The 137,624-nt window shown below is 38.4% G+C and overlaps 10 protein-coding genes across 17 annotated transcripts; 1 reads left to right on the plus strand and 9 right to left on the minus strand.

Annotated features, from left to right (window-relative positions):
• Nucleotides 1-4,027: 4,027 nt before the first annotated feature.
• On the minus strand, nt 4,028-6,430 carry LOC131670120 (uncharacterized). 2 transcript variants are annotated; one of them, XM_058945495.1, is made up of 5 exons: nt 5,939-6,426; nt 5,472-5,818; nt 4,828-5,009; nt 4,591-4,763; nt 4,028-4,402 (listed from the first exon to the last, which is right to left on the minus strand). In XM_058945495.1, the coding sequence occupies exons 2-5, from the start codon at nt 5,677-5,679 to the stop codon at nt 4,201-4,203; spliced, it is 765 nt and encodes a 254-aa protein (XP_058801478.1). In that variant the 5' UTR covers nt 5,680-5,818; nt 5,939-6,426; the 3' UTR covers nt 4,028-4,200. The 2 variants fall into 2 exon arrangements, with proteins under 2 accessions (XP_058801478.1, XP_058801479.1); XM_058945496.1 differs by having other exon boundaries at nt 4,028-4,370; nt 5,472-6,430.
• Nucleotides 6,431-7,785: 1,355 nt separating this feature from the next.
• Nucleotides 7,786-14,110, minus strand: LOC131670127 (uncharacterized). 2 transcript variants are annotated; one of them, XM_058945507.1, is made up of 5 exons: nt 13,943-14,110; nt 10,498-10,842; nt 10,217-10,398; nt 9,157-9,329; nt 7,786-8,439 (listed from the first exon to the last, which is right to left on the minus strand). In XM_058945507.1, the coding sequence occupies exons 2-5, from the start codon at nt 10,700-10,702 to the stop codon at nt 8,238-8,240; spliced, it is 762 nt and encodes a 253-aa protein (XP_058801490.1). In that variant the 5' UTR covers nt 10,703-10,842; nt 13,943-14,110; the 3' UTR covers nt 7,786-8,237. The 2 variants fall into 2 exon arrangements, with proteins under 2 accessions (XP_058801490.1, XP_058801489.1); XM_058945506.1 differs by having other exon boundaries at nt 13,846-14,109.
• A 1,307-nt stretch (nt 14,111-15,417) lies between these two features.
• On the minus strand, nt 15,418-17,777 carry LOC131670125 (uncharacterized). The gene is made up of 5 exons (XM_058945504.1): nt 17,643-17,777; nt 16,717-16,937; nt 16,453-16,637; nt 16,089-16,261; nt 15,418-16,001 (listed from the first exon to the last, which is right to left on the minus strand). Exons 2-5 carry the CDS (start codon nt 16,922-16,924, stop codon nt 15,800-15,802), a joined length of 768 nt encoding a protein of 255 aa, XP_058801487.1. The 5' UTR covers nt 16,925-16,937; nt 17,643-17,777; the 3' UTR covers nt 15,418-15,799.
• Nucleotides 17,778-17,997: 220 nt separating this feature from the next.
• Nucleotides 17,998-20,681, minus strand: LOC131670126 (uncharacterized). The gene is made up of 5 exons (XM_058945505.1): nt 20,549-20,681; nt 20,063-20,298; nt 19,791-19,975; nt 19,424-19,596; nt 17,998-19,324 (listed from the first exon to the last, which is right to left on the minus strand). The coding sequence occupies exons 2-5, from the start codon at nt 20,268-20,270 to the stop codon at nt 19,123-19,125; spliced, it is 768 nt and encodes a 255-aa protein (XP_058801488.1). The 5' UTR covers nt 20,271-20,298; nt 20,549-20,681; the 3' UTR covers nt 17,998-19,122.
• Nucleotides 20,682-23,790: 3,109 nt separating this feature from the next.
• Nucleotides 23,791-30,027, minus strand: LOC131670105 (uncharacterized). Of its 2 annotated transcripts, none has more exons than XM_058945471.1 (5): nt 29,752-30,027; nt 26,137-26,357; nt 25,363-25,544; nt 24,649-24,821; nt 23,791-24,266 (listed from the first exon to the last, which is right to left on the minus strand). In XM_058945471.1, exons 1-5 carry the CDS (start codon nt 29,895-29,897, stop codon nt 24,065-24,067), a joined length of 924 nt encoding a protein of 307 aa, XP_058801454.1. In that variant the 5' UTR covers nt 29,898-30,027; the 3' UTR covers nt 23,791-24,064. The 2 variants fall into 2 exon arrangements, with proteins under 2 accessions (XP_058801454.1, XP_058801455.1); XM_058945472.1 differs by lacking the exon at nt 29,752-30,027 and adding an exon at nt 27,298-27,548 and having other exon boundaries at nt 23,806-24,266.
• A 486-nt stretch (nt 30,028-30,513) lies between these two features.
• Nucleotides 30,514-32,949, minus strand: LOC131670104 (guanine nucleotide-binding protein-like 3 homolog). Its single transcript, XM_058945469.1, has 7 exons — nt 32,822-32,949; nt 32,579-32,686; nt 31,747-32,502; nt 31,333-31,681; nt 31,016-31,232; nt 30,717-30,891; nt 30,514-30,646 (listed from the first exon to the last, which is right to left on the minus strand). The coding sequence occupies exons 1-7, from the start codon at nt 32,838-32,840 to the stop codon at nt 30,549-30,551; spliced, it is 1,722 nt and encodes a 573-aa protein (XP_058801452.1). The 5' UTR covers nt 32,841-32,949; the 3' UTR covers nt 30,514-30,548.
• Nucleotides 32,950-34,354: 1,405 nt separating this feature from the next.
• On the plus strand, nt 34,355-35,095 carry LOC131670124 (U6 snRNA-associated Sm-like protein LSm5). Its single transcript, XM_058945503.1, has 3 exons — nt 34,355-34,526; nt 34,700-34,896; nt 34,981-35,095. Exons 1-3 carry the CDS (start codon nt 34,475-34,477, stop codon nt 35,011-35,013), a joined length of 282 nt encoding a protein of 93 aa, XP_058801486.1. The 5' UTR covers nt 34,355-34,474; the 3' UTR covers nt 35,014-35,095.
• Nucleotides 35,078-36,593, minus strand: LOC131670123 (serine/threonine-protein kinase mos-like). The gene is made up of 5 exons (XM_058945502.1): nt 36,563-36,593; nt 36,358-36,457; nt 36,080-36,276; nt 35,602-35,987; nt 35,078-35,432 (listed from the first exon to the last, which is right to left on the minus strand). Exons 2-5 carry the CDS (start codon nt 36,432-36,434, stop codon nt 35,121-35,123), a joined length of 972 nt encoding a protein of 323 aa, XP_058801485.1. The 5' UTR covers nt 36,435-36,457; nt 36,563-36,593; the 3' UTR covers nt 35,078-35,120.
• A 239-nt stretch (nt 36,594-36,832) lies between these two features.
• On the minus strand, nt 36,833-94,798 carry LOC131670139 (band 3 anion transport protein). Of its 2 annotated transcripts, XM_058945522.1 has the most exons (14): nt 94,377-94,798; nt 72,598-72,829; nt 56,682-56,868; nt 54,593-54,674; nt 51,801-51,966; nt 51,502-51,731; nt 47,865-48,299; nt 46,470-46,749; nt 45,630-45,680; nt 43,846-44,083; nt 43,411-43,773; nt 42,197-42,669; nt 41,465-42,123; nt 36,833-41,272 (listed from the first exon to the last, which is right to left on the minus strand). In XM_058945522.1, exons 2-14 carry the CDS (start codon nt 72,775-72,777, stop codon nt 40,609-40,611), a joined length of 4,008 nt encoding a protein of 1,335 aa, XP_058801505.1. In that variant the 5' UTR covers nt 72,778-72,829; nt 94,377-94,798; the 3' UTR covers nt 36,833-40,608. The 2 variants fall into 2 exon arrangements, with proteins under 2 accessions (XP_058801505.1, XP_058801506.1); XM_058945523.1 differs by lacking the exon at nt 45,630-45,680 and having other exon boundaries at nt 94,377-94,797.
• A 5,113-nt stretch (nt 94,799-99,911) lies between these two features.
• Nucleotides 99,912-127,333, minus strand: LOC131670098 (disco-interacting protein 2 homolog A). Of its 4 annotated transcripts, none has more exons than XM_058945462.1 (17): nt 125,597-127,333; nt 122,452-122,523; nt 115,582-115,743; nt 113,911-114,081; nt 110,062-110,460; nt 109,702-109,990; nt 109,071-109,410; nt 108,258-108,518; nt 107,389-107,941; nt 106,889-107,319; nt 106,594-106,810; nt 104,677-104,789; nt 104,225-104,611; nt 103,823-104,158; nt 103,455-103,751; nt 102,822-103,378; nt 99,912-102,680 (listed from the first exon to the last, which is right to left on the minus strand). In XM_058945462.1, exons 1-17 carry the CDS (start codon nt 127,266-127,268, stop codon nt 102,428-102,430), a joined length of 6,510 nt encoding a protein of 2,169 aa, XP_058801445.1. In that variant the 5' UTR covers nt 127,269-127,333; the 3' UTR covers nt 99,912-102,427. The 4 variants fall into 4 exon arrangements, with proteins under 4 accessions (XP_058801445.1, XP_058801444.1, XP_058801443.1 ...); XM_058945461.1 differs by having other exon boundaries at nt 106,579-106,810; XM_058945460.1 differs by having other exon boundaries at nt 104,677-104,807; nt 106,579-106,810.
• Nucleotides 127,334-137,624: the final 10,291 nt, after the last annotated feature.

The following is a 137,624-nucleotide window of genomic DNA, read 5'->3' on the forward strand; positions in this document are numbered from 1 at the left end:
CCGAATATTTCTCCTGGTCTATTCAAAATTTCATTGTCGCGTGCGCATGCGAGTATGTACAATAAACATCTGTCCCGAAAAAGCTTTTGGAAAACTATTCGCCTCGAGATTGCCATTGCGACATTGTCTAGCTTTAAGAAAGGCCGGTGAATAATGAACGCAGCGTCAAAGGTGTCATTATTAGAAGATTTTGCAACACGAATTATCCATTAAACTTTTTGCAAATCTAACAACACTTTAGAAAATGCGTTGGCCCAACGCTCAAGTTTCAAGTACGTACATTCGTTTAATCTTACCTACACTCCTCCGTCCCTAGAGTACTTAAAGCTTTAGAATTTTTTTTTTTTTTTTTTTGCTTTAAAACCCCACTTGAAATTTGTACGCGATGCTGAGCAATCGTGTAAAGTATAAGAAGCTTCAGCGAAAACTGTGCTTATTGTTTTTCAAAATGGAGAATGGATTATTTTGCAATTTGCTATTCAAACGAAACGATCAATAATGATACACAAATTTGAAACATTCTCTGAATGAAATTGAAATAATAATCGATTAATTATATTACGTGAGTTGTCGCATCTCACGGAAACCCCAGCGTCTAACGTCAATTACGACTATAATCGCGTAACGGTGCATGAAAGCCTTTGAGGTACATAGCGATTAATTGCGACGTTCCTTGTCCGACAAGTCCCTTATTCAAAGCATTTCGTCGAACGTTATCACTTTAACTTTCGAGTGGGAAACGAAAAAGAAATTCAATCTAAAGGTGAAGAATAAAATAGTAAAAATAACGAGCCACGATTCTGTGGCTACTTGTGCTGTGTTAGACACGCATAGCTCTGGCACGTGTACCAAGCAAGGCTAGCGAATCTATACGCGCGTGGGAGCAAGTTGGTGCATCCCAAAGTAGCACCGAATGCCCGCAATACCTACGCGCCACGAGTTCATTTTTCTTTTCTCGTCAATGAATTCATCGAACGGAGGTAATCCATCGCGTAAAATATGCGTCGACACGCGGATTCGGTGAACGCGCTGCCACTGCTGCTACTGTGGCCCAAACTATACGAGTAGTACACGTACACCCTCGGAGGTCCAAAGAATCAGAAGAGCGCGATTGTAGCTTTCGACTGCGAGCGATTGTTCAATAACTTAAGCTTGCAATGCAAGCTTACGCGTTCGAGGCAAGCTGTAGACGTTTGCTCGCACTCTCGCGACGTTTATAAAACTTTAGCCGGGTGTTACGACATTAAAGCCCTAAATAACTATTATCCCGTCAATAACTCTATCTCGAGCGTCTATTTTCGGTATATATACACATTCGGGCCGCGCACCGCCATTATATTGCAAGAAGTATTTCGATTTATCATCTCGTAATTCATACGTTCAATAAACAAAATTACAGCGAGAGAAGTTTAAAACCGCATAAAACGCGCTGGAAGCTCATAAATTAACGACCCTCTCAGGCCCGTGCGCGTGGCAAAATAAAAAATCTAGAGCGCGCACATAATCTGGGTGTCTGTGGGTTATTGTTGGTTTATTAAAATACGCGACAAAGTTATTTTTATGACATGTGACGAAAACTTTCTTCGCGACAACTTTGAACTTTCTTTGTCATTCGCAAGTTTCGAATGAGCTTTGCTGTGAAATTGAAGTTACATGTACTAGATAAAACAGTAGATTATTGATTTACAGTGTGATATCAGCTTATACGAGCTGTGTATACAGATAATTTAAATTGCTTTCATTTGAAGCATTATTGAAAGGAATGTAAATGAAACAAAAATTGTTTTATTGCTTAATTCAACACATGACGTGGTTAACAATTTCTTTTCACAAAAATGCGATGCTGTTTACATTTCTCAAAAAAGATGTGCGATGAAATTTAATTTTCTTTTGTAAACGAGTCTTATCCGGCAAAGCTTGTTAAAAGATTTTTCTTTGATAAAATATTAATCTCCTCGAGAGTTGTTGCGCAACGTTTTCGCATGCAAAATCTTGATTTATGAAAATTCAACTGAAACAAAATTGCTATTTCGCCGAAATGCTTACCTCGAGAAAAGCCACGCGAATAACAGCATATAAGATATAGGTGGAACCGCAACAGGACTAAATTCAATATAGGACTGCTCGGATTTGAATTATAGCCTGTGCTATAATTATGCGGCAGAGCGCTATGGCATTGTGTTCGTGCTATCGAGCGATGATAGTTCCATGGAGTTAAATCATCTCTGAAGGTGAAATCCGTTTCACGGAAGCCGTTTTCCTCTCAAACCACCGAATTTTTCAGTTCTTCCAATACCCTTTGCCCCCCTTACCGAATGAATATGTGTGAGCCACAACACAAGCTATCCAAATATTTCTAAACATCCATCCTCTGATTCATCTTCTCTCTCTCTCTCTCTCTCGTCCGATTATTATTATATACCTAACATCGGATTATATTGAAAATCAATAATAAACCTTGACTAAGCATTCCTGTAAAGCTTTTTTCGTTTCATTTTTTGAATTTCCGTGGACAGCCAAGGAGAAAACTTAACAGCTGACTGAAATAAATTTAGGAATTCCAGTTATCAATGCTAAAATATCGTTTTTCGTTTCATTTGTCAAAGTAAATATTGACGTACAACATAAATACTAATTCGCTTGCAAGTATTAGAAATGTAAGTAATGTTGATATAGTAATTTATTTGTATGTATCACGCGTGATTCAAAAAAGTAATAATGCCCTTTTTGTAGTCCAATATTGGATCCAGTGTCTTTGCGTGTAACCGAGAGAGGCAGGATCGGCTAGACATATCATGAAAACGATCGCGAGACGATTCACGCTGATGATGCTTTTATAAGCTTTAAAACGGGCTGCGGTCCGTTCAGAGCAGTTGGCGCAGAGTAGTCCCGTATGCATAGGGTACACCTAGCCTTATATCGCTTGGCTAACGAACTGCTCTATATTAGCGACAATTTGCTAGCGGCAAGCTGAATTCAGCCTTGTTTGTACGTCTGACAAAGTTCAAGAGAACTAGGGAGCCCCGAGTAGCGGCAGTTCATCAAGAATAGGGTAAATGAATGGGGAGCCGCGCGCTACAAATGAAGAGGTCTTGAATCGCGATATCTTTCGCTTATGTATTCAGCCGGTGACGAATAATGAAATCCCACGACCGCCTGAGATAATAGGCAAAGACGGGCGAGCGAAAAGTTCGGAATTCAAGATGACTCACTAATACCTTTGCCTCTCATTTCTGGCGCTCTCGCTTCGGTCTGTATTCTTGGCGCGTGCGCGCGCCCGCGACACGGCCACTTCTTCGTTCTCGCGGCGGCTCATCAATATTCTCATACCTTCTGTGCGCCACTCTCTTACGCCTGCGAGCGTCTTTTGTTTATACGAAATTCATTTTTTTTTTTTTCCATTTTACAACGTTACTGTCGGAAAACTCGCTCCTTCTTACCGATTCCGTCAAATGCTTCATTAGTCGTGATTCATTTGTCTAATAAATTATGTAATTGAGACGCCAATGTTAGTTTAATTTTGCTTTTAATCCGTAAAGTCAAGATTTAAAGGTATATTAGAATGATAAACTAGAATTACTTGCCGTTTTCACTATCGAACATTGCGTGCTACTTTCTCGTTGAATATTGTATTGACTAGATCTACAATCAACCATACTTTATTCACTTATAAGTATCAAACTTTCGGTGTATATGATAGAAACAGAATAGGCTAGCTTGGAATGAAAAGAACTATTGCAATATTGGTTACCTGTCTGAGCGCAAAAATTAAGCAAGAAAAATTTTCGTACTAATCTTTTGTGACTTTAGAAATTGATGTAATCCTCGGTCCCCACCTTGGCTCTGTTTGATTCAACGGCTTTTCCAGTCTTAGGTTAAAGTTGCGCAGTACAACTGCAACAAGGACCACAGACTGATATACCTAGTCTCCAATATCTCGACCAATTATTAACATTTTCATTCAAAAATTGTTTTCCTAAATATTTCAAACCCTTTCAAGAGAAGATATGATACACACAGTCAATGGTAAAGAGTTTTATTGAAACATTCAGAGAAACATATTAAAAATACTGAGAAGACTAAAAGATTAGGTTTGTAAAAATATATATCACGATAAGATAATCTATGCTAAAAATCACATACTCAGAGAAAAAAAGGGAAACGTTGGTGCACATAATTCTCAAACAATCGAATGCCTTGTCATTCGATTTTTTTCATCATAATTTTCATACACTTCGTTTCGATATTAGGAAAGAAAGGTTCGCCATCGTCGTCAAGAAAATCAGAATAGTCTTGGCTTAATTCTTCTTTGAATCCAGCTCGTGCTGCTAAAATCTGGGAGGCAGTCGCTGTGAATACTGTGGACGTCGCTGGAATGTTATACTTTTTACCTATCTCATCTCTAAAATTAACGAAATAATTTAAAATAATTTACTTTCATTATATCACAAACATATTATAACGTACTTTCTCGATTTATCAATTTCACAATCTAATTATGCTCAATTAATACAGGTATTGATCGTCGAAAATAAATAATTAAAAAATACGTTCAGTGATAAAAAGAAACGCTTCGTTAACTTTTTGTACCTCGCTTCGAGCATCCGTTGTCCCAATTTTTGGCCTCTAATATGAGGCGCGACACTTAGCCCCAGGGCAGCAATGTATTTGTCGACGTTTAATATCTTACGAGCATCGGCTTTATGCGATATTTCCAGTATGATGTCGAAAAGTTTAATGAGTTTCGGTGATTCAAGAAGCCTCTGCAAGCCAAATCTTAGGTATTTTTGCATCGCATTCAATTAAATGAAATCAATCAGAACTCACCAATAAATCGCCCATTTCTTTGTCCGTTTCGTCGCACACGACATTTAGCATGTTGACCGCAGCTAGCTCAAGTATTTCATTGTCTTTATCAATGACATAAGCTGCCTCAACGATTCCCTGATCCAAGCAATAATTCCAGTAGACGCGGAAGCCACGTATCATTTCCGGGTCGCCTTTCATCTCTATGCGAAACAAGTTACAGCATAGATATTTTAACGACGATGGTAGAGAATATAAAAATAAAATTATCGATTGCAGTATCAAGTGAATTAACTTTCATATGGTACACCAAGAAGTAACTTTTCTTTTCTGTCGATGCCATCAAAACTGTGTAGAAACACATTTCAAGGTTTCTCATCTTCGATTGAGTTTCTATACGACTTAATATTCAATTAGGACTGTATTGTCAGTGCAACATTTGAAATTTTTTCCAGCAATATTTGAAGTTTTACATATTTATAACCATTATTTAAAAACTGATAAATGTTATTCAAGACTTTAGATTGTGCCAATGAGAAAATTGCAGTAAAAATATTTAATGATCAGTTACATTAGTGATTTATCTCCATATTTGACGAAAATGCATTTCCAAAAATTCAAATACTAGCGTGCACTGAAAGAATTTAAAAAGAACATCCACGTACTTAAAGATTTGCAAATTGGCTCGTCAGCCAAGAAATACTTGATCATGTGTTGCATCGTCTCTTCGCGCCTGTCTTCTGGCACTTCTTGAATTGAAAATCTAATTGGCCTCGTTGAGCCGTCGGCAAGCTTTTCCGTGCCCTCCACTATTTTCCAAACGTTTAACGGGCCATCGGGACGACACCAGGCAGGTCGCGTTTTATTGTTCATTTTGCTTGCAATCAACTCGACGACCACTTTACACGGTACAAGTCAAGTCCCACTAGAAAACGCTTAGTGCCACGGCTTCGAGTGTTTCGATGACTTTAAGCATTCGGCCTGACGATATCGCGAAAAGTGCTGCGACGATCTGCAAGTATTGATTTATCATTCGACGACTATTAAACTCGACTGAAGCAAGGTCGTTGCTTTGCGATAACAGTGCCGTTGTCCGTGGATAACCACTAACTTTCTTTATCACAAAACTTACTGTTTGCCTTTTTTTTTATTAACTGCCGCTTAACGACAATATAACTAACGACTTCGATAACAATAAATAAACTTTTCGTAAACGTATAAAAAAACAAAAAAAAACCGATGGATGGAAGTGTTTCGTAAGTTCAAAATGAACGTGCCAAACAACAATCGAACGTAAATACAGCACGTGGCCGAGAGTTGCCGCTGTCTAAAAGTACGAAGCTCACTGGAGAGCGTTCGCGGAAAACTTTGAATATGTAGCCTTCCGCACGAGCAAATTTTATCGCAAGCGCGCACCGACGAGGCAGGAAAGAAAAAAAAAAGCAAAAAGAATTCAGCTGGCGCGCGCGCACTCGATACGAAACAGCGCCGAGCGCAAAACTGAAACTCAGCGTAGAGCTGCACAGCAGGCACGCCAAGCGTGCACCGCTCTGGCACTTGGCGTGTAAAAATAGTACGCACGCGCGCGCGACGACAACTACGACGACGACAGTCTTGCTCGGAACCGTCGCACGGAGCGTCGGCGATGATATAGACACACAATGACGGCTCCATTTGGCGAGCGCGACCGAGCGCCCCGAGCGACGTGGATGCAAGCGCGCGCGGATGACGATCGAGCGAGAAGCGCGTCATTTCCCAATTGCGCAAGGAGCAGCCTCCCGCGCGTGGGGAGCGATCTTATCGTCTACGGTCAAAATCGAGGTCGGGACGGCTCGACGCCGCCACGAGCTTTCGCGCTTTTCCTTTTTTTCTTTTTCCAATTGGACTCGACGCTCACCGCGGCGAGCCACAATGCGCGACTATCCGCGGCACTGAACGTTCACGCGCGTACACGAATTCATGCAAATTGACAGAGGTCGAGTTCAACGAGATGTTATGTGACTGCGCGCTTCGCCGATTCAAGTTTACAGTGCGTGTCGCTCGACCCGTCTTCCTCGCCTATCGTTGTCTCGAAGGTTAACGACGGATTTGATCCAAGGCGTAAAGACTATCGATTTGGTTTGTAGGAAACTCAGTTCGCTTAGAATTTCAATTGGATTTTTCCTCGAATTCACTCCCGACAAATTTTCTTCGGAGACGCGGAATTTAAATATCGCTAGCACAAATTTATCAGGATTGCTGGAGTTCGCGAGCTTTTCATTAAAATTTAACTACGACAACCGACGAGCAAAGTTGCTATGCTAAAAATTTCATTTCAACGTGAATATCGTACAGACATCCCTCCACGCAATCAAGTTATACATAATGAATGAGCCATAGCAGTAGGTTGATGAGCACTCATTTAACGAAATACACTGTATTGAAGTTCAAATTACCGGGAGGAGGCAAATTCGCTGGAGTGATTCGTACGAAAAATTGCTGCTTCAGCACGCCCTTTCGTCGTAGACTCTGTTTTGGTTGACAAACAATGATTTACAGTGAATGACGTAAAAAATTATTTTTCTTTTTCATAATTAGAATCAAACGTGCGCTTGCTTTACGTTGAACATTGAAATTAAATACCCTATAGCGTCACCCTAACTGAAAACCACTGTAACTTAGAACAACAAGCGAGTTTTACTGCACCAAGGCTCAATTAAAAGCTTATCATGTGCCAGAATGTGTCCCAAGAACTTTTCGTCGACAAAAAATATTTTGAAACCTTAAAATCATGTCTGATATTTGAAATCAATATTAAAATGTACCCATAAAAAGCATACAATTTCAATATAACAAGTCATAAAAAAATAGATAAAAAATTGACATTTTTACTTCAATAACGAGAATAATTCAACTTTCTCCTGGCGAGAAACTGTTTTTAATATTATTTTCATTGTTTTTCTTTGTACTCATAAAAAATAAAGACGAGAAAGTATTTTAGTATGATTTTTATTCAATGTTTGGTAACAATTTTCTGTTAACGCATAATAAAATAAACTTGATTTAAAATACTAAAAAATGCAATACTTTACTTATTTTTGTACTACCACTTACAATCGATACAATATATTGGTACACGTCTTGAACACGACGAAGCACTAAAATTAAAAATCCAAACAGATTATAAAATATAATTACTCTATTGAAAGAAACTTATTATACTGACACTTAACGAGAAATAGAACTTCAAAAAAGATATGCGCTTGAACTGCTGATGATAAAAATAATTTAATTAAAGCTTATAACGATTGTAATATATTAATTTCTGTTTACAAGAATTACGAGCTTTCAACGTTACAACATCATTCTCGTGCCATTAATCGGTGAGTACATTAGGGAAGACAAACTATTCGGCGAGAGATAATTTTAATTGATCCGTGATCCTTGGCATCTCACCGCAACACTTTTGTCATTATCTTAAGACACTTAGCGTCGATGTTGGGGAACAAGGCTTCACCATTGGCATCCAAAACTTTGTCGTAGTCCTGGGCAAACTCAATCCGGTAACCGGCGCGCTCTGCTTGCTTCTGTGATGCTGGCCCCGTAAAGGCTGTCGAGCTTACAGTTATATCGTATTTTCGACCGATGTCATCCCTGTAATTTCTCATTGTTTTTTTTTTTAATTTTTATTTGATACAAGCATAATTAGATATTGCGAGCTTATAGATGTTTATTGAAATTTTATAGCGGTAATTTTTTTTTCCTTTATTTTAGCGATGAAAAGATTTGTATGGCGTATAAAATATAATTATGTAGTTATTATTACGCAGTTATCGGACTTGCGTGACAATAAAAAATGTCATATCGCTTTTACAATCATGTCAAAGAGCACAGCTTCGACAAAGTTTCCGGCATCAAGTCAATTAGTGCTAAATAATATTTTTTCATATAACTAATAATTCATATAAAAATATTAAAAAATTTTTTATGGAATCACTAGTAAGAATAAAAATTTTAATCATACTAATTTATGCTACATTTAACGTACAATAATAAATTAATTAAACCAACCCCGTTAGACTGATACCGATAAAAACAGTAGAGTAGCAAGTTACTTAATAATTGCAGCTAGATTTTTCGTTATGTCAATGATTTATAGCGTGTGCGTCGTTATTACGTGTAATATCCAATGCGCTCGCTTTAAAGGCCTCGTAAAACGCTCGTCGTAAGCAAACGCGCTCGGATATTCAGATATAGACCGCGGAAGCGCCGCGCGCGCGCGATCAACGATGAAACAGGCTGCAATTGTGAGACTGAACGCGAAATTATTTAACCAGTCGTTTTGTTATGTTTTTTTCAATCTTTGAATACCTCGCTTGTAAAAGATGAACTCCCAATTGGTGACCTCGAAACTCTTGCTTCACGCTACAACCCAAACCGGCAATATACTTATCGACTTTGTATATTTTGCGAATGTCGACTTTTTGCGAGACGCTGTTCATGAATTCGAACAACTTTTTGGAGCCGGGTGATGTGAACTTTTGCTGAAAGGAGAAATAACGTTTTAGTCATAAAAACAATGCACACTAATTATTTTTAGCTTTAAACATATATAAACTTTATTTGAAAATTTGTAGTTGTATTCAAGTACTTAAGTAATTCGATTTACTGTTAAAAAAATTTATTTTTCTAGTTATTTGAGTGAGGTTCTATAGATAGCCTTGATAATCCTTAATAATCCGAGGTGTTGTATACATTTAATTTGCGACAATCACCGCCTAAGACATATGTATTTAATGTGGTGACAACACAACATTGTCTGACATCGGGGCAACATTAGCTTAAGTAAATTAATTACCTAAGTCGTTCAAACTTGGCTAACTATCTGAAACTTAGTTAGTGGGCGTATATTATACTTGTTGCTCCAGCTATTTTGGCGCTATAGTATGTGAGCTTTCGATCAAATTCAAATGATCCTTGGAATATTAAACAATTTAATTAAAGTTATAATTAAGATAAACTTACGACTACCGCGTAAGTTCTGTGCTATTTTACGATTACAATATCATATCAAATATAATTGAATACCCGTTATACATTTTTTTATTGTTTAATAGCAATCCTGCTAATAATTACGTGCCTGAAAAGGAATAAATGTACACCGTGACCAACTTGTAAAAATTAATAAATTATTTTGGAAGCTAGTAGAAAATTCATGTTCTTTTTTAAGTCAGATCGATACAGAAATATTTTTGGTATTCAATAGAGATAGCAGTTTGTTTGTAAAAGAAACACACGTTAACATGAAAACAAAACAAACGCGTGAGTATGAATTTGCAAAAGTAATATTGCGCGATATAAATAACCCAATAACCCAATATATACACATCTCCCTCTCTTTCTCTCTCGTTTGAAAATTGAAGGTTCTTACCGTCATTTCTTCCAAGGTTTTGTCAACCTCGACTGACGAGACATACAAGATATTCACGCCCACAAGCTCGCCAAGCTTGTTACCCTCCTCGAGCTTAAACGCGCCAACGCTTATCCCCAAGCCTAACAAGTAAGCCCAAAGACGTCGAAAGTCTGCCAGTGCATCTTCATCGTGCTTCAAATCTGAAAACGGCACGTGTACGCGCCCCAAAAAATTTTATTAACTATAAAAATAACAAACAAAAGGTTCGAGACCGCAAGTCAGTTAACGACTTTACGTACCGAGAGCTTTGCAGGTGGCTTCCTCTACGACGAAATAGTCGAGCATGGTTTTGATGGCCTCGTCGTATCTGTGCTCGGGAACATCTTGAATGGAAAATCGAAGTCCTCCAGTCGTCACCTCGACTACACGCCAGACGTTGATCGGACAAACTGTTCGATCCGACTTCGTCGCTAATGGGCAATCTCTGTTTTCCTCCGTCGCCATACTTGTTCCCGAGGGGGTCTCTCTCTCTCTCTCTCTCTCTCTCTCTCGTAAAATCTGCCGAATCACTAGTTTTGCCGCCCCGAGATTTTTCCTACTCCTCGGCTGACCGGCTTATCGCTACTTTTATTCCGAAGACTTGCCTGTAAGGAACGTTGACAATCTTTACGATAGTTTCTTTTTACCTTTTTCTTTTACGGTCATCTCGCGTACGCGCGATCAAAATAGAGGTTGCCGGAGCAAAGTTGAACTGGAAGGTCAAGCTATTATACTCCAATAGTTGACAGCGTGCATTAGATATCTCAGTCTTCCTGCATTGTATCATAAACTATCTAGGATACCCTACGTTATTGTCAAATGCTAAACGTAGAACGAGAATGATAAAATCTGTGACAAGCCTTTGTGAAACATTTTTGTGAATTATCAAAGTTACTCCGTAAGAGTTATCATTTGAAGCATCGTGGAAAACTATAATATTTTATAAAATCTTGAACTTGATCGAGCATAATAATTTCTATAAATTTATAGTCAAGTTGCTCTCCGCTTTTCTTGAATTAAACAGCTGCGAAAAATCTCTTAAAATAACTTTTGCACTTAGTTTCTTGTGCTTATTTCTAAATAACTATGAATAGCCATAGAAAAATAATAATTTTATTTATATGCTTATTTACTGTGACAGTTACTAATTTTCCTATTTCTAGGTGCTAATATTGCATTTTACCAAAATAATAAAAGATCCGAATATTACGTAAACTAAACGAACGCATGTATTTATATACGAAATTTGTACGTTTCAAAAGTACAGTATGCTGGAACATAGTCGCATATTTTGAGCGGCAAAAATATGACTCTGTGTTGAATTCACCTAACTGAGCACCTCGCGCGTCGCACCTACCATACCTCGCAGCGACGCTTCAAATAAAACAGGAAAAAGCAAATTATTGCGATTCATGATCGCTCGTGTTTGATATGGGCCTTCGATTGGTGAGAAAAGAATCGATTTTAATAACAGTCTAATAAAAAACGTCGATTATCAGACTTTGTGAAAAACTATCGAAATATTGATATTATGGATAAATATTTTAAACTCATAGCAATCATGCTATTGGAATAAAATACCACAGGTTGTGAGTTTAAACACGATGATTGCCGAGAAAAGTTAACTTATCTACGAAATCGTACAATTTTCCAATTTTTATCGATGAGAAACTTAAATTTGCATTATATGTGTAATTTCGTTGATTTCGACAACGAGAAAAAACGGAGTCGATGCTAAAATAATCGAATGATTAATCGAAAACGAACTAAGCCACCCCAATATTCCTTATGACGTCGCGCCGAGCTTTCATCCGGGTGCTCTCGCCATATTACATTTCAGACGTGCAGGCGACACTGGTGAAGATCGGCGCGCGATGCCGCTGGTGCACTTTTTCGTTCGCAATTACATGCGTCTCGTATCGTAAAGCGAAATGCGATCGAGGAACGGGCAAATACCCAGCTTAATTGAACGTACCAGACGATACAAATGTTTTACATTCCGAGCGTCGAAAACTAGAGGCGAAATGAGATTACATTTAGAGCAATTACTTGAGCCAAATATTACTTTTAGCGCATCCAACAACCTATTTTAAGTACAACAATAAGTTCACAAAAAATAGATTTCTTACTTTATGAGTAACCATCTTATTTAAATTAAGAAAAAAGCCTAATTACTTTACTTATTTTAAGTTATCTGAAGTACACCTTTCTGAAGTATAAATCTTTGATAAGAACTTATATATAAGTACATATTTTATCAAAACTTAACCAGATGATCAGATTATTTATCACAAATAAATATTAATTCATTGAAAAATTATAGAAAACTGCATACTTCGGGCAAACACATTGACGTAAAACACACGTCGAAGCAGAAGTATTCTTCGACATATTTAACTTGCTCTATCGCAAAAAACAAATTATGCACATATTGTATTATAGATTGATGGGCCTTCGAATGATTTCTCACGAATGGTCAATATTTTTCAAATAAAAAAACAACGACTACAAAATTTGTTATCTGATAAACTGGAAACATTCTGACCGCAATGCAACCTATCTTTTTTATGATTTCGCGTGCATATAAAAAGACTGAATTAATCACGTATCAATGTTTCTTTCGCGTAGTAACGTTGCAGAAATTAAATGGTATGTGATGAATCCATGAATCCCGAATAAAATATGACTTTTCATGTCACCGTATGTATTTATTCCACGTTGATTGATTCGATTAATGAATTCGCAATTATTTCGCTACCTCGAAGTAATCCAAAATAGTTAAGGTACAGCATTGCTTGACAGTTGCAGAGGCAGTAAAATATCCGTGGGTCGCATACGTTTAACAAATCATCAAATGAGATAGATACGTAAACTACATCTTAATGCTTGTACATGTACTCGCGCAGAGAGAGAGAGAGAGAGAGAGAGAAAGGGAGAGAGAGAGAGAGAAAAATGAACCATTAAACCGTTCGGTACTGCTCAACGCGTTTGACTTTATTGATAGTAAAATCCTGCATGTTACGGCTCCCCCTCAGTTGGTTGCATCCTCTCTCTCTCTCTCTCTCTCTATTTCTACATATTCGAACTTACGCGTCACAGATCGTTTACTATGCATGATATGACGTGCAACGATATGCGTTCCCTGTGGCAATGAGATGCTATGCTACTCGCTTTAGATGACATTGTAACTTTACTTTTTTTTTATAATTATTTTACGGTCCTACTTAGATAGTGATCGCGCATACATATTTAGGGATGAAATGTAGATTTAATCGAGCTAATTTTTAGAACACTTGGTCATTTTCAATAATTTACTTTTAATGACTATTATAATTCAATGAAAATCATCCTTGAGCTAACAATCATTTTTAGCGAATAATGTAAGCATTCAGTTCAAAAATAAGATAAGCGATGCACTTTCTGCGCGATATATTCAATCGAAATGTGTTCGGATATCTGTTAGTAGAAGAAATTGGTTTATTGTAGATTCACGGATAAAAGTAGATAAACTAGACAGGCAAATGGATAACGAGGTCAGCAGTAACAGTTAACTCAACGAAAGTTTGAAAATTTATCGATTTGAAATATGAATAAAAATTTGAACTTACAAAAAATCACTTTGTCAAGTAACACGCTTAATTCTGATGCAGCACTCGATTATAATATTGAGTGGACTCGTTAAAAACCATGTAGAAACTCACGCACATAATTTTAATTCCAGCTTCGACTGAATACGCCGTAAGGGAACTAACGTAGCGTTTAACCTGGTCCAAAATATGTCGAGTTGTAGAAAAAGCAGGAATATTGTCAACACGCGTCAAATTGTCGACTCGGACACTAAGTGCGGGGCTTCTGTCAGAAATATTCTACTGAACTGTGTTGTACGACGACACGGTTTCGTTCCTGTTACTCTCCCCTCCCGCTTGTGCACTATGAAAGAGAATGTACCATGTCTCTCCAAAAACATTTCAAGGTCATTATCAAAATATTCCTTCAAAATTTTAAATTGAAGTAACGAATGTATTAAAATCAAATTTAATTTGTTGTGCCGTGCTGCGATTTTAAAACTTATTATTGAGAAATTCCATTGTATTACTGGGCATATTCTAATTCTTTCTAATATTTTATTATTTGACTTTTTAAATACATTTCTCAGTTTAATGATAATTTCTAGTTATCAGCTGCTGATAATGTTATGAACATGTGTTTGAAACGCTAGAATTAATCCGATAACATTAAATTGTTCCGAAAGCGACTATAATATCAACAGTATCAAATAAAATGTCTTTACGAAAACGTATTACTTGAAACAAAATATAAATGAAGATTTTGAAGAGAAATTATAATATCTTATTCGTAAGTTTATTATAATATTATACAAAGATAGATGATTTTATATCGTTTCAAAACAAACTGTGATATTTCTTACTCTATTTATATTTTTATGCTTTATAAAGTTGTAAAACAAAGATCGTTTGGAAGTTTTTTATAATCAGCCTGAACTATACAAACATTTCGCTAAAGTTTGTGGTTTGGTACATGCAAGTTCGTACTTCAAGTTGTATACTGAATAATGTTACGAGCTAGGAAAGTAATGATGTAGAAGCACGAAACTATTTATAATGAGATACAAGCAGGTCTTAACGAGTTTTTATGGTTTTTTTAGTGCTCCAAATTACAGACGAAGAGAAAATAAGTATAATGGCGGGCGAATAACATGCAGTGACGACATATGTTCCTCATATAATTTAATCAGCCAACAGATTTTCGTTCATTATTTATAATAGTTTGATAGATGGCCTACTATTTTGGAATAAGACTTCTATTTGCTCTAATTTCATTTTCAACATATATGTTAAGTGCACAAGCTGTACTCTAAAACTCCAACGTCACTTTTCTTTGTGGCAGTTAAAATACTAGATTAAATAAATGGATTTCGAAATAATAAAATAAACATATGTGATATACGATATAAGGTCAATGAATAAAATTTATTACATGATTATTATTATGATTATTGTATTGACTTTTAGTCGTGAGTATTAAAAATTCTTTGGAAACATTTACCGAATGGTGACTGGAAAATCTTTTCTCTCGTGTAGAACGTATTGACAAATACACCTAGAGCAGAAAACTGTTTGTCAGGTCTTACGTAATACCAATGATAACATGTGAAGAGATTCTATACTCTACGCTCGTTTATTACTCATCTCTTAGTATAAACGGCATTGACGCTATACACGTTATACATGCAAAATAAAATTTATACATAATGAACTTTTTATTTGTAAGAACATTTAAATTTTTGTTTGGATTTTCAGTCGGATCAGTCTAATGATTACATTTCCACTGTAAAAATTGATTTTGTACAGTGATATTTTCAATGTGATTAGGCCTGTTATTCACGAGGAGAAAATTTCGAAATGGCAAAACGTTAGTCAAAATATCTCGGATTCAGCTTTAATGATATTCTATATCGAATTGTATATAAATTTCACATAATGCACTGAGATCCTGTTAAGATAACGTAATTTACGTATTTTCCAAAACATCCATTCTTCGCTAAGGAAGTCTCTTCATCATTATCTTAGCATACTTTGAATCAATATTTGGAAATTTAGGATTGCCTTTATCGTCTAAAATATCTGCAAACTCGACTGAAACTCCTTCTTCAAAGCCGGCTCGCTTGGCTTGAATTTGTGAGGCCTGAGCAGTGAAAAATGTAGTTGTGGCTGAAAATCCATATTTTTTAGCCATAGGCGACCTGAAAATAATGTATTAGTGTGTGAAATTGAAAATGATTCGGGATTATTATAAAATGATGCTATTTGATTTCAATTAACTGAAATACCTTGCATCCAAAATATGAAGTCCTAATTTTTGACCTCGGAAAGCGGGTAGAATACTAAGGCTTATTGACGTGATATATCGATCGACATTGTAAGTTTTACAAACATCAGCTCTAGATGCTAAATCTTCGAAAGTGTCCCAAATAGTCAAAAAATTTGACGACTTAAAAAATTGCTAAAATATATGTATGATATGATTGTTATTATTAAAAAAAATATATTTCAAATGCACAATGGGTTCAAACAAAATCGATTTGTGCTAGGATTATATTATTATTATATCACATATTACATAAATATCTATTGCAAATTAATGTGATATCTAATAAATATCTATTTCCAGAAATATAAAATAATTGTAATTACCTTCATTTGATTAAAGTCTTGCAAAGTTTCCGGAGTTTTCATAAATATTATATTAGCACCAACCAAATTTTCAATTTTACCATTAGAATCAAGTTTGTAACATGCTATAACAACGCCTTGATCAAGCGAGTATTTCCATAGCGTTAGAAAATCTTGCACGCCATCTGGATCTGTATCTTTGATTTCTGAAGAGAAATTTCAACAATAGCAGTACCGATATACGAAACAACGTATGAAGTCAAAAGTGAAAAAGATGAAGATTACTCAATGATTTAGAGCACGGCTCTTCAGCTAGAAAATGTGTGTACATGAGTTGAAGTACTTCTTGACGTCTCTTCTCGTCGTTTGGGACATCTTGTATAGAAAACTTAACAGGTTTTTTCGTTCCATCGTTTAATGTTTCATAGCCATCAACGACTTTCCAAACATTTAACGGGCCAGACGGTCGAGTCCATTTTGGTTTCACACTCATGACTTATAAAACGCTTAAAAAACGATAAAAAACGATTTTTGCAACACAGAGAAAGTTAATAAAATAAATATTAACGGTGAATTCATAAGTGGAAATAAAATAATTCTGTTATACAGATCCGTTTGTTTTAACCAAATCTTTGATAACGTTTTGTCAGTATTGACTTTACTGACTTCATTCAGCCTTATTTAATATATAACTATATTTTAATTTCTTTATATACAATGATATATAATGCAATTTAATTTTAACCTTTAACAGTAAAAGTTATTTATGACTTATACAGATAAGTTACAAATAATTTGAACTACTTTGATTCCATGACTTAGAGGTTACCTCTGAATATATGCTGGTGATTCTGATTAATATTAACGATGAATTATCATTTTCAAATCATCATAATTACAGATTTTTTTTAAGTACTGTACACTTAAGAAACATAAACTAATAAATGCATAAATAAATTCTAATATTTTTATCGCATCCTAAGACAAATACAGAATACTCACTGGAGTATTCTCCTGAATCTCGTGTACATATTTCATATAACTATACAATTACTTATTGTCTTAATATGTAAAAGACCAATTGCAAATAAACTTGGTGCAATAAGAAAAATTACTGTACACGTTATAGCAAAATGAAATTCAAAGAAAGGCGATTGATATAATTTTTTATTATACTCAGTTTATTTGATAGACCACGTACATATACTTACAGTTTAAAACATGGTAATGTCGATTCAAAGTAGTGATGAAAACTAAGAGAGCACTGTATCTATATGTTGTAAGATAATACTCTCGATTCTTTTCGTTGCCTATCAACTGCTCTTATATATCTCGACATTTTCATACTGACTATGAACATATCAAGGATAAATATATTTTTCAATAACTCGTTTATCGGAGTAGATAATCGGTAATATTTTTTTATAATATCTGATAACGTAGTAAGATGAAAGAAGACAAATGAAAAATTTTAAATATTATTATCTAGATATATTGTATGTTATCCATAGGCACGCAATATTTTCTGCTGCAAAATTGCAGTTTTCTTTCGGCTCTATATTTAAATGTGAATATCTTTAAATCTGAAGAAGAGTTGGGTTCAACAGAGTAACCTCTAAATTGCCCATTGATACCATAGTAACGAGTCAGATCATACAATGATTAACTATATCTAGATGAAATTAATTTTAATAGGAGATTTTGTTGATACACGTATATATTACTCTTATAATATATTATAATGTAGAAAATATATTTTACATGGTCGATTGTGATTTTATAAAAAAATCTCTTTTATGATTTATATTCACGACTTTCAAATCATGTACAAATATTGAATTTTACGTGTCATGGACAATAGCAAACAATTTTGCAAACGTTATCAGTCTCATCTTAATTTTTGAGATATATGACTTTCATAGGGTCATAAAATATGTATAATGAATATTAATGAAAAATGTCATTTCATAAACTTTTAACTTCTACTTTACACTTAACGATCTTGCAGAATATAAAACGCAAGAAACGATATATTATCTTTCTTAATTTAAGATACTGCAAAAAATAATCTATGAACAAAATAGTAACGAAATATAATAAATCATAAAGTATCAAACACCATCATACTAATCGATACAAAATTCGGAATTTGCTTTGAACGTTGAATTATTTTCCATTTCAATAAGTTATTGCTAAAATATTTTACTGTGCAAAATGAATTTACATTTACGTTAGAATGGAAATAATAGTACATTACGTTAGTATAAATAATAGTAATATACTATTATATTCACATTGCTTAAATAAAAATATGTTTCGCCTTATCTAAAATCATTTTTGAACCTTTAACTATTACAATATTCACTCGTGAATGTAAGCGATACATGTTATTTCTCATTGAAATGAAGTAACCATAACAATAATGAGTGTTTATAATATAAATAATTGTAATTCAGAATTTTGATAAGACTGCGCAACTCATTTTATACAACTAGATATACTTTCAAGTTTATCGGGGGACTGCCAATTTCAGGAGTAAAAGCAAGATGCTAAAATGTATGACGCCAAATATCGCATTCAGGTTCGATAATATTTATTTTACATACAAATGTGTATTTTGTTTTCTACAACTTTTATTTGTGTATTTATCCTGTGTCAGAACTTGCGTAAATACTTTTCTATTGATAACTCTTAAGGAAGTCTCTTCATCATTATTTTAGCATATTTCGAATCAATGTTGGGAAATTTTGGATTGCCTTCGTTATCCAAAATATCCGCAAACTCGACTGAAACCCCATCTTCAAAGCCGACCCGCTCCGCTTGAATTTGTGAAGCCTCAGCGGAGAAAAACGTTGCTGTGGCTTTAAAGCCGTATTTCTTAGCCATAGGTGACCTACAAATTATTATTTAGTGTAAATAAACTGTGTGACCAAAGATCATAAGAATATAATGTCAAGTAATTTTTATGAGTTCGATATAATATGGTACGTACCTCGCATCCAAAATATGAAGTCCTAATTTTTGACCTCGAAAAGCAGGTAAAATGCTAAGGCTTATCGACGCGATGTATTTATCAACGTTCAAAGCTTTATAAACATCAGCTCTGCGTGATAAATCCTCAAAAGTATCCCAAATTTTATTGAAAGCTGGTGATTTGAAAGATTTCTGAAATCAACTCATAGTAAAATGTATAAAAACATTCACTCGTGAATGTAAACGATACATATTATTTCTCATTGCAATGAAGTAACAGTATATTGCTTTCAAATGTATGGTATAGAAATTGTTTTTGGATTTAGACGAAATAACTTGGTAATTACCAATTTGATAAAATTATTACAAGTACTTCGTGTATTTACCTTCATTTCATCAAAATCTTTTTCAGTTTCTGGAGTTTTCATGCAGAGTGTATTAGCGCCGACCAATTTATGAATTTCACCATTAGAATCAAGTATGTAACATGCTATAGTAATGCCTTGGTCGAGTGAGTAGTTCCATAAAGTTAGATAATGTTGTTTGGCATCTGGATCAGTGTCCTTGATTTCTATGTTGAAATATTTAAGTGAATTATAATCATGAGTCCATTGTGGATTTTGAGTGAAAAGCAGATATTAAATGGCAAAAAACGTACCTAACGATTTACAGCATGGTTCTTCGGCTAGAAAATGTGTACACATCAGATCAAGTACTTCCTGTCGCCTCTTGTCATCGTTTGGAACGTCTTGTATTGAAAATTTTGCAGCTTTTTTTGTTCCATCATCTAATGTTTCATAACCATCAACAACTTTCCATATATTCAATGGTCCCGGTGGTCGTATCCATTTAGGTTTTACATTCATGATTAATATCGACGTTTAAAATTTATATCTAAATCAAAGTATTATTTGATAACAACTGACTTCCCAACAAATACGTAATAATTTTGTTTACCATTGTTTATGAGAGCAAATATACGACAAATTGATATTTACGAAGAAATATTACTATATAAAAATATTATAAAAATTACGTTCCATAAGAATGTATAGTATCAACAAATTTATGAGAAGAAAAATGCCAAGAATAAGAGCAGAAATTATAAAACTTATTAGAAATAAGCTAACGTAAGATTACTTACGTTTACTAAAAACTTTGTCTCAAAGAATGATTTAAAGTATAGAACTTCAATTATTAAAATGACCTATTTCAAACTATTTTTTGCAACTACACACTCGATATCCCCTCGCTAGCTGCACTGCTACTGATGCAACTGCAACTGTGGTAATTGATTCCGACTAACCATCAATTTAAGAGTTAAACGAATCGCTCACTATACAATACTAAAGCCTTGAAAAAATTCAGCTTATTGGATAACGTATTGCGTCAAAGCATAAAAAAAGATTTTCCAGTGACTGTTGCAAAGCACATAGATTCGTCTTTATCATTTCCTGTCAATACAAAATTAACAAAGTTATTAAAATTGTATTAAATTAATCATAATTCATTTAGCACATAATTTTATCGATTGCAAACTTATAATCAACACGATTGAAATAATAGTGCTGTCTCTTCAAACTTCCCAAATGAAAGATCAATAAGAGATGAACGAGTGTTTTTACAATTTTCATTCCAAACATGATCGTGTCCTTCAATCTGGTTCTTTTCGGTCCAAACAAATGAAGGATCTATCTTTGCGAATTTGCACAATATTGAATACTGGCGTCAAAAAGTTATTTGTCATAACAATTCAATTGGGTTTTCAGACAACCTTGTGTATTTTATTACTTTATTTTTGTAAATATTATTTCAAAATGGATTTCTTTGTTTTAATAAAATCCGTTATTTATTCTAGACGATATTGAATACACGACGTTATATGAATAATGAGTATTAATTCGTTTATTTAAATAATATTCATTAAATATATACGCGTAGATAAGTTGTACCTCTAGTACCGCAGTTGACAGCGGTCCGGGTCATAAGTCTACGAGGGTGGTCCGATAAGTACTTAGCCTACAAAAGAAAAACAAAAATTTTGGAAAAATGGCGTTTTAAACAACACGGATACATCAACGTGGAATGTCGTATTTAGTTGCTTTTGAGCGAGATCAACTCTTCCTATGATTAACTTTGTTCGAGGTAAGTGTGAGATGGATGTCGATTATTAAAATATATTTAGATATGGAATAAGTCAAATTGGTAAAAGGGAGAGTCGCCAATTTCGTCCTGAATATTTCATAAAGCACTCGTCGATATCACTTATTTGAAAAGACCTACATGTCATCGACCTCAGCATTGCAATCAATTTTTGAATCTTACGGTATATGCCAATGAATCGGAAACAATTCATCCTGGCTTTCCACCGCTCGTCGGTTTTTTTGTGGTTTTTCTCGTGTGCAACTGCTACCCACTAAGCTCGAAAGAGAAATCTCGTCAAATATTCTCTCTGTTGTGAGTCGTCTCTTTATAAAGGTTACAGCGAATTTATTTTTAATTTTCCAACTTGTGAACGCCATCCAAGTAACACTTGGATTTTGATGGCTGCATTTATTTCGAAAATTAAATTTTAACTTAAGAGAAATCCCAATACATACGTCAAGTGTATGCAAAGATATTAATGGAGAAATTTATGGAGTTCGTGTAATAATCTTATGAAAAGAATATGGTTCGATGAATTAATTTGGTAAAATCGCATTGGTTAAGTTCCAACTTGAGTGTTATAACCAATACTAAATTTTTTTAATTTCACTCACAACGACAACATAGAGCTGTCATTTATTTTCAGTTGTTATCTATATAAAAGAATTTTTTATTCGCAGTTATCTGACAATAAGATTTTTTAGGTTTGATTGCAAAACTTAACTATAAAGCATCGGTTTAGTCAAACGAACCGAAACTGGATCGATGCTATTTTATAAAAAAAATGTTTGATCGAATAATTTTTTGCCGCATCATGATATGTATTCAAAGCAAAAGAAAATAAATATTTTCCTGTTGGAAATAATTTTCGCGTAGAACTGTTGCACGCAGTTATTTGCAGTATAAAATAGTTTATAAACGTCAGGTTTTAGACACGTATAACAGTTATTAACATTTTTTTTCTGTCAGTAATAATTATATACAATTATTAACAATTATAGACAATTTCGGAAATGCACCTTTTTGTTATAAAAAAAATTTGCTATTAATAACAGCTATAAACAGTTTATCAATTCCGAAAACGTAAATAATTGTTTACAACTGTAATAAATAGTCAGTTATCATATATAATAATGAAGAATTATTGAAAACACTTATATATTGTTATTATCATTTATTTTTTTTGCTTATAAGTACTTTTTTCGGTCCGGTATTGGCAAATTAATAATTACAATTAACTGCAAATAATAGTTACTAATTTTTTATTCAATAGGTAATTGGTAATTACTATTATTTTCAGTTATTTATAATTATTTGCATCTATTATTTCTCAAAATCAATTTGTTTTGGTAAGTAAAAATGTAAATAACCGTTATTAACTGAAAAAAACTGTTATAATTTAACAATGACAATTTTTTTAACAGAAAATAACTCTTTATAATTCTTATGTGTCTAAAATCTGACATTAATAAACAGTTATAAATTGTAAATAACTATTAGCAAATGTAACTAACTGATGATTTCTATTTATTATAATTTTATGCGTAGGTTATTTCCGACAGAGTTCCATTTACTAAAGATGCTTTAGTATGTTACATTGAGAGTGTAAAGAGAACTTGCTATAACGATTTTCATGAAAAAATATCCTATTAATTGTATTTATATTGTGTGTGTGTGTTTTGAAAAAAATCAATGGATATCATGAGTTTCATAACTATCTTTAGTTATACATACAGACATTTGGTTTGAAACGAATTTTCTTACGTGCTACGGTTGTTTTCAAATCAGCTTCTTGATCTTTTAAAATGAGCCCTCATACATCTAATTTCATGATATCTGACTCAAGTTTTTGCATTGTGAAGTGAATTATTTATCTCGGCATGCTATATTTTCGGGAAACTTTTTCCAGTCTAAAATTCTAGCTGTTTGAGGAAAGCACATAAAATACACGCAATAAAATAATCTTGGTATAATTCTAAATATTCATTAGGTTTTTTTTCTCAGCTTCAAAGGTTAATGGCATGAAAAGACATGACTAGTTGTCTAATATTTTTGTAACACAGATTACTCTCACAAATTTTCTACAGTTTGGTTTCCCACAAGCCGGGACCTTTTCTTTCACTATATGACACGAAGCTCTAAAAAGTATTAACATTAATTAGAGTTTTTTTGTATAATTAAGTCGGACGCGATATATTATACATTAAACGCGATAAAAAATGTCGGTGGTTGCTGAAAAAACCACAAATTTAATTTTATAGTTTTAGTTTATTACAAATGTAAAAATTAGAAACATAGAATTATTAAAATTATATAAAGTAGTAATGATTCAAAAATTCATCAAGGACGTGGAGTGTCATTTTGATTTTGATCATTAGCATTGCATTGATTGGCATTCTTAAAGTTAATATGTTCAAAATAACAGTAACATCTCTACGAAGCTTTGCATATGGAATACATAAAGGTTCATTTGTTTTTATTTAAAATGTAAGATTAACAAGCAGTTGGTCAACTTTTATTCCAATTTTTTGATCATGAGCCTCATATCTGGTGTTTCTATGTTTGGGTAAACGGGAGATCCATCTTTGTGCACTAAATTTGCATAATACTGAATGTGCGCCACTTTAAATCCTGCCTGCTCGGCCAGAGCTTGTGACACTGACGTCGTGAAAGTCGATGCTGTAGCTTTTATGCCGTAATACCTTCCAATATCCGTCCTGAAAAGCGTGTGCATATATTCTTAGTTTCATATTTCCAATTTTATTTCTTTACACTTTACTTCAATATTTCAAAGCTATATGATAATAATATGATAAATTATTGTACATCAAGTGTCTGATAATCGAAATCACCACTTGCAAAATGTCAATTATAACGACTTATTTTACAGCTCATGCTATTTATATGCTATGATTTTCTAGATTTACATAACAATTTCAGTGGCCTAACTTGATTTCATATAATTTGATGATATTGAGTCATTTTCCAAAGCTATGCCAAATAAAAGGTGTCAGTTATCTTTTGTAATGTATCATGAAGCTGACATCTTTATGGCCACGCGTAATCTTCGTAATGATCTTCATACTTATAGATACGTACCTCACTTCTAACAGGCGCTGCGAAAGTTTCTGTCCGCGATAAGGAGGCGCGACACTCAAGCCAACCGAGTAAATGAACTTATCAACTCCATAGATTTTGCAAACATCTGCTTTGAGGGATATCTCGTAATACATTTTAAACAATCGTATTGCTAGGGGCGATGAAAATTTTTGCTGCAAACAGATTAGTATTTTTTATCTTGAAGATGTGATCATAATCAGTTTTAAGATACAAAAAAACATCAAATAAAGAGGGTACTTAGAAAAATATCGATAAATCTATCAATACACGAAATGCATTTGTCAATGTGGAGTATAATAGATATGTCAAGTGCGAATGCATAATGGATATGCGATTTCTATTTTTAACTAAAATTAAAAAAAAATACAGATTATGAAGATTGGTAAAAATTGATCGTCACTGACTCACGTGCATGAATAATCGATTCCAGATAACGATTTTTACAAAAAATCGAAGATCTTATCATCACCAGCATTTCGAAACACTGTTTTTTGTTTACAAGTTGTTAGCATTTCCTTTATCTCCGGCGCAAATTCAGACGTAAAATTCGAGAAAAGATTACGGCAAATAATTTTTATCAGAAGCATGTAGATTTTGGAAAATATTTAAAAACAAACTCGAATAATTGCATAATCAGGTGAATCGAGGCAATTTGAATCATGTGCGAAATGCAGCTAATACGCTCGCGCTTACCACGATGTCCACCAAATTGAGCTCCGAATAATCCGTTAAGACTAGTAGCATGTTAACGGCAGCTAATCTTGATAGCCTTCCGAAATAATCGATGGTAAATGCACCAACCACTAAGCCTTGATTCAAGCAGTGCCTCCATAGTGCTATCATGTCTGACTTTCGTTGTGGGTCATCTTTTGTTTCTGCAAATTTTTCATCAATTTCATTTTGAAGATTTAATGTGCAGTCAACATGCATGGATAAGATAACGGACAAATTAATAGTTTTTTGTTATTTTGTAAAAATTGGAACGATTGTTAAAAAGAAAAACTACATTTCATAACTGAACATTAAGAAAAGATATTGATTCACTTTCAGCTATTTGTTTCATAATTTTCTTTTTTGGTAGATGTTTAAGCGTTGAATATCATCCGAAGATTTCTATTCAAAGACCAAAAATTCTTCTACATACGCATCATATTTATCGAAAAGAATATTATATTGTATATTTACCATTTCGAAACGCTTGCCTTGGATAATTTAAGTATTTTTTTCGAGCGAGAGATATTGTCGTTATTTAGAAATGAATCACCATCACAATACGAAAGCATGCAAATTGATCGTGACCACGTGAAACGTAAAAAATTATATCTCCGTGAATCACGTGCGAAACGGCACTTGACCGTAATGAACGAAAAAGTGGATACATATTTTTTCCAACACTAGCAATGCTTTCATCACAAACTACAGTAAAAAAAAGTAAAAAAGTAGCATCATACTACACAGAAAACTTACTTAAACTTTTACAAGCTGGATCCTCGTTCATGAAGTAGGTGCACATATGTTCGATGACCTCGTCGTGTCTATCCGGAGGGATTTCTTGCAAGGATATTTTTATAGGACTACAGGTACCGTCGTAGAGCATCTCATAGCCATCGATAACCTTCCAGATATTGAGCGGTCCAGGCGGCCGCAACCAGTCCAGCTTTGTTGCTTGGCCGGACATCTTATCGTCTCTAAAAAAAAAAAAAGAAAGAAATTTATTGCGTCAACCTCAAGTGAAACTCACTTTTGTGGCTCTAACAGGTCGGGTATTGAGTATGTAGATATGCAAATTGTTAATTTTTCGAAGAGAGAAATAGGAAGAAATTTTTATTTATTCTATGACTTTTAACTTTTTCGAGATTAATCTTGAATTCACATGCAGTACTATTCCATTCGAAACAGTCATATCATCGTTGATATAATTGGTACCGGTTTTTTCTTAGGCGCTTGATGGAAAACATATCTCGCAGACAATTCTAAGGGGAATTCCGTAATAAAGAGTTCTTAAAAATATCAACTCTAGATAGATGTTATCTCGATCAGAATAACCTAAGTCAATTCATTTTTACGTTTGACGGTTCAGCTTAAGTTTTGTTGTTTACAATTTGAGTATCTAATAAATATTTGTTGTGGATTCTAACATTAAAAAAACCTTCACTTGACTTCAATTTACCTACACTTTGTAGGTAAATTGGTCAATCATATTTTGGCAACGTAAACGATTTTTTTCGTACCGTCGTAAATGATAATTTGTTCAACTTCATTTCAATTATTCACTTTAAGTGCTTGAACATTTTACGAGTATGCTATAAAAAGAGTATGCTATAAAAGAAATAGTGGCAAAGCATTTTCAAGGTAAACGTTAAAACTTATTGACGTTAACGTACATTTTTTTCTTCTATGCGTTCAAGTTTTTTCTATCGCAAATCCCATTATACGTGAGAAAAAAATCTATTTTAAAAAATGACTTACAGAGATCAGAAATCGATCGGTTGACAACTGTCGTCGAAAAAAGAGCTTCGTAGCTTTATTAAATTTTTCCGGGAAGTGAAATTGGTAAGAGCAAACGATTAAGCCGCACTGGGGTAACGTTCTAGCGCATTGATAATAAGCATGATATTTTTTACCCACCTATTTCGACTGTATCTTCCGACGCGTGTAGCACGACAAAAATCAAATGGTAGAAAGAAAATTCAAAGTTTTTCTCAAATGTAAGCTTTGTTCCAGGACTGCAAGTATTCCTTTTGTTTTTCCATTTAAGGTGAACAAAGTGCGTATCACGCGCAAGTGTGCAACGAGCTAGACACGCGGACACGTTCCTCACTCGACGACCGAACTCTCTCGTCTGCGAGAAAACACACAATTAATGCTTTTTGATGACCACCGGTCGTCGTGTGCACACACACACCAATACACTATATGACACATGTATACCTACAAGATGATAATGCGATTCCAATTATATGTTCGAGAACGTGCCAGCCATTTTATTCGTCGTTCTTTTTTTGGGGGGGGGGGGGGAGGATTGTCGATTTTTATTAGTAACTTAAGATCGTTATTTTTGAAAAGTTTATTTATCGCAGTCGCGGTTGTCATTTAAAATTCAAATTCGGAAATCTACATAAATCTATAATACTCCGGCTATTTCAAGACTTTCTATATGTAGAATAAAATTCGATAGAAATTAAGTCAATAACACATCGTTCTTATAACTCGATCTTTTATCAAATTCTTGTCAATCAAATGAGCGCTTTTTACACGTAGTCGCCATTTTGTTCGAACGCGTTACATATTTCATTCTCTGAAATTTTTCATTTTCAAAGCTAAGAGATATTGCTGTTCGCTCAGTTACCGTATTCTCTAATAACTTAGTAATTATCATTTTAATGCCGTCTTTATACAATTCAGTTATAAAATTTATTTTATTATAATCACAACTTCCAATGTATACAATAATAAACGTTCAAAAGATCTTGAGAATGGCAAATTACAATAATAATGGAAAAATCTTTTTTTAATTATGATGTTTTTTAAATATCACAACGGGGGAATAAAAATTCGTAATCCAATACGAAATTTATTACTGTAGATTTTTTATTTCAACTCTCATTTTACATACTTACGTAAAAAAGAACTTTTTTTTATTAGACTCATCAGTCAATAGTTATTTGCTGAGCAATATCTAAACTTGTAATTACCATTATTCGAAGATGTTAAAAGAAACCAATTACAAAACAAATGAGATTTGATTGAACCAAAAATAAAGAATAATTCAACTTTACGATCATAAATTAATTGATGGTAACGTTTAAATGTTTAATTATTTCGATTTATTGCGCGAAGGCAAAGCTTTATATATTTACTCAGTATATTCTAATAAATATACCGAGAAAATTCTTTTCGCGAAAAATGCTTTGCAATAAATCAAACACTGTTTACGAAGTCATGTAAATGACGATTTTCATCAACATTATGAATATTTTCTATTATTTTCTTGGCGCTGAGAATTTATTAAAATTTTCGTTAATTATAAAATGTATCGTAAATTTTTTTCACGTAAACTAGAGTCACGTATCGTTGTATTATAAACGAATATTAAGTCAATAATATTATGTAATATTATTTAATAATATTAAATAAAAGCCTTTAAAAATGTATGTCAGAAATTCCATAAATGTATATTTTACAATTTCATTTAATATATTTTATGATTTATATTTGATGCACTTTGAATGCACTGCTTAAATTTGAAAAATAATTTTTTCATACTACATTCTTACGCAACTCATCTCGTGTATTAATATCCATTGTTTGGTATGGAATTCTCCGTAAAAATTAAAAAATGCAATGTCTTTCTATCAATATTTGTGCTTCGTCATCAGAACTCTAGTGTACTTATTGGCACTATACTATTATATAATCATCAATTATAAGGATCAAAATTAAATGTCAATTTTTAGTAAACAAAAAACGGTAATTAAATGATGTTATGTCAAATGTAACGATTTAATATCAACAAATTGTATCCAATTTGAATACATTTTTTTTCATAAAAAATCATGCAAAACATTGTAAAAATAAAGGAATAGTTTTCCCGACTGCTGATAATTTTTCAAAACACAAACAATAAATACGATTTGTTTGTTCTTAATCTGTTTAACTGATATTGGATTGCGAAAAGTTACGAAAAAAAAAATTATGAAGAAACTCTCATTGTTGCAGTAACAACTTGACTTGGCTTCCTATACTAAACAAACCATATCTTTCATCAAAAAAATCCACTAGCAATGCTTTCATCACAATGAAATAAAAGTATAAAATAAAAATAAAGTATAAGGAAAAAAAGAAAGAACAAATAGTAGATTACATATCTAGGCCGAGAAAGCATTGGTAAATCCATAGCACATGAGAATTGACATCAAGGCGAAGTTGAGGTTGTCAAATACGTGCTATAGACTTACCAATTTTCCGGACATGATACTATTTTTTAGTCCAGCGAAACCGAGATTAGCACATTACCGACCGAGCTGCGGCCGAGAAATGCTACTTTCGGGCCGCTGGACAAAAAGAAATCACGGCACTAACAATAATGAACAAGCCCAAGAAATAAATGTAGTCTCAATCAATCGGCTAAAATTTGATGAACGGTAGCGGACGGTGGTGACAATGTGGTCCCAGGAAAAGATGCGCACGTACAATTGTATAAACGATATAAGATAATAATGCGACATGCACTGGTACTTGTGTAAGACTGAGTAAATAGTCGCCACTGGACAATTACATGATAATCAGTGTGGCACTCACACATTGGATTTCTAGCCGCTCTAGTGATACACTTTTTCCAGACGACTGTTCTCTCAATTACGCACACACATACCGACGCTCAATTCGATAATCAATTCCAAGCTTTGGACGACCGATAACTCGCTAATCACGTACGTCCCGATAACAAGAAAAAGAGCTTCGTCGTTGAAGGATTCCATTGTTAATTCGACAATTTTTGGATTGTTTTACTACCAACAAGTATATCATATGCGTGACTCGTGCTTTTAGCCACTTATTATCGCGAGTATTTCGTTACATATAAAACAAAGAAAAATGATTTTAGGGATTTCCCGTTTGTATATAATCTTTTTATAGATTTGATATGGATTTATACAAGAAACAAGCTTTAGATGCGAGTTATTTGTAAATTATATATCTGAATACACAACAATTTCTTTCTAAAATCGTTATCTTTTATTGTTTTTATGATTCAAAACGGAAACTGCTTTCCTATTACTGTATAATCTTAGAAAGATTCCGTAACCACCTATATCAATTTATGACTTAAGTTATTTTCTAAACGTATATTATTAATTGTAACATTAAATTAAAGTAACCTATCTATTTTTACTTAAAAAATCGGTTTTGAAATCGTAATTATCATTTGCTAAATTCACTTCTCCCAACACGTCTGCCAAGTCTGAAGCTTTTTTTGCTGCAAATAAATTATACACATATTTATTGATATCACCATCCTAATATTTTTACATAACATTTTCACTGACCTGTTCTTGCAGCTTGCTTCTTCTTCTTTTTGAATTGTAATTTCTTTATTTGATTAAGTTTTTGATTTCCTTCAATTTCAAACAGAGGATCGATTTTTTTCCTTCTTTCAGTAGGCAAAGCTTTGTTTCCTTCATTTTTCTTTTTCTTTTTTCCTTTCTTAGTATTCACTTTGACCTCCAGAAAAGAAATTAAATTATTTTTATTTTTGTTTGACATCTTTTACCATCGATTGAAACAATAAATATCAAGGGTCACGACAGTGGTCTGCACATGAATACCAGAGTACATGAATACTTACAGTTTCAGCTCCCTCGATATCCATAGTGGCTTCAACAGGTCCAGTACTTTCTATTTTTAAAGGATTAATTTCAGTTTCAGAGTTATCCATAGCTATTTCATCTAAAATCTTCTTCTCTTCTGTGGCAAAATTTTCAATATCAAATTCTTTCAAAACTGAATCAACTATACTAGCAGATACATGGCATGATCTGTCTTCAGGTGGCACAGTGTAGTATCTAAAACAAATATTTAAAGTTAGAAATTTATAAATAAATTATAAATTAGCAAGCAATAGTCCAAAGAATATATAGAAAATACAAAATTAAAATACTTTACCTTATTTTTCCTGAATTCCAATCATTTAAAATACCACGAGCTGCAGCCAAAGTATCAGGTATACCACCTTTTCTAAATCTTCCCATACGAGTAGCTTTTTTTGCGAAAAATTCTTCTGGTGTAGTAAATTCATGTACATCGTATAATTCCATCAACTGATGGGTTGAAATACGCTTTAAAATTGCACTAGCAGGAGTGAATGGATCTCTCAGCGATTCAATTTTCACAGCATTTTTTAAAGCAATTGATGAAGGATCTGCAGTTTTTGAATTCTCAAATACTATTCCAGGAGAATCCAAGAGTTTTATTTTTGAATCAAGCTGAACAACCTGCATTGCTTTGGTAACCCCTATAAAAATACAAATTTTATGTCTGATATCTTCAAATTATAATTACTAAACCATTATCAATTACCTGGTGTATTTCCAACATTACATGCCTTACTCCTTTTCAATGAATTAATAACACTAGATTTACCAACATTAGGTAAACCTACTACACCGACTCTTATACTAGCCTTAGTATTTCCAACGCTTCTGCAATAATTTCCAAGTAAAGATAACAATAGTTCTGCTCCAAAACAAGTTCCTCCTTGAATATTTTCTTGACTTTTTTGTCCCAATTTCCTTCTACCTAATCGCTTTGACTGATCTTGTGTTGAAGATTTGAAAGCAACAGCTGGTAAACTCTTACGTAAATATCTAAGCCATTCATCTAGATTTTTTCTTGGAATAAGATCTGCTTTATTTAGTACAACAACAAGACGCTTGTTTCCTTTTGCTAATTGTACAGCCTCTTCAACTTGTTTGCACCTTGTCCCAAGCGGATCCCTAGCATCTACAACTTCGAGAATTACATCAGCTTCATCTACCACTTTTTTAAATTCTTTGTAATAAGTTTTGAGAGAATTTTCTTCTTTCTTTTCTAATTTTCCTGCAGTAGTTGCTGTAGATGTACTTTCTATAGCATCATGTTCCATTTGTTTACTTTCTGCATCAGCAACCAAGCCTATCAATCCAGCTTTGGCCTGTTCTTCCTTTTTACGTTGTTTAGCCTCTTCTTTTCTTTTTTGCTTTTCTTCTTCTTTTTGTTTTTTCAAAGCTTCGACTTCTTTCAAGATATCCTCTTTGAAAGGGCATTGATTAGGTACTTGAATCAGCTTTTGTTTTTCTAAAAATAGTTAAAAATATTTTTAATCTAATATTAAAGTTTATATATTAAATACTCAAGAACAAATAATATTTACTATTTTTTGGATTCTTCTTTGCTTCTTTTTTTATTTTTCGATTGTGTTCTCTTACTTTCTTTTCAATCTTGTATCGTTTGCGTGCTTGAATTCTTTTGCTAGGCTTTTCTGTAAATAATTATTTCTTTGTAAATTTAGCTTAACACCCATTCGATTTGATTGAATTATATTAGCAATAAAATTTTATTTCAGTTGTTCAATTTCATGTGTAAGTTAATATTCCTAATTACTCTAAATACTTACTTAAACAAAACTTGGCCATTTTTTTCTAGTTAATTTTTTAATCAAATACTCAAATAAAACTTATCAATATATGGTTTCAATTAACTTTCAATGATACCTCAAGTTCACAACAACCACGTGCGGTCTGGTTTAGTTTGGTTATGTTGTATACTTTTTAGAACATACGAATTGCAAGTATAGGCGGCAGCACCGCATTTTGGCAACAATTGTTTCCCACATATATTTTGAAATTTAGTACATTACGATACAAGTGCGGGAAAGTAGAGTATTGTCTCCTGTGGCGTTTACGCCCAAGCGAAGCGAGGGTGGAAAGGTACTCGAGAACATTTTCCCGCACATGTGCCGTACCATATTTTTTTATACGACGTGTGGAAAGTGCGATTTTCAACGCACGTTTTCTGCCGAGCGTTCGGGAAAGACGCACTTTGCACACGGAGTGTCGAAATATAAATTTAATTTTAAATGAATACATTAATTTGTAAGTATAAGCAAAACTAACTATACTTTCTGTAGATAGCGTATTCGGATAAAGCACGTAAAAAATAATACTTATAGAATTGTAATTTAGGTTTTGTTAACTATTATGTATAATTTCCGAGAACCACGACCAGGCATTTTTTTTTAAATTTTCAATTTTTCTATACGTTGAGAAACGATAATTTCTACATGAATTGAGATGGAGTTTTTAATTTCACGTCTCATTAATTATTGAAGATTACATCAAAACTTTACTAAATGTAGAAACTAGGTACATACATTTTTACCTCGGTGGAAATATTGTTGTAATATTTATTTATATGGTTAATAAATGATGATGATGATTATCATTAATAATATAATTAGTCAGCGGCACAAGATCATCAATTTGATGACTTAATCTTCATTTTTATGATTGCAAGACTTGAGATTTCGTAAAAATAAAATAAATTTGTTATATGCTTTAGTACTTTGACAATATTAACATATAACTTCAATATTTTTAAAAGACAATTAAAGCCCATATAAAAATCAGATACACGACATTAATTAATTAATTAATTAATTGTTAATTAATTAAACATTAATTAATTGTTATTATCTATATTTTTATTTACCTAAGACAATTAACAATTTTTATTAAATCAGTTAAAAATGGCGAAGATGCTGGAATTTCAAATAAATAAGAACTTGTTTTCTCAAGTATTTTTGCGTGCGGAATATCACAAGTTGCCGAAAGTCGGTAGTGGGAATAATAATTAACAATATGAGGATGGAAAATCGACAGTATTATTCGTTTTGAAGTTGTCCACAGTGGCAAGATGTAAAAGAACACTCAAATAATTCTTAAAAACTAAAAAAATTTTTAATTTTATCTACCTTATTTTTTAACTAAGTAAAACATTTAGAATTTTTTTTTATTTTTCGAGTTTCGAGTTCACAAACACACACACACACACACACACACACACACACACACACACACACACACACACACACACACGATGGAGACTATGTATTGTATGTCACCATGGTAAACACACATTGTGACCGGCACGGGTCTCGCGCCACTTCATGCTTAAAGAGGGAACAAAAACAAATATTACATTATAAAATAAATAGTAGTTAGTTTGTAAAAAATAAAACCTTGTTTGTGAACAAAACCTATACTGAAATATGTCTAGCACTAGTAGTGTAACTACCAATCCTTCAACTTTGCTACCTCTTGGTAGGTTGTCACTTTTGTTGCTATAACCTAACAATTAATTATTTGATTATTGTTTTTGATTGAAATACACTTATTAAATTATTTTAGGATACTTTTAAATTGTTATTCAAATTTTTTAATATTTGACTACTGAAGTATTGATATTATTCATTTATTATCACTATTCTTTTCAGAATTAGTAGACAAGTGCATAGGTTCAAGAATACACATTATCATGAAGAATGATAAAGAAATTGTAGGAACACTGAAAGGTTTTGATGATTTTGTTAATATGTTGCTGGATGATGTAACGGAAAGTGAAGCCACTCCCGAAGGAAGGCGAGTCACAAAGTTAGATCAAATATTGCTTAATGGAAATAACATTACTATGGTAATTTTCAAATATTTGTATACTTAATGAATTTATCTTGAGATAACTTTTTCACCAAATGATTTTTGAATTATGGTTTTGCAGCTTGTACCTGGTGGAGAAATGCCAGACGTTTGAAAAATTTTAATCATTAAATATTTTTATACTAATTGGATATAAGGTAATTTAATGAATTAATAAACTTTAAAAAAAGGTACAAATTTATATATTTTTCTATGGAAAACCTAGTAAATTTCTAATTCCATTTGGCTTAAATTTTTAATTATCGTGTTGAGACTAGGTCTATCTTTACTTATCTTACTCCAACTTTGTTCATACATCTCCTTATATTTTCCTCCAAAACCATCATCCAACTTACTGTCTGATGGCTTTTTTCCTTTTCCTGTAAGATATAAAATTGTGTGTACATGTAAACCTGTAAAGGGTCTTTTTCTCGTTAGCATTTGCCAAGCAGTAACACCTAATGAATAAATATCTGACAAAGGTGTTGGCTTATTGCCAGATACAACTTCTGGGGCTGCATAGCCAGGAGTTCCCTAAAAATGAATTTTTTATTTCATTAAATTAATTAATGGATATATTTATAGTATTAACTTACTCAAATTTGAAAATTTTATGTTTGAGGAAGCCAATACTAACCTCTTGTTACAACTTGAATTTGTTTGAAAAACAGAAATTTTTAAATTAAAATAGAAAAAATCATACATGAAAATTTGAAGGATTATATGGTGCATTCATAAATATAGCACTACCAAAATCAGCTAACTTTGGTTGATTATCTGTTCCCATTAATATATTCTTAGGTTTCACATCAGCATGCACAACACCTATTTCATGACAATATTTCAAAGCTTTTGCTATTGATTTCCAAAAATGAATTCGTTCTTTTTTTGAAAGTTCATTCTTGTCAAGAATTATTTGTAGTGAATCGCCACATAATTCCATTGTTATAAGTGTGAGAATAGGTCCTTCTTCTACTTTAAAAACTTTTACTACATTTGGATGACTCAAATAAGCAACTTGTTTTTCTGTTTCAAATAAATTTTTTCCATTATAATTGTGCTTAATAATTTTGGCAGCAACAGGTTCACCTATAACGAAAAGTAATTGCAGTAAACTTTCTGATGTTTTTTAAACATCATTTTTCTGATGATTGGAATATTTTATTATATTTAGTTATAACCTTTGTAATTTGCTTTGTAAACCGTTCCAAATGTTCCATTTCCAAGTATTTTACGAAAGTTGCCTAGAAATCCTTCATTAATAATTTTCTTTCTGTGCGGGGTATCAAGATTGAAAACTGGTGATTTTTCTTGTATTTTTATGATACTTTCAACTGTAAGATTATGTTTTACAGGTGTTTTGGAATAAAGAGTTTGCCTGTGTAAATTAAGATGAATGAAATCATTGATTATTAATATTTTATGAACATGAATCAAATTAAAAAATAAAATGTGATACCTGGTATTGAAAACATTTTGCACTCTTTGTGGTGAAAGTCTATTGAAAACTTTGGCAGCCACTCTTGGAGAAGCCATTAGATTTATTAATGTTTAATAAACTAAATGTGCATAATAATATACATTAAGTTGAAAACTTAGTTTTTATTTTAAACTTAAGTGATCTGTTATTTGATTTAATATGAAGTAAATTAAACATGCTATACCATTTCCAACTGAAAAAATATTGACATATTCTTCTGAGCCAGGATCCAGAGGACATTGAAGGTCAAGAGGCTTTCTATATAAATTGAATTTTCAAATTCTATAGTGTAATAGAATTTCTTTTAAAATGTAATATTAGTTATACAATTATACAATTAAACTATTCTTATTCAAACAAAATAAATTATATGGTTACATTTTAACTGAACAAATATCAAAGCCATTATTAAAATATTTCGTTTTTTATCTATAAAAAAATAGAAACAAGTTCATTAAGAGGTTCATATTTTATTATTCATAATACTGTCAAGTTAACTATATTATTTACAATATTTTTATATCATTTAATAACAATAGAGTTCATCATAATCTCTTGTTACAAGAAATTCATAATGTAATACTTACAATAATAGTAATAACATTTTAAAAGATTCAAGAATAAAGTAATCATAGAAGAATAATATACATACAATTTCAAATCACATATCTTGCTGTGAATGAAAATTATTTCATAAAAAATTCAAATACAATCCATCATTGCAATATACATACATGCATTCTTGTTTTCTTTTCTGAATAGAAAATTTGTTCAAGCTTATAATTGAGATATATTCTTTTATTACCCTGCACACAATAAAAAGAATGATAAAACGAGTGCGTTTGCTTGAAGTTAAGTTTTTTCAGCCACTTTGATAACTATCACAATCAGCTAATAGCAACCTTCATCTTTATTAGTAACTAATTATCAGAATATACATCTGTATTCGTATTTTGTTTTAATAATAATTAGTTGAATGGTTGTACTACGTGATTTTTTAGTACAATCATTTTTTTGTTTCATACTTTTTAACGTATTTGCCAACTTGACAATTGATTTTTCTGCCTTTATTTAGTAAATATTCCTATTGAGCAAAATTTTCTATAGAATGAAAATATGGCTTTTTCAGTTTTCATTTTCAATTTTTTCTTTAATTTATATTTATACATATATGTTGTGTTCTAAAATAGTTTTAAGCTTCCTCACTACAATACTACACATCATACAGCTCATTATCACTTGGTCCTTGTTCACAACATGTAACCTTCGGTACTTTAAATATTCCTAAACATCGTTTATCGCATATCCATGAATTCTTTGTTTGATATTTAAGATACAATGGTGCTACATATACATTTACGAATTTTATAATTGTAACTTTGATTATGACTGAAAATCTCCGATTTTATTTCAAATCCTTTGTAGCATATTTTAGGCAATACATCTTCATCATGAAAAATAGTTTTGAGTGTCGTTACTTTAGAAAAATCTAAGGCTTCTCAATATAGAAAGTTTCATTTTCTCTAAATATTCTATTCATTTTCCTATAAACACAATTTTTATACATGTTTTCAGCTAAAAAAGATTATCTTTGAGATATAATAAAAGTATTTAGAGCAATGAAAAAATATATAGAATCATACAAATTTTGTTTTAGCATTCCACGTATTTTGTAACTAATAATTTCAAACAAAAAATTTTTTTTACTTGTTACTTTTATAAAAATGCTTACAAGTCTTAAAAGAATGCTCATAGCACATAGTAATATTTTTTGTTGTAGAGTTTCTCTTTTTCTTTATAAGAGGAATTCAAAAATTATATTTTCTGATCTTTACGTTGTTGTCTTACGTTTGCTTCTCTATACTTCACTTCTCATACAAGTTTAATCACTATGCAATGGACAGCTTTAAACACGTTCAAAAAGTCCTTAAGCTTTTTATATATATATCTATAATGCTCTCGACTTAAGAGGTAGTATTGATCAAGGTACACATGTTATGTGCTATTAAATTATGATATTCTATAAATAAATTTACATTTGAAAACGTACATTTCATTACTAGAAAAATAATAAATTAATGTTACAAAAAATAATTTATTTTTCGTGTCAACACTAATTGATATGAAATATTGACTGATAGAATTTATTGCAAAATTTCATTGTATCCCGTTTTTAGTTGAAGTTTGAAAACAACTTTTCCATAAAAATAGGCAGTTTTATTATTAATATAAAGTAAGCTGGCAGATTATTTTGGTATTATACGTGAACTTTCAATTTTTCCAAAATAGCATTAAAGTGAAGAATCTAAAAGTAAGTGTTATATAAACTTGAAAAGTACATGAGGTTTGACGATAGAAGTCGAGACAATTTGTTATAATTAACTTTGGCACTCTCCTATTAATTCCTTTTTAACATCTTAGGCACTAATCTGTTTTCGATCATTTTCGTGGAACCTGCTACGCATGATGCTTACCATAGCAGAAAATTGTATTGGATAATATTTCTCTGTAATGCATGATATTTCATTTATAAAATCTGAAAAATATATGAAACCTGTTTGAAAATTTGTTATCGATTTTACATCGCATTTAGGTGATTAATCTTCGCAAGTTCTTTTTACTATGAACGTCTACAATTTTTTTCATTTATAAATACAATTGATGAAATTTTTGATAAAATAACTTGTTAAAATAACAGCATTATAGAGAAACACTTCTGCCAGGCTAACAAAAAATAATAATATGATTATTTACAAGTTCTTATCCACCACTGGACGTTCATTTTCGCTCTATATCCGATACTGATGGAGGTTTCAATCAGAAATGAGCAATTCCAATTCGTAGTTATATATAGAATTTTTAATTGTACAAGTTATAAAAATATTTAAGAAACATCACATTTTCTCTGACACAAAAATGATTTTACATAAAAATAACTAATTACTTTGAACTTTTTGTATTAATTTTTTATAATGTATTTTTCAATGCTTTAAAGATTTGTTTATGCTTACGATATTTACAAAATAAAATACCTAAAAAATGGATTAAAACTGTTGGTTATTTATAAACAACAATGAAATAATACCGCTTTCTTCTTATCGAAAATATTTGTGTGCATGTAATTGAATTATATATAATTAAAGTTCATTCAGTAGAATACTTTAGTTAAACATAAATTTTAAAAAGCTCTTATTATATTCATCGCAAAACTTCCGAAATAATGGTATATAACGTCTGCACTTACGTCACATATCGGAAATAGTTTTTATACATGTAAGCGTGAAAACTTTATTCGCAATCCCATTTCATTTACCTGGTACATTAAAAAATAAATTCTATGTATGCGATTTTAATATTTCGAATTTAAGTGCATTTACATATAAAAATAAATTTAGGTATAGCTTTTCATTTATTAAAATATGTTATGCATGATATCATGTATGATATGCAATAGACATATATACTGAAATTTTATAATATTTTGATTTACAGCATTTGAGCAAACTCAAATTGTTATTGTAAAAAAATAAAACATCGTTGACAAAAATAAAATTTTGTTATTATAATAAAACATTTAATGTACACGTGCCTGACGCATTAATTTCCAGTCCTTCGTGAAAAAAATATAGAGATCAGAGGACAAATTTAGTTAATATTGAAGAGGGAATTTTTCTTATAAAAGGAACAAGATTCCTGTATAACGAAGATTCGTTAAAAAAATATAATAAGGCTATTTGCTTGTGAAAAGAAAATTTATAAAAAATATATCAGTTATCAATAGAAATATTTTAAGATTATTTTTTCAATTTTTATACAGTACGTCATCTGGCAAAACTCTATTACTATTACCCACAGTAAATTCAAAATTAGAAATAGCACCTAGATGTTCCATTACAACTAACATAAATTTACATGGTACTATTCAATAATATCTTTCAGAATTCAAATTACAAATTGAATGACGAAGGATTAAATGTTAAAAATTGACCTGAGCGCATAAAAATATTTCCAATAGTTGTCAGAAAGTTCGGCTAAAACGGCCTTTAAAAAATCAAAGATAACGGAGATAGAGAGAGAGAGAGAGAGAGAACGCGATAGAGAGATAGAGAAAGAGAGACAGCGATAGAGATATATAGATAGATAGAGAGACAGACAGACAGATAGATAAAGAGAGAAAGAGAGAGAGAGAGAGAAAGGAGAAAAAGAATTAGAAATTTTCAGGCACTGGCTTTAACCAGGTAGTGGAGCCTCTTCGTAAAAGTCGGGTTCGTCCTCGTTATCAGGATTTTTACTATCAAGAGCCCTCAATTCGGCAAGACTAAAGAAATGTCTCATTTGTGCCCTGAGTGGTATCATCAATATGAGGAAAAATGGTAGAGCGAGGGCAGCTTTAGTACTTTTGACAGTCCACAGAATCGCCAAACAGCTGATCTGGATGAGGGTGAACAAATGCATCTTGTAAGTTTGCACTCGGCGCACGTAGTTGGCGGTGCCATGATGCTTCACCGGCATGAAGAACAGCTTGACACGGTCGAACATCTGTACGCCGTTGGTTGACGACACACCCATGTAGAGGAAAACTCCGAGAAGTACTGACATCGGAACTCGACGTAATAGTGGTGCCATTAGCACGCTCACTCCGATAAGAATAGCCACAAGGAGCGAAGATACACGTTGCTCTTTCACTTCGACGATGTGTGGTTTGTCACCGGGTGCGTGAGTACGCGACATCACTGTCACCGCATTCACGTGAGTGAGCGAACGCACCGAAGCGGCACAACACCATGGTGCACCGATTAGACCACAGCCGAAGTTCATGAGACACACCACGACTATGTCCATGTGGTAGCCATTGCCTTTGCGCAGCTTGCGCTCTTTTTTGTCGATGATTAATCTATTGAAAACGTTCAATTTTTAAAATGGATTTAAAATAAAAATGACGTGTTCTAATGAAATCTGATATTTGCTATTATTTGTACATAACGATACATCACTATCAATGTTAAAAAAAAGTTGAAGTAAAATATTTCCTTCAATCGATTAAATTGATTATCCACAAATTACTTTTAAAAATAGTGAAACTCACTCAGAAATCTGTGTCTCCATGAAAACAAGAATATAAACCAAAAGAGCAGGTATACAGCAAGCCAGCATCATCCAAGTCGGAACATTACTGGAAGGGATAACCAGCCAACCCCTGCCGGGCATCGTAGGCGTCATACCCTCCGGCACCAGCAACTTCTCCGTCTTGACACTTGCTAGAAAGTCGATTAGCACAAAAGTGACGATACTGATGGGCACGCCAAAGTCGCCGAAAGCTCTGCGTGCACTACGTCCCAAGTAATGGCTATTGCGAAAAATTCTCAGATAGTAAGCGCCGAGGAAGGTGCCCAGGCAAAGAATCGTGCACATCAGAGCGGTATTAGGCTGATTGATCAGAGATCCAGTTTTGTCGTGGCTTGGGATGAAAATACTGTAGTTCGCTTGGCTATGGTTCTCCGATGCTGCAGCAATCGCCAATTCGCTTAGTCGCGTGAATTCAGAGTAATTTGAGATTGCTGGTGCTATCAAATCTTGTTGATATGCTGTCTCGTTATTGTCGGTATTGAAAAAACCAAAACAATAGTCGGGTAATAACGGATTCAGTTTGAAGTAATTAATGAGCTTCATGAAGGTCTCTACGATGTAGAGAATTGAGATCAGTCCAGTAAAGATCTCTTCGGAGAAACGAGTGAAGAGTCTTACCTAAGAAGAAAAGTAAGCATTTCAATTTCAATTCATCATTCGCTGATTGTATTCAACAGACTGTGATACCCACCAGTACCGAGCCCTCAACGCAAGCAATAGTCAAAGCAATGATAGCCATCCATGCACCGACATATACTCTCATAGTAAGGAACTCGAGATCATTGGCCTGACAAAAGTGATACAAACTCTCATCAAATAACAACAGTGGGCCAGTGGTGCCAATAATGACGAGAGGCTGAGTTGCAAACAAAGCCATGATGACACCAGTTAGACAACATGAGACGAGAGTTTCGGAGATGCCAATAATGTTGTGTGTTTTGTCGCTGAGTAGACCACCAAATGTGATGGCCGTGCACAAGGCGGCGAAATACATGAAAATCGCAGCAGCGAGGCAAGACGAGTTCAGGCCATCGGTGAAATCGGACAAGTAGAAGGGATAGCGTCGTTTGATGTCATTGATAAGACCGCCAAAGGGTCGTTTGGTGCGACGCAACGGATCGCTGTCGTCAGGTGGCTTCTTCTCGTCCTCACCAGCAAGCAACGCTGTATGTACATATATGTAAGTGGTATATTAATTTGCATGATTATAGATGTGGATACCATCGCTGTGCGCGCGCTTTGAACGCATGATGTATTTGCCCGTGGGCTCTGGCTGAATGAGCAAACGTTCACGGCCAATTTCAACGTTCCACAAGTATTCATCAATTCATCGGGGCGATTACACGTATAAATGGTTGTCGTTTATTAGTTGAACTTAAAACAACGTGCAATATGTATTTAGAATTGTTTTAAATGATCAGCTTTTATTTAATTGTCTAAGGAATGAATAATTTCTTTTCATTCACAATATACCAAATTTTAAAGTTAATATTTTACATTTAAAGATAATAGTCTTGAGTAAATATTCGGGTTTGAAGGCTTCATTAAACTGTTTTACATAGCAATTTAAAGTAAATTGCCTTTACGTGAACTGAACGACTGTAACCCTGTCTCCAAAAAACAAATTAAAAAAAAACAAATAAATAGGAAAAACAATAAAATATCGACAAGTAAGAAGGTAATTCTAATTGAGAGAGCATTTAATCTAGTAGAGCAAAGTGGCGAGGCACTCTTAACAAAGTCATTTAATTTCTCAATTAGCTCGTGCAAACTGTGCGGTGCCGACAGTGGAGGGGGAGGGGGGGCTAGAGTATGATAATAGCCGCACATCGATCGGGCTGCAGCAGCTGCTGCCGCCGCCACCACGGCTGTTTCCACAGTACACAAGGAAGTGCTACAACAAACCTTTCTTGGCAGCAGCAGACTCGCTCTGTATCTGCGTCTGCTGTTTCTCCTCCAAAGCCTTGGCCTTGCGTTTCCTGATGTGCTCGCTCTTGGCCTTGAGCTCTTCGAAGGGTAGCAATGCTTGACGCTCCCAATCGCCTGGAGGCAATACGATCGAGTCGTCTAAGAACTCGTTGATCGCCGATAGTAACTCACGACGCTCATTTGCCTTGTAGGCTATTTGATGGAACGATCTATTTGACATCAACGTGGAGATCGAGCGACCTATCTCGTGATAGTCGAGCTCCGATTCACGTGGACCAAGTAGGGTGAAGAGAAATCGGACCGGGATTGTTACCTCGGTGATTGCGGGTATTGGGATACCTGAAAACAATTCGCATTGAAAATAACGTTCCTATTTTGTTATGGTTTTGAATAAATCAGGTTTCATATTACCTTCGGCCAATCGTACAAAGGCTATGGTAGGTTGGTCAAGGAAATCAACGGCGCCAACGAGTACGACAGTGGCCTCGGCACCACTAGGTATCCTCTTCAGAATGTGTTCGTTGTGACCCTTCTTCATATCCTCGCTACTGCTAGTAAATGTGAGCTCCTCCTTCATATCGACCACGGTATGATTGCTCTCGAGATTCTGATGCGACGACACGACTTTTGGCTTGGAGTCTTGCAGATTCTGCGAAATATATATGTCGTTCGTTTTTATTTTAGATACATTTCACTTTAATAACGATACTGATTTGTTCATTTGGTGATGATTAACAGTGTAAAAGATACTTTGATTAAAAAAATCCTAGATGTCTGGATTCAATGCTCGTGAGGTTTGTTTGGTCCATTCAATGAAAGACACACGTTTCAATAAATCTAAAATGTCTAATTGATTATGCTATTGTACTTCGTGGTTTTATTATGTCCGTGAACGAATATTGATATAAGGTTGTAAAAAATGTAAAACAATTCACAGCACAATTAAATGTTCGAATCTCATTGCGTGAGCATTTTCAATTGTGTGTTAAATTGTACATACAATGAAGATAAACGCACAAATAAAAAACAGCGTATCTGGCAGAAACATAAAAATTAATGTCTAGCCATGATTTCAGTAAGTACATATGATAATGAAAAAAATGTAATTTGATATAAAACTTTTCTTTGAAATCACTTTCCAAATATATGTTTACTATACAATGAAAACAACTTTGTTTTACAATCAGAATAAAGAGAGTAGAGTTAGCATTATAAACAATATAAGAAAGGGGAAAAAATACAATGAAATTCGAATGCAACGTGATCGGTTATTAAAAATTATGAGGCTTGAAAAGCCGAAAAAAGAGACTTGACTGGTCATTCAAAATGCTCATGTATAATATTTAATAATGTTGTCTTGCTGATAACATTATGACTTATAATCATCAGCTTTATTGATCAGAGATCGAAAGAAACATACAGGATAGTGTATGAAAGTAATGATCAAACATAACAGAAAGGAAAAAATCTCATAAGCGACTCTTGTAATGGTGCTGACGAACGAGAGACAATGAAAAGAATTCAACGCACTTGCCATGATTTTTGTGTGAATTTACAGAAAGCTTTTCAGCATCGGTTTAAAATCTTATAATTGAATTCGTGCGAAATCACAATTTATTTGGCTGTAATAATGCAAATATAATATATTGTATTGCGAATTAATTGAAATACTCAATTAAATTGCATAGCATACAACGTGTTGTTTTTTAATAATCATTATTTTCAGAGAAACATACTTATTATAATCCCCATTACATAAAATTTAAATAAAAATCTCGGAGTTAAATTTGCTTGATTTACTGTGAAATTGTAAATTGTGTCGGTTGAACCGCTACCTGCAGCTAATTAACATTAAACGAATCCAAAAAGTCTGTCGTCAAAGTCCATTTGTTCTACAAAAAACGAAATTGTCTTTTCAGAGCAACATTTTATGATTGCACATCGATGCAAAAATGAACTCATGTATTATCTCAACCAAGACTCAGCTGTAAATTCACATAATATAATTTATACCGTATTTACGGCGTATAAGTGAAGATCAATGAGGTCGACAAGGGTACCGAGAAAAAAAGGGATGAAGCTATATATACGGGTTTAGCGATGAATAAGAATCGAGAGTCTTGATACACAACTTGTGAGAGGAGATTTTAAGGGGGGTGGAGAGTAACGAAAGTGACTTGGTAACTTTTAATTACATTGTTCTCAGCACCTTCCCGCGAAGCGTCATCCTCGTCAAACCAGATAGACTGTGGAAATAAGACAGGAGAGTACTGTCAGTCAGTCATTCGAATTCGTTGTTTTTTTTTCTTTTGTTTTTGGTATTTGTTTGTTCATAAAAATAAATCGCTAACTAAAAGCTACTTTTATCCTTACATTCACAGTCAGTGTTTTCTTTTTCATACTCTTTTGATTCTCGTCGATTCACTGTAATCTATGGTTATAACTATTTAATGTAATAACAAGAAGTTATTTGTTACAGTCGGTGTTTCAAAGGAATTTTTTTTTAATTAATTGAATTATCACTATCGTCAATTTGCGACCCACTTTCTCTACAGTTTTGAAGTTGTGCAGATTCAACTGGCAAATGTTATAACAATTGGTTTTTCCAAAACATTTATCTATTAAGAAGATTTAGATATAATTTCAAGTGTGATTTCATGGAGCTATGTTTTATAAGTCTACTAAATGTAGAAGTAAATATAAACGAACTATTAACGTGATATTTGCTACTCTATAAAGTGGTTGAATTGGTTCTACGGTTCAATCAATACTTGAAATTCACTTACACTCAAACGCTTTTCAAGAAGCTACGTCGTTCAGTAAGAAAGAAAAATATTGAGAAAATATATAAATAATTTTCAATGATATATTTGTGAAAAATAACTCAATACTCTTTTATAACATGTGATTGTTTCAACAGTCATTAAAATTGTAATCGGCACTTCCGATCGTTCACTTCTGACTTTTACTTTCAATAGAAGAACTTAAGATTTACAAATGACGCCGGGTAATCAATCAAAAACGTCATTTCTTACCTGAAGACTGGTGTAGCTGGAAGCATTTCTCTTGGGACCGAACCTGAAACCACGTTCATGTTCGTGCACATGCCTATGCCTGAGCAACAGAGCTCTCATAATAACGGGCCGATCTTCCGGTAGGATAAGTTCCTCGATGACCATTTGCTCGACGACACGATAAGAGAGGCCGGGTAAATCTTTCTCCTCGAGATCGAGCAACACCACCCCGGTCTCGAGGCAGCGCCGAAGGTTCAGCAGCGAGTGGAAGCTCAGTGAGGCCACGTGCGGCCGGCCCCATCTACACCAGTTATAACAAGCAAGTTTTGTTGCAGTTCAGCGCCATCGAGTGAGTGAAACATTGAGTGCTTTTCTATTCTCGTGCCTATATATATGCGCGCGCTCTCGAGACTTTTTGTTTATCGATCGGATGTACGTTGAAAATAATGCGAAATTTATTTCTTAACGCATTATCGAAAGAATTGTCCATTCTTCCCTTCGATATCTCAATTTGTCATTGCTTTCAAGGCAAGACGTTTCATTTCTTATCTAAAGTTTTTGTTGATTTCAATTATGCAAATGTTTATGGATGCACGTATAACGAGAAGGACAAAAAATCAAAGAACCTATGAATAGAATGTGAGCTTGTATATAGAGGAGATTGTCGTGCAAGTATCGTTCTGTTATTTACAGAGAAAATCGATGCAATCTAAGGTAATATTCGTTATTCCAGTATGATAATATAGCTACATTACGAAAATATACGTCAATACCTTAGCTACACCAATAAAAATGCTATTTTGAAACGTTGATCTAGATTTGTGCTCGGACAAAAAAACTTTTGATGATAGATGGAGGTTTACAAGCCAAAAGTGAACCACCAATCTCTCTGAAAGCATCTCGTGCTATTTCTCACTCCTTGAAAATTGAATGAAATATCATCTACGTTTCGAGATTGCCATTTATATGGAGTATAGCGGTCGTTTTCATCGTTCAATTAACTTTGAATTGATTCTCTTTCACACTTCGCTGAGATAGATATTGCGAAGACAAATGACTTCCACGAATCAGTTTTCACAGTTCAAAAAAAAAAAAAAAAATAAAGTAAAAGTAATTAGCTTTTTTATATTGTGCAATATAAAATTGAATCTTGTAAGATGGAGACAGTGACGAAGAATCGAGTTACATTGCGTAAATTACTTATAATTTTAAGTCGCTGACTAGCATTTCATTACAGAAGTATTTTCAGATTTTGTTTTCTTTTGGCACAATGAACGCAAGAACGACGCTATTTTCATATTGAGTCGTATTCTCCTAAAATACCGTTACTTCGAGAGAAGCGAAAGATTGTCGAGCAACCGCATTACTCGTGAATTGCCGGTGCGTAAACGAGTTTCTCGATCAAATGCCAGTCACCTGTCAGCGCCTTCCTCGACGTCCTCCTCGTACTTGATCCACCTGGCTGTTTCCCGCCACTCGCGATCCTCGCCATAGCCGTGCAACTCGTCGAGCTGGACGAACACCTCGTGTGGCGAGTGATCGTACATCTTTTTGAATGTCTCATGGGGTATGCCGCCTTCCTTTCGGCGACCGATTTGCACGGTCGGGTGGGCGGCCTTGTGTCGGCGCATACCCCGCTGATCGTCGCTGCGGTGAGATTCCAAGTCGTCGATATCCAGCTCCTGCAAGTGCTTCGCCTCGTCCGGCTGTACGCTCACGCGACGTTGCGTACTTATGCCGCCTGGCGTGCCAGGCTCTCCCGGCAATCCAGCCCCTGAACGTTTGCGCCATTGGGGATCCTCTTGCAGAGAGTACTTGCGCGATTTGTGGTGATGATGGTGGTGGTGCCGCCTGAGAATCACCAAAACATTTATCGAACTTAAGTATTTATCCTTTATCAATACATTGCAACCGAAAGATTCCTAATAAGAAAGTTTTCTGAGATCGCGACTGATCATTCTGATTCTCAAACCAATTTGTTCGCCTTCGAAAGTTTATAAACTGCTTATTAATAAGTATCACTAGAAAGCATCGACAATAAAATCTGTCTAGAGCTGAAAAAAACATGGTTTTTAACATAAAGTCGAACTTTGTTTCCAGTTTCGATTTTGATTAGAATTTCAATCTTATTTTGACCGCCACATTTTCGAACAACTATTCTGTTGCAACAAGTCTATCAGCGTTTATCGAAATTCCGTCATTATTATTTGTATACATATTGAATTCAACGAGGGTCAGAATTACCAGAATTTTCACATGTTCCAACTTAAAATTGATGGAGTCAGAAATTCGACATGTTAAAAAAAGATAAAATTAAGTTGAAAGTTAGCTATGCCCAGCCACATTTTAACGAAATTTGCATTGATTTGGAAGTTTTGTACGTTCAATATATATTTAACAGTTAGTGATTAGTTTCTTTGGATCAAATTAAAAATGTTTGATCGTCTTTGCCAAAAGTATGCTTATACATGCGTCGGCAATTCTAAACGTAACTTAGAAATCGTGTTCTTTTTTTAAATGGAATATATAGAATTGATAATTCTCGATATCAATTAAATACTCATAAACATTTAAAAGGTATTGAAGTTATATTATTTTTATAAAAATACATTTAATATAATGATGAATTTCAAATTGTAAATAACTGGCGGCAAGAAACAATTTAAGTAAATGTAAATGATTATGTAATATTATTAATTCTATATAAAATATACTTTTACGTATCATAGTAAACTTACGAAATTTAATATATTTATAATTTATAAACACATTGCGACAAATAATTGGAATGCATTCTAATTATGTAATTTGTAACGTTTCCCGAGGTTCGCGCGAATGACGAAGAAATGTAGAAATAAACGGGGAGTTGCTTTGAAAAAAAGCAATCAATCCGCGTAAAACAAAACGAATTTAAAGGGCACAAGGAGCAATCGCTCGTGAAAAGCCAGTAATTCATCCGGGGCGTGTACGTGTAAAAGCTCGAGGCTCTTCCGGCGCTCAACATCCATTACAATCAAGACTCGAAGCTACGTTGGCAAGCGGCACAGACGCGCGAGAGACGAATTGGCAGCGAGCTTTTTGTCACGATCAAGCGCTAGTCCGAGGTTAAGTCTCTGCCCGCACACCTGCTGAGATTTCCCTTGGCCTTTGTAGAAATTTTCGATTTATGAGTGGATTTTTTCCTCGAAACCTACTTATTTCGGCAAATTATGTAATATACGTAATTATTGCTGATCGATTGGTTTAGCATTACTAATGAATGTTCGAATGGACGTATTAGCAAGTATCAACGGTCAATGTCACTTTAGCCGCACGTGACTTATAGTTATTTCACGAATCGCCAAACACTGTTTTCAAGTTTTCTTTCGCTTTTACGACGTGATACAGTGATCGATCGCGCAACTGGTTCGAGTTCAAGACTTATATCGATATTAAAAAATACAATCGACAGTTTGAACAAATAAAATTATGATAGTAATTCTTCTTGCTATTTCCAACTTGACCCACAGTTCAACCGAGCTAAGCAAACCCTACCACTTGCGTGTCACAAGTCGTGGGCGTCGAACAACCTTGATTGCACGTCAAATGCAGCAGCAGCAGCAACAAACGCCAATCAATTTTCAAAACTTGACGAGGAAATCGCTCAACATCACCACAATACGATAAGTACACTTATGCGCACACACACACACACACATACACGCACGCACGCAGAGAACGTACTCGAGTCGGCGGCGGTAAATGTCGCCGATGCGATCGATGGGCATGCTGAGCCGGTTCAACGTGCATAACGCGCACACGACAATAACGACGACTCCCAAGAAGTTTAGTTGCCGACGAAACTCGAAAGTAACTATAACTGCCAACGTTGGCAACCGTTTCGCTAAGCTATTCTCATCGGTCGGCTTAAGCTTCGTCGATCCGATCCCCTCGCTCTTACTTTGCACGCCATTCGATTCATTCATTCACACCGCGGGTGGTTCTTTGAGCTTTAAGTCTCGATAGGATGACAAGTAACGGGATTTTTTCTTTTGTTTTTCTGGTACCATTGTGTCGTCATTCAAAACTATTTGTAATTCTACGGATCAAACGAATCGAGAGTGCAATTTGACAAGGTTTTTTGTTGTTCTTAGAGTGAAAAAGTAATTTTAGTTACAGCAGTAGCGTATTATTATTTTTCAAGTAAAGGATTGAAAATAGAGTAAAGCTTCTCTATTGATTGTCGATGCACATTTTTACTTTAATGTTACGTTATTCTTTCATTTTGAAAGCTTCTTAAAGCAAAAGTTAATTATTCCGAATGAACAGTGTAACGCGCTCTGGAGAACAAAACATTTTTCACTCGTTGCGCGGAGAAATTTAATTTACCGGGAGTTCAGCGTAAGCCGAAACCTTCATAATTCAGCGTCAAACTCGGACGTGACACCGATCGCACATCTTTCATGCAAAAAGATCTACAAGACAGGCGTTTCCGTCTCGCGTTCCGGAATCGACCCAATCACACAAAGATTTCGCTTTGAAGGACGATGACTGCAACTTCATCGAGACTGAGTTGCTCAGCGCGACGCTCTTTTGTTCGCTTACTTCGACTCGATTAGCGCGAAATCCAATTGCGGTACGTACGTTTCCTCGTTAAGGCGTGTAACGTATACGATGGCACCTTCAACTTATTTGCTTTTTCGAACGTGCAACATAAGATACTTGGCGTGCGCCGCGAGAAGAGGAGGTAGAAAAACGCTTTCATTGGCCGCGCGTAGGGCTACAGGAGTTATAATTTGCTTTGATGTTGCGTCGTGCGCGCGCGAGGCTCGTCGAAAGAAATGCAATTTCTGAAGTCTGCGGTGGAAAGCAAAGCGCGCCGTGCCGAGCTCTGACCTCTGCGCCCGAGGCTGCCGCAGGATGATTTTTTCATCAAAGAGTACATTCGATGCCGGCTCGAAAATGCTATAGTATTCTCGCAGCTGACGGCTTCTCTTTGGTCTGCGTCCGCTTACGAGCGATCGATAATAATTTTTCGACAAAGCTCCAACGTGGAATTAGTTTTAGGACTGACTTGTGGTCGTGCTTGTGATGACGCCGTGTCTTTCGGTCTTCCTCGGGAGTCTCGTTGACGTTCATCACGTTGCCGTCCTCTTCGCGAATCTTGTCGAATTGCACACGAGGACTACCGGCGCTTGGACTGTCGCTGAAGCCGGATGCCGCTCTCTCGGATAGCGGCGCCTCGCTCTCGCTGCTAACCACGTTTTCGGCGATATCCTCCAATGTTTCCGTAACGTCGTCGTCCTATTGGAAGCACTCATGCGTGACAATTGAATGGCAATACAAAATTAACAACGATAGGCGCGCGCATACTTTGCCATCATCGGATTCTCCTTGACAATCCGCGGGAAGTTTCGTGCTGCCGTCTGGTTCAACGTGATCCAATGTGTCTTCCACCACTGGGACATTGCCGTTACCTGTGGTACCGTTTGCTGGCGCCTCTTCGTCCAAATTATTTTCGGCACTTAGAGAACCTTCGCTGAAACACATTCATTACAGTTATACTTTCCATCTTGCAATAATCGATGTTCTAAATTAATGAAAACAGTTGCGTCACTTGAAAAACCTTTTGGTTACGCAATCCTTATAATTAGACCGTAATGAAGCTAGTGGGAAGAAAAAAGAAATCTTTACCCCTTGAGCATTTTTTTTTCATCACAGTCGAGAGCGCCAATAAACGTGTCTAGTTAAAAGAACAGCACAAATCGCAATTGGCAATCCAGATAGATGCAAAGTCTTGCATCATTTTTCTTCGATTATTTGCATGCGATTATACGATTGTTTTCGTCGCCGAGTAGAAATAAAAAACAAAACATAAGAAAACAAAAGAAAACAAAACGAAAGGAAGCGTCATGAGCGTCAAGGAGAAAAATGCAAGAGAGAGGAGGGGGGGGGGGGGGAAAGCTCCGGTCCTCCGAGGTCGTACCAATCTCCGCGGCATATATATTCCTTCGTCTACCTCTCCGGATCGAGAAGTCATTAAGTTGCTGTAAAAACGAACAAATTTTGCGCGCATCGCATGCACACCGCAGCTAGGTGGTATACGCTTGTTCACGGCAACTTCGTTTTTTACAGTGAGAACGAGAGCTCGGATGCTTCAACAAACAACTCCATTAGTAGCTGAGGCTCGCGAGACTTTCCTGAAGAGAATAACGCCACTTGTTGTTGTTTTTTCTTTTCGCGATCGTGACGTGCATAAAATAGGACTGTTCACGAAACTTTTTCAATTCCAGAAAACGAGAGTTGATAAAGTCGCTTGTTTCGAAGAATGTTTTAGTCTTTTAAAAACACGACTTATCCTTTCAATATTTCTATTCTCCCTAAAGTAAATCATATTCATTATGTTTTTCAATTAGTCTATAGACGATGAATCCCCAAGAAAAAGTCTTTTTAAATTATTTATCTGACAATTGACTCTTGTAAATAATGTACTGCGTCTAAATTATTCACAAACCACGATGGTAATTCAAGTTAAAATAACGATGAGCTCAAATAGTTTATAGATCAAGACAATTCAACAAATTAGCAACTACTCTGGAAAATCAATTTTCAATTAAGCGTGATACTCTAAACTCGAATAAATCAACGAAAAAAAAATTATACTTTCTTCTCGCCTTTCCGATAAATCATTATTTCACAGGTAACCGCTACAGCTGCCGATTTGCCTAATGCACACATAAAACACTACGAGTGAAAAATATTTTCTCAAGGCTCCGTGGCGTCGGACGCCACGCTTGACTTCTACTACTTGCTCGCTCGCTCGCTTTGCAGCTTCTTCCTTCATTACATTGTAAAACACGATTGCTACTTTCCAGACACTTACAGTTGAATTCTAAATTGTTAGAAAAATTTATCGTCAAACTATTTGCTTTGTGAAAGCGGATTCAAGATTTTATTTTTACAAATAAATTTTATAAATAAATGAAAAAGTACGTATGCTAATAGTGTGATTACAGTAAAATGGGTTTTAATAAAATATGATTATTATAAATCTAAATGATTGAAAAAGACGCGTAAAACATTAATATTGTTGACGTAGAACGTTAACACTTAATAGCTGCAGTTTACTGCAAAAGCATTCAATGTCGACCGTAAATAATTAATGATGTAGCTCAGTCATAGTTTGTAGATTCCTAAGTACAGTACCACTTTTTTGTTTAGAATAAAACACGCTCTTTTCGAAACATAAATTTTTTTAACCTTTCAATCTTTTTAACCAATTAGTTTATTTAATACAAATCACTTGGCTTTTGTTTAATAAAATAATTGTTCGAAACGATCAGAAAGTTTAGGAAAATTCATTTTTCGAAAAACCTGTGTTCACTCTAAATTTTAATAAACGCGGGCATCTCGAAAAATAACAATCTTTAATTGTAACAATGTTCAACGTGAGTTGAATAATCATTAATGTCATTCATAGCTGGTTATTGACGTGCAAGTAGCGCAAAATTACCAACATTACGATACCTCATTGTAATTTCTACGCGTATTCTCTAATCTTCGACTCATTTCTTTAATCCATCAAGTTTGTAGCCAATGTCTCGTCGGCAAAGAATTGCAATTAAGGTGGACATAAGCGATTGTTATAAGCGCGCAACTTACTTGATCCATTAGCCCTTGTTACGCGCAGTATTATAAGATTAAAAAAGCTTATGATCTCTTACTCTTATCAAGTGTAAAAACAATTGAGCGAAGAGAAAATGCCAAGACAATCTAGAAATGACCCGGTTTCGTCACAGTAGAAACGTAGTTTCCATTTTTTGTCTTCTCTCTTCGCTGTGGATTTCCGGCTTTATTGGCTTTACGCTTGGTAAACAATCAAATACACGCGAAATTTTTTTTTTCACTGTGTGCTGTATTTTCTCTCTCTCTCTCTCTCTCTCTCTCTCTCTCTCTCTCTCTCTCTCTCTTTCTGTCTCTTCCGTAGGATGAGCCCGTGCCGAAAGTCAACTGAACGAAAATAATGCATGCGGTTAGACATTCTCTGAATTCTTTTGTATCGACGTAAATTGACTTTGAAAAATGGTGCTCCCCCCATCCTCCCATGCGTAAGCTACATGTAGTATACACTAATGGAGATATTGATCTTTGGATCAAGGACTCACGGTGATAAATGTCGTCGCATAGATCTCGAGTGAAGACTCTTCAGTGGCATGTGCGGGTGTGGGTAGCTCTTCTTTCGATGTTCTGCAACATTAAAATTGAGACAGTGCTCTTATTAAGATGCTTTTAGACATTTGTCAATGTATGTTTGTTTCCTACATCAACGTGTTGCCGCACTGATGCTCGCACTTATTTTCTGTCTTGGATTTCATAGACATCGCGGTCAACTTTTTAATTTAGTAAACCGAGGAAAATGTAAAGAAATGTTCTGTACTTCGTATAAAATGTACTATGTAAGATAGTAAAACCTGGGCATACTCGGGCTATAATAAAAATTGCTGTGTTATATCGTAAAATTTGCCGTTCAGAGTAAATTTTACAGTTCCGAGAAAGAAAGAATTTTCAGATTTCTTGTGCCATCCTACTTCATCATTACTTTCGATTGTGCGCCAATTCGTATGCTTTTTACTACATATACGATGACGAAATTTTTTTGATCCTATCTTCCTATTCGCCGGATTTAACTAACACTTGAGATCGTTTTCGCTTGTGCATGCCCTGTTAAAACATTATCTCTTGAAAAATTGTTTTTTTCTTATACGCCGTACGGTTACTACCGCTCTCAAGCTACGGAATCGCGATACTATCAATGGATTGAAGACAGAATAATTTTTATATGGTACAAATTGCTACAAGCTGCAGTGACTTTTACTCGAATCATGATAATTATTATTACTCATGTAATCATTTTAGCTGAAATATACAATTCTTATTATGTACCCATATTACCAAAGTACTATAGAAATTTTTTATCGTTGCTTTATAATAATTTGTACAAAACACATAATAATGATGAGAAAATATAGCATTATCTATTGTAACTCGAGTGTGTCCCCATTTTATCGTGTAAATTTTGCTGCGCTTGTAAATTTTATGATATCATTTCTCTCAGTAGAAGAAAGATTAGGAAAAATAGAACAGCGCGCATCAACAAGGGAAGATAAAAATCTTCAAACGGGCCTCAAAGTTTTTCTGCAAAAGGTACACTTGAATTTGTAAAATAATATTTATCTGACAAACAGCTTTAAGATTTTAGCAAAGAAAAATACTTTTCTGTTCATTCAAAAAATTTCTGCAGGTATTTGACTCTCAAAAATCCAATATTAAACAATCTCCATGATAGTATTCATAAGAAAAAAAGCAAAGAACCATATAAATGTACAAGTAATGACACATTGAAACGCTCATCGGAAATGATAGACGAGAATCACGCGTGTCGCTAAGCTACAGTAATAGAATTCATTCGCAAGCTAACCGTTTGTTGTGTCGTAATTTCAGTGACGGTGCCAAGATTATTGCACTGGGTATATACTTATTAGCTTTTATATAGAATAAGAGGCTCCGCAAAGCCAACTAAAATGCGCGAGTGACAGATGTTGCAGAGCGTTTTTGTGCTGTCATCTATATTTATATCCGACTGGTGGTCAACGAGCGTCAAATTATATTCCTCGAGTTGTAGTCAGAAACTTTTTTGATTTACGTAATACGCGAACCTCTTGCCAAAACTCTGTTTTATGATTTATCGAAAGGACACTTGTAGTGAATCTTTATTAAAGGTTGATGTGTAGAATGGAAACGAATGGAAATATGCATTTGATACTCGCGTTTATTTGACCGCAAAACTTTTATTCGAGATAAAGACAAAATACTATTGATTTTTTTTATTTTGCTCAAATAACTAACGATCAATTTAGCTGTTAAAATTTTTTATAAAACATTGCCAATAAACGATACGCTCTGCGCTTATAATCGAAATTGTGGTTGATTGACCTAGACTTGAATCCGAAATACGTAATTAACTTTATGATTTTCAAATGCAAAGTTTTATCGACTCAGCTTAAGAAAAATACGATAGTATATCGTCGCTAAAAATGCATCATTACCCAATGGCAGAGAGCAATTAAAATTTGTCCCAACCGAAAACACAAAGTCATTGGTCCCGTTAAAAACTACGTTGGTGAAGGCAAAGGTGAGCCAACAAGTGTTAAAACTGAAAATCCTGAAGATGATTAATGTAGGTGCGAGACTTACGGTCGAGGTTACGGTCGCCATAGCGCCAACTAAGAACAGGTGGCCGATCACGGTCGCGATCCGAGCCAATGGATTCCGAAGGTGAACCGAGCCGGGCTACGTCGAACTTGTCCCCGGCGTCCATCGCGAACACCTTCTCCATCTCCTCGTCCAGCTCTTGTACCGTTTGCGAACCATGACTGTAGCTCTGTAAAACATTAGAAAGACATCCGCATTAGCATTTTCGCATTCACATATTAATCGAGTTTCGTTTTCTCTGACGACTTAAAAGTGTAAGCAAATTTCATTTTCCAAATGAAGTTGTTCCTTGAAATGCAGATATATCAGTATACATGTTTCACGTCCTATCGGCTTGTCAGGGTTCGACCATCAATATATGTCTGACTCAAGACAGAATAGAGTGGCAATTGAACGTAAACTGACATAAAGGCCTTGATAAGAGCTTCGGAGGAGAGTTTTCAAGCGCGGAGACTATTGGAAAATTCACTTCACTGTTATGGTATTCGCTATCCCGTATACGCGCCTTTCTCCCATTATTTAAACTTATCGGAGAATCTTTGTATTGTTGAATTTCTGCTGTATTTTTCTATAGTGTTTGTAAAAAAAGAGGAATTATTTCTTCAAGAGGAAAAATACTTCAGTACGTAACATTAGAGCATCGGCCAATCAATGATCAATATATTTCTGGTCAATGCACGATTTATTCATAATGAATATAAGGATATATACGCGCATCATCTATCGCAACGATATGTATTTAGAGACAACTGTCTCATAAAACGTAAAATCCGAGTTATCTCTTTCCACTGAAGTCACAAAAATCATTTTAGTTAAGTACACCAGAGCTTTTAATTAATTTTACGTGACCTTGACAATAATAAGTTGAATTTCAACGAAATGAAATTTTTAATCAAAGTCATCGAGCATCGGGCATACTTCATTTATGTGACTTTTGCTCGACGCATAATGAAAAGAAGCGCAAGCGAAAGCAATATACGAGGCGCGGGTAGTGAAAGAGAAAAAAGCGCTACGAAAGAAAAAATAAAAAGAAAAATAGTTGCAACGGTATTTTGCGCGCGCAGCTGCAAGCTGCTCGGTCGATGAGCAATAACCTTGAACTTGAGCTTTCACCACCACCCACCCAACCATCCCAGCCCCTCGAAAACCTCGACCCCCCTTCCACATACACATACACACACACACACACAGACACACACACACTCCCGCGTGCTGTTTTTTGTTTCTTCATCCCTCGGGCGATCTTTGACGCGTCTTGCCTCGACGCGCTCTGCACTGCATGTATATAACTTTTTTTTCGTTCAGGTGTTTGCTAGTGGGCACTTACTCTCGAGGGGGCAAAAAAAAACGCTTGTTGTCAGTACGCTAATTGCTGTTGGAACGTACGTGTGGGTGTACATTTAGAGCGGAGTTTTCTGTTTCAGCAAAGTTGCTGTGTACTTTGTGTCTCTTGATGGAAACTGCTAGCTTGCAAATTTATTTTTAACTTTTTTCTTTCTTTTTATAATTGCGTGCTTTTGGATTTTTGAATTGTTTTGATACTCGATGTGCGGCGAAAATTGTTCAGTGATTTATTGAGATATTATATGGCAACTTTAGCGCACGAACAATCGTGTTTAATGAAAGAATTAATGCCAAAAAGAGAACATCGTAAATTTATGCATGGAATAATTTATGTTCTAATTAATGCGCCGTCTGATATTTGATATAATTTTATTACAGATTGTTTTTTTTCCGGAGAAAGAGAATAAATTCCATTTCATATACGATAAGTAGACCTAAAAAAATGTAGATGAAAGTGCTTTCCGAGAACGAAAAGCTCTTGCAATTAGTATGGAAATATCTACGCAAGAGAAAAGTTTTGACGACAAAGTGACTAAGTTAAATTTCGAAAATGGATCGAGTACATTCCGAGAAAACGCCTTCAATATCATGAAACAGCATGAAATCTCAATAACCGACGACAATTTGCTGGCATTTGACAATCACGAAAAGCAAATTCCATTATTAGGTGCTAAAATAGCCCTTAACATTCTATCATTGGTGACGTCAAGCACTTATGGAAATATAGTGCTGACACATGTCTCTGTCAACATATCAGCAGTGCAACTTTATTGACTATTAATAGAACTTTGCAATTTACCAAGTAGTTCGATTAAATATTACCTTAGTTATGAATTGAATATGTTGCATGCAACGAAACAATGCCTACCTTAATTAAAGGGAATGTCAAGTTATAGCAGTTTACTCCATTTTATCATTTGCTGTAGTAGATGCACTCAAGGAAGTTTCGCACGAGCGATATATTTTTCCTTTCCATCGCCTCGCCAAACGCGTGTAATGCATGTGACCTTTTTTTCAAATTTTTAATGACGTTCTACAATTGTCAAGCGTATATTTATCACACGACGGTATTCGTAAGATTTACCACTTATACAAGATCTCTCATGGCTAGATATTGCACTCATTTCGCATGCACCTTTTTTCATTCGATCAATATACCAAGCGCTCAAAAGCAAGCTTATATGTCCCATTCTCTCTCTCTCTTTGTCTCTTCTGCGGACAGACTTCTTTCACATTCTGAATGCGAATAATCAACGCTACTTGTTTTATTTTATTTTTTACTGCGTAGCATTTTTCGCACGTATTGCTCGAATTACAGAAATTTCCGAGAATAATACTATTGCTATTTTTACTCATTTACGAACAAAAATTATTTAAATATAAGAAAGTTATTTTAATTCATCTTTAATAAGATGTACAAGCAGCAAAATATGTACTGACATTGTCGATCAGACATCAAAATAAATATTAAAACGGTAAAGTTGAAGAGGGAAAAGTTAATTAAAGACGATAAGCGACTAGAAAAGCGAATTATAAGGTATAAATATTTGCTCATTATGCCTCACGTTTATTTTTGAAGTGCACTTTCTTTTCTTCGAGTAGATTCTCTGTTACGTATACGTTCATCATATATTCGAATATTGTAAAATCAGCATAGAACATTTTCGGAAATTCAAATCTTTATTTGAATTTCCACATATTAAAATATTGATAACATTGCTACAGTGAGGAATCTCTTCCAGTTAAATTATAAAAATAAGAGAGAGAGAATGAAAGTCCTGCGTGTGATTTGCAATTCAAAGTCATTCAATTTGCAAGTTAAACGGGCCATTATAAAATCTCGATGAAAGCATTGTCCCTGTAAAAAATAGGTTTATCATCGCAATAATAAATAGAATCCAAAAACATTTTCATTAATATCTAAGCACAAATATTACATTATTCAAAAGCATCACATCCACGCGAATACCTCAAGCTAAAATTCGAATAAAACAGGTCAAATTTGTTATAGTTTGTATGAAAACGTGCAAAAGAGGATATTTCGACAAACCGCACACTTATACGCACGTGGGTGTGCATCGCGTGAGGTAGCAGCAGGAGAGAGCGCGCGAGGGAAGAGGGTTCATCGATTTTCCGAGAGTAAAGTCCATTTCGAGCAGCAAGCAAGCCCAAGGTGACAAGTGCACCGCCGTCGCGCGCGTTACATCCAACAGATTCAAGCCGGGATTTTAAAGATTTATCACATGAGTAAAAGAAATAGATTTTGTTACGGCCAAAGCATAAGTTTATTCCAGGATGTAGAGAGACATATCGACTTTAATCATTTTTTTCTACGTGAATGAGCGAGATGAAATTTTTATGTGGCAGTTTATTGAAAGAAGTTGGCGAATGCTTTTATTTAAAAGATAGTTTATTTTTATGGCGACAGTGGTGGGATGTTGAGTACACGTGGTTGAGGAATATTTTAGGTTATGTGGTTATAGGGAGTCGATGGGTGAGATGGATTTACGGGTTTATGCTCTTGGCGATTTTTGCAGACGAACATATTAAATTTTCTTACAATTTTAAAATTATTCATAAAAAATTAAGTAATTATAATAATAATAATAATGATATTAAACGTAAATCTATTATATAAGAAGTTACAAAATAGCGAGATTGATACACAAAAGTCAATATACCTCATCCCATTCGGAATTATAACTCGTTGCATCAATGACCATTGTGACTTGTTTAAAAATTAATCAGAACTCTTCTTTTCTTTTTTCCATTTCAGTCGATAATTAGCTCCATCTCTCTCATCAGCGAGAGATGTGCCTCGTTTTACACGAGCAGATTGAATTTGAAAATTTGACGTTGATACGTGGGCCCGATCGATAAACGACACGAGAGAGAGAGAGAGAGAGAGAGAGAGAGAAAGAAGTACAAGTCGACGGCAAGTTCACTTAGCGTGGAAATGACGATTATTGTATATGTGTAAATTTGTAGTAGCAAATAACACTCACAGTTCGTCCAACAGCTTATGCGATGTACGAACCTTTCCTACGAAGAAATAATTCCATACACTTTAGTTAAACGTTTTACAATCACTTCACTTGCATTTATCTTTTTAAAAGCTCGATAGAAAGACAGATTTCAAAAAGACAACTTTTAATTCACTAGATAGTTATTTTGCTTGAATTACAGCTGGACTACTATTAATGGTCACTTTTGACGCCAGCACTCGATTGAAAGATAAGGTGTATTATTTGTCAATCAGAACAAAAGAAAGCGAAACAATCAAAGAGCAAATTTGAGGGATTGACGATTGGTACATCGTTCAAGAGTTGTTGAATCAAAAGAAGAAGTATGTCAATTTCGTGAATCAAATGTTGATCGAACTGATGGTGACGTTTGCTATCTAATCACGAATAAAGCGAAAAAAAAATATCCGTGCGAAAGGAAAGAGAGAAGAAAATGGAATTTACAGTGTAAACAGCAGCAGCGGTAGGCAGATAAAATTAGCGTTGTGGATCTGGAGAGAAGACGAGTATGCGTCCGAAAGCCGACGAGAGGCCCGTCGGGCATGGCATCCCGGGCCGGAATGAGCTTTCCAGCGCGAGCTTCAACCGGCTGGAGAGATTCAGTGGGATATGCGCCGGCGCGTCACTGCTGTTGCTGCTCTGCGCGTACTCACAGTGTGTGTGTGTAACGCGACGCCCCGTGCCACGGCCTTCGAGGGAGGCTCCATCAATTACGTACTCCAAGCGAGATCCAGGGAAGAAAGTTTTTGATTTCGGCCTGAAACTAGGTTACACTGCAGGCCCTTATCTCGCGCAGAGAATGATGATGTTTGTTTTGGTTGCGCTATTATTAGACAGCTTCTTAGCAGTACGATGCTCATCAATATTGAATCAGGTCCGCGTTGTCGCGATTTTCACTCCCGATAATTCCTCCAATGCTCCTGACCTATTGACAATCAGAATTGTCTTGTCTTTACAAATATTTACGTTGCCTTCCGCTAGCGTAATAATTCATTTATTTATCGGCTTCCTCGTCTATCTATGTTTAGCTTTATTCATCAGTTACAATTCCTTAGTTGAGTTTTTATTTGCCTTTTTGACGGTTATTTATCAATCATGGACTGCTGTGCTAGTCGTACCAGAGAAGGCAGAGTCTGCACATCTGCCCCTAGAGAATCATTCGGTGAGAGTGACGAGCGCGTGTCACAAATTTTATCGTTACGCAAAAGTCTTCATCGACCTTGCATTTTATCCGTATTGCGAGTGAGCTCGCGCCAGTTATCCAGAAGCTTGGGTCTCTCGCGCGCGTCGCTGAAGATCTTCCCAGTTAAAGTCAACAATTCGCTGAGCCACGGTCCACCGGAACGCGTATTTATCTACGAGTCGAATTCTTGTTGGCCCGAACCTTCCCCATTCCTAATTTCTACTCGACAAATGATCGAACGAGGGCTTTCAATCGTTTCGTTAACCACGAATAAATAGTGATTCGGGTTTAAAAAATTTCATCAGTTTGATTTTTCGAAGTAGGTTGTTGTCGTCATTCTGACTTGTTTCTCGCGGGGACTTTGAACTGAAAGCTTTTATCGCGTTCGATTTTATACATTGAATTGCACACAGTATGTGATGATTCATTTCGTTGGAACTTTCTCTCTCTCTCTCTGTCTCTCTTTCTCAGAGCAACATGTCAACGCTTCTGAAATATCGCAGAAAAATATATTGCAATACCGAAGAAATAAGAGATGCTAAAGGCGAACTTGTCATCTTGAAATCCGATCGACTATCTCTATTAAAATAACGATCTTCATGATTCTGAGTAACAAAGCTTTGAGTAAAGTCAGAGATATTTTTCCAGAATCTTATAAGAAGGGATCGAGACAATTGAACTGGGGAAAGAAGTAGATAAATAAGAGTCGACTATGTATTTATGATTATGGACCTCATTGTACAGAAGAAACTATTTTTACGAGAATTTTTTCGAATAATGAAATACTATTCAGTGTTTTACTCTATCAAAGTTTCTATTATTTTTTCAAACGAAACTTTCGTGCTCATTTGAAAAATATAAATGTACAATCTATATATTACAGGTTTGTTTTTTAAGTTTAATTAAAAATAATTTTGGCTACCTGAAAATTCATCGTTGACACAGTTTTAATCACTGAACTATGATTTTTCTACCTCTTATTATTCAAAAACGCAATACCCCACGTCACGAAAGCTTGGAAATTGTTGAAAATTATACAATCGAGTGAAAGCTAGAAATTGAAAGAGTTAAAGCTAGTAAGAAGCAATGACGACACTGCATCGCTAACTCGAATTAAAGGGCGCGCCGAAGAGTTGAGAAAAGTCATTAGAAACGAAAATGCAAATCCATTTTCAAGTGCAAGCTGCATAATTGTGTCTACGAAACAAGTACAAAATATCGAACTTTCGCGTTTCTTTTGCAGAAAGCCACGACGAAGTTATCAATGCACTTAAATTTCTCATCAAGGGTATAAGAAAGTTCTTTTTGAATTACTTCACCTCACCGAGATACTGATTAGATCTTCAAACTTGTTCTCTCTCTCGAGAGAGAGAGAGAGTTTCAGATAATCGAGTCTCTCGAAAATAAAATCCCACTCTATGCGAATACAAATCGGCATACGACGAGGAGAAAAAGAGAAAAGCTCTTGTTTTCTCGTTCATCGGAATAGAAAGCTCACGGCGATACAGTCCGTAAATCGAGTAGGGCAGGAGCAGCAGCTGCTCTCGAAATTTAACCCAATAACCCCGAAACCGACGAAAAGAAGAGCGAGAGAGCGTATATACGTCATTCTTGCGGAGAGCTAAAAAAGTGTGCGAGAGAGAGAGAGAGAGAGAGAGAGTGGGGGACTGACACGGCACTCTTGAGGTTTGCGTATACGCAAGCTCGAAAATAGAAGCTTGCGCTTGGCTATTGACATGTGCTGAAATATAGTTGGCTCTCTCCACTCAGCTGTTATCAACTTCGCCACGCAGACGCAACAAGTGTCGTTGACGAAACGCGGAGGGGAATAGTCCATATCGTTATGGGGGATTTTTTTTCGCGACCAGAAGCATGAGTCTTATCGTTGATTGCATTCACCTGATCGACTGTGTAATACGAAGCACATGCCTGATCACTCATACTCTCTTGAATTTTATAATTAAAATTTCGCGGTAGTTAATTTTGAGAAGCATCACGAATGCGTCCCCTTTTATACTTTCTTGTATTACAACGCCCACCCCTCTCGCGCTCCTGTAACGAATTTTTCTGATGAAAAAAATGTTTGGTAATTCAACGTACATACTGATATAATAATACGAAACAGAGCGAAAGTTTTAATTGAAAAATTCTTATGCGAAATAGCAACTATGGAATAACACAATGTCAGTAGTTAAAGTCAAGTAAACGGTAATGGCCAAAGCTTCTAATTGCACATTCTTCTGCGGCATATAACATTTCTTACGTAATGCAAATCGAGCGCCCAAAGAGATATGACATTATTGCAACTAACGTAACGGAACGAAGGTTGGAGTCATAAGATAATCGCCGTACAGTGTTTTAGTTCCTCATTTCGACGATGTAAAAAAAAAGAAATAAGGAAGCGATACTTTTTTCCAAGACTCATATCGAGAAAATTGCAAATTGTCTTCATATAAAAGAAGATGCCACCGACTCGATAGCAAATCAGAGACAAACGAACGATGTTCACGTTTTCGTCGACAAGACGAAACGACGACTGCAACAGCAGCCTTCTCGTCGTTAAACGTTAGCTGTATTAAGCCCATGCCTTTCTACCAATTACTAGCAGGCGGATTAACGACTTTCACCGGGTTTGTGCGTTTGTTCCGTAAGGGACGTCGCGCACTGACCTTGTCGTAGCACCTTTTTCCATTACAACCTTTTCCTATTAGCAACACATTTGTTTCCATATATTTATCATGCTAGTACATCGTTTTAGCGATATCGTGCCAGGGAAATTCTTGGCACGGTTAACGTGATGAACTATTTATTTAAAAATATCGCGATGACGACGAGGTATTGGTACTATAATGATGAGCGAAATGTGTTGTGTTTAATGTTTTCAAATTGGAAGAAAATCTACCGTGAAAAGTAACAATACACGTAGATGACATTTACTAAATGTATTTTACTGAATCGACGGAAAAACGTTTCCTCTGCGGCCAGTGTATTGATTAACGAATCAATATCAAGTACAGCGCTATTTTTGTATCTTGCTGCTTGTAGCGTTATTTTTATAGTCGATATTCATGTGTTCGCCATGTATTAAAAATGCTCAAACTGAATTTCCTTAAAATTGAATATCAAACAACTGAATTCGTCTGCATCGACGCGTAAAATTATGGCTTATCAAATTGAACTTAATTTTCAAGTGATGATTTTTGGTGGTGAATGATAAAAATTGACACGATAAAAGTGCCTGTCGAGAAATAATCGGTAACTTTGCAGGCTTTTAGCGCAGCCTTTGGAGATTCACAGTTTCAAGTCGATATCAAGAGGGGTATGGTAAAATTGCATCAGCTCCGACCACTTAGTGTCACCCGCGGATGAAGTGCACTCGTCGGAAAATGAAAGGAAGCATTAATCATACGTGCGAGAAAAAAAAAAAAATAAGTAAGAGAACGGTGAGAGGCTAGGTCATGGAACAGGGTTTATCGAGCTACGGTAACCTTGCATCGATAAAGCGAGAGAATACTCGACGAAGAAAAACAACGTACCACACACTTTTCAAAGCCGAATTGATGGCTTAGGATTTACCGGATTATTCGTACGAGTGCTATAACTTTTTTCGTTTCAATGCTGGAGTTTCTTTTGGCGAAGGATTCAGTACTTTAGTGGTATAGTAACGACATCACACGCCACTTATTTCCTAGAAAAAAAGTATTTTTTGTTTTTATTTACGGTGAACGAAGTCTATATTTCGACGAAATTGGGAGCCCGATAAAGTATTGAATTATTTATATTCGACTATAAGCTGAAAGCATTCAATGCGTTTAATATTGCATTATTTCAGTATTAATCTTTTTCGACGATATGAAAAAGATAATTTAACCATTGGTAGAAATATTACCTTTTCACGATTTTATTAAAAATTTTATTGGCTACTTTATACACTCAAAAATAGATTTTTTTAATTATATTGAAAAAGTTACGCGAACCAAAATACTGTAATAACATACGGTATCATCTTCAATGGCAATAACTGTACTTTTCATCATTAAAAAGTATATAAAATTACAAATACAGAGAGAGAGAGAGAAGCTGAAGGTTGCAGAACGGCACGCAAAAGTAAGAACACAAGAAAAGTACTCAAAAAAAATTACGAACTTATCTAATGATGAGCAGAAGACGTTAGTGGAAGATAAAATTGAAAAAGTAAATCAATTGAAAATTATCGAGTTGAAATGAAACTTTTTCCTGCGAACTTCTGTAAGGTAACGTCATTGGGGGATAAAAAAGCAAGAAGCACGAGAATAAAAGCGTCAAGATCTTCAATATGCTTTAATCCGGGACAAGATAACATTTTTAATCCGAGATATGTGCGTCGACGAGTTTTTCTCGCGAGCCCTTGACACGGCGCGCGAGAAAAGCCGTGAACGGATCTTCGATGTCCGTTCGTCAATGACAATGGCTCCCTTATCTTTTTCCATTAATGCAACTGAGAGTTTTGGGTAGGAGGAAGGTGGCGTTGAACACGTGCATAAGGGCTAGGCACTCGGTTGAACGTGGCGACCTTGAATCTGGTCGCCCTACACACACACACACACCTCGTGTATGCGCAACTTGCAATGTCGCAGCTTAAGGGCGCTGCAATCTTACGATGTTTGAACCAAGCTACTTTGGGCTTTGCTGTGGCCTGAGGCAAATATTACACCACGGGTTGGGTTTGGGAGTCACGAAATCGGCGTCAACTTATCTGCATTTAAACCGAAGGACAACTTTTATACGCTGGTTTTTTCGAAGGGGAAACATTTCGCGTCGACGGACAGCTGTTTGCCCTGAAGCGTCGGAAATGTGTATGTGGTGTCGTTTAGACGCTTGAAATGCAGGCAACACGCGCGATCGAAAATGCACGGGATCGTATAGGTAGCGGCATGATAAACAAGGATAAAAATAGCGACGTACGCGTAAGTGCCCGTTTCGAAGGATCGTCGGTTGCGAGTCAATAATATACGAAATGGCTGCGCTCGACTGTAAATTCGCTGATTGAATCGGGATCGCGATACAAACAAAAATGTCAAGAACGCGACGCATAACCAGTCTGAATAATGCGCTCGCCGGTTCTTATAGATCACGCACCGGTACTTTCATTGTAAATAGCTCAATCGCGAGCTGTCCTTTTGCCACGAGCGATTCCTTACGAATAATTTATCCGACGAACGAAACAGGCTGAGATGTATTTGCGCGCCGCATGCGATGTTCCGATTCCAAATGAGCTCGCGTTACAATTTCTTACCTGTGCGGCAATTTTCCTTAATTGCTACGATTAGCCTAACAATTTACTTCTTATTTTTTTTTTTATTCATCGTCTTGTAGTTGTCCCAGTCAATAAGTAGATCGATGAAAGTCCCAGGTTCCGTTCAATTTCCAGTCGACGATGTGACGCCAACCGACGCCAACGATGTGAAATTTCCCGTTGGCAGAAGTGACATAGCACCGACCGCATGAGTTTTTCAACGAAAGCAATCGGTCGCTAAAGTTGATACTATTATAACAGCTGCGTCTGACGCAATATCCAACGCGAGATGATGCTATATATTTCCTCTCTGCGCTTTTGTAGGCGAGGGGCTGAAATTAAATTGACAAGTGAGAAGCACCGAACCGAGCTTATACGAGTTCCATTTCCCCGCAGCGAAATTCTCCAATTTTCCTGGGTAGTTAAAAAATTTGAATACACCAACGAGTTTTTCAGTGAACTATATAACGCGGTATCCTCAACGGTTGTTATTTGACATTCATTAGATGTTCTCTATCTGAACAACACAAGACAACTATAATTTTAACGATAAGCAATAGCACTTGCAACGCATTAAAATATATTCAAATTGTTTCTATGACTTCACAGATAATGAAACTTATTATCTGAAAGCTACTTCAATCGTGAAATCCCCGAGGAAAGTGCAACTTAGCATTTTGTTTTACTATTGAAGAGCAGCGAAGTCCCAATGAATAGCTTTAACGAGCTTTCACCGCTACCCGACTATTATCAGCCGTCCAAGCTTAATCCGTTTGCGGTCACAGTCGGAAAACCGAGCACGCGACGCTTAGGAACTCGACAGTTTAGATCGATCGCCAAGTGTCAAGATTCGGACATTCTGTTTCAGTCGAGAATCGTTATCTCGGACGGGTGCTTTCGAAAATTTTGGCACAGTCGATACCAAAAATGACGGTGCTCCCTCTGGATTTTCCCTATTGACCGGATTCATATGGAAATAGCTCGCTCGTCAGATGAAAAAAAAAACAAAAAAAAAAAAACGTTCGAACGAAACGTCGGGCAAAGTTGGACAACGAGAGCGCGCGCGACGGAGCTTTCACAAAGAGCAAGCGCGAGCTGCATCGCTCGATCTAAAAATATCAGCAGCCATGCAACCTGATATAATTGACAAAAGCCCTGAGCAAAGGCGCCGGCTACGAGTAGAGAAAGACGTGCTCGTTGAAATAAAAGCCCTGCCGGTCGTGGTGGAAATTCAAGCAAGACGCGCTATCTATTTTTATAATCCAACTCCGACTGGAAAACGCTCGCGATTAAGTATTAAGTACGTAGCCCGGCCGGCAGGGGAAGGGAGCCGATCGATCCTACAAATTCCCAATTTTCCTACTCTCGTTCTATATGTCGCGGGGGTTGCGCGCGCTCTTTGGATTTTCGGGAGGAGGAAAGCCGCCGAGACCTTGAACTAGAATCGCTAGCTTGTCGCTTCGTGCCTGGTTGAACCAGAAAATCGCCTGCGCCAAAACTCTCTCCGCGCATCGATTCGTAAGCGCGCTCCTTCTTCTCGCTGCCCGCGCTAATTTCACCATTGAATGTCGAACTCTAGACGTTTTACCACTTTTTATTCGATATAATTGCATCTGCAGTCGGTCGAAAAAATTACGTGCATCGTCTCTGCGTTCATGCGAACGTTGTATATTTTTTTGTAAATAACGTGACCCCAAAAATTGTTCAATTTTCAATGATTACCAAATTAAACTATTGACGTCGAGTTACACAATATAAAAAGAAACAAAAAACCGAGTATATATTACGTTATTTTAGTTATTCAATAGGCAGTTAAAGTTCCGAAAGTCCTCAAAGTAATTCAAGCTCGATAATGCAGCACGACAGAAAGAAAAAAAAATAAAAGAAACAAAACAAAAGCTTTATGAGGATCAAATACTTGGAATGCGTCACACGAGCAGGTAGATAATTGAGCTCCTCGTGTCTGTCATAGAAGCAATTTGGCGTTCATATCGATCAGAGGCATTTAATAACCGCGTCGGCAGGTAGGCTCGTGTTCTGCGCTAATCACGCAAAGTTCTTTTTCGTCGTCGATTAGTCAGCCGTGTCACGAGCGCTTGGAAGCCGCTGAAACCAGGGTTCACAGAGCCGCGGCAGTTTTGCGCGGAGCGCCCGTAAATATACTCATTTTGGAGAAGCGGTGGCTCAAACTTTCTTCGCTGCGGGAAATTGAAATTGATTGCGCGAGCGATCGATTTCGTCGTGTACTCGCGCGAAAGAGATTCTAAGCCTTCTGGAGTCGTTGCGCACGTCCTTTGGATTGAAGGCTGAAGCGCTGGAGGAAATGCAATGGACTTGTCGCTTCGCTGAAGACTGCACGTCACACGTGAGTCGTCGGCCCGACCGGCCGAGAACGTCTAAACGCCCGTTGTTCGCGTCATTCATCGGAATATTGTTTATCATGCAAGTGCATCTCTCGAAGTGCTTGCGTTTCTCATTTCGTTTATTATTTTGTGTTATAAAGCGTGTAAATATACACTGGACAAAGCGATCTGCACAAGTTGTCACTAAGTAATCAAGTAAATCTTCTGTCAATTAACGAGCTCCGACACGATGAGCTACCTTGAGAACTACCTACAGCTTCGAATATCAGCTCTATAGTTGACATTGTTGTGTCCTAAATAGCTGACCTATAAAATTTTCATATACCTATGCTTTCGTCATCTAGAGAGCTTCGCCAAGCAGTAAATAGCAATTAACTGAGCAAGCATGCAACGCGGAATAATGTAATCAAAACGGATCTACACTCGCTGGGACATTTGGAAATGAGGCGTCGAGCGATGTCAGCGAGACACGCTCTCTCTCTCTCTCTCTCTCTCTCTCTCTCTCTCTCTCTCTCTCTGGTCGGGAGTGCAAGCGACGAGCGCGGTGTCAATCGCGAAACGTCAGAGAATTAAAGAAAAATCACCTGTCGGCGCAGCTTATTAGGGGCTCGACTCCCTCGATTCGCAAGCTGGTCTTCGCTGGCGTGCATTTAAAGCGAGGCAGTAAACTGGCGCCGACGACTGCGGGTGGTGTATAGGCCGCCGCGCCGATAATCTGCCGTTCCAACCAGGACCGTTTGACACTGGTCTCGTAATCGAATTTGCGCGATGGCTTCCGTGAAACGACGACGTGCGTTGCATAAGTTGCAGCTGCTGCTGCTGCTGCTGCTGCTGCTTCAGCCGCCGCCACTACTCGTCTGCGGATTATCGCACTTGCGATTGGGCTTTTTGTAAGTTTCTCCTTTTTTTTTTCTTCTTTTCTTTTTGCGTGATTCGCGTCCCGCCGCCGCAATTTTCCTTTAATCATGTCGCAAGTCGGCGATCAATCGATCGATTGTTCGAGCTTTTCTGATAGAGCTTTTCAATTCGAAGGTGTGCGCGAACACAGCGGGGCTCTATCGGCTGTCATTTTGCGCAGATGATCGTTGCAACTTGTGCTTAATTGTCACGCGATCGTACGAATTGACGCGAATTTGAATTAAGTAAATCGTCCGGGTCTTTGTCCGTCGATACCACGTTGAACGATGGATAAATCGTGAAAAATGTCTTTATAGACGTCAATTCGAACGAGACGACCCATCGCGTGGCCAAATTTAGAGGGGTTCTATTGGCAGTTCAATCTATTTTTATCACCGGATAGAGAGCAGTCGGATCTTGGAAAACTTGTACGGTTTATAAAGTTGACGAATTATGATGAAGCTGATTTGTAGCGTCCAAAACTGATTATTCGGAAGAATTGTAAAGGAATAGCGCCTGACGATTTGAAATATAAGAAAGAATGTTATTGAAATATAAGGAAGGATGATATTTCTCGAGAGATGCAATTTTTCGCAATTGCATCGTTTTCGATCGGATATCCGGATTTCGTCCTTGACACCGTCGGTCTTAATGGCTTTTCGTTCTAACTCGGGCGACGCTGGAAAGCAATGAATCTCTATTTCAACAAATGAATTGTTTCGTGATTTTTTACGCAATTATATCGACGAATCGAACGGCATAAAACGCAACAGCGAGCAGTCCACACTGCATCTCAGCGCTCGCGGGTACAGGATACAGTTTTAATCAAGAAGTTTTAAAAAAGGAAACCGTCCTCTTGCTAATCCAATCAAGCGAAGCTGCTCGTAACTTTCTTAATCAGTACGTCAAGTGCAACTAGTAAAATTACGAGAAACGCTGCAACGACAGCTATTACAAGCTTAATTAGAAATGCATTACTGCTGATTTTAGCTGGCTGCTAGCATCGCATTGTGTTAATTATCGCGTGAAAAATCAACAGAAGCGGACGCATCAAGAACGCTGTCTTTACGTAAGACCAGAAAGAACAGTCTCTCGAAAGGAAAGTTTAAGAAAACGCAGCCTCAGAGCGATTGGCCTGATTGCCAAAGCGCGCCGAAGTCGATAAACACACGCCACGCGGACACACTCGACATTGTCGGCACGTGCACGTCCCAACAGAAATCTCGTGTTTATTCTTTCGCTTCCTATTTCGCTATATACTATGAAGTTCCACGAAAGGATGAATCCCGTTGTCGAGCGCTTCTCAATTATTCAGTCAGTGCTCTACTGCCGGGGGATCGACAATGCGAAATCAGTCTTCCTCAATGGCATTGAGTGGATCCCGATGCTATCGAGATGAAAGAGAGAAGGTTGCATTGAATTTCAATCGCAACAACATTTTTGTTTCTCATTCTTCGATGCCAATTTATCTTGGAAAAGCGGTCGTCAGCATTGACCTGATTGTGCGCTGGGCATCATTGTTACTTCGTGTTTTTATTGAAAATAACAGAGAGAAGTGATGCCTCGTCTACGACACTCGATTGGCTGTGGTAAACAAGAAAGTTCGCCTCTATTTTTTTTTCTTCTACGTCGCTGGGCCTTGCTGCTTAATCAACCCGATGGAACAAAAAGAGAGAACATCTTCGAGAAAGAGGGAAAGAGAGGGGAAAATGGCAGCGCGTGCCGAATGCTACCGAACCAACAATTCGAGGAGTGAATATTTCAAGAGTGAGTCATTGAAAAAATAGAAATTGGCGGTCGCGCAAAAACTCACCGCTGCACCTCGACGATTGCCAAAACTAAGAAAGCTTAGCTTCTTCTTGTTGGCCGGGGGTTCTCGCTCGCCGGCCCTGTTGTTCATCGTGAATCGCTTCATTGGCGACCTCTTCGCCGACTCTACGGACTGCTGATCTTTTTTCTGGGTGCCCGTCCGATCCTCAGCTGGCACGGACATGCCCGCATGTGGAGGACTCGATCTCTTTGTAGCTCCGTCGTCCTGCTGCTCGCTGAAATAAACATCACAGCCATTTACTCGACGCGTCAAGACGGACTATAAAACCTTGCCGATACCTCGTTAGTGCCGCGCTCGCGTCTATTCAATTCGTTGTAATGGTGAATTTAATATGACGGAAGTAACTATGAAAAATGACCTTTTTCACAAAACCATAAAGAACAAAAAATAGTTACGCTAATAAAGAAAAGACATTAAAAAAAAAGAGAAATCAAAAAATACAAAAGAAAATACCGAATACATTTCGCTCGGATAGAAAATTTTGATAATTACTCGAGCACATTGCCGTTTGTTCCGAGGAATGTCAGCTGAGTAAGCGAAAGATATTGGCTCGATGAGCACGTTTTTCGACCAGACACTTTCCCTGTATTTTTTCTCTAAACTGCACGTCTGTTACGTTAACGTTGGAAATGTTTTCTATGATAGACTTTTCATTTGTTTGACGTACGTGCAAAAGGAAATAACAAAATCACTCGTAGAAGCCTTTTCAAATTCTTTCGACGAGCCATTGTCCGCGATAACAATTTAATTTTAACCGAATACGCCGAATACCTTGTGAATTTTATATAAAATAAAATTCGATTTCACCTTTGTGTACCTTACCAGCGTTCAAGTAATAAGAGAACGATTATAGACATATTACAATTCTTAACTTCTAATCAATAAGAAAAAATACCTATAATTATAAGTTTCTAATAAGTATCTACATGGATTTCACGGTTTTTTTTTGGGAATAAGTTCATATGCAAGTTCGCGAATCATGGCATATGTACAAGCCTCTTCGGTACACAACTGCGTGGGACAATTTACCACTAGCATCAAGTTATTGGGCCTTTCTTTCAAGGTTTTTGGGAATTGAAAGTTTTGCTGTATTCAATAAAATTTCTGCTTGCGAACAAGTCACCTTGAATACTTAATTAAACTGCTTTGCACTTCAATATGCCGAAATCTAAGACCGTAGGTCGTTCGATTATAGCGCTCTCTTGGTTAAAACCACACATCACGGAAATGATTCGCGAGTAAAAAGAAATTAACAACGTATAGCGCGATTGTCAAGAGCTAAAATTACACGTTGCCGCGAATATCCGCGAGTAAGAATTATTGATCCGGCGTGTTGTATAAAGCCGTTGTGTTGAAGATCACGGACGAGTATGGGCATTTATTTTATTAACTTTGACAGACTATCTTCTGCATCGAGGAGGAAGAAGCCAGCTGTCATGCGCGTGCTGTGCATTCGTGTGTCGTTTTCCGTTTTGTCATCTTTTGTACGCGTATTTCTCATTGTTTCGTGAATTTATCACGTCTTTTCAGTGTTAGACATCGACGGGTTGTTTTTCTCGAAAAAAAATTTCATTGGAAGACCAAGTCGACATCGCGATTATCGCGTTGCTTTTTTTTTTTTTTTTTTTTATTATTTTAATTGCTTCAAATCTATATTATAGATTTATTTACAATACATAGTTCATACGGAATGTGAAATATTGAGTTATGTTAGCTAGTGAGAAGGTGGAGAATTAGGTTTACAAGTATTTACATTGAGAGATTGACTTACAGTTTAATATTACATTTGTCAAGGAATTCAAGTATGCATTTTGACGCTGGTACATTGGGTTCGGCAAATATTAGAGACATTTTCATTGGCAATTGAAAACCTAATTTTATAATCTGTCTTGTCAACTGTTGTCTGTGGTCATTTAGCAGAGAGCATTGCCAAATAATGTGATCAAGGTCCTGAGGGAATTCTTGACAAGCGCACATAGGATCGTCAGTTAAATTAACTCTAGCCAATGACGCTGCTAAGTTGTAGTGATCTGCTCGACAGCGGTTGATGGTAGCTATGAGCTTTCTGGAAAGGCTTAACTTGTGAAACCACGAGTGAGAGGAATCCTTATAACATATTTGGAAATACATTTTACCTTTATCTAGGGATGTAGTTAGAATTTTTTCTCTCGTGTTATCGCGCATATTTTTTTTGTATTTTTCTTTCAGATCTGTGAAAGGAATGTTAAGATTTTCCAGAGCGTTAGGGTTGTTTTCGGCGTCTTTGGCTAGAGAGTCAGCGAGTTCGTTGCCCTCAATGCCAGAGTGAGAGGGAATCCAACATAATTTAATCGTATATTGGCCTTTATTTTCTTTTAAGAATTTTAGATACTTATCTTTGATTTGTAGGATATAGGGGTTAACTCTAATATCGATTTCAGGATTATTTAGACTTTGCAGTGCTCCTAAGGAGTCCGAGTGAATGCAAACATTTTTGTCTTTGTGCGCTAAGGCCATATCCATGGCGTCATTGATGGCAATGATCTCTGCTGTGTATATAGACGTGTATCTATGAAGCCTTCTGACAACGCTAATGTCTAGAGACGGGCAATGACAAGCAGAACTCGCGTATTTATTTTCTCTGTCTTTACTTCCGTCAGTAAATATTTCAATAATCGTAGAATCCGAGTTAAGTTCTCGCAGTTTTAAGGTCGGATTAGACGATCGTTTGAGAGTTTTGCCTATTTCTACGTCGATCGGCATGGAAGTGATCAGAGTTGCATATTCGCATTTATAGATTTGGTACATATTAGATTTGATAAGAGGCATTTGCGATTTGTAGAGTTCTATAATGCAATCCTCGAACAGTCTGTTACGCTTTCTCTTTGATTTTTTAAGGGTGTTATTGTAGTATCGCTTAACGTTTTTATGAACCAATAGATCTTCGTTAGTTATAATTTTGGATAAAAACGAATAGCATAAAAATTTAGCTCTTTCCCTAATGGAGGGCAACTTAGATTCAGCAAGTAAGACATTGGTGGGGGTAGTTTTGCGAAAGCCTAGGGCTGCGCGGATAGCGGCATATTGGATTTTTTCTAGCTTGTTACTCAGTTCTTCCCTAGTAGGATAATATACAAAACTGTTATAGTCTATTATTGAGCGCACAAAGCTCTTATAAAAAATCAGTAGTACTTTAGGGTGTCCACCCCACCAAATGCCTTGTAGATACCTCAGAATGTTTAGGGCCCTATGGCATCTATTTAGGAGGCTACTTATTTGCTGTTTAAAGGAAAGAGAATAATCGAAGATGACGCCTAGAAATTTTGCCGTTTCGCTTGATTTGATGGTGCATTCGTCGTTAATTGCAAGTTTAGTTTGGCCAGGGAGGATGCCATTTCTATTGAAAACAATAAAGACAGTTTTATGCGGAGCGAGGTCTAAGCCTAGAAGCGAAAGATTGGCGTCTATGAAATTGATTGTTTTGGGTAAGGAATTTACGTTGTTCGAGCAGAGTGCGATGTCGTCTGCGAATTGGTATGCAGAGACTGTTCTGGGTATTTTATTCGCAATACTGGAGACGTAAATTAAGTAAAGAAGAGGACTTAGAACTCCTCCTTGTGGCACACCTTTATATGTAAGATAACATTGATCTTCCAGGCTGGAATAAATATGTCTTTCGTAAGTAAGAAATTTAATAAACTTTACAAGCTTGTAAGGACATCCTATCTCCGCTAATTTTTTGATGAGTAGGTCGCTGTTTACATTGTCGAATGCACCACTAACGTCAAGAAAAGCAGCGTACAAGTTTATGTTCTTTTTAAAAGATTCTTGTATTTTGATAGTGAGATTCGTTAAGTTGTCAGAGCAAGACTGGCCTTTTCTAAATCCGGATTGTGAGTTAGGTAGTACATTCTCTCGCTCGATCCACCACTGCATTTTATTTTTAATGATATTCTCGAATAATTTACAAAAGGCGGAAGTAAGGGAAATGGGGCGAAAGTTAATTCCATCCGATTTGGAGATCAAATGAACATATGATTTTTTCCAGTCTTCTGGGAAGTGGCTAAGTCGGAACATTTCATTGTAAGTATCAACTAGAAGAAGTTTGTATTTTAAAGGGAGATTATAAATTATGTGGTAATCGATACCATCAATGCCTGGAGAGGAGTCGAAATTACGTGAGTCTAAAGCTAAATTCAGTTCGGCGAGAGTAAACTCACTTTCGAGAAAATTATTCTTCTGACACTTTGGGAAATAATCGGGTTTGGTAGGAACCCACGGTGGGCATATTTTATTTATAGCCTTCGTTTTATTTTCAATTTGCAGGTTTTCAGACATATGAGATGGAGTAACTTTCACCCACTTGTTTTTAAGGATTTTTGAAGTATTCCAAACATATTTTATGTTTGTGTGACAATTGAGACTTTCTGCGAATTTTATAAAGCTTTGTCTTTTTTTATTTTTAAAGGTTTTACACGCGATTGCTCTAAGCCTTTTAAATTCAGTAAAATCAGTAGTGTCTTGTGTTCTCTCCCATTTTTTAAAAGCTTTATTCCTGGAGTCTCTGATTTCTTTGCATTCGTTATCCCACCAGGCAACGGGGTTGCGATGGAATTTAATGTTAACAAATTTTTTGATAGGAGTATTTTTCTTAACTGAATCAGAGATGATTTTAACATAAAAGTTATATTTCTCGTTGGGAGAAAGATCGTTATACTCTGGAGTGAGAAATACAGAGAAAGCTTCATTAAGTTCTTCATTGACTTTTTGCCAGTCGGTGCGAGATGATCTGATTTTGAAATTTTTTTGATGGTAAGTCATTTTTTGGGAATTGACTTGTATATGTATCGGGTAGTGATCGGATCCCACGGTATCAGTATGAGCCTGTGTTTCTACCATGTCTCTAATTTTATTGCTTGTTATTATGAGGTCAATATTGGATTTGGAAGTGGTATCAATATGTGTAATAGTGTCGGTGTTGTGAATAAAGAAATTCGATTTTTTAATTGATTCTAAAAGATTTTTGCCATTAGAATCAGATTTGTTGCAATTCCAAATTTCATGGTGTGAGTTAAAATCTCCTACGAGTATGTTGTTACATCTAAGGTCAAAGTTAGAAAATAGTAGATCCCATTCTTGTTGGCTCATAGTATTACCGGGGGATCTATAGCATATATAAAGATTAAACGCAGGTTCGACATTGGTTATACGTAGACCGCAAAATTCGATTGAATCGTTCGGAGTAACAAGGTTGTCGATTTCTCTATAGGCAATATTTTTGCGAATAAGTAACACAATACCTCCTCCTGAAGAGTCTTTTCTATCTTTTCTAAAAGTCAAAAAGCCTGGAAGCTGAAAACTTTTATTGTCACTGAGCCAGCTTTCTACGCACACAAAAATGTCGATATTTTGGAGTAAGGCGGGGAGATCTTCCTTTCTTCTCATTATACTGCGGGCATTCCAAAAGATTAATCTGAGAGTTGTGATTGTAGATGATACGTTTCCGTTCATATCCATTTTTTTTTTTTTTTTTTTTTTTTTTTTTTTTTTTAATTTTCTTCCATTTCGTCATTTGAACTGTCGATGTCCATTGGTTTTTCTAGCCTCTTGATTATTCTTTTGATTCGTGCTTTTAGGGTTTTGTCTTCTAATCGAGATTGAGTATCCTGGAGCATATGGAGAAGCGCTTGCTCGTTCGAAGAGTGATGTTTGGCGATGGCTTGGATGTCGTTGCTGCCGTAGGTTTCGAGGAGAAATTGCTTGAGTTCCTCATACGTGAGAGGATAGGCATGGGCACTTTGTATGATATGCTCTTTGACAGAAGAGAGCTGATTTTCTATATCTGTTATCGTAGTTCTTTTCTTGAGGAGCTTAATCGGGGACTGGTCGGTCGACGAATTTTTCGTTATAGCTTTTACGTTCGTAGCTTGAGTTCGTGTAAGTTCGCTATTTTCCGACGAGGAAATGCTGAGCGGACGTTTGACTCCAGTGATCAGAGGTTTTACGTGTGCCGTAGAGGAGCTTGGAGGGGGCATCAAGCCGCTCCCGGTAGCGTCATGTCTTGTCACTGTAAGCTCCGTGAAGTTGCCTTGAGAATGAGTTGACGTGGAGTCCGACGTGGAGGGGAGTGAGGGGAATGCTTGATTCTGATCACTGTTCGACGTGTTTATGTCTTCTTGGGAGGGAGATATTTGTGTCTCTATGTTTTTACATTGTCTTGCGAGATGTCCCTCTTCTTTACAGATGAAGCAAGTAAGTTTTTCGCTTGAGAGATAAATCCAGTACTCTGTGTCATCGTAGTCGATCTTCATACTTTCGGGTAGCTTCGCAATATCATTCGGGCTTATGTACATTTGTCTTCTGAAGCTCATGATGTGAGTATATTCGGGTTCGTTGATGCCGGCTCTTAAGAAAGTTATTTTGGAAGACGGTTTAATATCGAATTCAAGTAATTTTTTTTCTATTTCTGTGTGGGGAATGATTGGGCACACATTTGAGAGAATAATACGTTTGGCCTTGGATACTAGTAGTCTGAGCGGAAGAATGTGCGAGCCAATGTTTACAGTTGAGCCCGGTGCGGTAATTTTGTCAGCGAGTTCTTGCGTACTTAGGTATAGACAAACTCTACCTTGCGAGATTCGCGAGGCAAATGTAATATTCTTTGGACCAACCATCTTACCTATCGCTAATACGTAATCTTTGATTTGAAGGCCTTCTATCGCATCCGTAACTATGGCTTGGTCTTTCTTTGGATACTCTAGAGCATGAGAGTACAATACTTTGGAGGAATTTTCTTTATCAGTTGACATTGTGGGTTTTTTTGTTGTTTCTTGTGTGGGTAGACCGTTCCTGTTTCCAGAAAGGGTCATCGCAAACACTTATCGAGTGTGGAAAGTGCAAGCGCACTTTTCCACACTCACAATTATACTATAAACCACTTATTAGCACGAGACTTGTTACGAGAAACGTATTTCTATATCTATAGTAATCACTCGCTTGATGGAACACGTAGGTAAACACGTCTTACCTCTACGACGATCCGATCGAGACTCATCGCGTTGCTTTATTTTCGTCAATTGAAACCCAACAAAATATAATTCATAAAAACGTTTGATACAAATATTAAATCAATGAATATTGAATTCCTAAAAATTTAGTTACAACATTTCTTAGTATACAGTGTTTTCCAGTCATCGAAAAGAATCAAATAGGGCTCTGCTAGCATTTATATAACAGAGATTTGGAATTCTCGATGAAAAGATGGACTTACCGCGTAGCATTGCGAAACCTTGGACCAGAAACACAAAACCTGGCGAAGGAAAAACGAATAGTTTTTGCACGTTACATTACGTTATTCCAGAACGATCACCATTGCGTCTTTCGTGAAATTTCTCTAAGTAAAAGATTTGATTTGTCGTTATTTCCGAAAAGTGATAAATGTACTTTTTATGTAAATTTTAAGATTTACTTTTGCAAACACTTTTATACGCGATATGATAGCTTTACGTTAAACTATTAAAAAATTGTTTGCGTTGTACCATTAGGTTACAAGTATACGAATTAGCCGAAACCTTGATTGAACTTACCGTTATCTCAACCTATAGTATTCATATGTGCATAATCGTAAAATTTACCGCTGGATACTTTACTACAGCTATAAAAGTTTACAAAGTTATATATGTTTTGTAATATATGAAGTAAAGGTGAAAACTTATATGGTTGGAAAGTAAAACTATATAACTATATAATTTTGACCTAATTTGTCAGGTATCTGAAATAATAATCATTGCATATAAGGAATTATATGGAATGTATAAATGATGAATTATATATGAAGCAGCTAAACAGAGCTTTCATTAGTGTCAAGCATGCTATTAGTTGACACGCTGTAGAGGAATCGCCAATAATTGAAGCCCACTGATACAGTTTGATCGACCAATTAAGAGGTTACATTGTTTTTGTATTACGTATTGCTTGTAAAGTTTAATAACGATAGGGATATATTTTTATTGTTTAGCAAATTTAAAAAATTATCAAATTGTTTTCATCGCTTAACTTTGATACCGCAATATAACATTTATAAGTCAACAAAATCATATTGCAAAGCGACTGGTCAAAGCATTAATGTGATATTATTACTTTTCAAATGTAGAATTTCCTATATCAATAACATGCTTGCCATTTATTGAGCATAATAATTTAATTGATAGGCGTATCGCTTTTTCAGAAAATTAATAAAAATGAGCAGAGAATTTTCATTTGAGCATTACATGAACTCGACGGCACCTCTATGAGCCAACTTGCAAAGCTCGTCGCTGCGACATATAACGCACCCAGTGAAAAGGAAGTTTTCGACGTTGCCAGTTCGCCGATCAATAAGCGCCTTCGCGAGCGCGACTTTTCAATCGCATTCAAACGAAACGAATCAGTCAATTCGATACTACATTTTAAAATTTGGATCTTGTTAGCAGTAAGTTTAATTTAAATAAAATTACTATTTGAAGGATTCTATGATGTATTTCATTTCTACCATTTTTTATTATGTATTTCTTTAAAAACCATCGCTCCGTAGATAATAACGACGTAGCAAATGTTATTTATGAAAAATCACGTTTTCAAAACCTTTGTCCGATGGCAGATTGTCGATCGATTTACAATCAAATCTTGCAAACGCAGTTTCCGATTCTGCTGGCATTTGCATTGCCAAGGAACGCTTAACGAAAATGAGAGGTAGAGCTAACATCACATATTTTTACCGGCTGGCGCTAGCATGCGCAGATTCAATTCTATATTATTTACCGGGTTTCTAGTACAAAATCAGTGAAAACCAGTGGTACATAGCAAAGAGAACTTCGTAGACCGATAACGCTGGATTACACCGAGATATAATTTACATACATGAAAAATTGTTCATTCGATTTCTCGTGTTGACGTAAGCTCGACGCTTGAAATTGTTATACCCAAATTTGACACGTTTGTCGTGATAATGATAAAGTCTGTGAATCATCTAAAATACATTCAACGAGTAAACCAAAGAACGTAAAAGTAGAAAGAGTCGTTAAATTACCATATGACAATTATTAATAACTTCGTCGTATAATCGTTAGTTCTTAATTTAACTTTCGTTTGATTTTATTGAGAAGGTAGAGCTACTTCATCGAAATCAATATTACCATTAATTATTACTATGTACAGAGTGAAACATAAATGCAATCACTCGCGATTATTCGGAAGAATATCTTTATTAGAAGTTTGTAAAGATACTGTATAAACCGAACAAAAAATACCGAATTTCACAAAGCGAATCGAGATCGTACTGGAAAGAGCATCATCATAAAAAATGGCATTATGCAACTCATTAAGAGAGGTTTTAATAATTTAACCCATCCCTTTTCCGCCATATTCAAATCGTTATTAACTTTTTTTTCATCAAACTCGTTATAAAAGGCACTCGCTTTTTTCGCAAGTGGATGACGTTAAAAAAAATACCACACAAGTTTCATCCGCAAAATCATCCGCACGTGATTATGTATGCAGCAGCATGGCTCAGAGTCCAGCTTTATTCTTTTTACCTGCTCTTTCTTTCTCTCTCTTTCTCTCTCTCTCGCTCTCTCTCTCTCTTTTTTTGGTGTTCTATAGCCAATAAAACTGAATTACAAAGCTGATTTTTTTCACTCGCGAACTTTTCTTTTCGTAACCAGCAAAAAAATTATTCAATAACATTAAAAAAAAAATACTTCGAAATAGCTGAAGTTGCGTGTACACTGTACGCGCGAGAGCAACCGACTGACTGACTGACTAGCTGGAGTCGATTGCGCGCAACAGCAGCGGCAGCGATTCTCACTACATGACTGCCGGCTGATATACCGCGTTCGCGCCGTTCGTTGTTCAACGCGAAGAATCGGACGAGAAGACTAAGAACGGGTTGTACGACGACTTTGGTCTTTGAGAGAGAGAGAGAGAGAGAGAGAGAGAGAGAGAGAGAGGAGTAAGTTGTTTTGTTTTCTTGCGACTGGGCCCAGTATACTCCGTTCTGTCGAGATATATTTGTGTCGCTAGTTGAGACTCGGAAAAAAAGAATTTTCTGGAATTGTTGAATTTAGACCAAAGTTGCACGATTTAATCCAACCCGGGACATCGATTCAGTTTTTATCGAGGCAAATTTTAGAAAAGAAAATCTCAAAGTTGGACCAATTGGGCCAATGTACCTCAATTAAAGACGATCAAAATTCATTTAGGAATGACGCCACGCAAGCTCGACATTTGGCTTAACCCAAGAATCCAATGAACACTCTATCAAAATTATTATCGTGTCCAACATGGTGAATTACATTTATTCATCACATAAGTAAAAGCCAAACTGAAAATGATTTAATTATTTATACAAAATGCATTTGTCACTTGGTAAGAGTAAACAAAATTGACTGTCATTCAACACTGAAGTATTACAATTTGACGTAGATTTGGGAGTCTGATTATCAACTGCCGTTTACGAAATTGACAAGTCTTGATGAATCTGATTTCAAGCAATCACGCTCACCCTTCTCTACTGGAACAATTCTCGAAATAATAATAATGAATAACATACGAATTGCGTTGCTTCGTTTTCTATGATTTTGTCCACTGACGTAAACTTGACGCGAGTTAATCAAGACTAACTATTCTTATCAAGTTCATAGCTTTGGTCACGAAAAGCTTAGCCTGTCAATGAAACTCCGCAAACGTTACACAACCATCCGCCAATTGACAAGCCAACAATTGCAAACAAAAAGTTTCTATTCTAATATTTACAAATATTTACGTTATTTACGCGTCTCACAACCTCGCTGTGGGAGCGTTTAATTCAAAACAATCGTGACGGTCGCGCGATTAGATTCACAGATCGCAAAGGGCTTGCCGATGGTACACATGACGCAACGGCGTTCTATCAAAAGGCGCCAATTGTGTGTACAATCTCTCGCACGGAAGATGAAGTGACATTGGTACAAATTGCCTTAACGAACGTGTGCCCGCGTTGCTGTCTGTGTGTAGTTTTTTTCTCTTGTGTTTTTTTTTTAGTATCTTTCAATTGTCGCCGTGGTCAATTGTTCCTACGCCAGAACGGGAAGTCGATGACTCGCGTTGCAAAAGGAGATGGAGAAAAAAAAACACATTAGGAACTGACCACGAGATCAACTCCATAGGTGTGAAGGTGTGCGAGCTCTTTTTTCACACAAAAAAAGGTTGTATCACAACAATGGCCACTCGTTCAACTCGTTTGTTATTGTTTGTTTTTTATTTTTGACGAAGCACGTGAATGTTTCCGAATGTTTTTGCTGCTATGGCGATAAAAACGTTAGCGACCAAACAAATACGTATGAAAGCAAAAGACGTTTTGTTCATGTGTTATTTGAAAATAAAAAACGCATATCGATACGAAATACTGTAGAACCACACGTAGAGTAGAACGTATAGTCAATATTCCACTTCAATATCAAAGAAAATAGTAAAATCTATTTCCATATGGAAATTTGAAAAAAAACTCGAATCAAAATTTCTTGAAACATTCGTATAAGGATATGCGCATGCATTAACGTTATTTTCATACCTATCGAAACGTGAAGTATTTTGAAACATAATTTTTGTTTGGTTTAAGCTAGAAAAAGATTCTTAATGTTACAAGAGCTCGAATCTTGAGCGTAATTTACAAGGCAAATTCTTATGTACGCGGCCTTTACCCCTCGTCGTTTCAGAGTACATATCCAAAAATAGAGGACAAAAATTTCAAAGAAATCAAGTATCTGCCTTTTCAGCGCGCGCTGAAGTATGATGCAAAAAATCTATTTACGTAACTATTTTCGATAACATGTTAATGAGGGAAATTGAGGGTAAAATGACCTCCTAATATTTAAGTTTTCAGTGATCGGATCTTCAGAAAATAGTCCGAGATTCATTTCTTCTTTACGTTATTTTAAATTATTTAAATTAATCATGAAAATTATTCGTGAACAGGATAAAATAATTGAAATTGCAACAAATGAAACAGAGTAATTATGATGGTCATAAGACCCCTGACTTGCTAAATTAAGTATCATCTTTCAGAAATGTTTCAGAAGTTACTTTATCGTATAGACTCCTCAGGGTATTATATATTTTTCATTTTTCTCTCCGATATTAGCAAGTAGTTTGATTACAAAATCATACTGTATAATAAATCATATATATATATATATATATATATATATATATATATATATATATATATATATATATATATATATATATATATATATATATATATATATATATTTAAATTACCTTTATAAATTATGATATACCCTATGAACAGGTTCAGCTTATTGTTATCAAAAATTCGACTTTAACAAAACTATTTTTTTGTCTGTCGATCCATCATAACTATTTTTATCAGTAATTTGTCATTTGTTTCCTGTGAAATACATGTTACACCTGTACATAAATGTATACATATAAGATAATGATCATTTAATGTTGATCGATGGTCGCAAACAAATACGCATCGTTACTTTATAAAGGTAGCTTTTTACAAGTACAATGTTTTTCTATCCCTTCATCGCGTTATTCACTTTATCAGATACTATTATAATGTGCAAGTTATTCCGTTTCCTTTAACTCTGTCATCTTTTATTGACAATGCAATGATTGCTGACTTTTTTGTAAATGTTGATAGTTTTTATTTAATAATTCTTTCAGATTGATCAAATTGTGCATATGAATACAAACTTATACTTAAATATATTTTTTTTAATTTACATTCGCAATAGAATGTTTCCTACTTAAATTATCCTCATTTTTTATGAAAAAACATTATCCTTATTATTCGTTTAACAGTATAATAAATTTAAATTTATAATCTTAATATACCGTAGCGGTACTTTATGTAAGAACTTTATTACCTATGAAATGTTTATATTTTTACGCAAGAATTTATAACACGGAAACTAATTTTCACAATTTCTTAGTTGTTATTGATCAGTTGTGTTCAAGAATAAAGCATTATTATTTTCATATACCCCAACAAACCATTTTTGTGGATCACTATGGCTAAAAAATTTTTTTTTTGTATCTCTATTTGTGTTTAAATTGAAATTGCATCCATATGCTCCATTTATTGATCGGAAACATTTTATGCTTGTCTACTCAGAATTACAGTAAAGTTACTTTAAAGTTCTTAAATTGACGTTATTACTGTATTTACTGAGTATGCAGACATTTTATTATATAGTTTCTAAGTAGTTTAGCTGTACCTAATAATTATGTTTTCGTCGAGATTATTAAATAAACTTTGAAAAAATAAGTATTTAGAGTAATAAGCTGATTCAATTCATTATAGTAACTAGTTGACTAATTTGAAAGCTTTTGTTGAAAATAATTTATTTATAAGAAAGTACAAGCGTTAATTTTAAGATCGCAGATTATGGACTTGTATCTAATCATGAAATGTTCTTGCGATTACGGACCATTCCCAGAACAATAAAATGGATATAAACTATCGCTCATCCTAAGAAATCTTCGAAACAGTTACGAACTTCATTTCAAACATCAACATTTAAAAGAGGTATGAGTGTTAACATTGTCCTTGATTAATCATTACTTGGAAAACATTGGAATAAAGTTAGAAATTGTTGCGATGGAAGTTATCTAGATCTCATTATTTATGTTTATATAAAACGTATAAACGTATAAAATATGGAGAAATATAGCTGTTGACTGGTGTTTCAAGAACGATAATGTGACGTTCGAAACAACAGAAATCGTAAAAAAAGAGAGAGGTAGATGTAGAGCACGAGCAGCGGTTTGAGTAATCTATGTTTAGACACTAAAAAAGGGACGAGTCAAAAATGAACGGAAAAATTGGTCAAGGCACATCTTTTACATCACCATTATCGAGGGTGTTCGCGTCGCGTCGCGCGTGGCAGACAGAGAAAATATAAGTATAGCACCGTTCAATTAATTTAATCTACTGGTGTGAGTATAAACGTTTGGAACTCCTTAAACCGATTGGCGCACGCAACCTCTCGTGCCTCTGAATCACTCGATGTGTAGACTAGGCCGTACGTGTTTTTTTTTTTTTTTTTCTTTCTTCTTTTCGTCGTCCTCGACTGATACTTCGTCGCGAAATTTCGCTCGCAATGAAAAACAAGCGCGCGCGGGCGATTCGCGATCTCGTAACTTGTAGCTAAGACGGAGGTAAATGAATCCAACGGCGCATAACTTTCATGTGGTCATGTGACGAATGTATATATAGAAACAATGAGTAGCTCCTTCATTGATCGCGCACTGGAGAGCATTATGCCTCTGCAAAGACGTGCTCGCTGTATAGACAATGACCGATTATAATTTTGTTTCTCTTTTTTCGACTTCTTTTTTTCCTATTATTCGCTTAACATTGAGAAAAACGATCTGAGAATTGCAATGTGCTACGCCCTTTTTTGCAATCTCTTTCGGAACCTTTTTCCAAGGTTCATTACCGTATGTCAAATGTGTATGAGATGAAGACATAAAAAACAACGATCACGATCAAGGCTATCGAATATTTGATAATAATATCATTCCCAGAGGAAAAGGCAGACATTGATTGGATCCTTCGGTAATAAATAATTGAGTAATTTGGGCGCAATGAAAGTCTTTTTTTCCGAAAGTTTCGCGAGAAAGAGATTAAGCCCAAAACTCAGCCGTGGCGAACTGACGTGCGGGTTCAAAGTATTTTTCCTACGATGACATGCCGGGAAATCGTGGAATTTTTTTGTAGCTTTTGTTGAATTGTCAACGAATCGCCAAAACAGATAACACATGTACTAGAACAATGTAGTAAAAAGCTGTTTCGAAGCGCAAAGGTAATCAACATAAGAGACCATCAAGAAGGAAAGCATTCAATTCGAAAGAGAGCACATCGCGAGATGGCAAATAAGAGCGTGCTTGAGAGCGTAAAATAGGAAATTTATGGAAGTGAAATTACTTCTTCTTTGTTTTTCCTTCCTCGAAATTTCTCGTTAGGTGTTGACCTATGCATCATGGACAACAAACGGCACACCTTCGAGCGTGTGTCTGCATGCGTGTTTGCAGGCCGAGGAAGGTAATCGATAAAAAAGCTCATGTTATTATCCTCGCGGACGCGCAACTCATATATCGTTCGACCATTATTGCTGCTAAGCATTTTTTTCCCTCGCTAAGCTGTTTCTCTGGCTAATGAAATTTCCCCCCTTTTTTTCTTTATGCCCGAACAAATCGCCACGAACGATCTTTATATACTTATTTTTCGGTGACATATCGCGCTGATACGAAATTTCTGTCGGATGTATTGTTACTTTAAGATTTTTACCTCTGACAAAGCTTTGTTGTGATCGTTTTCCACTATCAGCAGGTACTTTCTTTGTGAAACATTTACACGCAAATCCTAGCGAGAAAGTTCATAAGCCATCTAGTTTCATTTTAAACATTTTAAAAACGCTCGAATGAAAAGGCAAAATGAATCCGTTGTGTGCAAATGTTTCTCTAGAAATAACAAAAAATAAAATGAATAATGCAAAGTAATAGGCGATCATAAATATTGTTACGTTCGCGTCACCAACAAACTATTTACGGAGTCAAAAGTTGACAAACCCCCTTCAAGTGACATAAAATCAAGTTCGTTTCTTGCTCAGTTACGCGCGCCTGTGTACGTTTGCGCGACTAGTTTGCCGTGCTGGTAGTCGCAAAAAGCGTCGATATACATACGAAATTCATTTCACGAGATGCGCGGGCACGTAGCTTATCACGTGCATGCGCTCGTTTCTGCACACGTGACTGAAATTTTATGTGACACTTGTTTCGGGTTCTGACTTTATAATTCGATCGAGCCTCCGAACCCCACTATTTATCGATAGTTCAAATTTCAATGTGATTAGTTTTTCTTTGTTTTTAAAATTTTTCACTTTCTTGAATTTTTGCAATCGAATATAGAAATCGCATAACGAAGCATGAAAGAAGAAGAAATCGACGAGTGAATTTGCTTGTTACGAGTAATTGTAAAACATAACTCGTCGAGTGTTCGCGTTTCGATCTGTCCCTTGACGATAGGATGAGCTTTCATTTCATGGTAACCACAAAGCTAACACAAAGACGGCATTATTACCGCTCGTTTATTTCTTTTCATTGAATTATCAGGGTAATAGGAGGGTCGTTTTCACCCACGACCAAAGACCCATCTCGATTTCACATTGAAAACGATAATAGATTATACGTTTCGTTGGCTTGCTTTAACTGAGGCTTTCACTTTTCAACAAAACAATCTTTGGAAATAGTGATGAAAGATTACCATAGAAAAATGTAAAAGTGACGAACAGTTTAAGTTCCAAAGCGAACGATTTCACATTTGACTATTTGCATTTACATGAGGCACGAACGGAATGAAACGCACCGATAAATTATTAAGAATCTAATCGATCGATTTGATTAAAAAGACGATTGTGTTTTCAAAAATAGACGAGGAAACGCTATGAGGATAGAAGCGTGCAAGTTGGGTTAAAAAAAGCTGTGTGAGTCAGCATGCCGTCGCGTCGGCAGTGGCGCCCAACAGAGAGAAAGAGATATTCTAGTAAAAGTAAGAACGTATAGCTCACGTGTAGACGACGAACGCACACTATCGATTAGCTAAAGCCGACTGGTTCACGTAGACCTACGAGTCGCCGCCGTTACGTCGGCTAAATAGGCTCTCGCCTCGTTGCACCCGCGTCCGCAACGACGACGACGACGCTGACGCTGTCACTGCCGCCTGCCAATGCTAACAAGGTTGAGTGCTCTTGTCAAAGTCCTTTCTTTTTTTACCCACACTCGTGGCAGGTTAATTTGCGGCTGTTTATCGCCAGGGCAGGGTTACGAATGGATTTTTCATCGATACGCCATGATATTTTTTACAATTGTGTTGCTAGATTTTGCCAAGGACGTGAATTTTTCTGACATTTGCATCGGGAGTATCGTAACGGCGTGAAATCGAATTTATCGTTGAGGAAAATTATATTCATTTCTCGAGGACGTCCAATCTTCATTCGATTGTACAAGGAATACTCGAGCTGTGCTGGCTTGTAAAACTGATAATTGGAATATGGCAAAAGAGCTTCAATTATTTGCTTCAACCACAGTTCGCTAAAGTCCTTTTCTTGTATTCTTGGATATATTCTTCTTGAAATGATGGCAAATTTTTTTTCGATGTGACAACAATTATTCTTTTAGCTGTTTCGGCCAAAAACGAAAATGGCCGAGATCAGTGAGCAAAATTTAGCAACCAAGCGATAAAACAAGAAACCCATGTTGTGATTTTTCCTCTACTGTGTTAGTAGAGAGTTACATCGGCCTTTTTTTCTGTATTCTAAACTTTGCTGCCCGCGTATTATATATGAAAATACCCCAGTTATGACACAGGAAATCCCATCTGACTTTTTTCAAAATTAAATTTCCTCAAACTACGTATAAATATAGAAAGTAAGATAAACAGAACGATATCGTGTCTTGTCATGAAAATTTCGACGACTGTGGCACGATGTGACACATGGCTGTTCCACTATTGGTGACCGCCGCTGGTGCAACTATATCATTTTATATTAGCGTTTGGTTACAATCCTGTCGATCTAATAAAAACAAAAAATCCGTTACTTTTTTTGTTCGCCGTAAGCCATAAACACCAGCTGAAATGGCGTGATGAATAGAAAACGATAACGGAGGGTATCTTAAACCTGCTGCGCGATATGATAATCATCCTACGTGCGTTATTATTTGGCTTGCAAGTTCAAAACAAAAAACTTCATTGTTCAATGCCTATCGCTTGTTATGTAAACTGCAATATTTTGGTATGTAACTATGTTACTGAAATGCAAGCTCGTGTGCACTCTATATGGTTATCATTCACTATAAGACAAGCGCAAATACAAGCGTTATAAGGATTCAACGTCGATATAATCGAGCATGGTACACGTATATATATTGGTACTTGTTGCGAATAGGAGGGAAAATATTGTCACGGAGCATGACGGGCGTATTACGTAAAATATGCAAGCTCGTCAACTTCTCATCCCCCGAGTAGCCGTCGCCGTTGCACGTGTGTTGGTAGTGGCAGCTTCTGCCACACGCGACGAGGTCACACAATATGTACATTGACATATTGGATTGGATAATCAGGGTTATTTGAATAGTTTTGACCTGATTGCCACTTTGATTTTCTTTCGAGGATATTGCCGACCGGTACCGAAACAATGCAAGCGCGTCGAGCAGCTATTATCAACGTTCGAAGATATGCGCCTGTGGGCGCGTAACGTCATCCGCGGCGACTTCGGCAGAGCCAACGGGGCGCGCGCATCATTTTAAGCGCGTCGCGCGAAGTTCGACAGTTTCAAGCGCGCGAGAAGCCACTCGCGAACGGAAAATCGCCACCCGCGGCGTTGCGCCGTGCCGTGATGTCGTTTCTTCCAGCATCGCCAGGCGAACGCGAACGATTCTGTTGGCTCGTCGCCGCGCGCTGCCTATTGGCACGCGAGGAGGAACTTTGCGCGATCGATACTCGGATTTGTACGTTTAGCTTTTTTTGCTTTTGCCGGCCGGCCGTTGGTTGCCTCAAAGGCAAGGCCGCGTGGCCCTCGACGCAGAAGCCGAGCGGTTTTTCAGAGGCTTTGTTAGAAGTGACGAGACAACAACGACGACGACGACGACGGCGAGGCGAGCGATCTGCGCGACTGCGCGCTAAAGCCAATTATCGACGATGACCGCGCCGCGTAAAGCTTCCGCGAACGGACGACTGCCACTCGGATATTTCATCGACCCAAAATCGTCGTCGCTCTTCCTTCCCTTTTCGTCCCACTGCTGCGAGCACTTTGTTGTTTAATTTGCGTCTGTGCGCCTGTTACATTTGAATGGATTGCACTTTGAGCATTGGAACACTTTTATTTTTGTGAGGAATTCGTTAAATGACATGTAAAATCGTGGCGCTGTTACAACGTTTAATTGTTTATGAAAATGCACGAAATGAACGCCAGCAAACATTTTTCCGATATAATTCTGCGAAGCCTAATGATGCACGTTTTAGCTTCGCGTATACGTAAAATAGGCACCGCACACGTCTAAATTGGTATTTCACTCATAAAATATAATCTCGAAAGTGTATAGTAGTCACTTGACACCTCTCAAAACAGTCCGACAATGTTGTTCTTCCGTCTTTCTTTCTTAGTTCATTGGTTAACACGTATTTCGACAGCTGTCGATTCACGCGTTTATTGAGCCAGAATTTTCGAGGGTTTCGGCAGCCACGCGCAATGGTCAAAGGCAACGACGATCGTTGGCCTGGCGTAACGAACGAGGACTCTTTCCCGTGTGATGTTCCATTGATATGCGCGCGTGACAGTTGCCAAGAGCGGCAATAAAAACACCGAATTCCTCTAATAACGTGCCCACGAGAATCGTATAGCGCGTCAAGGTCGGGAGCGAGAGCGTTTGAAAAGTCCACGCGGTCTAAGCGTAGATTCCAACGACGTTGTTCGAGAGGAGGAAAAAAAATCTCCCCGGCAGTGTTACACAAAGGGAAAAAGGATCGCGGAGGTCGTCCCAAGGCGTGTTGAGCGCACCGAAACAGCGAGGAAACTCTCCTGACAGCTTTGTCGGCACGTGGCTTCGGGCTTTTTTCTTTGCTTTCTCTATTTTTGTAAATTAGTTTGGAGAATGGATTTTGTGCTCGTCGCAAACCATCCTCTCGGCGCGTCAATTATTCGTGCTGTGCGCGGCAGTGAATGGTCATTTTTCGGACAGACCAGTTTTTCTAATTTATGTTCCTCGGAGTCGCATTCTTTTAGGCGTTTGTAATTTTTTACGGCCCGTTTGATTCCGTAACTGGCAAGATGATGTTATACAATAGTGTTTTTCAGATTATCTCATAAGGATAAATTCGCAAATTGGTCTTAAAAAATGAAATCGATTTCAATTTGAATTGCAAATAATCCATTTTTGGTCATTGTAAAAATTTGAAATTATAATATTCTGTCGAAGTGCTTCTTGAGTTTAGTATGACTCACGCATACTAAATGGAATTGGTTTATTGAAAAAATGACCGCATCCAAAAATTTACCAATTGCTAATTCGAGATCAACGATCTTAGACAGTAGAGATTAAAAGAGAATTCCTATTAATTGAATAAGTATCAAACTGGCTCCTCTTAGCGAATCAACTATACCACCACGGCCATCGCGTTAAACTGGAAGCACTCGAAGTTTGGCAGATTAGGAGAATAAACGAAAAAGTTGCGAGAAAATCAATTTCGGAATCCAGTTGCAGAGGAGACGGTGATGTACGTGATCCCCCTTAATAATTTTTTCATCCCTGGCAGGTCAATAAAAAGGGCAAGACGATGTTTATTTCTCGATGCGACAAACATAAGAAACGATCTGCTCGACGACGTGAGCGATACGCCGAATCGATATTGAGTGTACGGGAAGAGTAATGCCCGCGTGTCGGTGACCCTGCATATGTATATGCCTTAGCTTTCAGAGCTAGATAAACCTTAGTAAATAACGGCACGAAAATGTGGATGTAATATTCAGTCGTTTTCATTCTAGCAGATTGATTTACATAAAACTTTGTCCTGCTCGATCGAAGTGTCATTCATTCTTCCTCAATAGAATTGTACTAAGTTTATGCATTACTTTAAGAAAGACAAGTATAACGATTGTGCAAAATTCTTTTATTTGAAAGATCGCCATACTTCGAGAAACAGCTACACATGCAGTTTCGTACAGTTGCGAATGAGCGTTTAAATATACCGCAGAAACCACAGAGGTGTGGAGAAGCTCAAAGCTGTACAGTATTTTCAGCATTATAATCAATTCTAGGGGGAATTATTGACTTTTGTTAAGCCAACCGACACGAAATTACTTTTTTACCGTTTGCCATAAAAATATCGTCAAAAAGTAAGGAATGACTGGAAGGAATTTTTTAAATTATACAATTATTATTGAAAAAAAAACTGTCATTTGATGAGGAAGCACATTGTCAACTAAAAATTCTAAAGAATTAAGATTAAGTAAAGCACTTTTGTAATACGAACGAAATCCAAATATTTTAATTGGACTCTTTCATTGTTGTTCGAGTTTCTTGCATATCAGCTGTTTTCAAAACAGAAAAAATATGAAAACTGATGGAAATACGAACGATATATCCTGTCCGGTCCGGAAATGATACTAAAAGTAAGATTTCGTTTCAAAGCTATTCATTACGTTTGACGTATGCATGTATTAGAAGTTTCGTTTTAGTGAATTTTTATCAATTATTGTTATCGACGTGTTTATAGTTTCAACTTTTTCAACTCAATAATCTTATCATAAATGTAGAGATATGTAATACAAAAATCATTTTAATAAAATTCTAATTATTTTAAGGTGATTTTATCTAACTAAAAATGGAGTAACGTATACGAGTATGACAATTTCCCTTAAAGTATGATTATAAAATACCGTAATCGAAAGTTCAGCATATCCAGGTGAGGAAAAACAATGTGTCGCGAAGTACAAAAATAATTTAAACTTACTCCCGATCAAACAAGAAATTCTCCCAATTGAAACATTTTATAAAAATATTATCTTTTGTTCCCTGCTTGACGTATCACATGGAAGCTGATGCATGGAATTGTAACTAAACCATAACAACAGCTTAACTCCCATCGTGTAAATTCTGCCGTTTTAACAAAATCGCATTAACAAAAGTCACAAGTGACAAGACAGCTCGAAAATGCGTGATTGTAAAATACTCACTTTATCCGTTTATTCTCGTGCAAAGCTTCAACAAAATGCGAAGAGCAAAGGTTGCCCGTGTACTGTCTAGCGTCCTACTCAAAAGCGTAGACGCAACTGTTGATCTCTCGTCGTGTGATTCATCATACGATTTTCCGGAGTAAATGTCTGCTTCGTTACATGTGCACGAGAGGGTGCCTACGCGCGTATATATGGCGAACAAAGGAACTTTGTGCCGCACTTGAATTTTTTTATTCGTTCTCGGTATTCACTCGGTCGGTTGTTCTACGACACATCCACGTAATTAAGCCAGAGCTAGCGAAAGCCAGTAATTAAAAGCGTACGTAGGATAATTGTGGTGAACATGCCAAAGAATGGTCTTGTGTGCTGCTGACTGCAAATGTATATATGTTGTATCAGCCGGCGCCGCGTCTAGACTAGACTGCTGGACGCTCTCCTCTACCTCGTACAGCCGCGAGAATACTAACTGACTCGCGCACTCAGCCCGTCTTTGTCTGGCCTATGCTTGCCTCTGTGACTGCGCTTGGGGCGCCTTCTTGCGTGCCGTTCGTGTTTTGCCGGCGTTCCGGAGTCGAGCCTCCATTACAAAAACGAGAGGGGAGAGAGAGGGTTTGTGTGCGTTCGTGTGCAAGTCTATGGCCCTGCACGTGCGTACCGAATTTGCTTGCACTCTCTTTCTACACCTATCTCTCTCTCTCTCTCTCTTGCTCCCTTTTCTTCTCTCATGCAGGGAAATACCGGCAGTGTTGCTTAATTTGCAATCGAAATTATTCCAAGTCATATGTGTCGGCTTTTCCACTTCGCTTTGGCACATTTCTCATGCCGACCAAGGAAAAGAACTTGATGCGCCTTTACTTTGCTAATTGATTTTGTAACATCAGTATTTTTTATTATAATCTCAATTAATTCCTTTTTTTTTCTGAGATTTTTCTTATGAATGTATTATTATTGTATGTTATTGTATGATAAATTGTAATTATAATGTTAATTTTTGTAATATAATAATTCTTTTACATATAGCTTATTGATAAACATAAATATACATAAATATACAATTTCATGATATTAATAATTATAAGAACATAGAACATTTGATAAAAAAAAGTATCTTAATAAAACTCCGAACAATAAATTTTTCACTGGACTAGGGAACCACTCAAGATGCCATAACCCCTACCTGTAATCAATTCGTGTGGTTGAATCTTCAGTCTAAATTTATCTAAAAGTCCAAGGCAAATGACAAAAATAATATCTCAATCGAGCTGGTTAAGTTGTAAAAACGTTATTTGTAAATAATTAAATATCTAAATGCTATAGATATTCATAAGTACCGATTGTAAGGATTCTTTTGAGTCTATAGCTGAATGAATTCTTATTAAAACAATGTGAGTACGTAGGTGGCTATCGAAATATTTCATATTGATTTCACATGTTTTTAAAAACAATTTTATCGAAACTTCTCGAAAATTGTTGTTACCAATGACATATAAGCTTCTTTAAAAGTCAAATTAATTATTGTTTATAGATATTGTTCTACGCTTAGGATATTTTGTTTCTTTGCCTCAAGAGCATTGACTTCTAGGTGAGTATAAAACATTCCGAATTACATTTGTTTCATGAAACTCAAATATTCTATTCTATTTGTTATTGACAGATTTATACCTTGTGTTATCATAATATATAACTCCGATTACGCAACCATTAGATTCCGTGAAATTCAAATATTATCGCAGATCTGCAAGTCAATCACTGTAAACCAACTTAATTCTGAGTGGACAACTTTCTTCAAGTCGACAAATTACAATGCGGCCGTTGACTCCTTTTCAAAATGTGCAGAATAAAGTATCAGCAATAACGAATGTTGTCTTATTTTTTTAATCTAACTGCAATTTGTTCGCCTTCTCTTAATTGCACCGTCATCATCATATAGGAATTTATTCATTCAACTAAGTGATCGACATTCCTGATAGTCAGTCGCCGTTTGTTCCAATTTGTTTTCATTTTTTTTACAATAAAAATTACGTTACATTAAAATTAAGTTTTTGTAAGGTTATAGTATCATTTCAAATTTCGTTACTTTAATTTTTCACTGACAATTTTTCTTGATTAAATTTGTTACTGATAAATTTTATACATCTTATGTTACTTATATCACCGTATTAATTATTCGCGTACCTAGATAGTTATTATCCTTAAAAAGTTCATTTAAAATCGTGATTCCCATATGTTCAGGTCAAGTATAGAAGGATCCTTCGCGTAAAATATTCAGAAAATAAATGATCATCTCGCCTAATGTTCCACCCTTGTTCAGCTTAGTTATAAACACTATACGAAACAGTAATCTTTCATTTATTGAAACGCTCAATAACCGTGCTTATTGTGTTATTTTTAATGAAGTCAAGTAATTTTTAATTTACTAAAAAGTTAACGTAATTGTAGTACTGAATTTATATACACAATGTTTATTGTCATTTATGAATACGCGTTGAAACAGTAATATATGAATTGAATACATCCGTAATATGATATAATGCATAAAAACATACATAAATAACAAAAATCAATCTCTAACGCGAATAAATTCCCCGATCATTACTCAAGCATACTCAAGTAAAAAATGTAAGTTGCAGCTCTTTCGAAGAATAGCTGTTCCATAATTTTTTTGACGTTTATCCCACTGAAGGTATCCAAATCTTTTATCTCTAAATCCTCTATCATTTCTCTCCAAGGTATATATTGTCCCAGTATTGTCTGCTAGAAACGTTATTGTCCACCTTCTTTCAATCTCACAATGCAGCCTACAACTCTACTCATCTTTAAATATAGCAACGAATATAGATAGCTGTAATAACGGCATGAAAGAAAGAGCGTAAACATCAAGCATCTTCGGAAAGAGAGAGAATGGGGCTCAAGCGGGTTAAATGCTGGAGGGTGCTGTATCACTTGAATATTGTATTGTTCATAGTTATTCTATATATCCATTGATATATGTCACGTACTCATAAATTAATTAAAAAAATAAAAATAGCCGACTTCACATTCATTTTTTGCGATTACTCGCAAAGCTATGCTTCGATCAAATCAACAATACGAGGAATAATTCTTGGGAACATACTTTTTCAAATAAACACACTTCAATTAAAATCAGTTGAACCACTTCAGAATATGCGCCAACCTATATTAAAAAAATGTCGAATACAGAACCTTCTTCATTTTAAAGTCAGCAAAAACAATGATACACAGCTAGAAAATACTGAAGATGAAAATCTCAATGGTAAACAATCAAGAAAATAAATAATAATAAATAATAATCATGAGTAACATAAATATAATCTTTATTTAAAAAACCACACGGATAAGTACAAAACTAAAGTTGTCCGTTGCAACATTCTGTTCAAGTACGCGGCGTAGGCAACAAATGTTTAAAAATTATTTTCGAGAAACGATTTTGCCGAAAAAGCCGAAATTGATTCAATGCAAAATTATGAAGCTATTTTATCGAATCATATTTTTTCCGTGATACTATGCTTACACAGTTCTCTTATTATGATTATGACTTATTGATATGGCCGATATATTATACTAGCAATAAACTCTGAAATGAATATTCTACTGGTATTATTTATTGATACGACGGCTTGAAAATGATATAAAACGAGCAAATTAAGCAATTAAATCAAATGATACAAGGAACTGTTGTCACGATCTGTAATAAAATTGAATGAAATCAGTGATTTGAGTTGAGATCTTCGTGAGCGGGGTGAATAATTGTGAATCGTACCAAATTGCGTATATAGATTTATTTATTAACTAATATACTTATAATGAAGTATACTTTAACTCGGCGGAGCAGGCGCAGAAGAAGCAACTGTTGGCAAGACTCGAGTTCAGGCGAGAGTGTTGGAAAAATGTGATAGACCCCATGCTCATTTTACTTATTTAGGAAAATCGTAAAGCAGAGGGAAAGTCCCCCGTGAAGTCCGATAAAAAAGGGTCATGGGGTAACAACGAACCATGGGCGAGGATTTTACTTGGCGTAAACACGCCCTTAGTAACGAAGCGCGTAGGGACACATCTAACTTTATGACAGGGGCCCCATAAAGAAAGGATACCAATACAAAAAAGGTTGTTGACATCAAGTAACGTGTTTTTTTATTGCTTCGTGTTTTTTTTTTTTTTGCTTTTTTTCTAAGAATATTTTCTATTGGAGCAATAAGTCATTTGTTTAATTGCTTTACACGCCTAAAAGATAAACCTACAAACCTCTTTAAAGTATCTACCGAGATCTAAGAGAAAATGGACGCAAAAAATAGTACAATCCTTTCTTTTTACAATATGAAATTTTCATTATGCAGAGGGAAGGAAGCTCTCGTAAAAAAAATTCTTTTACCAACTATAGATTAAAGTTCTCGATTTAAACAAAAAGAGAAAAGGTTTTTATGAAACAAATATTCTTTATCTCAAGTATTTTAACGGAATATTAAGCATTGATGTGAGAATTCACACACGCACACACACATACACGCATTTTTTATTTTTATGAATATATATCGAAAAGTTTTAACATACAATGGTTTCGGCATAAATAGATGAAAAATCTTGTACTATTATTTAGTATACACACTTTAATTACATTTATATTAAATATATTTAATAGTATTTTTTATTGAAATCAGTCATAATAGTATTTTGTATAGAAAAAGTCATGTTTGATAAAAAGCAAGGGGCATGCGTGAAATCTTCCATTACCGCGACATTTTTTTCATTTTATTGGGTGTAGGCTGCATTGACTGTAGTTATAATAGGATAAATATGAGTAATGCCACTAAATTAGCAAAACAAACCAAAATACACAAAACCGTTTTACACCTAAATAATTTTAGACTAGAAGTATTTGAATAAGTATTTGAATAAGTATCGGAAGAGGAATATTACAGGAAAATGAAATGATAATAATCAGTATATGAAAAATGTACATTACGTTTATTAATAATTGTGTCTCGGTCCATGCGACGTTTCTTGTAAATATCAAGTGGATTACAAAGTGAGTTCGGTGCGTACGTATGCGTACGTACGACTCTTGCTTTTTTTCTTATGTATATTATAATGCAGTCAGTGTATGATTGTGTAAATATGTGAAAAGGGTATGGCGATCGCAAAGTGATCGGTTTGTTAATTAGAAAAAAGCGCTATGAAAAACAGCTGCGACAGTCTTGTCAACTGCATTTTTTTTTGGTTAATACTAGAATAAAAAGATAAAATCTCGAAAAGTTCTTAATAACCATACAAATCGGATAATTTTATGGGCTCGGGACTTACAAGACTCCTTTTAACTTTTAACCGATGTGTCTGTGAACTTATCCCGTTACAGGAAAAGACACAATATTGTTATACGTTTCTATATTAGTAAAAATCGCTGACAATATTATGTAAATTCCGTTTATTGTTCGTCGACGTATTTCTCGAGATAATTGTCTATTATTATTTTCTACATCGTTTCCTTTGATTATTCAACAAATAACGCTGACAAAAAGAATAATATATTGCGCGCTTCTGAATCAAATAACATATTAGTTTGACGGCTTTTTAAACGCTATGCAATAAGTGACAATTAATTATTAGTACGTAATTCATTCGCAATATTATATTTAGCTTACGCTCAGAATACAATCTATGGTCGTACCTTATCGGCAAACAATAAACCTCTACGACTCGAATAATCTTAATAATATATACACGGCACTTGGCTCATTCACTTTATTTCTCTCTCTCTCTCTCTCTCTCTCTCTCTCTCTCTCTCTCTCTTTATTTTTCTCACTGCTGTCTCTCATCAAATCAAACCACCACGGAGAAACTAATAAAACGCCCTTCGGCCTGCGACATGCAACAGATACCTGCCTGGACCTAAGTTTATTTAACGTAATCAGAATGACAAGTATTCCACATTATCACTACTACTAGAGTATCAACATTTATACATTTTACAACCAAATATCGGCGCATCTGACAATGCCATTATACAGTATTGACAGATGCGGTTCGATGATTCAATCGTGAGTCATTCTGCATTAAATCGATCACACGCTGCAACTTTGTCTTCAACATCATTTAGCTCAATATTTAAAAACATTCTCTTTCTCTAGAAGACTTTAATAATCAATTTTATCAATAAATAGCACGATTCACTAACATAAATAATTAGCATCTACTTATGCACTTAATTTTATAACTCCTAAAAAATTATAATGATGTAGCAATATTTCATCAGATTTAACACAAAACGACTCTCACGCATGCTCGGCTCATACGTTGGAGGTTGGACTGCACAATGAAATTCGATCTTCGTATTGGTCGAGTGTCCTCCACAAATGTACCTATAGAAATATACTGACTCCGATTTATAAAACGTCAATTATTACAAAACTCTAACGGATATCGGGTAATTTCACTTTTTCGTCTAGTCAAAAGTGAAATCTATTGATACGAACTATGAGATCAAAGCGATCTTGAAAATGGGAGCGATTATAACTTTAAAAAATTGTCCTTTCCTTTCTGATGGGTAACTAACACATCTCGAATAATCATGTCATTTTCTAGTGATGCCAACAAGACTTGACTGCATTATATAAGATATAAAAATTTTACTGTGCTTTCATATAAATAGTATATCTTGATTAAGTTACCATGAAGTAAGCACTTTAAAAAGATCAATTCACTTTCAGTATATTTTTTTCAAAAATGTTCTCTTATCTCTTTCAAAGTTGTACATTATTTTTTATCATTTAGTATTTAAAATAATTTTTTCTGGAATTTTTTTTTGCGTAAAATTTGAGAAGTAAGGTGTATTTACTCACGATCTGATAGTTACTTGATTTTTTTTTATTTTTAAGTGTTTTTCGCTTAATCAGGACGTTTTCATTAGCAGTTACACAGGCATACACATACAAAATCAACGATTCGAAAAGAAAATGCCTGCACTGAATAACAGAAATGATAACATAATATGACGCCGAATATACAAAGAAAAATTACATAATGGCACGGTTCTAAATTACACAACAAAATAAAAAATGCTAATTCGTCTTTGACACGACCTAATTATACATAAAGTATTTATTTATCTGCGATTATAACTTTTGAGATAACGGATAAATCAAAAGTTTTTGTACGGTGGTTGCACTATGAAAAAGGAGATAAAATGTCATGAGGTCTTTCTCATCGTTGTAAAGCCTTTGAAAATGTTTAGCCATGCCTGTTTTATTAAATAAAACTTATTAAATAATCCTATTAATAAATGTACATGCCATTCAGAAACAGTGGTTATGTTAAAATAGTTTTATATAGTTGAAAACAAAATGGCGTATGTAAATTGTCAAAAAAATTTTGCGTTAAGTATCATTACAATTGATACTAAACGTAAAATGCAGAGTATATAAATTAGGTTGTAATAAAAAAATATAAGATTGTCACTGGCTCTTCAAAGTGGAGAAAGTTATAATGTGCGAGTCGATGTACGTGATAAGTAATTTTAACAGTTCAAATTTAGTTATAATAGAAAGCTTTGAGCACCGTTGAAAAAAAAATTTGATTTACCAGTACAGCGTGAATAGTAAAATTATGTTTAGCTGGAAATAGACTGATTATCAACATTCAATATAAATAACGATAGCTGTATAAGCTCTTAGTACTATATCACTAATTGTCATAATTACCTAAGATAAAAAATGCAAATTTCTATACAATTGTTTGAAAAGAAGAGAAAAATTTATCGCCATTTTGTTATTTGAAAACTGGTATTTAATAGATTTTTCAAAAAAACATGTGATAACATGAAGTGTCATAAAACATATAAAACTATTCGCGACATTATCTTTACAGACAACGAACAAACAAAAATTAAACAGAAAGACACTATTCATTACGTACAGTAACTACGTAAATCATCGAAATAAATAATACGAACGGATAAATGAACGAAACAAGTTCGACAACATAACCTTGTGCGATACTTTTTTCTTAGTTGCTGCCACATTTGTCACGATAAAGCTCGTTTACATATTGTATGCCACGTAGATGGGGTCAAGTTGATCGGCTAGGAAGCCATCACGAAGGTGCATTCGTTGTTTCTCGCCGCGCGAGTTTATTGGCACGACACCTGGATCTACTACCACTACTACGCCAACAACAAGGTGGTGTTCCTCCAGCACTGCGCTTGTCACCAGAGCGACCAGGTCTAATGCTTCAGTTTCGCTACCGTCAAGTTCTACTACCACTACTAGAAGATTTGTCCACGTAAATACGGCGCTGCAATGAAAAAAATGATATTTTTATTATAATTCAATGTTATGTTAAGAATTAAAAATAGAGAGTTCATTCTTCAAATCAAAAAGTTATAAACTCATAATTTAAATTGAGCTGTAAATTAATACTACAAAGGAAACTTACCACTCGGCAATCTTTTTGTGGCATCTCATGACGCTATTCTCGATATCAATAGGATGATACCTCATGCCTCTCAGTAATATTGCTTCGTCCAGAGCTCCAACAACGAATACTGCATCGTGCAGCTCCGAATCTCCGTGAGTTACGTCGACTTCCAATGCTGAACTGTTATCACCAGGCACGTCGGGTCCTGTGTTTTGTTGCACGCATTCCGTACGCCTGAGGAACCCAAGGTAACCAGTACGCGCATAGACTTCGCCGGTATTACCGGTTACGAGTCGAGCGTTGAAGTGATCCGCGTAATCGCTTTCATCGCCATAGATGGTAAAATAGCCACTTGCGTTGTGTGGCGATTGTACCCAGATTTCACCCAAGTGCGAGTCGCCACATTGACCTTTGGTTTCGGGATTGGCGATTATCACTTTCACACCTGGCAGCAATTTACCCGATTCCATTAAGCACAGCGAGTGTGGCGAGCCTCGCTCGACAAGTGATACGCGATCGTTGCGCAATGCTCGAAGGTCTACGTATACCGTCGATGGTTCTGGACTTGACGCACCCTAGAAATTTGTTTATCACACGTTACAATGTTATCAAACTTGAATGCATAAAATGCACAATTAATAGTACACGAACCTGCAAACATATGGCCGTATTGACTCTGCAACCAAACGATGTAGACACTGCACGAGGACTCAAACCGAGAGATGAGAAAAGTTTGCTGAAGCTAGTGGTTAGTGCTATTCTTGGTCTTTCTTCAGCCACCACGACACAAGTTCTCACGCAAGCGAGACTCACGCCACGTGCTTTTAAGGCATGAACTGAGGATCCAAGGCCCTTTGTACAAAGTTCCATAACGCCGTAAGAGCAGAAGGTATCGCGAACCCTCGAGTGACTTACTGCCGAAAGCCAAAGTGCCGGATTGGCTTCAACCTATGAGCCGAACAATTTGTTTCATCAAATCAAGTTAACTGTTTCATAAATTAAAAGGTAAAAGTACTTACTTCCGAAGGAGGTATCAAAATAGAATGGTGTCCACTGTAGATACTGCTTAAACACCACAGAGCAAAACCCAATCCCGAGTAGGGATCTAAGCAAAGTGCTATGTGACGCGATGGATACAGTTCGCAAGCGAGCTTCATTGAGCGGCAGAGGGAAGTCACAGCTGCGTGGGACATTTTAATACCGGCTAACATGCCAGTGGTCGATACGCTAAAATCTAAATAGGCAAGCATCTCTGCGGTCGGCGCCCGGTACAAAACTGGAAGTTTCTTCTTTGGCATGTCATCCATGTCAAGGATCGTTGGCCAACTCTTAACTTCAACAACGTTGTTGGCCTCCTGTAAATGAGAACGATTGATCAATACAAATTCAAGTGATCTCTCTTGAGAAGATCTACGATTTACCTTGGATTTGAGCAGCTTCAAAATATTCTGATTGGTCAGAATGAGCACGGACTTGCTAACATCGGCGATCATGCGTACAGTAGGCAGTGTGGTTTGTAGATTTTGTGGATGAGGAGGACGAATGGTGACGGGTACGGCGCCGACGTAGAGGCAGCCGTAGAAGGCGCAAATGAGATCGGTACCAGGTGGGAAGAGTAAAGCCACGTGATCGCCAGTATTGATTCTACCACGATCGAGCAGAAGGTTGCCGATGCGCTCGGCTTTCTTGTGCAATTGCGAACATGACAGTGAGGATGCTACCGCGCCTTTCGAGTTCAGTGAGGTAAATATCACATGATCCGAGGTGCCGACTGCTCGCCATCGCAAAATCTCCGAGATGAATTGATACTGCAAAGCGCGGACTTCTTGTTAGTACGAGTCGTACCAAATGTTAATGTTTGTTCATCTCTTACCTTCTTGGCATTATCACTGTCCTCATCCAGGACACCCATATCTCTGCCCTGAGCAGAAGCAAGTCGATTACCCTGAACTATGTTACCTACCATGACACTGGCTGGACCAACATCTGAAACAGAATCCCCCGCTACACGCCCCGCGACCATGACGTTAGTAAACCAACGCAAACGCTCAAAATTCTCTTTTTTTAGAAGAGCAGCTGCACTTGACTCTCCTCTGACTGAGGCCGGAGAAACCGTGGGCTTAACTTTTACTTTTATTCGAACCATCATTTTCACGGCGACCATGACTTCTAGCCACTCTTTTTTTTTATTATTCATGGTGATCAGCCGTTGCTCGCAGGTTTGTATTTGCGTTAATGTCGTTATGTTGAATTATGAGGTGCGACACTGTGATCGTGCGGAAACTCGCGCGTATTTCATTTGTGTACTTTTAATCACGTGGATTAGTTAAAAAAAATTAAGTCGATGTTATTTACGACAGTTAATTTTTCCAACTTATCGACGCAATAAAGAAGTGCTCGAAATGATATACTGTGAGAGTAGCCCTGGATGCACAGCTTGTAAAGACTCGGGGTTTATTACGAACTCAGCCAAAAGAAAGAGGCAACCGAAATTTATGTGAAGAGAAAAACAAAAAATAAAAGAGAAACAAATAGAAATACATAGAAATTCAACAATTACCGACTAAATTTTGAAAGAATTGTGTGGTAGGTACAGGTGTAAACGAGCAAGGAAGAAGGTCAATCAACAAATGAGCAAAGTATATATGAATGTAAAACTGTAATAGCTGTTCGAAGTATTGTCACATAATCCTGCGTCATCGCCCACGATCGCTTCTACTAAGAGCCATCGTATTGGATTCGATCACCAGGGCCAAAAAAGTTTTTTTTATTTTTTATTGTCAAATTTTGTACTACTCAAAAATCAGCAAGTCTGCTCTCTAAATTCCATTCACTCTCATATCACTCAGAAAATTAAGCCTTAGTATCCGCAAATCTCAGACTGTCATATCAATATCATTAAATTCTAACGCTTTCAAAAGGACAAGTTTAAATCAATGTCGCTATAGAATTATGTGTATCGAGACAGCAATGATTTATGGTTTTTTATATGTTTTGTACATTGAATAAATGAAAGTTTGCGAAACACTTATAATGAAACAAGAGCATAATGCAGATGCTTTGCGTATGAAAATGACTATGACAAGACGCATTGATCAACCAATTGATAAGAATTATATAAGCCATATTCATTCGTAAAACATTGCGATAGTTTTCAAAAGAATGATCCTCGTTTTATTCAAGTGTTCAAAGTACATGATGTAATAGTGCAGGACTATTGCAAGCCATTCTTTTCAAAACCACACATATATAGACGAGTTCAGCCGTGAGCGTATAAAGGCACTATATCAAACATCTTAGTCTTCTAAATATACAAATTTCCAGCACTACGATTGCTCACAACTGCCAAATACACAGAGAATACTATCAGCCTCTAACATAAAACATTGCTATGTAAGTTCAAAAAATGATAAGATTCAATCACTTCAAACAAAATAGTACATTACGATTCAAGTGCGGGAAAGTAGATTCTTATCTCGTGTGGCGTTTACGCCCGAGCGAAACGAGGGTAGAAAGGTACACGAGACGAGAAATTCTTTTCCGAACATGCGCCGTACCGTATTTTTTTATACGACGTGTGGAAAGTGCGATTTTCAACGCACGTTTTCTGCAGAGCGTGCAAGAAAGACGCACTTTGCGCACGAAGTATCAAAAAATGACAATCGCTTTAAGATATGAGATACTAAGTAAGCTAAACAACTGAAGAAATGCTATGCGTCATTCACTCGACAATGCCCATTCATTCCGATTTGAGCTTTAGCGTTGGTTGACTTACCCGAATGAATCTCACGTGGCTTTGGCAGATTAGTGACACAGGTATGTGGGCAGAGTAGCACGTTGGCCGGGTGCAGCGTACCCTCGAGGAAACGCCTCTTCGTCTCGGATAAGTGAATGCCACCAAGTGGAGTCTTTGGGAGGTAGTTGGGTGGTACTAAGGCCAAGCAGTAGATACCCACTGCGTGAATCGAGTCGACTGCTTGCAGTACTCGGGACATCCATTGAAAACTCTATAGATTTCGAGCAAAATTCCAAATTAATACCAATCACGACTTTTACAAATTAATCATATTTAACAATGCCGATACCTCTTCTTCACTACAGTCAGGACGCTGCTCGGCAACAACGCATATTCGCTCATCTCTTAGTACTCTTACACTGAAAACAGCGATTCTTCCGCGGTAGATAAATTTCATAGGCTCAACTGCCAAGACTGTAGCGATGATATCATCTGCGTTGTGTTTTCGACCAGTGACAGTCATGAGGCCATCTCGTGAACCACAAACAAAGACAAGGTTGCCAGGACCGAGAAAACCAAGTAATCCAGAACGAACATACTCGGCATCACCGAGTTGTTGACCTTCGACTTGGAGCGGTACTACTTTGAAGTTGTTGTTGGTGAGACCTTGTAGGCCCCAATATTGTGTAGCAGTACACGAGCTATGTACGCAGATCTCGCCGACTTCATCGGTTTTACAGACTAGTGGTGGGCCTTCCATTTTTATCACGACGACGATACCTAGAAAGATGAGTAATGTAATCAGTCATTTGTTTCATAATTACCAAAAAGAAAGTTGAAAAAACTTACTTCCTGGCATGACTTGTCCACAGTCTTGCAGTGTGAGTGACGTAAGTGAATTCTCCTGATCGACTCTGACAACTCCATAGCTCAGTCCAGACATGCTGAGTACACCTCTACCAGTAGCATTAACTCCAGCTCTACCTGGCCTCCTGACAGAGACAGTAAGAGCTTCACTTGATGAAGCACATGGACACACAGCATCAGGTCGCAAGCCTTTTGACTGGAAGACCGAGAGGAATTGGTCGCACGATGACAATGACCATGGATTTGCTCCATCCGCTACGAGTAACAATCGCAACGTTGACAGCGATATATCTTTGTGATCCTTCGTTGCTAGTAAACCCCAATGTAGATCTCGTGACTTCACCACTGCCACACTGGCTCTGTGTTTGGTTATCATTTGCATCCAGCTCGCAGGATTCACCTTCATCAAGGCGTATGGGATGAAGATCACGTGCATACCGTTGAGAATTGCTGACAGTGTGCTATGCCATAGGCCAACCTCGCGTTTAAAGTCCAACACGCATACTGCATTTTCGCCTTCGGTGTAGCCGCAGGCCTGTGGAATCGAAGAAAAGTATCTATTATCTCTTTCATAATTTGTATACTTGGCATATAGTTTCAGTTTTTTTATTGACATTGACATTGAGTAACGTGTTAAACTTGAATGACTATCATCAAGTATTTTTTGGGATGTTTCTTATGTCATTAGCAAACAAACGATTAGCTATCTTAGAAGCCTAGCTATACGTACTAAGAAAAGCTGAATGTATATTTTAAGTGCAAAAATGTACATTAAATCGTCGAAACATTATTCTCAAGTGAGTTACAAAAGACTGCTGACATTGCCCTCACACGGAAAAATAAGTACACACCTGAGTGAGTGCACGGCAGTGAGCAAGCATGGCAGCCCGCGTGACGGTGACACCCATCACCGAGCCATCCTTGTCGGTGGTGTACTCGATGTAGGCCGGCGTGTCGTCCGTCAATCTTGACGGTGGCATCCAGTCTTTGGGCGTTTTGCCCAGATGCTCGGTTACAAACCAATGGAGCTTTGGCCAACCCTTGAATGCGACTACTTCGCCCGCGCTTGTCTTTGGCAGATTTTTCAGACACGCTTCGCTCGTTAGTGCCACCTAAAAATTTGGAAGCATCGTATGCTTGGTTTTATTTGCTTATTGATATAAGCGTTTGGTTTTTCTTATGAGTTCCGCTTTTTTCCCCGCCTTGTTTGTCGGTATAATGCTATCTCAGTTTTTTCTTGCATCACGCGCAAGAACAAATCCCTACGCAGTGCATTCACCAGTGTTCGAGCGCTCAATTATTAATTATGAAAATGACGATAAGCTCACTATCAAATAAATAGATTTGCACTTGCAAGCATGACTACGAGTTGATTTTCTATCAGTTTATAAATAGCAAACAGTAAATCTTGTGTAACTGTAAAAATCAAGATTTGACTTAGCGTAACTTCAAGGAAATATAAATTTGTGATTTCTCAGTCGCAGCTGCGTTAACATGACTTTTTAATTGCGACTTAAATCACCCATTCAAGAAGGCTCTCATCATACCACGAGAGAGATAAGTATCCTTAAAGCAAAGAGAGGTAGAATTATCTGGCAAAAAAGCGCGAGTCGTAGGCGACGATCAAGCAGTCGAGTAGTAGCACGAAGTGTCCTGTAATTTACCTGTATGCCGCAGCTACCGAGAAGGAAGCCAATCTGTTGCGAGCCGGCGTCTCGTCGCGTGAGCGGCACCTCGATGGGCACCGGCACGATGCCAGCCTGCAGGCAGCCGTAGAACGCGCAAATGAAGTTTATCGGGTCGTCGTTGGGGTAAACCAGCGCGATTCGATCGCCGGGCTTGAGGCAGCATTCGCCAACTATACGACTGAGGGCTTTGTTCAGCAGCGTGTAGGCTATCTTGTATGAGCGACTCAGCAGCTTGCCGTAGGTCAGCGTCACGCACAGCTTGCCGTTCGGGTCCAGTACCGTTGCCGCCGGCGCTTTGTACGACGACGTGCCGTACCTGCAATTTCATTTTCTCATGTGTACGCTCGCTCTCCTTTTTTACACAGGTACGCATTCAAGTGCTTCACATTCGAACTGTGATCAACGTTATTGTTCGCGCTGTCTGAAACTGAAATGGCAATATGGGGCGCGGGAGGGGGCGGGGAGTAAAACCGGTTTTGCGTCTCTTTAATGTCGTTCTCGCCAAAATTAAAAGTTAAACAACGGCGATAAACGAGAGTCGACAGGGATGGTAACGACCGCGCAACTGATTTTTCAGCAGCCAGCGATAGAATCACACCCGACTGACCTTTGAATGGCAGCTTCGACGGATCTCGGCAATCCAGAAGGCACAGACAGCGATTCGCCGACAGCCGGCGTCATCGTTCCACCCTCGGGCTTCGGGGCATTCGGATCTTTCGGATTCGCCGCGATTTCTAGCTCGATGTCGTCGTCCTCGTAGAACTCGGGCAGTGGCCTACGCTTAGGTCTCTTCAGAGTGTTCAGCAACTGCTGGATCTTCGCCGACACCTTCCATCTGCCTGTCGTACCTGTGTTGTTCTCCTCGACTACGTGATACCTGTTAACTCTGTCTGCGCCTGCGGAGAGCAAAGTTGTCAGCCGACAAGCGACGAGCGAGCGACGACATAAAAAAAGAAAATTGCCTTACCTGCCGGTCTTCTCGACTGCGTGGTGGTGTGCGTGACATCGGGGGGCTGCACGAGATTGCAGTAGGAGTGTGGAGTGTACTCGGCGATGTCGGTGATGTCGGCTGGCGGCCTTCTCGCAGGCGGTCTCGGTGGTGGCGGCGTGTCCCTCGCCGAGCCCGTACTACTTGTATCCGATAAGCCAGTCCCAGTCGGACCACCAGCACCCGGTGATTCCTCCGTGGCTATGCTGTCTTCGTCGCTGCTCGAGTCGCCCGCTACGTTCGAGCTGATCCTCTGCTGCTGCTGACGGTCCGGACTACGTGCCATCACCGACGTTCGCTTCGATGGCATTGGTAACGAGGGCTTTGGTCGACTCTGCATCGCTGCCAATGCCTGTTGCACTGCTTCTTGGCGCACCTCTGTCGGACGGGTCAATGATTTTTATTAGTTTGCGTACATTCGCGTTCAAGCGATTTATTTCTCATGGCAACTTCATTAGAGCCTGCCAAGTATTATGAATCCATGATTTCTTTGGTATTTTTACTTTAAAGAGTTTTCATATTTTTGTTACTCCGCTCGCGACCAAAAATTTGCCGCGTTTTTGAAATGTAATATAGTTTTTGAATTACAGAAAAATTTCCTTTATCTCAATGAAAAAGACTCTTAATTCAAGAATAAAATTGATTATTACTAGAAAAATGTTCTCAATTTTCGGAAAATTGATTTGTGTACGCGACTAATTGCAAAATTGGAATAGCGGTGTATTATTTTAATATCACCATAACATCTTGACTTAATTTTGTCTGATAAATTGCTGCAGTCTGCATTATAACAAGACGTTTAATGTTTCATTTTGTGTATCGTCGTACCCTCTTACGACAATAAATTATTTCGTTTAAAAGCAGTGAAGTATTTATGAATTGCAAATTCGCATTTTTTTCAGAAATAAGGCTACTGGCAATGCATATATAAAATAAGGTAAAAATAAGCGGCAGTCGGCTATACCAACGTATTATTCTATAAGATACGAAACATAAATGTACGATGCAATATAAAATACAATACGCAGATCATAATTTATCGTTTGGCGACAAAAAAAGAAGAACGTCGAAAGCTTTAATTTATGAGCATGAATGCATATGCACTGTCGCAATACGAATGTTAATCAAATTGAGATGTACGTCAGTTTTCACTGTTTTATTTTTGATTTGTATGACCGTGTACAGCGGTAGGTTTCAATTTGAAGCAACAGATTGATTTGAAGCGAGAGTCGGCAATTCTAAATTGAAGTGAAGAAAGAGCGACGACGTCCTCGCCGCGTGAAACTTTCAAGTAGAGCTTGTGTCACGGTGCAGATTTTCGCACATTAGAAATGCGTTTGCGAAATGCCGCGGCGCGTATTATTTCCAATTTGCCGTCGATTTTCCGCTTGCCAATGCATGCGAGCGTGCAAAAACGCATTAAAACGACATGACCTACATACGGGCGTATCTATTAGCCGCTGGAAATTATGACACTTTTCGCATGAGTTTAGTTTATTGCACGGCTTTTCCTGGCAAGAAATTGCTACTGTCTACGCTCGGCGAGGCAGAAGATGAAAAAAAAACAGCTCCATATAATGAAGTCGTTTATGATAGTCTTTGAGGTTGGTTATCTACGAATGGAAAAAAGAAGAGTTACTGTCGCAAACGCTACAGTCGACTTCATTAGCAAAATTATGCGGAGAGGACGTATTACGTCAGAGAATTTCAAAATCTTATATTGTTTTACAGAAGAAAGTGAAAATTATATCGCTAGAGCGAGAAGAAAAAAAAAACAAGGTGGCACGCATCGTTTACCGACGATCGGAGTGCAGAGCGCGGAATTGTCCTCCGTCGGCGTCGCGTAACATCCTTCCGCGGCGATCGAGAAACACCGCGGTATTATACGTATAATTGCAGCCCGGCGCGCTATCGATCCTCGCTCACGGGGCGTTCGCGACCGCAGCCGCGAGACTGGCGTCGGGCGACGTTGCGAAACCCGTATACTCTCGCGACCTTTCTCGGGCGAGCGACTTTCGCTGCCTACGCGCGAATTTTCGTCCTTTGTCTCTCTTTCTCTCGGCGGCTGCGGCGTCGGCGGCAGCACGCGTACATATGCACGCACACTCTCACTTTCCGCGAGAGGAATGCCGCTCTCCCGACATTCCTTCTCGCGCGCGCGTACTTTTCAGATTGTCATGTTTTCCAAGACTGGTTTCGCCGATAGATTTCAGAGGCTCGCACGCGGTAGTTACCTTTAGCGCGCATCGACGCGGAACGACACAATTATAACGATCGCCTCGCTCTATCCAGCTTTAACGTCTGACCTACATTCAATATCTGCAAGTATTTTACAGATGTTGACGTGGAATGTGCATGCGCATTGACCAACTGGATATTTCTCATTATACAATGGGGCATTCTGTAAATAACTGTCGGTCGATCCAAGTCGATTATCCATTATTAATAGACGACGATTACTTTGCAATTATCGAATAGTTGGAGCGTCAAGTGGAGAAGTCAGATGTGCACGAGGATTCTTTGGCTAATCATGTGATCGCCGAGAATGAGCCGCATAACCGCACGGTTACACTTCTCTGTTTGCTTTCGACGCTGCGCCGATAAGTCAATCAGCGGGCTGTAATTTCATGCGCTTGTCGAATGATTTAAAAATTAGCGATGCTCGTGCGCAGATAAACACATCTGCGTGGTTCTGACGGGGAGCCCGGCTACAACGAATTACACGGCACTGACAACGACGCGTCGACTGCGCTTTTCGGGATTACCCCTCCTCGGCCGACGGTCGTACAAGCGTTCAGCGAGCTCCCCCGCGCATCGCAGCACGCAACTTCTCGAGAGAAAAAACAAATCACTCTGCATTGTTCGCTTTAAACGAAGCGTCGACCTTAAAATAAATCAGTGGCAGCGCAAAGAGAGAGAGGGAAAGAGAGAGAGAGAGAGAGAGAGAGAGAGAGAGAGAGTGAGAGAGATAAAATAAGGCTGCGAGGATCTTCGGAGCAGGTGAGAGTTGCGCAAAAGTTCAATTAGCGCGACTGGATGTTTGCCTGTGTAATTGCGCTCCCCGTTAAAGGCCGTGAGACGCGCGTGCGTACACGCACGCTTTTGCAATGCGCTTCTCTGTTTTTGGCCAGATCGACGACTTTTGTGTGACGCGTCACTTGTGTGCGCTGCCGCGATTGCGTAACGCCGCAGCATCTGTTATACCCTCCGCGTCACCCAAACTCGTATGTTTGGCCAATGCGCTCTTTTCTCTGAGAGCCAATGTCTCGAAGGTGCGTTCGGGAACACTCAGCTTTAAAGGAAATTTGTGCGCGGCTATAACGCCATTTTTCGACTGAAAACACACGTCGCGGTCTTGCAAAGAATTTTCGGAGCGGCGCATCGTAAATCTACTGGTGTGCTAAGGCGCAACCTGAAATTTATGGTTTTTCAATGTACTCGTGTGCAACGACATAAAAAAAGCACAGGAAAAAATATAGGAATATATATGTATAGTTATTACAACACACAGCTGATTTTAAATAGATACGATCATAAAAAAGCTCACTCGTTTAGGCATTCACACCGAGTACGAATTCAAATAACAGAATATGTCGGTACACAGTAATCACGGAAAGATACATATAGAATACAAATATAAACACCAAAAAAGATGGACAATTGACGTAAAAAAAGATTAAGAGGAAAACGATGAAGGGGCAAACTGTTTCGTCGTGGTCGTAAAAAAAAGAAAATGCGCCGCAAGGGAAACCACAAAAGGGTATATACCTAACGTAATGAGAGGTGTCGGTTTATTCTTGTCGTTGCTGTCTGTGTGCGTGTACTCACCGGAATGATAGCGACTCTCATTGCGCGTGAGCCTGCGGTTGCCGCGTCTCTTGGCCGCCGAATTCGTGTTGCCGGGGCCGACGACGTGCAGGTTGCCGCCGCTATGGTGGTTATTGTTGTTGCTGCTGCTGACGCCGGTCGAGGCCGATGAATTGACCATAGGCCGGCCCCCTATAGGCCATGCAATAACAACCCACATTTATCTCGTGTTTTTTGCTTCTACTATGCCGTCCTAACTATTTCCCTTTTTTTTTGGCTTTTTCGCGATTGAGATTATGTTCTATTTCAAGGTAAAGTCTAGTACCGATTTTTTCTTTTTTTTTTTATTACCCGAAATTGTGTTAGCCTGAATTATGCATCTTACTAGTGTCTTTTGCGGTTTAAAATATTTTTTTTTGCAAAAATTAAAATTTTTGGAATGACATTTTGCCGTTCTTATTATTCTTGTATGAAAATACGGAAATTCCGGTTCGGTCGTTTGTCAAATATAACCATAGGGACCAAATAAAAAACAAAACGGTAGAGTGCACAAAAAAATGTAGTGAATATCTTTAAGTTTAAAAAAAAATGCGAATAACAAAATTAAGCAGCGTAAATCGAATCACAAGCGTTTCCTAAAAATCGAACGAAATCCAATAAAGCCAAATAAACAAATAATTGAATAATAATTAAAAATAATGATAAAATAATAAATGAGGTAAAATGAAAGATAATTGTTAATAACATAAAGAAGATAAATAAAAGAAGCAGAGCCGACAATAAAATGCATGGAGTATGAAAGCCAAAGAGAAGAAAATGCCTAGAAAAAGAAGAACCGGCAGAGGTGTTTTACACCCAGTGTACGGAGATGATATAGAAGAAAGCCTTGCCAGAGAGGAGAGCGAGTAAAAAAAGAAGTAAAAGCGCAGCTGAAAACAAATAACAAAGAGCGGAGGGGGGTATTCTCATCATCTCGTACGGCTATAGCGTAATATAAAAGACACGAGTAGAGATATGACTTTTCTTTCGCAGATGCGCGTTTTTCTTTCTTTTTTTTTTCGATATGCAAGCAATAGTGTGGGTATGTATGGTAGTACTCTCGGTCGTCTAATAACTTTGCACGGCGAGCGACCGCTTTATATGGCGCTCCGTTCGCGAATATGCTAATCGAAGCACGATTTTCTTTTGGCTAAATGACTCGAGACGACTCTGCAATTGCGCAAGTCTGTGCTTCAATTAGGACGATGCTTGCTGCTCTTTTTTCCATCTCGGCCACTAATTGATTTCTAAGAGTGTGCATTTGTCTGTGATCGTGTTGTCGTTGTCTACAGAAAAAAAAAATTGGTTCGTCCATTTTTTTTCCTCGGTTGTGTAATAACGCACAATTGCAATTAATAACTCAATAAGACAAATGATGGTACAACACATATATAAGATAGATTAATTACGTACACGACACGAAGCTCAATCATATACACAAATAAATTAATTGACTATATAGCCTAGTGTGCACGGAAACAAAAAAAAACCATGCGACATACTAATGATTCGCAAAACTCAATCGGGATTGCCAATTAGCTTGATTATCGAAAAAATACAGCAAGACACCGAGTGAATTTTTTGTTCTCTATTCGCAACAAAAGACAAGTCGCTAATAATCGAACAACAGACACACAGGCTGACAATGTCTACCTGAGTGATAGCGTTTCTCGGAGTGAGTGACTCGACGTTGAGTACGTCGAGCCCTTGGTTGAGGTCTTCCGCCAATACCACCACCACCAGCACTGCCACCACTGCCACTGCCGAAATTCATCTTCTCCAAACCTCCGCCAGTGCTTCCGTTATTACCGCTTCCTATTAGCCCCAATATACATGTTCTTTTTATAAACTTTCTAAATGGCATTTCGCGTTCGTTGATGTACAAGCTGCTTCGTTTGTTCGGGCAAAAAATAAAAAAAAAGGCAAACACACACAATGTTATGACGAGAAAAAACTTTATTTCGTTGATGACAATCGGTAAGCTCGATTTATATACACTTGGGGGGGGGGGGGGGGGGGGGGGGGGGGGGGAACTTGCACGACACAGCGAAACCCGCGCGATCTAAAGAACACTTTGCATTTGCATGCATTAACGAAATACGTTTTTTGTATCGTCGGCAACGTTGATACAAATAAAAATAGTGGCGAACGAGCGGCTAATTTATTTGTCAAAATACGCCGATGCAGTGAAATTAAGTAGCCCCGACAGCTCCGAGATAGTCGACATGCGAGAGATTGTGACACAATTTGCAAACTCGCTCGAAGGTAGGGGAAGATATTTCTCAGCGGCGCGTATCATTTATCAGCGCATACGACTGACGGCTCTATACAGACGTTTTCCAGATCGGCTCGAGCGAAAGAAAGAAGCTGTGGAATCCGGACGAAAAGCCCCGAGATTATCAGTTGCGCGCTGCAGCACTTTGTTGCTGTGCGTTCGTCGCTGCATTGAGTTTACTGAACGATTGTATTTTTTCTTTTTTTAATTTTGTTTCTCTCCGACGGAAATATCAATTGTACGTCTGTTTTGCGCGTAGGAAAACTGTGAATAACAAAAAAAACATTTTTATATTCATCGCGCAACTGCAAAAAATAAGCTTGCGCATTAGCGTAACGTTGCCCTCATTTTCTAAAACTGACCCGCCAAAATAAAAAAAACAATAACTATCAAATACTTTTTCGCGGCTTTGTTACGCAAAGAGTATAAATAACAGGCCAGCCATACAAGAGAATAATAACAATAATTGTGATTGGAGTGTCGGGTCACGTAAGCATTAAGACATCAGAGAGCCAGTTGTTTGCGTAGAAAAGTATTAGTTCATTTATAAGCACGCAGTTAAATAGACACAGCGCCCACCGTCGTTATTATACGTATGCGCAAGCAGTTGCAGCAAATCAGTAGAAATCAGAGGAAAAGCTCTGGTTCATGGCGTTGTTGCGTCGAACGGGGGCGACTGGATTTTGAAAAAAGAAAGAACTGTAGTCCGAGGAGTCGGGCAATCGGCACGCTTGACGAGGCCACGCTGCTGTCGAGCGAGCGGAATCCGAGAGATCGAGGAAGTAAGCTCGCTCTCTTCCCTCGTCTCGAGTGCGCGAGGCTGGCCGGAAGGCCGCGGATTGGCTCCTCGCGATGCCGAGGCGCGTACGAAGAGGCCTACAGCGACGCACGCCTAACCTTGACTGCGCGTCCATCGAGGAAAAGTCGCAGCTTCGCGAGGTGTTTTCTTCCTTGCTGAAACTGGATAGGCTTTTCCCACATGTAGCGAGTGAAAGGTAGCAAGCGGCAGCTATGGGAAGAGACGGCCGCGAAAAATCGCGAGTCGGTGGTTGGGTGCATCGCGCCTCGGGATCGGCTTATGTAAAAGGCTCTTCCGCGTGTCTAGGTGCAGTTAGCCGCCGCCAGCGTATTATAGAGCTCGCGCTCTCTCCCTCTCTCTCTCTCTCTTCTTCGACTATAGATATATACGTGACGCGCATGCCTCTAACTCTCCGCTGCTTTGTGACTCTCGGGAATGCCGATTGCGTGTTTCTCTCCTCTCCTGTGGGCTTATATCCGATTGATTGGTTTTTCGGGCGGCCCTTTGCAATTGACAAGCGTCGCTCGTTTATTCACTCGCTGGAGATTTCGAGGACGCGACGCGAGCGCGAAGAAAGTCGCAGCTATTGGCGTACGTGGAAAACGGCAGTGCACGCGGTTTTTAACGATTCCTCAACAGCCGGTCCGTTATCGTAAATCAATCATCCGGCCCAGCTACAATTTAATAGGTTCCGATACTCCCGATACTATTCAGAAGCAGAACTGCGGATCCGTGCATATTTCACTTTGTTGGCACGAGCGAGCAGCCGGCGCTCCGTCGTGATATGAAAGGGAGCCTGCGATCGCGTCAACGTAACGATCGCTCTCTCGGATAAAATGGCACTGTGCAGCGCGCGGCGCGCGCAACAGCTCGTGGCGCTTTGTTTTTTCGTAAGAACGCTCGCGGGAGGACGCCAGACGAGTAATTGGCCTTCGGATCTCCCCGCGACAAATTGCTCGTCCGCTCGCCAATCGCACGATCGCATTGCTATCAGCGAACAATGGCGATCGATGGGCTGACCTTTCTCAAACGAGTGCTCAAACTCAAAGTGGCGACGACGGAAGCCATCGCGCGTCTTCCGCGGCACAGCTCGGATGATGTCGGCCGGCTCGCGCGACCACACGGAGGCCGAAATCTATCTGGATCGGCGCTTTCTTTTCCTCGTGTTTCTTCGATCGAGAGAGCGACTCGCGCGCGTTACGCAAAAGCGCGCCGGCCGAATGGGAAGAAGGCGCCTTGACTTGCAGAGAGAGAGAGAGAGAGAGAGAGAGAGAGAGAGAGAGAGAGAGAGAGAGAGAGAGAGAGAGAGAGAGAGAGAGAGAGAGAGAGAGAGAGCAGAGGCTCGCAGCCGCTGGCCCGCGAGTGACCGTAAAAAGCTAATTGCATGCCTTGATCCGCCGATGGCGCATTATGTACCGCGGCTTGAAAAGCAGACGGCGAAACTGTTGCCTTTAAAAGTAAACATAAAGCTCGCCGTTCGTCGGCCAACGCGACGACACCGCTTGCCTCCTGGCTCAAATTGAGACGTCCGACGCCTTTGCTCTTCGCGCCTGTATTTCGCGCGCAATTGAAGCCACTCGAATGCGTATACAAGCGCGGAGAGCGCCTCGTCCTACGCGTCGAGCTTCGAGCGACCGTCGATAAAACGCGAACGCACGCGCGAATCCGGTTTCTCGAGAAATCGAGCGGTAAAGAGGGAAGAGAGATCGAGAATGGATCGATCGCGCCGATCGCCGTGCATTTTCGTCGGCGCGATTTTTCCAACGCCGCGCGCGCGCCCTTCTTTCTAACGAGCCTCGATGCTCGCGCTTTGCATACGCGATATGCGCGTACATTTATACACGGTCTGATTGCGATTGCCGCTGTCTCGCTGAGAAAGGGACTAGTTTTCGGAGCGCGAATGTGCATTCGCGGAAGGATTGGCAATCTTTGATTAAACATTCGTACGCGCGCCTGCAATTATCGTTTTGGTATGGAAGAAAAAAGGGAGGGCAAGATCAATTGGACAGGCGGTTCGAAGGCAACCTTTTACGATGGAATTTCAAGGGAAACCATTTAACTTTATTATAGGTTCTCGCTCGGGCCGAGCTCGCGCATTATCTTTAAACGATGATTATTTTTACACAACTATTTTGCGCCGCGCGCCGCTTTAATTTATTGCTCTTCCTCGATCGATGGGGGCGCGCGCAACGCCGCTCTTCGCGCTCGGCAACCGTTGGCTGTTATCGAGGCTTTACCAAATTGTTTTTCTTGCCGACGCGCCCGCCGGCGCGCAAACGCAATTTCGCTCTTTCGCCGGCGCGCGCGCGAACAAGAAATCGCGCGAGCGCTGCGCCGCGACTGGCCCGTAGTTAAAAGTCAGCGGCACGTCACTCGTCGATGTCCCCTACTGTTAAAAGCTCGAGCGCAGCCTGCAGTTTTCTGCGAAGCCAGATGCTGGCGACGAGTTTTCAGCCGACGAACGGCTGCCCGGCCTCTCTGCCCAGTTATAGCACATTTGGCTCTTCTCCTTTTGCGAGCGATCTGCGCATAAGTGACGTTGGCGCTTCGAGTTGTCTTACCGTGATGATTTCATTTGACGATGAGATTGTCGAATGTGAAATAAAAGAAAACGCAATCGTGGATGCCAATTAGAGGAAACGACGTGTAAAGTGAAAATTTAATGTGCAAACGTACGTACTACTACAGTTACTGGGGGAGGGGGCTTCACAAAATTTTTCAATATACGTTTCGAATTTACACACGCAACGGATTGTGCAATATTTTACATTGTGCGCTTCGTTTTTTTTTTTTTTTTTTTTTTCATCACCCATGTCATGCAACATTTTTACGAATAAATCGCTGATAATTAACCGCGCTCTTCGATTGTTTTTTGTACTTCGCTCTTTTAATTATTTACAATGCATTTTAAAAGAGCGCGGTTTCACTTTGCAAGGAAAGTACTCTCGTTGCGAAAGATACGCGCGTGCGCTTTTTTTGTGCGCGAGAAGCATTATAATGTCGTGAGAATCGTGGTGGCTAAATTAGACCCAGCTACTCGTTTTTTGTCGTAATTAACAACGTTAAACGCGACGCATCGCCGTAAAAATTTTCATTCTCTTCCTTATTCGTTCGCTCGCGCGTGCATGTATACCGCAGAAGACAAATCGTATCGTTCAATTACAACTAGAGAGAGAAAGCATACGTCTCGGATCCCGCGGTTGCGCAACTTTTCCGGCACGTCGTGCAAATGTAACATCGATCGTTGCAAACGAAAAATGATAATCATGACATTGAAAACATTGTTGCGGATACAGCACTAGCGTCGATCATACATTTCAAGCTGTGCACTTCAGTTGTGTTCAGCGCTTACGCACACTTTCACGCACACGAGCGCCGCGCGCATAAGAAACGAGTGATTAATCAGCAGGAACTTTCGCGAGGCGAACATTTTGCGCTCCTCGAAAGCCCAGAGATCATTGTCTCCTTCCTCCTCTACCTTCGCCGTTGCTCATATCAAAAAGTTCAACGAGGCATGACAAAAATTTTTTGCGCAACCACTTTGCGCATTTTAATGTTGCCGGTGCTGCTTCTCATCGATTACGACATATGCGCGTGTGCGAGTGCTGTTTTCACGTAGGATCGGAGTATGGAAGAGAACAAATTAAACGCGTATTGTACGTTGGAAAATGGAAGAATTCTCTATGCCGAGAGGTGTCAGTGTCTCGTAATCAAACGGCATCTCCAGTACATACTGTTTCTCTCGCGTGCGCTCACGTATGTGTGCTTTTTTTCAAAGTTTACTGCTGAGACTACATTGTATTTCTATTGTAATTTGTAATAAGCACGTATTAAATTGCAGCACCGTTCGTTCACTCATTATGTGGCACTCGAGTGGGCAAAATTAAAATTGAATAAGTAACAACTCGCGTTAGAGTCCGAGTGAGTATATTGTAACAATTTATTCTGTAACGCCGCGATTTTGCGCAAGCTAATAATAAAAAGAGAGAGAATTAATGTGTTCATACTTCGGTTATTTTATAAGGCACACATCAAAAGTTAACATATAGGCCAGTTAAAGTCCTTAAGTTTCTTGACTGGTGTACAATGGAAAGCGAAGAAATTTCCGCAGTTCCACGAGCACGAAAACCGCAAAACGCGTAGATTGATTCGAGAGGAAACCAATGGAGACGGAAAAGAGGCGAAATAGTTTTTCTTCAAGGACACCGAGGCTGTTACGTAAATAGATTTGCCTCTGCATAAATCTTTCAATTAACGCGATTGTGCTCCGCTTTTTCACTCGAGATTCTAGCTCATTTTTCTTCGGCACCACGCGCGCACACACACATTGCCAACGAGTTTTTCAACTGCCGACTTCTTTAACGTAGCTCACTGTTTTATTTTTCGTTGATTATAAAAATATATTATAAAAATATATCATGATGGTGCTTGACAATGAAAAAACAGCTATTTACAATTACAAATGATTGTTTGATATGGCATGTAAAGTTATTGGTTCTGTGCCATTATAATATGGTTTTTATTGATGGCATTCATTAACTATTATGTACTTTCTTTACAGTCAAAGTAACGAAACTTGAATTGGTTTATCCAAAACTTATTCTCCAACTGTATTAATCGTAAAACTTGAGCCTTTACATTGCAGGAAAGACCTAAACTTTCGCACTTAAAATTTCCCAGGTAAATTTGCTGCTTACTCGGCGTTTAAAAAAAAAGCGTAAAATCGAATTTCAATAAAGAACAAAAATGCGACAACAAACGATCCACTTGAACAAAAAAAACGGCTCGACTCGGCAAAACTATAGGCACGCCAACATTCTTCGAGACGCTCGCGTCTCGTCGTGGCATTATATTATTATGCATTGCAGACAGGCTGCCGTAATAAGCCGTGTCTTGTTTTCCTTCGTCATATTCAGAACGCAATTGCAAAAGAGCTTTGTCCTTTTTCTTTTTTTTTATTCATCGCGGATGAGTACGCATAATGGATATGTAAATAGCGAGCTGCTTAGTCATATAACACATCGATGACGAAGTGCCGCCGATTCGAGAAAGAAAACGGGACGGTCGCGGTGTCAAGGTTTGCGCATCCGCTAAAATGTTCTAGCGGCCTCGCAACGCCGATTATTATCGAGTGTCCCGATTGCGCTTTCGATGTTCGTCCTGGCCTAAATGCATCCCGCCGTCGGGATTTATTAAAAACCAGTTTTAGCGGCAATTAGCGCTTGAAAGTAGTTCGCGTCTCCCGGCCGACACGAAGCATATCGCGCACAGACACAAAGCGAGAAAAGAGAAGATGACCAAATTGCATTGAGAGAGTTACAAACAACAAGCCATGAACCAGAGAGTAATATACGCTCAGACGTACAGGGGAGTGAGAGAGAGAGAGAGAGAGAGAGAAAAGACTAGAAAGAGATGCTCACATGTGTACACGAACAAATAAAGAACTCACCGAGCTGTTTCGACGCATACTGCTGGAGTAGTCGCGTTCGTTTCTTCTCGTAGCCTTTTTGCGTGATGTCCCCTGGAACAGATCAAAACGAATTCGTGTTTTCAAACAATATCGAGTGGGAAAGAAAAAGAAATAAATGCGTCGCCTTTACTTTCACGCGTATGCACGCGTGTCATGCGTACACTTGATAGGTTGAAAACTAGAAAGGCTATTTTCTCTCCGATAGCGCGCAGCCGCTTTCTCGGATTAAAGCGATCGCGCTTGTGCGCAGGGCGCGTTTCCATCTGTCGCATTCAAATATTAATGAAGCTGGACACTATCGGATTATGTCACATTTGCCAAGGCATTTTCCACGCTGAAGCGCGTCACTACGCGCGGTTTCGAACAATAAAGATTAGAGCGCCGCGAAAATTCTCTTTAACTCTTTTCAAATTGACGTTTCAGCTATCCACGACGACGAACGCGGCTTAATCGGAGGGGAGCCTTACGCGGAATTCCACGCGCGCTAAGCCGACTCCTATCGCAAGAAAGTTTGTGCCAGTTCGCGATAAAGAAAATGCCATGCATTTGTCGCGTCGCGCGATTCATTCAAACGCACGCGTAATTTGATTCAACTGTAAAAAGAGATAGACGTGACGTAGAAAGTAGTTCAGACAACGAGGGACGACGTCCTTCGCGCGTTTTCGTCGAAATGAAAGAAAGAAAAAAGAAAAACAATCCAGGACAACGACGCGATATTTTATCATATATACGATGCGCTCGCCTATATATATGTACGTAACGGTTGTTGTGACTTTTTTTCTACAGCGATAACTGGAGTGTGATTGCGTTGTTCGTCGGCAAGGGGATTTTTCATGCGTGTATTGCAGGAAATTCCGGACACGCGGTCGCGGGGATAGATAGATGGACGTGACTGGGGCAAAGCACGTAGTTTGTTCTTGGAACGTCGTTAGAACGAACGGTCATTGTCTCGTTCGATTAACAAGTCGTCAGCGGACGGTAATGGCCGACAAATCGATTTCCGAACGTCGCGAATGTCTCGACGAGGGGCGGCGAGAACGATACGAAAACGAATGGGTCCTATAGCTTGCGCATGACAAATGGTATTGGATTGGACAAGAGCGAGCCAGCCGCGCGATCCGAGAATAATCCGGAAAGTAACGGAAAGCGCGAAAGTTTTCGAATGCGGCTTGAGCCGGCCGTGGTGTGGATTTTACGAATGAACGATTTCGAAACTGTCCCGTTCGCCGGCGTGGCCCCTACGAGCCAGCGCATAGATTTCCCACCAAAAACCGTCGCGATCGAAATAAAGCCGAAAAAGTACGAGGTCACCCGTATCGCAATCGATAAACGCTGAAATTCCTGGTACAAGAGTGCCCATTCGCCTTCGCGTCGTCTCGTAGCCGCAAAAGCTATCCAGGCGCGAGCGCGTGGCGCATCTTTGCATTTCAACCGCAGCCGTACACTCGATATTTACATTTAATGCCGGCGCATAAAGTTACGCTCGGTAAAAGCTACACAGAACGCGGAGAGCATTGATCTGGATTTTGCTTTATTAGCGATACGCCTGTGCATAGACGCGTACGCGGGCACGAGGCGTGCGCACGCGCGCCTTTATCGTCTGAATATCTCGCGTAAATTTATATATACATACATATCGAGATTGAGATGCCCGGAAGAGAATTGTTCCGCTGGAGCTTCCCCTCCATTACCTCTTGGGCTGCTCGCTACTCCTTTCGCGAATGTAATCCTGCCTGATTACTTTTGTCGGGGAGGCTTCTACGCTTGCATCAACATTACCGACCGTAATGCGAAAAATCGAGCGTCCTTTATTCTCTCTCGACGACTCCGTTACGTGAGCGTCTGCCATATAAAAGTCGCAATCTATTGTCGTGAATTGAACAAGCCTGTACAGATAGCTTACGTAACCTTGATTTTTGCTTAGCCGGAATTACTTTATACGTATACAGCTGCCTGTATTATGCCGTCGTAACCGATAAGAAGCATAATGCATATATGTATACCCTTTCCTTTACCTTGGCTTATTAATTAAACAATACTGTTAAGCAACGCGTGTACGAGCGAGCGCACGGGCGTTAATGCAATTATTCCCGTAATAACGGGGCGAAATTATACGACCAGGCAGCCAGTCTTGATAAAAAGAAACAACGAACTCGCACCACCTACGTTGTTTTTCTTTTTTTTTTTTTTTGTTTCTTTTCTCTTTCGACGTTTCACTCGGACATCCACACGGAAATCCTGCTAAGTTCTCGTTGCGATACGCAGCTTCTTTGCTACCGGCGATGCCACTTTCCGTTTCATTGGATTTCACGCGCGTCCGAAACGCATCGCCATCGCGCCATTTCCTGCTATAGCGGAACTTTCGAAAATGGGAAAAAAAAAGAAAAGGAGAACAAGCGCGCATCTCTCGTGCCGTCACGCGTTCGCGGAGTTGGCAAATCGCGGAAAAGAAAAATGAATCTCGCGAGCGCACGCAACCTTCGGAAAAAAGAAAACTTTGGTGCAATAAGATGCACGCAGACTTCCACTTGGACGCGTGCAAGCGAGGATTACGATTAGAGGGGCGCTTGAGAATTATTATTGTTCTTTGCTTGCTTGCTCGCGCGCGCGTGTGAGAGAAACAAGATGGTTTTCGACCGGATTTTCATGTCGACGCCTTTTGACGTAACCTTTTATTTTTATAACGTAACAGCGTCACGTAATTCACGTGAAATTTTTTCGCGTCACGCCGTTAACGGTTAATTAAGAGAGTCACAGCTGTTCCTATGAATAGCCGCCGTGTGTCCGCAGGCTCGAGCGCGATTCATCGATGCGGCGACAAGAGGAGAGCGGCGGAATCAACGCATTCGCATTTCGCAATGATCGATCGATCTTTGGCGAATCACGAGGCAATTTAACGAGAAAAGCCACGTCATATGTTTGACCGACGTTGCTTGTCCCCGAAGCAAGCGCCCGCACGCGCCAAGCTCCCCCAATTTTTCCGACCGACGCGCACATAACCCAAGCATGAGAGAAAGAGAGAGAGAGAGAGTTGCAATCTGAGTTGTCGATTAATAGGCTTGGCGGCTGCGTCGCTTTCTAATGGGTATAGGGGACTGCCGGGCCGCCGCCTCCCACGACTTACTGGTAGGTCTCCTGCGCAGGGAGGATCGTCGACGCGCGAGGTAAACCGGTTGCCTGTTGACCGCTGCCGATCCTGCCGCGGCGTTCTTCAGCTGGGACTTTCGCCTCAACGGTCGTCTACGCGGCTCCGGCTTTTTACTCGCTTTGCCGACGCCGCCATGAGCACCCAACACTAACACAACTGTCTTCTTCTCGTCTTGCGGTTGTTCCACTAGTAACAATACACCTTGTTCCTCACTACTGCTGCTGCTGCTGCTGCTGCTGCTGCTGTGGCTCGACGAATCTTTATTGTTGCCGCGCTTGCCGGCAACGAAGCCGAGAAACTGCGAACTCGCGAAGTAATTGCGCTCTACGGGTCGTCCGGTTGATTTGACGCCACGGTACTCTTCGTAGAAGATCTTGTCCTCGTTGAAGTCACTGATTTTTGGCTTCAGCGAGGAGCAGCTCAAAGACGAGGAGTCCAGTGTCGTCGAGCTCGAGTCCGTGAGCTTCTTGGCGGAGTTGGCAGCGGATTCGGCTCTCTCCTCGAAATCGCCGGACAGCAGCAGCTTCTTGTCGTCGAACTCGTCGCTGTTGCTGTCGTCGTTCTCCACCTCGCCGTCTCGCGGCAGATACCTGACTTCCCTCCAGACGCGGCCTTTCTGGCGATTCGAGCGTCTCCTCTCGGGCGGCACGAACCAAACCGGACTCGCGGGTACGACGACGCTCGCTGCTTGCCTGATCGTACGTCGCCTTGAGTTGTAGGCCACGCGCCTCCTCGCGCTGCCCACCGCGCTGCGCCTCGACCTCCTCGTCGACGCCGACGCTGCCGCTGTCCTCTCGAAGTAACCCTCGGCACTGACACTCGGCGCCGGCTTCACCAGCTTCTGCCGACGAAACAGTCCGTTCTTCTTGATGTCGGTGGTCAGCCGCGAAATCGACAGCGACAAACTGAAACCCGAGGCCCTCGTCGAGGCCGTGTCCGTTTTGATAGAGCTGGGCGCCAGATGCCTGTCCGGGCCCGCTTTAGGCGCGACGCCCCGGCTCTTCGCGTCCTCGCGCGCCGGCACCGGCGGCGCCTGCGCCGGGGGCTCGTCGCTGCTGCTGATGTTGACCGTGGTCACGCAATTGCACTCTTTCACGACGCTGTCGAGCTGGTCGAGCTTCCTGGAGCGCGGCAGCTGCGGCGACTTGTCGAGCTCGATGAGCACCGAGGACACCTTCCTCTCGTCATTGTTGATCTTCCTCGGCAGCGCGTAGTTGCGTTTGGCGAACGCGCGCGCGTCGTACTCGTAATCGACCTTGCCCGACGAGTCCACGTCGGTCAGCCACTGCCCGTAGACGATGGTGTCTTCCTCGATAATCGCCCTCTTCTTCTCCCCGGCGTCCGTGCTGTGCAGCACGTGAACGATCGTCGGCCCGACGACGACCACCGACGAAGCTCGCTCGGTTTCGACGGCGCGACCGGTCGATTTTTGCTGCTGTTGCTGCTGCTGCTGCTGCTGCTGCTGTTGCGCCTGCTGCTGCTGAGTCGCGGGGGGCGAGAGCCTCGTGCGTCTCTTCGCCCGGTCCAGGTAACTCTTGCGTATCGAGATGCGTTTGAATGACTCGCTGCGCTCGAAGGACGGCTCGGGCTCGCGATCCTTGCGGCGACCCACGAGCCGACGCAGATTCTCAAACGACAGCGTCCTCATAGCGGCAGCGCCATGGAGAAGAGGCTTAGTGATGCCGGCCGCCCGCCGCGCGGCACTCGACTGAAACGCCGCAACAAACCGCGCTAGAAGGTGAGCGTTGTTTTTTTCTTCTCCTTTTTGCCCCGCCGAGCGAAAGAGCAGGAGGAGGAGGAGGAGGAGGAGGAGGAGGTCGAGCGTGTGCTGGTGGTAGTGGTGGTGGTATGCCGTCCCGTCCGGCCACTCTCGCGCTCGACTGCAACTCTCTCGCTCGCGCTTGGAAACCTCGGCAAGGATGCTGAGAGTGCAGAGTACGTATCGACGAGGATCGTTGATCTCTCTCTCTCTCTCTCTCTCTCTCTCTCTCTCTTTCTCTTTCGTGCGCGCGTGCGCGACGAACGCACTTCCTCGTGCACGCGTTTTCGTCGATACGAGCATCGATCACCGCGCCTATGCGCTTTACCATATCAATGCGCGCTCATTCTTCAACGCGTGCATGTATATTACAGTTGAGCCGTGCCTGCGCGTACGCGAGGAGGATTAAGGTGTTATTTACGATAATCGCCCGAAAGCATGTATATACTCCCACGTAGGATTCCTCACAGTTACACAGATGTAAAGAAGAAGCCCTTCTCGCGCGGAGTCGATGTTGGATATAGCTGAGGTTTTCTTCTCGAGAGAGAGAGAGAGAGAGAAGCAGCGTAGGGTTCATCCGCCTCCTGCATATCTCGTTTACCCCCCTCTCTCGCGTTCGCCCGAGAGCCAACATCGCGTCCTTGTATATTCTATTAGAGGCTCCTCGTGTGCGTGCATTCTCTCCCCTCCTCGTAAAATCTTCGATCGGCCAGAAACTCTTCTGCAGATGCGCTTTGATCTTCTTCTGAGCTGTCTCGTGTCGTGTCGCTTTCTTTTCCTTGCCAAAATTTGAGTGCTTCCCGAGATATTGAGGCATCTCGTTCTTGTTGTCTCTCGATGCGCGGAATCGAGTCAAGTTTGATGTCTTCAATTTTGCGCAACACCTCTGTCGCACAAGGCGAGCTTCTCTTCTGTATCCATCCCCGATATTCTTTATTTTATTGTTCTTTAAATTTTCCCTCGAGCACCCTTATACCTCGGATCCCTTTCTCTTTATATCCCTCGCGGCTTTTCATTTTATCTCTCTCTCTCTCTCTCTCTCTCTCTCTCTTTCTCTCTTCGCCTTGCACCTGCGCGATCAGATTCATTTGGATTGCGTTCGGCATATTTTCTTTGTATTTTTTTGAAATTCCTCGTTATTAACTCTCCTCGCTCATTACTCGTGGTATTATCTTGATTCTTTCAACAACTCGACGCTTTGCAAAAATGCATGCACGATAAATTGAACTTGGGTTCGCATCGGCGATGAACGTTAATGCGGAGCATACGCGGTTGATCGTGCGTTAGATCGATATTAATCGTTCGGCGTTCCACGCTTTCAGCATGAAGAATCGTAAGCTTTGGAGATAACAAGACTTCGAAGCGTCTCGTTTCGCGAGGCCGAGGCGAAAACTGTCGTATCAAATCGCGCGCGCGCGCGCGCGCCGCAAAAGGTTCGTAAACATAATGACCCCATAAATATCGAAGGGCAATAAAAGCGCCATTTTCCGCACGCAGCTCTCTTATCGACGGCAAGAAAGAAAGGGAGAAGGAAAGGAAAAAAGGCAAACGGTCGATGTCGTTAGCCAACGGTAAAACAAGCTCGTGCGACTCTTATCACCACGGAAAGCCAAACACTTCACGCATTTGTCTCGTATACACACAGCGAGCGCTTCCCTCGTATATCTTTCGTCTGCTTTACGGTCTTCTTCGGCTGTGTACTCGGTTCTTCTATCTATAAACTCCTCTTCTTTGCGCGACCACGACGACGACTGGTACGAACGAAAGAGAAGTAAGAAAGAAAAATAAAAGAAGAAAGAAGGCACGTGAGCGCGGGCAATTTGGTCAGGAAGAGGCGGCCACGCGTCCGTATGGCCTTGGGTATCATAAAATATCGCTCGCTCGTTCACTTCTGCGGCAGACGATAAGCATCGAGCGGAGAATACATCCTTGAAGCGATAATCCGTAGGCTTTTATGGGAATTCGCCGATATACATGTATTATTATAACCTCTTTTTATTTTTACCCTTTGCGAGAATTTTGGCGCGAGCTAGATCGTAAGGAGTTGAAATACGCAGAGCGTGTCATATTTCATTGTAATTTAACTTTCAGTCATCGAATTTTTCCACTTTCACCGCGAGCTCGCGCTTTCACGAGAGAAGCTGCGATCGCGTTAATTCCTCGCTAATTAATCTTTGCGAGCTACGGTACCTCCTTCGCCTACTTTAGCGATCGCTTACGCAACTAATAATTTTATTGTTCTTTTTCGGGGGAGTTTTTTTATCTTATACCAGAAAAACTGTCTCTGATTATATTAAAAATAAAATGAACGATAACAAGAAGGAAAACCCTAACTATATTCTATGCCATACCGCAGTCACACTTTCCTGGGTCTCGTCGCCGTCGCTGTTTATACAAGATTCCAGATTCAGATTCGGTTACCACACGATAGAAAAACCACTATCGTCGGATGCACGCTTGTCCTTTCAAAGTGTTGTTATGTAAATTTTCAGGTATAAACTTCTTACGTCGCATTTGGAGTGCCGAATTTTAATGACGTGCAATAAATCATTTATAATTGATCGATATTTGTGCAATTAAAAAAAAATAATTTTTCATCAGTCGACAGTACGCAGAATGAACGAGTCGTTCAAAAGCATTTCCATACGACGAACTATACCACGGAAAGAAAAGAAGGATATACGATTTGTTTTCAAATCAAAGGAAAAAAAAGTTCAAGACCCATTCGACCTTGATGGAGAAGGAAGAAAAAAACATTTCACTTTCTACAAGGAAACGGCGCCGAGAGGAATGGAAAATTTTTTTCCAGATCACCAGGCGAATCCATCAACATCGCCATCATCATCGAAGGAGTTGCATTGCACGTACAGACTAAGGAAGTCGACATAACGGCGCTCGCTCGCGCAGGTGAATCAGCTACAATGTAACGCGATTTGGCCATGACACTTCCGTTCCTGTCGCGCACATTATGAGAATGTCATTAATAATTGACGGCCGCAATGTTTTACGATCCAGTTTATAATCGACGCTGTGTTATTTCACAAGGGGGAAAAGCTTGAGAGTAAATATACTTAACGGCTATACACACACTCACGAGGAGATGATTGACGGTGTGAATGTGTGATGCTGCATGTAACTCGACAGATAAATCATCAGTAATTTTCAGACAGCCTTTATGACTCGACTTATACACTAAACTTATTTCTCGTCGTTTTGGCGGATAATATATAACGAATAAAAAAAAAGAAAATAAATTCGAGAAGATCTGTTGCTCCGTGAGTAACTAGAGTAAATAATTCATCTTCCATCAATATAACGGCATCTTTGCACGCTGAATATCAAATAAATTACACGTTAAATAGTAACTGATGATAAAAGTAGTCGCTGTACCCACGCTCACAACCAGGCATCTCGTTACGCCTGATAATTGTTCGTTTCGAATGTCGCTATCGCCAAAAACGGCGATTCGTGCGTACGTATTTCGTAAAGGAAAAACAACTGAAGCGGACAATCCGTATGAGAAAAACATGAAAAGGTATCAGGAGGAGTGTGTTTTAACGAATTTTTTCTCGTTTCTCAACGAGAGTCCGACACGTCTACGTATACGAACCTGCTCTCGGAGGCAAACAAAAAAAAAACTGGTCCAGCACTTTCGCGCTCGCGGCCTTGCCGATAAAAATTCGTCTCGTCTGCAGCGCGTGTATGTAACATACGATCGTAATCCCAAACCTTCCCTCCCGCGAAAGTTTTCACTTTTCTTCGGACTTTTATCATCGTGGGAATGAGTCAATTATACGGCCATTGATAGTTTTGCGCTGAAATTTTTTGAGAATGTCTTCCGCATTGAAAAGCGCGCTCAGTTACGTCGAGAGAGCGAGCGAACGAGCGAGAGAGAGAGAGAGTCAATTACGTGTTATGACAATTACATAAAAAATTTGCACGACTAATCAGATTTATATTTCGATACATCGATGACAGTCGTTCAGTCTCTGTCATGCCGAATGACAGAAAGTTTGTTCGATTGATTCCTTCGGTTCGTTGAAAGTTCATTCACTCTCCGATTGTTTTTTTACGGTCTGGACAAATCGGCATTTTTTTTTAATAAAAACTGATCGACGCGATACTTACTTAGCATGGCTATTGTGCAATTTGAAAAATATTGTTAGTTATCAGGAATGCCGTTTAATAAAAGCGGAAACGTCGTACTAAACAACTTGCGAAAAACTTCTTGTTAATTTATTGAAATTTGAAACTGGAATGTGACTACCATTATAATACGAATAGTTCAACGATGGATCAATTGAGCAATTGAACTTGTCGGTATACGTTTTCCTTTTTTTAATTTGACGAAGAGTATCGGACAGCTACTTCGCAACGGAATATATAAGGAGCAGTTTTCACGATGTAGCAATTGTTCTTCAATCTACCTCATTCCTGTATAATGCAGCCATTAGACGAGAAAGAAAAATACAGTACTCTTCCTATATAATTTTTCACAGCCGACTAACAATGGGACTTGAGCGTCAATTGATAGTGTAGCACGCGACAACGCATTTCTCATGCACGCGAAATATACGCTTGCGTTTGCTGCGTATCACTCGTTAATCCCGGCTTTCCTTCTTTCACCTCGCCTCGCATCTCGCGTTCTTCGTTTCAGGCGCGCTTCGGCTGACGCGAAAAACAAATAAAATAAAATAAGCATCACTCTCCTCGCTGACGGCGATGGAAGCATTAATCACAATCCACGGCACGGTAGCTCATTGCATTGCCGAATCACTGTGTTTCCGCCAGGCGCGCGCGCTGCAATTAAAATCCGTATTACGCGCCGCTCGCGAGAGGTCGTTAATAGACGGCTTATCGAGTACCCCAGCCATGGCGCGGGACCAGCGAGCGAGGCTGCAATTTTCGACACAACAATCGTTAAAATCGACTCTGCGTCGCGTAACGCCCGATCTAATAAACATTCTAATCGGCCGAGCCAAGATTTTCCCGTGTGAAATGATTTACGGGCAGCTCCTATTAACGCGGATAAATCGCTGCGTCGGCCCGCGATGTATAAACGGGAGGCATTCTCAAAGAAGCTGTCCCGCTTTACTTGTAATAGGCTATTACCGATAAAACGGCCTTTTTCGCACGTACGCATGGCAATTATTGCCGCGCGAGGCCGTCGTGTACACACAATTAACAAGCACATATCATTATCACGATGATCGGAGTATTATTACCTTTCCCTATCGAACGACCGCGACGATGAAAAAAGAAAAAAATGCTTTGCGTGTGTTCTCGTAAAAAAGCTGACGATGGTGATTTTCGTTGCACGACGAGTATAAAATCCAAACATCAAGGGATAGCAGCAGCGCGAGAAGAAGAGGAAAAGAAGGTTATCGGCCACACAATGAGATCAATCAATTCACACACTATTGTACTTAGCACGTGATAAAACGACGCTACATTGATTGATGGTATGTGACGTCTCTTTTTTCAAATTCGATTCGCTTATCATGGATATATATACATATTTGTCGAGTATGCTCCTGACGTCATAACATTAGAATGCAATCAGATTTCCTCACTGGACTACATTTGAAGACCGGTTTTTAAACGTGATTTGGGGTATTTCTTGCTATTCAATAACCAGTATAACGAATATACGGTATTTCGAATGATTAGGTCTTCCACTAATACACAAAAATCAATCGACTAGCCTCCATTACGAAACAAACGTAACTGAATGTTCGCCAGTGAAGAAAAAAATCTTGACGACTTTCCAATGATGCTTAATCGACATCGAGAGACACGACGAAATAAAAGCAATTCCGAGCATGAGGCGCTAAAATAAGGTGGCGGTCGTGTCAATTGCCGACGGAATTAGTGTCGTGATCCCCCGTTCTCCTCTCGTTTAGTCGTGGGAGAGTTAAAGTTTGTCGAAACGAGAGAAAGTCGCGCCTTCTTTTTCGTAGTTCAAAGGTGAGATTACCAAGTCAGATGTGTATGTTGTTGCGCGGAATCTTATTCAAGCATTGCTGCTTCGTTACGCGGCGCGTGTACGTATTAAGGCGATGTTGCTCTAACTGGAAAGTCGGATACGTTGACGTTCTCGCCGATTACCTGTCCACAGACTCGCGATTCATCAAAACAAAGTACTGGTCAAACCTTCGAATTCCGGTTTGTGTTTGTATTATAATTCGTATCGCGCGAAAAGGAAAACGTTTGAATGCGGAAATGTTGGTCGGTAAACAAGAGAGTTACTGCAGGTTGAGTAAAAACTTTCAAGTTGCACGGCGTATCAAGGAGGCAGTAGTGAATGGTAAGGTGTAGTTACCTCGCGTTTGCCTCCTCGCTCTCTTTTCACGCAGGTGCTCTCCTGCGTACCGACCAGAGATACCTACTTTATCAGCGAACAAACACTAAAAAGTGCTCAAGCTATCAATTTTTTATTGAACATTGAAATTTTGCTCGCCGTCATCGTTCCATCACGAATTCGCCGTCTTCCTCTCGTACCCAAGATCGAAACAGTATTCAATCAATTGCACTTGGTATATCGTTATCTCTACTATGAATATAATCGATAATCAAATCAGTCACTGTGTCATTGAGATCAATTCATCATTGCAACGCAAACAACACTCATCGCAACGGTACTTTCCGTTAATTATCGCCGTCGATCTACATTAACAATAAAAGGATAGAAAAATCTCCACTTACAGACGACACAGCAGCATATATATAATAATACAACAAACTAAGTTTCCGTAGACTGCGTGCGAGCATAAAAATAAAACCTCGAAAGACAAGCTATCTCCGCGGAGTGATAAGACAGGGATCTGCCGAAAAGCGTTACCCGATATTTAGCAGTTGCATGCTCAGCAGTAACTCGAGAGAGAGAGAGAGAGAGAGAGGGGGGGGGGGGGGCAAGAGAAACAGAGAGAGCATCATTAAATGTGAAGGTGAAGATCGAGTAAAAATCCAACCGGGATCGCGTCTACCGGCATCTGACTTCAAAGCACCGCGCGTAACCTTCCGGGACACAGAAGTGGCAACTCGCACATTTGTTTTTTAGGGGCGTAGAAGGGGATGTTCGCTTTTATATAAGCGAGCGACATTCACGCGACGGATGTTGCGAAGCTTTGCAGGCGTAGAGGCAAGAAATCTTCGTCGGGATAAAAGAAAAATCAACGACCGAAGTCGTGCGTCTGTTCGTTCGCGATCGCTAACGAGCGTGAGCAATCCCCCCCCCCCCCCCCCCCCCCGTGTATGCACCAGCTAAGCCATACGAAAACCAAGCGTTTCCAAATCAGCGTCCAATATCTAAAGCGGGCTTTCGCCGATGCAAAAGTGACCTGGTTTTCTCTCATCTCGGCGATAACTCATTGCAGTTAGAACTCTCCCCTTCTCTCGAACGAGCGAAAAATTTCGGAAATCGATACGTACGCACTCTCTCTCTCTCTCTCTCGCTCTCCGCGTTTCAATCAATAAAGCTGCTACTGCTGCTATAGCTGGGACGACTGGTCCGCAACACAGCAGCTAAGAATACGCACAAACGCGCGTCGATGAGGATTAATCATCCGATGGGTTTCATTGGCGTTTGCCTTTATTTTTTCACCCCGAGCTTTCCCGATTCGATGCTCGTTCATATTGCATTTATTTTTAGACGGTGATTTATGCGTTCGGATACTTTTATGCGTCGTAACTTTGAACGTATACATTTCGCGAGGAGCGTGCGTTTCTCGTTGCTTCGCCTGTGCGTTGCGAAATTTTGGATTGTTTCAGACAACAGAGTCGTGATTGTCCAGCTGGAATCATTGTACAGCGATTCGGCTGGCCGTTCTTATTGTTATCGAAAATATTACGGAGAAAATATGCAGCGCAAGGTAAGCGATAAAAGCGCTCGTGTCCCACTTTCAAAACTCTCCTCGGTACAACGTTCTCTCTCTCTCTCTCTCTCTCTTTCTCTCTTTCTTTTCCGTGTGTGAGTGTGTACAACGAATTTCCACAGCTGCATGTTGCCGCGCGCGACAGATGCTGAACCGACAATAAAACTAATTGAGAGTTGATTATAATATACGTGCCGTTGAGCAGCATCCGTTCATAAGAACCGCCTGGTATAATACACGCGACCAGCCGTAAAAATGCTAATTACAGCGGGGAGGAAGCCGCAAAGACGATAATCGTTCGCTTGCTACCGCCACCGTTTCTGCTTCTTGGACAAGCGGCTTCAGAAACAGTCGTTTCTTGCCTGGAAAATACCTCTCCAGTCACCACGTCTTTCGAGCTCGCTGCTCGATTCTTATTTTCGGCTGGCAACACACCTGCGAACGTTCTTTATCGCGATGGGAACAAAAGGAATTTTCGGTAAGCCTCTATATAGGGGCGTTGGACGGGGGGGGGGGGTATACGTATGTATACCTGCACATTGGACCCGAGAAGCCGTTACTTCCTATCCGCGCGCAGCCTTTGTACCGAGAATGGAGTTGTACTTGGCACTCGACGTTCGATCGTTTTGAATTAGAAACCTCTTCAACGGTTTTTCTCTCTTTCCAGAGTGGTATTTACAACGATAACGATTGGAGAACGTCTCAATCGGTCTCGAGCGAGCGAGCGTTCGTCGCTGTAAAAGTCTCTTCAACAGAAGAAAAAAAAAACAGAAAATCGAATTGCTCGTAACTATTGGACAAAGTCAATGTTCTAAAGTGCATAATTCACGCATAAAGTAGTAAGAGGCTGTCCGATAACGAGAAATGCTGCAGCTCTCGCTCTCGACCCACTGGAAAGGCTTGTGCGACCGAGTGAATTTAAAATAACACGAGGGCGCGCCCCAACCGCCGCTAGAACGCTCGCGCAAAAATGCCGTTCCAACGAATCGACTTGCCGAGCGCCGCGATTTCCGATTTGCTTCGTCGAGAAGCCGCACGCGACCTTGGAATGGTTCTTTTTCGTTGTTTTTACTTTCCAAGGATTTTCTCGAGCACCTCGCGAACGTGCGACAATGGCGTTGCGCGCGCCCGAATTCCTCCCGGGCGCGAAAGCATACACACGCGGGCGAGCGTCGCCGCGCCGAGCGCTCGGCTAGTGAACGCGCGCAGCCGCCTGGCATTGAAACTCGAATTGTCGTCACTTAGCTGCAGCTCGGAGCCCATTGAAGCGGCATCGATTCACCTTAGAAGCTGGGGGATCAGAGAAGGAGAAGTGACGGGCGCCCGTAACACAAGCTCGCCGCGTTCGTAAAGTGCACACGCGCAGGTGGTACGTGCGCGTACGCGCGCTCGTGGCTTTTCAGCTGCAACGCGCACGCTCCCTTTTTTTTCCCTTCGTTCCGCGCGCGTCGCGTGTACGCATATGGCCAGCGCGAATTTCCCTCTTCCGCTCTCGCTCGCGAGCGCGCGCGCGTGTACGATATTCCAAGGTGAATTCTTCACGCTATGCCAACTCGAACTTCGCGCTTTCATATTTCTCCTTTTTCCATTTCGTCCATTCGCGTAGCTTTTCCTTTTTTTTCTTCGAATGGTGCCTTTGTTCTTTCCTTCGTCCGTTAGTTTGATATCGCTGGAGATACTTCAGTTGGCCAGCAAACAACGTTGTGCCACTTTGATTAGTTCTCGCTGGAAACTGCACTTTCCTTGGTCGCTGGTTCGGTTTCTGCTGCTGCCGATACTTAGCGGTGTTTGAGTTGGAAAAAGCATGACCTTTCCACTGACAATTATTTTTCCACTTGCGCGAGGTCGAATCGAAGAATGACATCATTCTGACTTTGAAAGTAAAAGAAAACACCGAAGTGCCCTGGGAAAGTAATATACGACGCTTCCGCGATGTCCAATCATTTGATCCGGGCAAATTCAAATAAGCCATTACGCGCGTACACAGTCTCGAATATGTCGCTGCTTATTATCGCGCTCCAGTTCCGAGCGAAGCTCGTGTGCCTCTGGGCAATTTTTCTCCTTTAAATCGATTCAGCAAGAGGGATTCCTTCTTTTTCCCTTCAGCGTCGCATCGCGTCGGCTCCCAGTCAAAGAATTAATTGTTTCATTGTATGTAAAAATAGCGCACGCGGTGGCTTCCTCCTCCGTGTATCGCGAGAACGAGAGTCGCTTTTAATTAGAGGGTTTTGGGATTTCGTTCGAATTCAAAACGATATGCGGTTGCATTCCGTCGCGCGTATAATTAATTTATCTAGGACGACGGCGAAACATTGTCGGAGGCGCGCGCGTATGCGGCGGGCATTCCAAACCTCAAAGCAAATATGAAAGG

This window comes from Phymastichus coffea, unplaced genomic scaffold (assembly GCF_024137745.1).
Source record: "Phymastichus coffea isolate CEN01 unplaced genomic scaffold, Cenicafe_Pcof_1.1 PCOF00100, whole genome shotgun sequence".
NCBI classification, from domain to species: Eukaryota; Metazoa; Arthropoda; class Insecta; order Hymenoptera; family Eulophidae; genus Phymastichus; species Phymastichus coffea.

Coding starts and splice junctions, on each gene's coding strand:
- LOC131670120 (XM_058945495.1), bottom strand. CDS start 5,679: ATGAACAATAAAACGCGACCTGCCTGGTGTCGTCCCGATGGCCCGTTA. Junction 5,010..5,471: donor GCCAATTTGCAAATCTTTAA/GTACGTGGATGT, acceptor TGTTTCGCATAG/AGATGAAAGGCGACCCGGAA. Junction 4,403..4,590: donor CAACGGATGCTCGAAGCGAG/GTACAAAAAGTT, acceptor CGTTAATTTTAG/AGATGAGATAGGTAAAAAGT.
- LOC131670127 (XM_058945507.1), bottom strand. CDS start 10,702: ATGGCGACGGAGGAAAACAGAGATTGCCCATTAGCGACGAAGTCGGAT. Junction 10,399..10,497: donor AGCCACCTGCAAAGCTCTCG/GTACGTAAAGTC, acceptor TGCCGTTTTCAG/ATTTGAAGCACGATGAAGAT. Junction 9,330..10,216: donor AAACCTTGGAAGAAATGACG/GTAAGAACCTTC, acceptor TTCTCCTTTCAG/CAAAAGTTCACATCACCCGG.
- LOC131670125 (XM_058945504.1), bottom strand. CDS start 16,924: ATGAGTGTGAAACCAAAATGGACTCGACCGTCTGGCCCGTTAAATGTT. Junction 16,262..16,452: donor AAGACTTTAATCAAATGAAG/GTAATTACAATT, acceptor CATATATTTTAG/CAATTTTTTAAGTCGTCAAA. Junction 16,002..16,088: donor CTTCATATTTTGGATGCAAG/GTATTTCAGTTA, acceptor CATTATTTTCAG/GTCGCCTATGGCTAAAAAAT.
- LOC131670126 (XM_058945505.1), bottom strand. CDS start 20,270: ATGAATGTAAAACCTAAATGGATACGACCACCGGGACCATTGAATATA. Junction 19,597..19,790: donor AAGATTTTGATGAAATGAAG/GTAAATACACGA, acceptor AGTTGATTTCAG/AAATCTTTCAAATCACCAGC. Junction 19,325..19,423: donor CTTCATATTTTGGATGCGAG/GTACGTACCATA, acceptor AATAATTTGTAG/GTCACCTATGGCTAAGAAAT.
- LOC131670105 (XM_058945471.1), bottom strand. CDS start 29,897: ATGTCGCATTATTATCTTATATCGTTTATACAATTGTACGTGCGCATC. Junction 25,545..26,136: donor TCCAGCTTGTAAAAGTTTAA/GTAAGTTTTCTG, acceptor AAAAATTTGCAG/AAACAAAAGATGACCCACAA. Junction 24,822..25,362: donor TCAATTTGGTGGACATCGTG/GTAAGCGCGAGC, acceptor ATCTGTTTGCAG/CAAAAATTTTCATCGCCCCT.
- LOC131670104 (XM_058945469.1), bottom strand. Junction 31,682..31,746: donor TAATGTTGGAAATACACCAG/GTAATTGATAAT, acceptor GTATTTTTATAG/GGGTTACCAAAGCAATGCAG. Junction 30,892..31,015: donor ATATCGAGGGAGCTGAAACT/GTAAGTATTCAT, acceptor TCTTTTCTGGAG/GTCAAAGTGAATACTAAGAA.
- LOC131670124 (XM_058945503.1), top strand. CDS start 34,475: ATGTCTAGCACTAGTAGTGTAACTACCAATCCTTCAACTTTGCTACCT. Junction 34,527..34,699: donor TTCAACTTTGCTACCTCTTG/GTAGGTTGTCAC, acceptor TATTCTTTTCAG/AATTAGTAGACAAGTGCATA. Junction 34,897..34,980: donor ATGGAAATAACATTACTATG/GTAATTTTCAAA, acceptor ATGGTTTTGCAG/CTTGTACCTGGTGGAGAAAT.
- LOC131670123 (XM_058945502.1), bottom strand. CDS start 36,434: ATGGCTTCTCCAAGAGTGGCTGCCAAAGTTTTCAATAGACTTTCACCA. Junction 35,988..36,079: donor TTACAAAGCAAATTACAAAG/GTTATAACTAAA, acceptor TTTTCGTTATAG/GTGAACCTGTTGCTGCCAAA. Junction 35,433..35,601: donor ATAATCCTTCAAATTTTCAT/GTATGATTTTTT, acceptor ATTCATTTTTAG/GGAACTCCTGGCTATGCAGC.
- LOC131670139 (XM_058945522.1), bottom strand. CDS start 72,777: ATGTCCGTGCCAGCTGAGGATCGGACGGGCACCCAGAAAAAAGATCAG. Junction 44,084..45,629: donor GGGAAGGTGCTGAGAACAAT/GTAATTAAAAGT, acceptor TATATTTCGCAG/AATCTGCAAGACTCCAAGCC. Junction 42,124..42,196: donor GCGTTGAGGGCTCGGTACTG/GTGGGTATCACA, acceptor TTTTCTTCTTAG/GTAAGACTCTTCACTCGTTT.
- LOC131670098 (XM_058945460.1), bottom strand. CDS start 127,268: ATGAGGACGCTGTCGTTTGAGAATCTGCGTCGGCTCGTGGGTCGCCGC. Junction 108,519..109,070: donor TCGGTAGCTGCGGCATACAG/GTAAATTACAGG, acceptor CCAAATTTTTAG/GTGGCACTAACGAGCGAAGC. Junction 104,808..106,578: donor GCCACGTGAGATTCATTCGG/GTAAGTCAACCA, acceptor CGGGGCGTGTAG/CGGGGGATTCTGTTTCAGAT.